The sequence below is a fragment of the Antechinus flavipes genome, chromosome 3, assembly GCF_016432865.1.
Source record: "Antechinus flavipes isolate AdamAnt ecotype Samford, QLD, Australia chromosome 3, AdamAnt_v2, whole genome shotgun sequence".
NCBI classification, from domain to species: Eukaryota; Metazoa; Chordata; class Mammalia; order Dasyuromorphia; family Dasyuridae; genus Antechinus; species Antechinus flavipes.
Genome location: NC_067400.1, coordinates 151319561 through 151463739, shown reverse-complemented (window position 1 = coordinate 151463739; position 144179 = coordinate 151319561). Strand labels below are relative to the sequence as shown.

The 144179-nt window shown below is 33.5% G+C and overlaps 1 protein-coding gene across 3 annotated transcripts; it reads right to left on the bottom strand.

Annotated features, from left to right (window-relative positions):
* Positions 1 to 48957: 48957 nt before the first annotated feature.
* IPO5 (importin 5) lies at positions 48958 to 113037 on the bottom strand. 3 transcript variants are annotated; one of them, XM_051984041.1, is made up of 29 exons: positions 113023 to 113037; positions 112474 to 112553; positions 108972 to 109083; positions 104537 to 104639; positions 95870 to 95950; positions 89265 to 89457; positions 86275 to 86377; positions 85086 to 85182; positions 84612 to 84716; positions 80638 to 80760; positions 80439 to 80559; positions 76258 to 76345; positions 74054 to 74160; positions 72481 to 72605; positions 72283 to 72372; positions 72028 to 72201; positions 68618 to 68836; positions 67647 to 67730; positions 65848 to 65980; positions 65634 to 65755; positions 62323 to 62419; positions 61104 to 61276; positions 57629 to 57740; positions 57450 to 57505; positions 55747 to 55869; positions 54916 to 55135; positions 54198 to 54426; positions 50263 to 50404; positions 48958 to 49710 (listed from the first exon to the last, which is right to left on the bottom strand). In XM_051984041.1, the coding sequence occupies exons 4-29, from the start codon at positions 104633 to 104635 to the stop codon at positions 49624 to 49626; spliced, it is 3303 nt and encodes a 1100-aa protein (XP_051840001.1). In that variant the 5' UTR covers positions 104636 to 104639; positions 108972 to 109083; positions 112474 to 112553; positions 113023 to 113037; the 3' UTR covers positions 48958 to 49623. The 3 variants fall into 3 exon arrangements, with proteins under 3 accessions (XP_051840001.1, XP_051840000.1, XP_051840002.1); XM_051984040.1 differs by lacking the exon at positions 113023 to 113037 and having other exon boundaries at positions 108972 to 109111; XM_051984042.1 differs by lacking the exons at positions 108972 to 109083; positions 112474 to 112553; positions 113023 to 113037 and having other exon boundaries at positions 104537 to 104828.
* Positions 113038 to 144179: the final 31142 nt, after the last annotated feature.

Sequence of the window (144179 nt, the reverse complement as noted above, 5' to 3'; positions counted from 1 at the left end):
TTTTTGCACTATCTTGCCTTGTCTCAATACTGTTCCCCTTTATGTATTATGTGTTAAAGGCAAAGTGAATTATTTTCAGTCTGGTGTTCTGGTTCTGCCTCCATCTCTCTTCATTCCTTTGCTTGTATTTTTCCTCATTCTTGAAAGGGACTATCTAATCTTTGTACATGGAACTCCTTTTTCTCAAATGCTTATTGATGAATTCTTTCAAGAACTAACTCAAAAGCTGTTTCTTCCAAAATTAATCTTTCTCTTTATTTCTACCTTCCTGATTTCTCATATCTCTCTCTCCTCAAGGAGAGAAATCCCTTCCTCTATGTTCTTGTCATAACTCTTTGCATTTGTCTCTCTGTTTCTCTAAATGGTCAGCGCTGAGATCTCTTCTCTCTTCTCCTCCCTCTCCTTTTTGAGTTATTAAATTTGGGGTCTGGGAAGGCCGTTGTAAGGAAGAGAGGTTAAAGGGGGCAATCTTCCTGTGAGGAAGATTCCCTCCAATGATTCAGATTGTAATCCATATAATCTGGCTATCCTGTCCCTGTTCTTCCACAAATTTTACACAGGGGGTTCATTTTATGTGTTTGGAAGCATTCTAGTTTTAAATTTTTTCCCATTTATTATGAACTTAATCATCAACACATGCAAACATTTTAATATATAAAAGATGAAAATGAAGGATCATATTTGAAATTATGAACTTCTGTTACATAGTTTCTTGTAGAAATATGGATGAAATTATTAAAGTAGAAACAAAATTATTCCTCTTCTTAATTTCTTTCTAATTTCTTTTGAGTATTTTAAACACTTTATTTCTTCCTCCTCTTTTTCCTCCTCCTCCTCCTCCTTCTCTTTCTCCTCTTCCTTCTTCTTCTCCTCTTCTTCTTCTTCTTCTTCTTCTTCTTCCTCCCCTCTTCTTACTCCTTTTTCTCCTTCTTGTCCTTTTTCTTTCCTTCTATCATTATTCCATTAACTATGTTTTCTTTTTCCTCTCCCCCAAACCTTGCACAAAATGGAAGCTTTCCTTTGTAACAAATAAAGATTAAAAAAATAAAGCAAAACAAATCAATATACTGGCCATATCTGAATATGTCTTGTTTGCATTTCTAGGCCATTATCTCTTTTCTAAGAGGTAGGATAAACATACTTTATGTTTAGTCTTCTGAAGTCATGGTTGGTTATTTGATCATACTTCTGAATAACATATACTTCTCTTGCTTTATACTTGATAGAGGCCAGTTGTTCTTTCCAACATTGAATTCCTTAGAACCATTTCTATTTCTTCAGTAGCACATATGGGACTGTGATACTAAAGACAAAATATGGTAGCTCTATTATCTTCAATTGTGAAAAGGATTTATTTTATTTTATTTATTTTATTTTATTTATTTTTTATTTTTTGAAAATTTAATTTTATTTAATAATAACTTTGTATTGACAGAATCATGACAGGATAATTTTTACACAGCATTATCCCTTGCAATCACTTATGTTTCGTTTTTTCCCCTCCCTCCCTCCCCCCCCCCCCCCCAAGATGGCAAGCAGTCCTATATATGTTAAATATGTTGCAGTATATCCTAGATACAATACATATTTGCAGAACCGAACAGTTCTCCCGCCGCACAGGGAGAATTGGATTCAGAAGGTAAAAATAACTCAAGGATTTATTATTTTAAAAAAAATCTTTGGACCTATTTTCCATATGTTTTAATGTGGGATTAACTCAGACTGGTACTCTGGTATTATAAGTCCAATATTTGAACCAGAAAATCATAGTTCATGCAACAGTTAACAAATGGATGTTTACTCATCCTTAATACAGAAAGAATACTCAACAAGGATACAGTATTTAACCTTGGGAAGACACCAATGTTCTAGTCTCTAGACTGAAACACATCTGTTGAGCAGGGAAGGGTGTGATACCTTGAGCAGCTTTGGGACATCTGTGTGATCTTAAGGATCTGATTCCATGTGAGCCAACTTTTCCCCTCTTGACTACGGAATCAGCCAATTTGGCCTGAGACCAGAAAGAAGCTACACAAATGATCAGGGCAATCAAGACTTTGTGATTGCTTCACTGCCTTTTAGAAAAAGAACCAGCTTAATTTACATGGAGTGAGGAAAGGGGATAATAAGAGAAAAGATTATATTTTATACCATGTTTTATCCTTTTTTTGTTGTCTTCTTTTTAGTTTCATATTTAAATGTGTGGGATGACTTTGCAAAAGTCTTTAAAATGATTTTCTATACCACTGCTTCTTGCTATTTTAGAGGTAATATTGTTCATATCTGGCATTATTCCTATTATTTTAATTTATATTCCAAATCATATCTATCTCTTTCAAAAATAAGTCACTTATTTACTAAGACAGTTTTCAGGATCTTTTATCCTCCTCATAATAGAAATCAATTTACATGGGTTAAATTTTTATATGAAATTACTACAATTGTTTTCAATGTTTTTTCCTCTTACCCACTTATCATTTTTTGGCATCACAATTTTTTTTATAGTAGGTTAAATTGGAATTGTTTTAATTGAATGTCATATCTTTCCCTAGTTTTTTAAAATTAATTTTTATCTTTGTTCTACCAAATCAGTAATCAACCTCTCTCTCTGTGTGTATGTCTCTCTCTCTTTATATATATATATATATATATATCTATATCTATCTATATAGAGTCAACTGAATCATGAATGACTCCCACATCATAATAAGCTATATTAAATATAATAGATTTACATTTTTTTAAATTTACCATGTCTTATAATTTGTTTTCTTAAAGTATTCATGATGTCTAGGTATACGATTTCTATGTAGTCTGCAAGTCTTTGACCATTTTAATTGCTTATAATACAATAATGGCCTATATTTTATTTATTAAAGCTTTTTAATTTTCAAAGCATATTCAGGGATAATTTTTCAACATTAACCCTTGCAAAATCTTGTGTTCCAATGTTTACCCCTCTTCCCCCCACCACTCTCCCAGATGGCAAGTAATCCAATATATGTTAATCATGGTAAAAATATGTTAAATCCAATATATGCATACATATTTATACAATTATCTTGCTGCACAAGAAAAAAGAAAAAAATATATATATTTTGTTACCATTACCCAGTCTCACTTTTGCATTGAAATCACTGAATATCAAACTATATTGATCTAATTTGATGGTCTTACCAAGTTCTGCACAGAATTTCTCTTCCTTCTCATCCTCTCTTTGTAGAAGAGTATAAAAAGTATAAAATGGCAAGATACCCTAAGAAGTGGTATTTGTTGTTGCTTCTATAACACAATAAATTCAACTGTCAGTATTTTAATTTACTTCTCTAAAGAGAACCTCTGAGCCCTCTTTCCATTGAGTGTGACTTACTTTTGACTTCTGCTTTCTTTTATAGTGAAAATGTCAATATCAATATAATTCAGTTCTCCCAGTAGTATAATATATCTGGTCATGAGAACAGGAACTCACATTTAAAGTAGTAAACTCTAAATTAATGTTTATAGGTGACATAAAATCTAAGTGGTTCTTACCAGTGCTATAAAATAATGACTATTCTTTGTTTGGTAGGCCAAGCATTTAAGAATGTATTAAAATACCTGGAAAATAATCCTAATTTTAAGAGAATGACCCTATGGTGGGTCAAAATGCTAAAATTTTTAATGAGCATAATTAAAAGAACAGGTAAATATCACAATAGGAAACAGTGTTCATTGGTAATATCTTCCTAAGCACAAAGAAAAATGGGATGTATGTTCATTATAGGAAAAATGTAGTTGCTGCAACAAGGGGAAAACAGGCTTATACTTCAAACCCATGGAGAATAATTTACCAAAATGGAGATATTTAAGCTAATCTGGATTCTAAAGCACTTTTTAAAGCTAAATCAGGGCCGTAAAAGATTGAGGATCATTTTGTATTTTTCTGTTTCATAGTTTACAACAGCCAAGTAATTTATCACCAAGTAATCAGCCTTGTCACCATGTAATCAGCCTTGTGTGATAATCTCTATATTTAACTAGGCTGGTCTTTGGACAGAAAATACAATTTATATATGCGTTTTCAGTATATTTAAAATTTGTGCTCTAGTAGCATAATATTCAAGAAACCAGAGTAACCTATACACATGATAAGAAATCAGAGCTGAACTTATATTCAGCTATTAAACTGTTAATAGTTATTAATTAATAATTATTTTTGTATTTTTTTGTCTATTAAACCAAATTCCTACATAAATGTGTTATTACTAACAATTAAATTAATTCTATCCCAAACTATTATTTATCTTTGCTTGACTTATTATATGTATTTTTATTAAAGCTTTTTATTTTTCAAAACATATGCATGGACAATTCTTTAACATTAGCTCTTGTAAAACCTTGTGTTCTAATTTTCCCTCCTTTCCCCCAGGCCCTCTCCTAGATGGCAAGTAGTCCAATATATGCTAAAATATATGGTAGAAATATATGTTAAATCCAATATATACATACATATTTATACAATTATTGTGCTGCACAAGAAAAACCAAATCAAAGGGCAGCTAGGTGGCGCAGTGGATAGAGCACCAGCCCTGAAGTCAGGAGGATGAGTTCAAATCTGCCCTCATACACTTAACACTTACTAGCTGTGTGACCCTGGGGAAGTTACTTAACCCCAATCACCTCAGCAAAAAAAAAAAAAAAAAAAAAAAAAAAAGAAAAGAAAAGAAAAGAAAAGAAAAGAAAAAGAAAAATCAAATCAAACCAGTAAAAAAGAAGAAAATGCAAGCAAGCAACAATGAAAAGAGTGAAAATTCTATGTTGTGAACCACATTCAGTTCCCATGGTCCTTTCTCTGGTTGTATATGGCTTTCTTCATCACTGAACAATTGGAACTGGTTTGAATCATCTCATTGTTGAAGAGAGCCACATCCATCAGACTTGATTACTGTACAATCTTGTTGTTGCCATGTATAACGATCTCCTGGTTCTGTTCTTTTCGCTCAGCATCAGTTCATATAAGTCTCTCTAAGCCTTTCTGAAATCATCCTGTTGGTCATTTTTTACAGAACAATAATATTCCATAACATTCATATCATAATTTATTCAGCCATTTTCCAACTGATGGGCATCCACTCAGTTTCCAGTTTCTGGCCAGACTTATTATATTTTCAAAGCAGAGTACTGAGAATTTCTATAGAAATTAATTTTTATATTTTTCTTCCTTCCAAACCGAAGTTTTCCTTTATACATTTAGCTAACATTAGTAGGTATTTATATATATTCCAGATTATTATGTTCTCATTTTTAATGGTACTTTAAACTAGGAGATAATTTTCTCATTCATTTCTTTAATTGCCTTCTGATTTGAACTTGAATTTGTCAAATACTATAAATGCAACTTCAAATCTTTTTTCTTTTTTACTAACTGTAGCAAATCAATTTTAGTCTGTCTTTTCACTGTAACTTTCCATGAAGCATTTTGCATTTTATGTGTGTTCTGTTTAAAATATATTATTGGCTTTAGTTTGTTAATCCATTCTACAACTATTTTTCTTCTCAATGGGACAGTTAATCCACTCATGTTCAATGTCACAATTATTGAATTTGATTGACATTCTACCAAATTTTAGTACATTATTGGATTTTGCAGAAAGGGAATGTAGAGTCTTACTTTACTATTTCTATTCTTAAACTCAACTAAACAGAAGAGCACTGAACAAAATTCCTATATTTTATACTCTGTATTTATTTATGTTTCCCTCTTTAGAAAAAGTAGAGGCTTCTTCTTGGGATAGCTATTACTTACTATTTTTCATTATTTCTACCTTTATTCCTCAATCCTTCCCTCTTCACTTACACCACTTTTTTTTTTTTTTTTTTTTTTACAATCCCAGTTATATTATTGAGAATCAGCACAATCTCATGAAGCATGCTGGATTTTGATTCAGGGGAAATCTGGGTTCAAATCATGTCATTATCATTTATTAACTGTGTAATCCTTCTTGTCTCTGTGTCTCAGTATTCTCTTCTTTAAATCTAGAATAAAAATACCTTTAATGCCAACTTCATAAAATAGTTTTAGAGCTCAAATGAGGTAATATGTATAAAAAACCTTTTAAGTCGAATGCACTAGCATAATTATCAATTAGTAATTTAAGCAAAATATTGCACTTAAAATTTTTTATCTGTTTTTATAATAAGGCAACAACTATTAAACAATTAATTTAACAATGAAAAAGTATCTATTATTCCAGTTCAAACAACTGTAAACATTGCTGCACCCAAGGAGACACTATCTCAAATTCTTTGTCAATAAGGAACCCCTCTAGTCAAGTATGTAGTCTAACTGTGTTTGAACTTAAGGGGGTTGTTATTGTTTAGTTATTAGCAAAAATATGGAGTGGCTGTACATTTCTTTCTCCAGTTTATTTTACAGATGAGGAAACTGAGGCAAAAAAGGTTCAAGGTCACAAAGCTAGTTAAATGTCTGAAGCCAGATTTGCACTTATGAACTTATACATCTTCCAGATTCCAAAACCAGCACTTTATCCACTGCATCACCCAGCTGCCTTTCCCTTGGGGAAATCTTTTCTCTAATTAGAGCAGCTAAACTCCATTTCCTCATCCTATTCAGCTCATTAACTCCTGACCCTAATGCCAATTTACTTACATCCAATGTTTGACTTCATATTTAGTCTCCCCAAAAAGAGAAGTAGAAAAACATTTAATCTACAATACAAATCAGGCATGGAGACAGGTTCTTATTTTTTACACATAAAAGAAATGCTAGAGTACACTTACAAGTGTATATTTGACAGAAACAAATTTTTAACAAAGGAGATAGCTAGATTGCCCAGTGGATAGTGCTCTAGGCTTGAAGTCAGGAAGAAAAGAATATAAATCTGATTTCAGACACTCTCTACCTGTGTGACTCTAAGCCTCAGTTTGCCTTCATCCATCAGAGAAGAAAATGGCAAACCACTCCAGTATCTTTTTCAAGAAAACCCAAGGAGAGTATGGTCCACAGGGTCACGAACAACATGACCGAAGAACAATAAAACTTAAAACAAGTAACAGTAATAATTCCTGTGATGTTCTCCAGAAGACTGACTCTTTAACTTCTTCTGAACAAAAGGCATTTTGTGTGATTGCTAAATAGGCATTTTATATTTCGCCATGGCTCTTTTTGTCTCCTTCATAGTCACCGACTTGTGGCTTGGCAGGCCAGAGCTTGGATTCATTCTTTTGTTTCTACTCCTGGGCCTCCTCTCCTTGCTACCAATCTGACTGATCAAAGGATCAAGGGCCACTCTCACAAAGTGGGCACACACATATCTATCTCATGATTGATAATTGCTGTAGTTATTGTTTGCCCTTTGTTCTCAAAGAGTACCATGACATCAGGGAGGTGACACCATGACATGAGAGTGAATTGGATTTAAGTGAGGGAGGCCTGGGCAAGGTCACTTACCTTATTTCCCCTCTAGAGCCATCTGGATCTAGTGGCCCTGATCTATTTGTAATAATAGGAAAGGAGTGAGTGATCTATAGTCTATTTCAATTATTTCAAAATGTTAAAAAAAAAAAAGTTGGCTCTATTGTTGGATATAGTCCACACTTACAATACGGAATAGTAATACTTACCTAGATGTGCTGGGAACACAATTTCTTTCCAAACAGATTAAAACTAAATTAAAAATTTATCATTAATAAAAAATAAAAATTAAAACTAAAAAATTAGTCCTCTAATATGTGAGATTAAATGCGTTACATGTGAGATGCAAGATCACACAAATAGATCTCAGTTCCCAGAGACAGATTACTGTCATGTGGTTATATTAAAATTCTCTCAGGATTATCCTTTTGAGGGCAACTACATTTTCTCTATTCACTGCTTTTGTACTTGAGCCCTCATCCAATGTTTTCTATCTATATAATCAACCACTGGGGCAGTTCGGTAGTGCAGTGAATAGAGCCCTGGGTCTGGAATCAGGGAAATTCCTTTTCATCTAGACTCAGACATTAAACGAACTGGGTGATCCTGGGGAAATAAATTGATTTTGTTTGCCTTAGTTTCCTCATCTGCGTAATGATCTGGAGAAGGAAACAGCAAACCATTCTAGCTTCTTTGCCAAGAAAATCTCAAATGGGATCACAGAGAGTTGGACTTGACTAAACAACGAACCATTCATAATAATGACACTTTTTAGCTCTTAAGCATAATCATTTACTTAATAAGGCAAAAGAAGTAATTTTAGGAATTTTGATCTATTAAATACATGACTACATCATTATACATTCATATATACACACATATGTGTATAATAAAAATGAAACACTATCCCACCATTGTAACTAGATTAAAGAATTGGTAAACACTTCTGGAAGCCTGTCATGGGAAAACATGAAGGAAGAAAACTAATGTGCTTAAAAGCATCCACAGCTCTAGATTTTAGGCTTTACTATTACTTTTTCATTCAGCAATCCAAAATTTCTTTTTTGCCCATTCCTACATTATTGATCTTTACATATCTTCAGCTAGAAAAATTACCTTCTCTACTTGGACATAAGTTCTTTCAATTAACCATAACCCTTAAACGTTTAGAAAGTTATAGCTCTTATGGTGAATGGCAGTTCTGTTTAATCTACTGAACTGCAAAACTCATCAAACTACTTTAGAGCAATATAGACCAGTCCAGGCTATTATTTACTCCCCTGGATCCTGTGCTATTCAATCAGAATAGAGGTGACCTAACATAGGTTCTACCCCCAGAATATTAAAGCAGCTGCGAAGTCCTTTGAGTTTCCTTCTCTATCCAGAGCTGTCAGCAGAGAGCATCAAACTCTAAGGCAAAGTTTCCCATTTCACTAACTCTAAGTGATAGAGTTAAACCAATAATATCGATTTCAATCCAGAACCAGAAGCAATCTTTATCTGCCCCGAGCAGCTTTTCAAACAGTACTCCTTAAATGTTTTCAATCACGAGAGGCCTTTCTCTCTTAGTCATTGCTGGCAAGATTCTTACCAAAGTCCTCTTTAATAGATTTTATCCTTCACCTGGAAGATGGTTCTTGTACTGGAGAGTTAGTATGACTTCAGAAAGCCCAAGGAATGGTCTTTATGGTGTTTGTGCCTGACAACTCTGGAAGAAATGCCAGGAGCAGAACAGATAATATTCATAATGTTGTTGATCTGCTTTAGGTTTTTGCTCCTAATCAGTTGTGAGAGCTTTGGGAAATTATGGTGAAATTTGCTTGCCAGAGAAGTTTATCAATACTTTATGTTGGATAGCATGCTCGCACAGGTTCTGATAATGATGCTCTCCCGCTTTCCCAATCATCAATGGAGGGAAACAAGATGGTGTGCTTGTTCCCAGACTTTTTAGCATGTTTTCAGATGCCTTTAAGGAAGATGAAAATGACATCTTGATGCTAAATTATTTAACTTAAAAAGGTTACAAGCCAAAATTAAAGTTGGAGGGAAAATTGGCACTTGAATTTTTGTTCACAGATGATTGTTCACTCAATACAGCCTCTAACACTGAGATGCAACTAAATATGGGCCAATTCTCTGTTGCTTGTTCTAATTTTGGCCTAATAATTAACATCAAGAAAACAGAGGTTCTCTACTAGCCAGCACCACAGCATCCATACATGGAACCATTGGAATTGATTGAGACTGGCACAGGAGCACTGAGCATAGTATGCCTGGTATGAAAAAAAGATGCTGTGTTCTACAAGCAAAGCACAATTGCAGGAGCTCAAAAGAAATATGAAATGCACAAATTTAGAGGCACTTCCATTCCAAATGTTCATATGAACTATTTGTGCACAACTTATGGTAGAGCCTTTTGAGCTTGTGATTGGTACAATCAGCTATAGTTAGACATAGAAATGTCATTTTGACACTCCAACAACAAAGGACAATCAAACCAATTTGCTCTCAAATATTTACTTCCATTCCCCTATTACTACTACTACTGTTTTCTCTTACTCCTTTTCTACTTAAATTCAATGGAGATATGGGGTCCAAATCCAATTCCTTTGTCTCTGAATCTATCATTCTTTCCATTGGACCATACTATAAGAATGTCAAGAAATTTTTACTCCTTTTTATAGTTTTTATTGGCATTTGTCCTACTTATTTTTAAAAGCGGGAGGAACCTAGTTACCAGAAATTTTCTTATGTTATCATTTAATCAGTATTTTCATGCAAATGGATAAGGGAATGGAAATGTTTTTACCTTGTAATATATACTCAGTTGGAAAATACACCCAAATCAGTACAAAGATTTTTTTGATGATTATTGTCAGAGTTTAATTGTGGATTCAGTAATTAACCACTCTGAGAGTCTCTATCTCCAAGAATTTCATCAACTTTAGTCTTGAAGATTTTTTTAAGTTTTTACAGAGGATTTTTAAAATACCAAATATGGGTTCTATTCTCTGGCATCTTTGAATGAAAATGCAATCTTATTTTAAATTTTTCTGATTTAAAGTCATGTTCTAAAATTACTATTTCATTCATCTTTATTCTTAGTTCCTTTTGATATGAAGAATGGTTGAAACAATAATTTCAAATATTCTTATGGAGTGTTTAGAGATACCAGCATTATGTTCTATGTTTTGTATGGAAGAATTAAAAAGTAATGAATAATACTTATTAATGGATTGACCGATAATTGACATGGTCAGCAATGATCAACAGCTAAGATTGTATACTTAAAAGTAGAAGAATCTTAATTGATTCTTTTGCCCTATCTCCTCCCAAAATAGCAGCATATCTGCTGAAACAAAGATTAAGCATCAAGTACCTCTTGTTGTCATCTCTTTGCCCACCAATCCCCCCACCCAAAATTTAGTAAATTAATAAAAGCCTCCTCCAAAATTCTACCAGTTGTCTAGACTGTTTTCAAACTACTTGACATAATTTCATAGGTTCACATAGATTTAGAATTGGAAGGAAATTTTAAAATCATCTACTCTAATCTCATTTTGTAGGCAGAGTAATTGAACCCCCCTCTCTCTGCTCCCAGATTACACGAATAGAAACAATGAACCATAGAAATGAGAAATTCCCAAAGTATCTTCCTGCTCTTTGTATTAGGAAGGAGCTTCTGACAATATAGTTATTATCCAAGTGCAAAAATACAATCAGTTCATACTTTCCTTACCACTTTCACTATGGCAAAAACCCCTGGTTTGCTTCTAGAATAAACCTCTCTTTTTTTCCTTTCTGTTTATAGTCATTTTCATCTGACTTCACATATGCAAAAATTGAGGGACCAGTATAGATATGAGTTTTGAGTTTTCTAAGTCTCAACCCCACTATGGGGTGGTTCTGAATCCTTATCTTCATCATCATCATCATAGCAATTAATAGCTCTATAAAGTTTGCAAAATGCTTTACAAACATTAACATTTTATTCTCACAAAAACCTTGGGAGTTGCTATAGCTAACAGTTTCTTAAACTGTGATTTGCAACTGCCTTATGAGGTCTTATAACTGAATGTGGAGGTTTTCAATAAATATTTGGCTTATATAACAATTTTATATATACTAGGGTTATGTAAAAATTTCTTGGGTGAAAAGGGGTCACGAGTAGAAAAGTGTTTAATTCTGGGTTTGAATTCAGATCCAGCATCCATTGAACCATCTAGTTGCCTCTATTTGTTATTCAGTTATTTCAGTTGTGTCCAACTCTTTGTGATCCCATTTGGAGTTTTCTTGGCAAAGATACTAGGAGGGTTTATCATTTCCTTTTCCAGCTCATTTTACAAATGAAGAAACTGAGGCAAATGGGATTAAGTGACTTGCCCAGGGTCACACAGCTAGTAAATGTCTGAGGCCAGATTTGAACACAGGAAGATGAGCTTTCTTGACTTCAGGTCAGACATTCCATGAATTGTGCCACCCAGCTACCTTAGCTGCCTCCATATGTTATCCAATGTTTGCCTCTTGATATCCTCTTTTCGGATCTTTGTCTTTTGGACATTAATATTTACATGTATACACACACGTATACACATATATACACACATACACACATACATATATATCATAGACAAAGAAATGGCGAGAAGTGACATATGGAACTGAAAACAATTAATTTGGCTGATTTTAATTGGCAGAGGAGAGTGAGTTGGATTTGTACTATTCATAGATTTTAATGAACTATTAAGATTTTATTATACAATAAACTCTTTATTGTACAACCATAAGTACAAGGTGTTATCTTAGTCTTTTAGGCTAAATCAGGGAAATATCATTCTTGCTATAGAGACTTTCATACTGTTGAGAATCATTATAGATATTCACTAAAAACCACAAGAATTACATTTTAATTAAAATTCCTAATTGTATTTGTAAAGACTGATAAAAGTTTTAAATCTGTATGAGGGTAGCTTATGCAGTGCATTAATTATATTTCTAGGGAAATTTCATTGAGAGGGAGTAGGAAGGGGAATATGCAGAAAATTCTGCTAAGTTAAAACAAAAGGTATCAATCAAACCTAATAAAAAGATCTCTCCTCCCTCACAAAGAAAACAGAAAAAAAGAGATTCTCATCATTCTATCCTTGTGTCTATCCATGATAAGGGAAATAGAGGATGAGAAACAGTTCACAATACTCAGCAATGTCCTCTTTACCCTTTGAAACTGAAGAAAGTCCAAGGGAAAAGGAATAAGACCTCCTGTAGCAACAATGATCCAAATTACATTTACAATCTGCTTTGAGCAAAGAGCTTCCAGCAAGAGAAATATCTACATATGCTGAAAGACGAACCACTGGTATTAGTGAGGAACCAAATTAGACTTCTGGCAAAACTCCACCAATCAGCCTTTGTTTCTATCAAGCTAACTGTTCCCGGATGTTTGCTTGGAATGTTGGATTTCTTTCTTTTTTTTAAACACATTATTCTGTCATTGTTGAAACATTTTAAAGATTTAATAATAGAAAACTGATGCAGCTCTTTTAAAATTCTGGCTTTTAACTGTAGTCTTTCCCATTGTGACCTTTCTGTGAAATAAGTGACCTGAACTTTTATTATATGCTGATGTTGAAATCCATTTGCATTATTCAACTTGGACTAATTTGTCTTCCAGATGCCTGAGCTTGAATCAAGGGACTTTGCTTCCAGAATCTTGACTTCATTCACTGGGAGGCCAGGCATTTTAGTTCGAGCTTCTTCATTTTTATTTTCAGGTCAATTACAAATTTTATTTTCTCAGAACACTGACCACTCACCATCATCCTTCAAGTGCCTTTTTTTTTTTTTTGCACAAGAGCTTTTTAAAAGTTGGTTAAGTTTCATTCCAATGTTCTTTAGAAAAGAATTATTTTTCCAAGCTCTAGAAGGTCATTTGTAAGAAAATAAGAATGTGGAGAGATTTTCTATCTTCCACTAATTGACATATTGTTAAATCTACAATACTGCCTCTTCATATTCCTTTTCCCTCCTGCAACTCTCCCATAGTCTGGCTCTGGAATTATTTATTCTTCATTTTAATAATATTTTATTTTTCCAATTACATGTTAAAATTTTAACATTAATTTTTTTTAAAAAATGAGATCCAAATTTTTTTCCTTACTTCCTCCTCTCTTCCCTCCCTGAGAAGGCAAGCAATTTTATCTAGGTTATGCATTTGTAGTTATGCAAAACATATTTCCATATTTGTCACATCGTAAAAGAAAACAAACACAAAAGGTGAAAAAAAATTGTATGCTTCAGTTTGTATTCAAATTCCATCAATTCTTTCTCCAGAGGTGGACAGCATTTTTTATCATAAATCCTTCAGAATTGTCTCAGATCTTTGTATTGCTGAGAATCGTGAAGTCATTCACAGATCACTGTTAGAATGTTTTCCTGGTCCTAATAATATCACTGCATTAGTTCATGAAGGTCTTTTCTGAAATAAGTTGTAACTTTTTCTAGATTCACAATGGAGTGTTCTGCATAATCAATTAAATAAATCATATTAACCATGCTTCCTGATCCCCCAACTCCCACCCCTTTGCAGTACTCTAATCAGACAAAGCATGTAACTAATCCAAAAGCAAAACATTTAATTAAAGCATATAATAATATAACAGAGGGAGAAAGAATTGATGGTTAAATAAATCTGAACTCCATCCCTCCCAATCCTCCTGAAAATCTCTACCACTTCCTAAAATAATAGATGAAGGCAAAAATCTCCTAGGGAAGGCTAATTCGGGGAAAAGGGAAGCTAAACTTCTTGTATATGGGTGGATGAAGTAAGCACTCAGTCTTTTCATCCTTTTAGCATGCTCTTTATGTCTAATGTAGGGATCATTGTAGCCCATTGGGGTTAGATTTGCCTCTACTTTTACTCGGGTGCTAGGAATTAACCTTGTAGGTTCTTATTCTTATAGTTTCTAAGACCCAAATGAACTAAGGAGACAATACTGTATTCTGTGACATCAGAGGACCCTAGCCTCCATTCTCAGCAGTTCCTTAGAAAGGCATTCAATATGTTCTCTACAATCTATTTCTCACTTTTATTTTTAATCTTATTTCTCATTATTCCCTTTTATGTACTCAGTAACAAAGCTTCTTAAACTGTGAGTTGTGACCTCATTTGGGATTATGTAACTGAATGTGGAGATCTTGAAAATTTTGGCACTACAAGGCATCAAATTATTTCACCAAGATTTAGATCTTCGTGTAAAAATAAATAAGTATATCTATCTCATTAGCATGCAAATTTGCTTTCATCTTTAACAAATGGAAAAATTATATATATATACCAAAGAACTGTTTTAAAATAAATTTGTTATTTATTAAATTGAGTAAATTTATTTGATAAATAGGGAGTAAATATTAGTAAATATTTATATGCCTATATTAGTCAATGTTTAATTTCTATACCTATTTTCTATAACTTTATGTCTGAGGTCATTTAAAAATTTCTGGGGTGAAAAAGGTTGTGAGTCGAAAAAATTTAAGCTGTTTTCTATAGTCAAGCTATGCTGGACAATTAACTGTTCCTCAACCTCAACACATTATCTCTCAACATTCATACATTTCACACAAATCATAAGCTGGAGCTTAGCTCAGTTTTTCTTCAAAGCTTGGCTCAAGTATAATAAGGTTTCCATGATCTATTCAGTTGTTAGTAATGTCTTTCTCCTTAGATTACACTGTATTATAATTAGCTATCTGTGTACATGCTGTATTTTCTCACACTGAATCAAAATTCTTTGAGAGTAGGGGTCACATTTTTCCCTCTTGTATCCATGGCACCTACGACTGGGTCTTGCAAATAATAGGCACAAAAATGATTGAATGAAATGAACAACAAACAAAACCCTTTTAGAGGATATTATTGTTCCACCTTCATGATGTTATCAGTCTTCTTCCAAACAACAATAACAACAGTTGTGTTAATGTATCCTAAGATTAAACTTGCTCTTTTTTTTTTTCCAGATCATACTGTTGAGCTTTTAGGGTGGTAAACTCCCCAAGGTTTTTTCAAATGAATTTCAGTCTTACCATCTCCTGTGTCCAACTTGTATTGTAATGCCAGAGAAACTGAGGCAAGATAGAGATTAGAGAGTATTTAATATTTTATATGAAAGGGAGAGATTTACTGGGACCAAATGGATCCATGGTTTGGTCCTAGGGCTGAATGAGACTATCGTCTCCAAGAATCCAGCAAACAATGTGAGTTCTCAATGATGTATATACACACGTGGCTCAGACTCAGGGGGTAGACTGAGGCAGGGGTGGAGTCAGGGTGCTGAGAGAGGAAACGGGACTCTGACAGAGTGGGGTGAGCCACCAGAGATGGGGGGGACACCTCGGAAATGGGGAGAGGCATCTTGATAACCATCTGATATTCTGGTAGCTTGGGATGGGGAGAGGCATCCTGATATTCTAAAACATAAATTCTTTTATCTTTATCAAATATTTTGATAAAGAGGGAGGGGAGGTTTTGCAGGACTGAGCAGACAATTATAACCAGAACAATTAAAGAAACAGAACTGGGTCAGGATAATTAGGAAAACTGAGACAAGACAATAAAAGAGAACTGTGGCATAACATTGCACACTCTTTCTCTCTCTTTTGAATATTCAAATCATTGAATTACCTTCCTCCAGAAGGTCTCAGCACCATAATTTTGACCAACCCTATGTAAAGCAAATAAACCAAAATAAAACTAGAAAAATGCAAGGACTTATGGCAAGGACCAGTCACTTCCTGATAATCCTATAATCAGCAATACAAAAGCTCCCTGCTGCTAGCATGTCAGGTCCTCTGCAGTTGGGGCATCTCAGCCAGAGAATCCAGCCAGAGATGGACAGTTCACTGTGAGTTAGGTCTGTGGTCATTTGTGCATTTAACTCAGCCTTTGCTTATACAGGGGGAGCAGCAGTGCTCAAGACAGTCCTGCTGCCTATCCTAAGAGGGCACCCCAAGTCTGTCAGGGACTCCAAAGGGGGGAAAAGTGGGGCCTGGAGTATCTCCACCTGTCCCCTCTCAATAAAACAGGAGCTGCTACTAGGAAACAGATTTCTGAGCAAATTATGCAGTTAGACCTAGGCAGGCAACCCTGAACTATTAGAGGCCTGATATCAAAATGGTGAAATGCTAATTAAGGAACCGGGGTAACAGGAGGTGAGAAACAGCTCAGAGAGACTGACAGTCCCAGAATAGGTATCTGATTTCAGGTTGTTTTTCTATAGAATAATCCCAAAAACTAAGTCTGCCAGGGCAATTCCAGTAGAATAAGAGATTCCAAAGTTAAAATATAACCAGCAAATAGTCCAGTAAATTTTAAGCAAGGAGTTAAATAATTTCCAATTCAATCTGAACTAATGAGATAGGGGGCAGGGCAGATGTGCCTAAGAAAAATACATTAGTTTTTCCCAATTTCCTGAGCAGTTTCAACCAGTTTCTTCCTCCCCTTTTTTCCTCACAGAAAGGAATTATCAAATGACCATTCCACATATAAATCCCAAGAGTGAATCAAAATTCCTATACATAACTGTCTAGTACAGTAAGTTTCCTAAAAATCCCTCAAACATACAGCAATAGTTAAAACATTTTTAACAAATCCCAGTTTTAACAAATTTTAAACAGAGTGATACAGTTAAAATTTTAAAAATAATTCAACCACTTTCCCACTCCCCAGTATAAGTCTAAATTACATCAGGAGCAGTGATCTTCTCAAAAACTGCTTTCTGCTGAGGAGAGAGGAGGGCATGGCCATGCTGCCCACTACCAAAGCTTCAGATGGGCTGATACATATCTCAGAAGCAAATCAATAACTGTAATTTTGACTAAAATCTAGTACAAAAAACACAAATCTAACAAACGAAGGTTAGAACAGACTGATACAAAATGTGAAGAGGCCAGTATGAATTGGCCAGCAGCTTCCCAAAAGATAAAGTAGCAGTTAGGCTTTTGTCCTTTTATTAGTTAGACACTTAAAAAAAAAAACTTGAATATCCAGTCACAATATCCAGTAACAGATAGATGATCAGACTAAATACTTATTTGCCCAAGTATTTAGGATGTAATGATTATATGTAACCAGGTTGGAAACAACAAGGTATGACCATAATTGAATTGCATTAACAGTTTCTTATTGACTGTTGCTTTGATTATAGAACTTAGTTACAGAAGGAAAAAATACAGGGACACAACCATAACATAAGCAGTTAAAACTTAACTTTCAGTAAAACAGGAAAAAATAGCTTTAATTCATTTTTACTCCAGTTAATTGTCCCACAGTCAGAGGATAGAGCTTTAAAACTCCCAAATAGCATTAACTATAAGCCCAAGAAATTTTACTTCCAATAACAAGTTCCGTTAGCTGAAGTTTCAAATACATTCTAAACAGATATTTACCATAATCTTATATTTATAACAGTAAAAATTTGTCTCACTAAGTTCACTTCTTTTATATCTAAGTAGATGTTTCCATAAGTGAACATTATACATACAAATCATTTTGCTTTTAAAAATACCCAATACAAAGGTAAATATCCCAAATTATACATTGCCCATAACAGAAACATTTTCAAAAGGATAAAAAAAATATTATTTTCAAAGGCTCTTTAAATGACCTCAGGATGACCAAATACCATCAATTAAAACTTAGAATATCCTGTACAGAATATCCTGTACAGAACATCCTAATACCACATAAAAGAATCCAAGAGGTTCTTACAAATATTAAACTTTTAGAAATACCATAACCCCATATTGATAACAGTAATAACTTTGTTTCAGTAAGTTCACAAGTTACCTTTCATATTTAACAGAAACATTTTCAAAAGGACAAGGAAAAACCATTATTTTCAGAAGCCCTTTAAATGATGGGCATAACCTCAGAATACAATTAATTAAACTTATACAGAATAGCCAATTCCACATACAAGAATCTGAAAGATTCTTAAAAATATCCTTTAAACTTTTAGAAATAGCCCTACCAAGTTATACATCAGTCAATTAACTTAAAAGCGGGCCTATCTCTTGAAATCATTTGCTAAAGCCAAGCCTCTGCAGAAAGAGGCTGAAACACACTTCATGGAGGGGGAGGGGAATTCCACCTCCAAAGAGGCAGGGGGGAAAGAAGGGAGCTAAACTGCCTCCCCAGGCTTAACTAGGCGGTAGTAGGTGAAGTATCAGAGAGCAGTGGAGGTGAGTTTAATTTTCACCTTTAAAGAGAAAATATCCCCACCCCACCCAACCTTTAAAGTAGCAGAAAGTAGTAAGGTTGGGATGGGGGTGAGGATTCCACCTGGCTACCCTTCCCAATGGACTTTTCCTAAGTTCCAATTTTGGCCAGAATTGAAGTTTTTAGAAAAGTCAGACCTTTCTTTATGTAATTAGAGGCACGTGACCCCTTTCAGGTAAGTTAACAGAACTTTACACCAACAAGTTCTTAAGATCTTACATTCAAAGGTAACTAAATCTAGCCAGAATAGGTAACAGTAAAATTATTTCCCACAATTTAAAAACTGCCCAAAAGAATACTCAGAACAAATCTGGCACACAAAGGCAACAGTAAAATTATTTCCTACAAATTTAGAATCATCCTAAAATTCCAAATCAGATGTTTCTCCAGCCAGAGTGCAAAGCAATTAACATAAACTCCTTTTGTTCTCCAGAGACCTTATCTAGGCTAGCTCAACCCAAGCCATGCCTGAATTTAAACTACCTGAGAGCCAGTTTTTAAAAGTTTAAAATCACAAGCAAATTTTATATTAAGTACAGTTGCAAAATTGAAATAACCAATTCCCAGATTACTTAATTTAGCAGAGCTCTGAACCAACAGGACAGACAAACAAATCACACAGACTTAGACTTCGAGGTCAAAAACATTTAACACACAGACCAGGGGCTATCTAGAAAGAATAGCCCTGAGGGAAGTTGTCAGCTCCAGAAGTCTTCCCTCCCAGTTTGGTGCATTTCTCTGCCTTCACAGAGAATGCTCAGATTAAAACCAGGTAGTGCCAAAAGTTACTCAGGTACCCAAAGGGTACTTGGAACCAGATAATGCCACATAGTGTCCTACGGCACTTCCCAGAGTTGTCTGGCTCGTCAGCCCAACTTTTTCTGGGGACCAGATTTGCTAGCAATCAGACCAGACAGAAAACTTACCCTACATTGGTTTCAGACCAGATTCTCCCATGGCCAAATGGAGGTGTTCACCGTCATACCCAGCTGTGGCTGGAAACTGCTCTTTCCTGGAGACTCTGGGAAAAAAATCCAGAGGGCCGGCCTCTCCAGGCCAAGAACCCAGATCCCCAGCTGCTCTGAGACCCAAGGCAGAGACCTGAAGGTCTTTATTCTCTAATCCTGCTCATTTTCTAACATCTCGGTGGGAAGCCTCCAAAATGTAATGCTGGAGAAACTGAGGCAAGATAGAGATTAGAGAGTATTTAATAATTTATTAAAAGGGAGAGATTTACTGGGACCAATAGATCCATGATTTATATACACTTGGCTCAGACTCAGGGGATAGATTGAGGCAGGGGCAGAACCAGGGTGCTGAAAGTAAAATGGGACTCTGACAGGGTGAGGTGAGCCTCCAGAGATGGGGATGACATGGGAGGAGACACCCCAGAGATGGGGAGAAGCATCTTGATAAGATGGTATCTGATATTCTGATAGCTTGGGATGGGGGCATTCTGATATTCTAAAACATAAGATCTTTTATCCTTATCAAATATTCTGATTAAGAGGGAGGGGTAGTTTCCACTGGACTGAGCAGACAAATATAAGCAGAACAATAGGGAAACTAAGTCAGAACAATAAAAGAGAACTTGGCATAACAGTATTTGTTTTTTAAATTCTTCTTATTGTTATGAATTTAACAAACATCAATAAATATGAAAATTTCCCCATTAAACAAAAAAGATAACTGTATATGACATCTAATTTCAAGCACATAGAGCTTTTTAAAAATCAAAATTAACATAGTAGTTCATATATTCCCTTGCTTATCTATGAATCTTTCTGAACTTTCTTATTCTTTCTTCTTTAATTTTTAGTGATTTAATGATGTTTTCTTTCTTTTTTTTCCCTTTTTTAAAGTATCACTATCATTATCCCCCAGTCAACAAAACAAAACATTAAAGCTCTACCTTGTTGCAAATAGTTACACAAAACAAATTCCCAGACTGACTGTGTCTGAAAATCTATCTTTCATTCTGTACTTCTAATCTGTTACTTGTCAGTCAATTGGTGGGAAATAAGATCCTTCTTCTGAAATTGTAATCAGTCATTACATCAATCAGAGTTCCTAAGTCTTTTAAAGGTGTTCTAGTCTATATTATCAACATTATATAAATTGCTCTCCTTGATTTGCTCATTTCATATTGTTCATCCATGTCCTTCCTCATTTCTCTGTGTCCATCCTTTTTGCTATGTCTTACAGTGTAATAATTACATTCATATATTATGTATATATTTTCGGTTCTTTGTGACAAAAAAGAGCTTGTTAGAAAAGTTTTTGTACATATGGGTTCATTTCCTCTTTCTTTGATGTTGTTGGGATACAGGCTTTATAGTGTTGTTTGTCATTCTTAAAAAGGACCAATGACATCATGAGAATGATGACTTATTATTAGTATATAGTCATATATTATTAGTATTTTAGGTCTTATTATTAGTGATTTGGGTAATTTTTGTATGATTTTTGCTGCAAAAGCATTCCCCCTCCCAAGTTAACTGTTTCTCTTCTGATTCTGTGTGGATTTTCTTTGAACAAACTTTTTCAATTTTAAAGAATTAAAATTTTCCATTTTAATTCCTGGAATCTTCACTTTCCTTTGTTTGGTTAGGAACTCTTATCTATAGTTGTGAAAGATATATTTTTCCTGTTCTTTCAGTTTATGATATTACATTTCACATTTTAGTTATATGATATATCCAAATGGAGTTTATTATGGTATATGGAATGGGGAAGAGACTTGAAGTAGGTTCTTGCAGTAATCCAAGTGTATAGTGACTAGGACTCTACTAGGATAGCAGACTGTCAGAAGGGGGCATATAGATGATACTAATAAGGTCACTGATGAAATATTAAATCACTATTAAAATTTTAAAACAGCTTAGAATTAAGTAAGCCCAGTGGGGTGTTCCAACAGACATCTCTATTATTTTAATATTTTATTATTAACATATTAATGACTGTTTGGGGTTTAACATTCAACCAATTCTCAACTCACTTCATTTTTTGGACTTTCCCCCATAATAGTGTGCTGATAAATATTTAACAGTCAAGCTCTCTCTCCTGAGGGGAAAATGTATATACGAAACACTTCTAAGTTTAATCTTCATTATTAACACTTTCTTAAGTCTATACAAGTAACAAAACAATAAATCAACCTCTGATTTATGGTCCTAATAATTTCTGAGGTGTAAATGCCCACACTGAAAATTCAGGCTCAAATCATTAAAACTGGCTCCAACCATAGTAACTTAGTATTTGATAAATCAAAAAACAGAAGCTTTTGGGAGAACTCATTATTTGACAAAAACTGCTGAGAAAACTGAAAATGATAGGACACAAAGTTAAGATCAAAATGGGTGCATTATTTAGACACACCATAAGTAAATTAGAAGATCAAGGAATAGTCTACCTGTCAGATTTATGAGGAGAGGAAGAATCCATGAACAAACAAAAGAGAGAGAAACATTGTGAAAGTAAAATAGATAATTTTGATAGTATTGATTTGGTAATATTAAATTAAAATTTGTGCAAACAAAACCAATGCAACCAAGATGAGAAGGCAAACAGAAAGGTGGAAATCAATCTTTACAGCAAATATTTCTGATAAAGATCTCATTTCTCAAATTTTCAGATGAAGAAATCAAAGCTATCCTTATTCATATAAAGAAGAGTTTTAAATCACTTTTGATTAGAAAAATGCAAATGAAAATAACTCTGAGATACTCCCTCATACTTAACTGATTGGCTAATATGACAAAAAAAAAAAAAAAAAACAGAGAATGATAAATATTGAAGAAGATGTGGGAAAATTGGAACACTAATGCACTATTGTGTGAACTAATCCAACCATTTTGGAGAGCAATTTGGGACTATGCCCAAAAGGTGACCAAACTGTGTATACCCTTTGATTTAGCAGTATCACTACTAGGTCTGTATCCCAAAGGGATCATAGGAAAGGAAAAAGGACTTATATGTACAAAAATATTTATAGCAGCTTTTTGTGGTGGTAAATTATTGGAAACTGAGTACGCCTATCATTTGGGGAATGACTGAACAAGTTGTAGTATATGAATGCAATTAAATACTATCGTACAATAAGAAATAATGAACAGATTTCAGAAAAACCTAGTCTTGTAAGAACTGAGGCAGAGTGAAATAACACAATGAAAAAAATTTTGTACACAGTATTAGCAACATTTTGTGATGATTGATTATGAATGACTTATGAAGTTCTCTCAGAAACACAATGATTGAAAACAAATACAAAGAACTCATGAAGGAAAGTGCTATCAATATGCAGAAAAAGAGCTGATGGACTCTGAATGAAGATGGAAGATATTTTATTTCTTTTATTTGCTTTATTCTTTTTCATGATTTTTTATTCTCTTGATCCGTTTCCTTTTTCATAACTGTGACTAATATGGAAATATGTTTAATATGATAGCACATGTATAACCTATATCAAATTAACTACCATTTTTGGAAGAGGGAGGGGACAGAGAGAGGGAACTTAGAATCTTATACACATGAATGCTCTAAATTGTCTTGACATGTACTTGGAAAAAAAATACTATTAATTTTTTTTTCCCGAAAGAACTGCTTCTAGCACACTCCTATTCTATACTCATACTTTCTCTTCTTCATAAAGAATTCAGGGTGAATGATCAAGTAGGATTTATACCAGGAATGCAGGGCTGGTTCAATATTAGGAAAACTATCAATATAATTGCCCATATTAATAACAAAATTAACAAAAACCATATGATCATCTCAATAGATGCAGAAAAAGCATTTGATAAAATCTAACATCCATTCATGTTAAAAACACTTGAGAGTATAGGAATAAGTGGACTTTTCCTTAAAATAATCAGTAGCATCTATTTAAAACCATCAGTAAGCATCATATATAATGGGGACAAACTGCAACAATTCACAATAAGATCAGGAGTGAAACAAGGTTGCCCACTATCATTGTTACTATTCAATATTGTATTAGAAATGCTAGCTTTGGCAATAAGAATTGAGAAAGAGATTAAAGGAATTAGAGTAAGTAATGAGGAAACCAAATTATTACTCTTTGCTGATGATATGATGGTATACTTAGAGAACCCCAGAGATTCTACTAAAAAGTTATTAGAAACAATCCACACCTTTAGCAAAGTTGCAGGATACAAAATAAACCCACATAAGTCATCAGCATTCTTATATATTACTAACAAAATCCAACAGTTACAAAGAGAAATTCCATTTTAAGTAACTACTGATAGTATAAAATATTTAGGAATCTATATACCAAGGGAAAATCAGAAACTTTATGAGCAAAACTACAAAACACTTTCCACACAAATTAAGTCTGATCCAACCAACTGGAAAAATATTAAATGCTCTTAGATAGGGTGAGCAAGTATGATAAAGATGACAATACTACCTAAACTAATCTATTCATTTAGTGCTATACCAATCAGACTCCCAAAAAACTATTTTAATGACTTAGAAAAAATAACAACAAAGTTCATATGAAAAAACAAAAGATCAAGAATTTCAAGGGAATTAATGAAAAAATATCAAATGAAGGTGGCCTAGCTGTACCAGATCTAAAATTACATTATAAAGCAGCAGTTACCAAACCCATTTGGTATTGGCTAAGAAATAGACTAGTTAACCAATGGAACAGGTTAGGTTCAAAGGACAAAACAGTCAATAACTTTAATAATCTAGTGTTTGACAAACCCAAAGACCCCAGTTTTTGGGATAAGAACTCACTATTTGACAAAAATTTCTGGGAAAATTGGAAATCAGTATGGTAGAAACTAGACATTGACCCACACCTAACACCGTTCACCAAGATAAGGTCAAAATGGGTTCATGATCTAAGCATAAAGAATGAGATTATAAATAAATTGGAAAAGCATAGGATAGTTTACCTCTCAGAGCTGTGGAAGAGGAAGGAATTTATGACCAAAGAAGAACTAGAGATCATTATTGATCACAAAATAGAAAATTTTGATTACATCAAATTGAAAAGTTTTTGTACAAACAAAACTAATGCTGACAAGATTAGAAGGGAAGCAATGAATTGGGAAAATATTTTTACAGTCAAAGGTTCTGATAAAGGCCTCATTTCCAAAATATATAGAGAATTGACTCTAATTTATAAGAAATCAAGCCATTCTCCAATTGATAAATGGTCAAAGGATATGAACAGACAATTCTCAGACGAAAAACTTGAAACAATTTCTAGCCATATAAAAAGATGATCCAAGTCATTATTAATCAGAGAAATGCAAATTAAGACAACGCTGAGATACCACTACACACCTGTCAGATTAGCTAGAATGACAGGGAAAAATAATGCGGAATGTTGGAGAGGATGTGGGAAAACAGAGACACTGATACATTGTTGATGGAATTGTGAATACATCCAGCCATTCTGGAGAGCAATTTGGAACTACGCTCAAAAAACTATCAAACTGTGCATACCCTTTGATCCAGCAGTGTTACTACGAGGCTTATATCCCAAAGAGATTTTAAAGATCTTTACCTCCTCCCCAAGACACAAGCAATCCAATATAGGTTAAATATATATAATCTAAAGATCTATTTATTAAAAACAAGTTTCCTTAGCATTTCTTCTGGGTAGATTTGTGTTAATTTATTTACAGTAGTAGACTCTTGAGAGTAATAAAATTACATTTGAAGGAATATTCTTTAATTTAGACTTTTTCATTATTATTAGTGGAGATTTAGTATAGCTTTTAGAAAAGGAAGTTATTACATATAGTAGTAGCTCATGTTTATCTGTTGTTTTACAATTTACAAAACACTTCTACAGCCATTATCTCTACAGAAAAGATCCAAAGATTAAATTCATTAATTCTGAGTTCTTAATTCTGTATCATATCTGTATCATTCTGTATCATAAAGGGGGAAAAAGGGGAGACAGGCAATGTGCTACCCATTAATCTTTTGTTTGGGACAAGTCTATGATCCTTAATTTTTTCAAGTACAAGAAAATGGAATTGGATTAGGTGAATTTTGCATCTTGAAATCCTGTAAACTATGCATATTTCATGTGCTGACTCAGTTGGATTAGCAAAAATATCATTTTACCTTGTAGTAATAGAGGTACTATGTATTTCTTGCATGTTATCAGCTTATATACTTTAAAAAAGCTAATTATCTATCTTTATGTTTGACTTCTTAGAAACTATAGTTTTTAATATAGATGTCATTCCTTATAGATTGAGTCACTCATCAATTTGCTACTTACTTTTTGGCTGTAATGAGAAAATAATTTTCCAATCCTAACTGGTGTTCTTTTCTCTACCTGATTTTTCTCAGTAGGCCACTGTACCCCTAAACCTCTGATAACTTGGTAAGAACACTGAAAAAGATGTCTACCATGCTTAATATTGTGTTCTGAACGTAAATGTAACCAACATTAAAACATTTGGAGAGACATTATGCTCCAGGTTTCAATAGTTGGCAGGACTCAAGTTTTCCTATATATAGGAATATATGTAATCTTCTCTTTTCATTATTTTATTGAAAAAATAGTTTGTAAAAAGGAAGGATATAACATAAATAAATACATGTTTCATATATACATAATGAGTATGATATGTACCATTCCCTAAATTAGATAATGCTATTTTATGTGGATAAAGAATGTGGGGAAAAAGTTCCTTCCACAATTTATTCCCATAAATATTGTATTTTGGTTTGTGGGAAAAGCTTTTCCTTTTGATATTTTCTTCAAGAATTGTACCAAATTACCTTTGTTCTAAAGGTATCACACTTTGCCATGAACTGCCTTCATTCAAGTTTTCTGTTTTTCTATTGTTTTTCATCATCTCACAGTTAATTTTCCACTGTGTATGTATGTGTATATATCTGTATGTATGTAAGCACATATACTTACTACATGATGATTATGTGATAGGTACACATATGCATATATATCACACATCAATCATGCAGTAATCTCCCCTTCCTCCCCCCCAGGTAACATACTAAGTAACTTTGCTATCAATTTGCTTGTTTTGTGTCTAAGAGAGCTGGGACAGATTGACTGTTTGGTTCATTTTAGAAGCTTGATGATGAGGATCTTATTTTGCCAGTTATTATTAACGTTATTGACTGACACTTTCAAATAAAAAAAAAAACAAAACTTGAAAATAACTTCCCTAATGCTAATGCATTGTTGGTGGAGTTGTGGATTAATCCAACCATTCTAGAGAAGATTTTGGAACCAAAAAATATATAAAATTATATATATATGTGTGTGTGTGTGTGTGTGTATACATAAAACATGTAAAATACAAAACTATGAATAACATTTCACTCTGTAACACCAATACTAGGTCTGTATTTCAAAGAGATTTTTAAAATAAGGAAAACGACCTTTATATATGTATAAAAATACTTATAACAATTCTTTTTTTGAGTTGGCAAATAATTGGAAATTGAGAGGTTCTCCAATTGGGGAATGACAGAACAAATTGAATATAATAAACTACTATTGTGCTATAAGAAATGATGAGCAGGATGATTTCAGAAAAAAGTGAAATGAGAGAACGTTGCACCAATAACAAGAATATTGTACAATGATCAATGTTGAATGACATAGCCATTCTAGCAATAAAATGAAAGACCTATAATGAAAAATGCTATCCACTTCCAGAGAAAGAATTAATGGAGTCTGAATGCAGATTGAAGTGTACTTTTAAAAACTTTCTTTACTATTTATTATACCTTTTTGGTATGCAGTTTCTTTTGCAACATGGCCAATATGGAAATGTGCACATGTATAATCTATATCAACTTGCTTTTTCAAGGAAAGGGAGAGAAAAAAGGAAGGCAGAGAATATGAAATTCAAAAAATGTTTTAAAAGAATGAAACAGAAAGGAGGGAAAGGGATTCATGTGTAAAAATATCTGTAGCAGTTCTTTTTGTGATGGCAAAGAATTGGAAAATGAGTAGATGCCCATCAATTGGGGAATGGCTGAGCAAGTTGTGGTATATAAAGATAATGGAATATTGTTGTTCTATTAAAAATGATAAACAAGCTGATTTTAGAAAGGCCTGGAAAGATTTATACAAATTAATGCTGAGTGAAACAAGTAGAACCAGGAATACAGTGTACACAATAATAGCAAGATTATGCAGCGATCAACTATGACAGACTTGGTTCTTCTCTGAAGTTTGGTGACCCAAAGCAATCCCAATAAACTTTGAATGGAAAACACCATTTGCATCCCAAGAGAGAACTATGGAGACTGAATATATCTCAACACCTACTATGTTCACTTCCCCACCCTCCAACCCCCTTCTTGTTTTTTTTTTTTTCTTTTATGGTTTTTCCCTTTTGTTCTGACTTTTCTCTCCCAACATGATTCATGACGAAATATGTAAAAAAAAAAAAAAAATGTACATGCATAACCCCCCCAAAATGTTGTTTTTTACTTGTAACTGGGGAAAATAAAAATTAACTTTTAAAAAGGAATGTGAAAAATTCTGTTCACATATAATTTAGAAAAAAATAAAATTTAAATTGTTTTAAAAATAATCTCCCTAAATTAAAGGTCTGATCATGGCATTCCTGTGCCTCAGAAAATACATTAGTCTGTCATTTAAAGCCCTCCATGATTTTATTCTAATCTGCTTCATACACCCTATGTTCCAAGCAAACCAGATTTCCAAACCCAGTATGTCTTCTGCCTCAGCATTTGCAAAGACCATCTTTTATGCTGGGAACACATGCTTTCTCGTCTTTACCCTGAAGTCATCTCCTGTGAAATTTTCTATGATACCTCAATTGAAAATGTACTCTGCTTCATCAAATTTTCCTAAAATTCAATTTCTGGATCTCTCATTTGTCCCCACTTTTTCCCTCTACTGAATTATATTTGTTTGTATGCCACTGAATCTATAACTATATGTTTATATTTAAGTATTTAATAGTGGTGACAAGATAAAGCTGAACATGTAGCAGACTCAAGTCTTGCAGTTGAAAAGATAGGACAGTAACGCTGGCAAGTTTGATCTGGTGTTTAGAGTCACTGGCTCTGTTATTCTTTGTAAAACTGCTTTACTTTGTCCTACATTATAAAAGAAAACATTTGGAAAATATGGCATATGCTGGAGCAGATGGATTCTTTCGACTCCCTTTTGTATTCACAACTAACAATAAAAAAATAAGCAACTCATTTCCTCATCTTTTCCATTTAGCCTTTAATTGGAACTCCACCCAATTACAGATGCAGGAATTTCTAAAAATTGTAATATTCAAAATCTCTTCTAAGTCTATTCAAGTTCATAAAAATCAGAATCAGAATTAGAAAGGACCTCAGCGATTCATTAGTCCAATCTTCCCAGGGATTTATGACTTTGTTTTAGATTTAGGTGACAATTGTATTTCCTTCCTTCTCCCTCACCCCCCACAAATAGCTTTCAAGGGAAGAAGAAAAAAGGAATGTTAGCTGTTACTTAGGTTTTTCATTCCCCGCCATAATTTAAAGGATCTATTAGTCTGTTTCAAATTATTTTCTGGAAGAGACTAAGAGAGAGCTGAACACATCTGGTTGGGGTACTATTTAGGTCACGTCCAGACTGGGAGGAAGCCCCATGGCCAATGACCTTTCCTTTTAACCTATCCATCTTTCTGCTCTTCCCTTTTCTATGAACTTGGAGAGGAGTCCAAGACTAAGTTGGGGCAGATGTGAAAAAAATAATTTATTGATGTCATACTTTACATCTTATTTGATATATTCATAAGATCTCAGTGAGATAGGATATTACAGGTATTATACTTAAGTTCCTTATGAAAACTGAGGTTCAGAGAAGTTAACGAACTTGGTAATAGTCACACAGCTAATATGATAAATGGGTTTCCAAAGTATATCTCTCATGAATTTATGTCTAGTACTCTTTTTATTATGATATGATATCAGCATATCTCCAGTCATTCAGATTCACAATCTCAGAGCTATTTTTGACTTACTCTTTTCCATAAGTGAATTCTGCTGTCACATCTCTCACATTCACTTTTTTCTCTCTAATAGTCAATAGTTTCCTAATTGACCTCCCTGCTTCCAATCTTTTTCTTCTTCTATTCTCCATACAGCTGTCAAATTGATATTTCTATAAGACATACCTGACCACATCACTCCCTTACTCAAAAATCATAAACAGCCCTATCTTGCCTCAAATGTGATTATAAAATTTTCATATTGTCATAGAAAACCCTATGTGATCTGGTTTTTGTACATCTTTTCAGGCTTAATTCATATAGCTCCTATTCACCATATCTCTTGTAGTCAAATCAATTTACTAATAGTTTCCCATAAATTCTATCTCCTGCCTCCTTTGCAAAAAACTCCATTTTCCATCAATAATTCTGATGAGGGCAGAATAGCAATTCCTAACTGAAATGCAAGATGCAAAGCACATGTGATGAATTCACAAGAGTGTTCTCTTTGCCAAAAGGTCCCTTTATTTAAGAGAAGAGGTAAAATAGGCACCAGGAGTAATAAAGAGAAATAGATTTGGGAGTGCATATAGCTAGCAAGGAAGGGGGTTTTAACAATTAACAAAGGAAAAGACAAATTTCCTAGTGGAACTAATAATTAGCTAGGAGGAAGGGATTGTATCATGAAGTGGGAATACACCATTGACTGGCAGACTAAATCTACAGAGGAGTTTAGCACCCAAAAAGAGTTAGCTAAAACAAGGAGGAAAACTCCACAAGATATTGGGAGGTACCTGAGAAGAAAAAAACTATGAGACAGAATGCTATAGTGGCTTAATCTAAAAGGGAATGAGTATTGATAGCTACCCACAGGCCAATTTATAGGGGAAATTTAACCTCGGGAGTTTGAGAAAATGACTTTCTATTTGGATTTAGTAAAGTGGAATTTCCCAAGACCTCCACATGGGAGGGCCTCAGGAAATATATATAATTCAGACTTTTTTTGCCAACTCTAATTACTCGGGACCTTCATTGGTTCTGCTTTTGACTGCACTAAACATGATGCCCTACCAAGAATGAACTAATGATCAGAAGTCTCTTCATGGAGTTCATAGACTATCAACACCTTAACTCTTCAATGGTCTCTCCCATCAGAACTGGAGGATAGAGTAAGTTCTTCCAAAAGCCTTTTGTTATTAGAGGGTTTTAACCTTTCATGTAACTTTCCAAATCAGCAGCTTTTACTTAGTTTGGACACCATTTTTTCCATTATGCTTCCAGAGAATCTCCCCTCTTCCTTCCCTTTTTAGCTTCCTTTTGTGTGCTGTCTTTCCCATTAGGTTATAAACACTTTGGAGTTAGGAACTTTTTTTTCTTATATTCTCAGTATTTAGTAGCATAGCAGGTGTTCAATAAATGCCTTTGTATGGGCTGTGCCCCAAGTTTATTTACGTAAGCATCTAGAGATATAAAATTTCCCATGGAACTGCTTTGGCTGCATTCCATAAGTTTTGGTATACTGTCTCATTATTGTTATTCTCTTGAATGAAATTATGAATTATTTCCATGATTTGTGTTTTGACCCACTCATTTTTTAGGATTAAATTATTTAGTTACCAATTACTTTTTGGTTTATTTTTTTCCTGGCCATTTATTACACATGTATGGAATAGAGAGATAAGGTGAAGAACTTTACGGGAATGTATGAATTCTTTTTCTATATTTTATTTTCATTATTTCTGTGTTTCCCCTATGACCTGTATAATATGTGCAGACTCATATTTACTTGAGCCTTGGCCAGTTAGAAACATATTTACTTAATCTGAGCTGATGACTTTATTGGTATTTGACATTTATCGATATTTAGTCTATTAGCTGGACCACTGTCTGCTTGATTAAGTCTGAAGGCCTGACTTTCTGTTTCCTAGAAACCAGATTTCAGGGAAACAGAAACGTTCCATTCTAATCTTTCCAAATAGCAACAGCCAATTAGATGCCTCCCCCTCCCCTTCTCAATACTTGTGATGTAATTTCTCATATCAAAGTTATGTATCTTTATTACTTCTTTAGCCCTCCTACCGCCCACAAGCTTTCCCTTTCTTATCTCTAGATGGGACAGCTCATCCTCTGGAGGTTTTCAATAAACAACTTTTCTGCCTTCTACTGAGTGATTTCAGTGAGTAGTCATTTTGAGTAAGGGTCTTCCATGTCCCTCACACACATAATTTTTATTGCATAATGATCTGAAAAAGATACACTTATTATTTTTGTCTTTGTGCATTTGTGAGATTCTTATGCCCTTATTCTTATTCTTATACATGGTCAATTTTTGTGTAGATGCCATGTACTGCTAAGAAAAAAAGTTATATTCTGTTCTATTCCCATTCAATTTCTCCAAAGGTCTATCATAAGTAATTTTTCTAAAATTTTAGTCATCTCCTTAACCTCTTGTTTATTTTGTGATTAGATTTATTTAGTTCTGATAGAGGGAGATTGAGATCCTCCACTAATATAGTTTTGCTGTTTATTTCTTCATGCAACTCACTTAACTTCTCCTCTAGAAATCTGGATGCTACACCACTTGGTGCATACATATTTAGATATTACTTCAGCATCTATGGTACCCTTTAGCAAGATGTAGTTTCCTTTCTTATCTCTTTTAATTAGATCTATTTTTGCTTTTGTTTGATCTGATACTACCCCTTTTTGCTCCAAGTTTAGAATGTACTTAGTCCATACCTACACTTCTCCTATTTCAAGGCACAACAGCTGCCATTTCCCAATGGACTTTCCTATTACCTCAGTTATAGAATGAAAGAGTTGGATCTAATGGTTTCAATGAATCAATGTTGTGAAACATGACAGTGGAATATGAGAGGAAAATGAACCAAAACATGCTATTATGATGCAGTAGTTTAAAAGAGAAACAATAATTATGAGAGCTAAATTTATGATCTACACATTATGAATAATGGCAAAAACAGAAAAACTTATATCTGTGATGGCAAGTCTTACCAATGAAACAAAAAAGTGAACAATGTTTTAGGAATATAAGAGAAAAAACAAGCAAATAAAAAAGGTGAAAATACTATGCTCTGATCCCTACTCATCCTCATAGTTCTATCTCTGGAAGCATAAGGCATTTTCTAGCCCAAGTCTATTGGAATTATTTTGAATCACTTCATTGTTGAGAATAGCTAAGTTCATTACAATCGATCATCACATAATCTTGTTGTTACTGGCAAGTAAAATTTTTTTTGGTTCTGCCCACTTCACTCAGAATCAGTTCATATAAGTAAACTTTATTTTTTTTTGAAACCATTCTGTTTATCTTATCTGTTCTTTTAGAACAGTAACACACCATTATATTTATTTACCATAACTTATGTACTTTATTGTGATCTCAGAAAGAGAAGAGCCTGTAGAATAGGTGAGAAAGGGAGAAGGAAGCTTTTGGTAGTTAGAGAAGGCTTCACTCATGAATTCTCCTATGGGTGGAGAGGTGTACTTTAAAGGGAGATGAGAAACTTATACTGGATGTAGTCTGAAGGATTTGGTACTTGAAAAGACATTCTACCTTGGAGATAAAGTTGGAAATCATGAGGCAACTAGCACCTGGAGGGTTGGGAGAGCATGAACCTAGGGAGATTTTGAGGGAAATTGGGGAAAAGAAGGTAACCAGGAAAAGGATATAGATCAGTGATGGACTATCACTGAATAATCAGGAATATGAGGGTGTGGAGGGAGTCTTATCATGAAGCAGTATCTTTTCTGTCACTTGCTTGAATTGGTATCATTTTGGGAATGATTTACAAGAATACTGAGGTAAATTCTCTTAAGATAGATTCAATAACTGCCTAGAGAGGAGAACCACGAATGGATACCTCAAAGTTTTGAGTCCATGAGGAACATAAAGAAGAGAGACTGGATAATTGTAGAGGTCATAAACCAAAGAATGAGGGTCTAGAATAGACAGAAAAGATGAATAACAAACAGAAACTCTAGAAAGGAGGGCAAAAAGTGGGGGGAAAATTACTGAATAGGGCTAATTGAAGGGGAGGTGATAAAGGGAGTCTAAGAGAATTAAATAACCAGAAAAAGCAGGAAAGAGAAAGGAACCAAAAAGCAAAATTCCAAAGGAAGAGGGGTAACAAACAAGGCTGAGGTTTGGGTGTGAGGGGAAGAGAGCCTGTCGAAATAGGTCCACACTTAAAAGAATAAAGCTAAAGCAACTAAAGCTTACAGCGCCAAGAGGGGGAAAAAAATCATAACAAGGGATAAAATGATGGAGAAATGTGGATAAGATGATGTTGTTAGGTGGATTTGTAAGTAGTTAAGACACACAAGAACAGGTAAGTAGCTCAATGGATCTGAGGTCAGGAGGACTCATCTTCTTGAATTCAAATCTGACCTCAGACAGCAGCTCTGTTGACCCAGGGCAATTCACTTCACCTTGTTGGCCTCTGTTTTCTCATCTGTAAAATGACCTGCAGAAAGAAATGGTAAATCCCTCTAGTATCTCTGCCAAGAAAATCCCAATAGGGTCATGAAGAGTGGGACATGACTGAACAAGACAAACATGGTTAAAGTTGATTAATGGATTAATGTAAAATTAAAAGTTTTTTAAATAGGATATCATCCTTGGTTTTGTTCTGTTCATGAATGATAAAGCTATCATTTGCAGTGTAACATGAAGCTGGAAAGGCAGATAAACTTATTAGCTGACAATCAAAGAGCAAGAAAATCTTGAAAAGCTAGTATGATTCAGCCCAAATAAACTGAAATTTAATAAAGATTAATCAATGCAGAATAGGGAAAGGAATAAGCATTTATATAATTCCTATGGTAATTAGCTAGGTACCATGCTAAGCACTTTTACAAATATTTCAATTTCAAAGTACCATATTTAGGTTAAAAAAAACAACTGCAGAAGTACAAATTGGGATAGATGTATCAAGATGTCAGCTCATGTGAAAGACTTGTATAGGATTATAGATTTAAAGGAGGGGACCCCAAGACATCTCTAACAGATTACAGATGAGAAAACTGGGGCTCTATTATATAGCCATTTTCATCCTTTCCACTATACCAGGCAACAGTGCAATAATATTGCCACCTACAGAAATTAGGCATTGACCGAAACCTAACACCCTATACCAAGATAAAGCTGAAATGGGTTCATGATTTAGACATAAAAGACATATAAAAGACTATAAGCAAATCAGAAGAATAAAGGATAGTCTACCTCTCAGATCTGTGGAGAAGGAAGGAATTTATGGCCAAAGAGTTAAAGTACATTATGAAATGCAAAATGGATAATTTTGATTATATTATATTAAAAAGGTTTTATACAAACAAAACCAATGCAGCCAAGATAGAAGGAAAGCAGGAAACTGGAAAAAAAAATATCCAAGGGTTCTGATAAAGACCTCATTTCTAAAATGTATAGTGAATTGATTCAAATTTAGAAGATTACAAGCCTCTTAGTCTCCATTTGATAAATGGTCAAAGGCTATGAACAGATGATTTTCAGATGAAGAAATTAAAACTATTTCTAGTCATATAAAAAAGGTGCTCTAAATCACTATTGATCAAAGAAATGCCAATTAAGGCAACTCTGAGGTATTACTATATTCCTCTCAGATTGACTAAGATGACAGGAAAAGATAATGATGAATGTTGGAGGGAATGTGGGAAAACCAGAACACTAATATACTGTTGGTGGAGTTATGAATTGATTTAACCATTCTGGACAACAATTTGGAACTATGCCTAAAGGGCTATCAAACTGAATATACCCTTTGATTCAGCAGTATCTCTTCTGAGTCTGTATTCAAGAGTATTAAAAAGGGCAAAGAATCCACATGTGCAAAAATACATGTAGGAGCTCTTTTTGTGGTGAAAATTGAATGGATGCCCATCAGTTGGAGAATGGCTGAATAAATTATGGTTTATTTATGTAATGAAATATTATTGCTCCATAAGAAACATCAGCAGGAATATTTTAGAAAGGCCCAGACTGACTTACATGAATTGATGCTAAGTGAAACAAACATAACCAGGAAATCACTGTACCCAACAAGAAGAATATGTGATGAATTCTGAAGGACATGGCTCTTTTAATAATGAGGTAATTCAGGACAGTTCCAATGGACTTGTGCTGGAATGAAACATCTGACTGTGGGACTGAAAATAAATCAAGTTTTTTCACCTTTTTTATTGTTTGCTTTTTGTTTTCTTTCATTTTTTTTCTTTTTGATCTGATTTTTCTTGTATAGTATAAATGTGGAAATATGTATAGAAGAACTGCCTAAGTTTTATATTGGTTTACCTTCTGTCTAGGGAAAAGGGTGAAGGGAAGGGAGGAGAAAAAATCTGGAATACAAGTTTTGAATGTTGAAAACTATCTTTGCATATATTTTGAAAATAATAATCCCTGCCACATAGGGTTGTGATCAAATGAGATTTGGTAAAGTGCTTTCCAGAATATCTAGTACATAGTAGGAGCTATATAAATGTTCATTCCTTTTTTGGGAAGGATGCCCATAAGCTGTAGTGTCCAAAGTATTGAAGATTATGCTGGTTGATGAATATGGGAATATGTTTAGAAGAATTGCACATGTTTAACTTAAGAGTGGGATAGCTTACTGTCTTGAGGGGGAGAAAAATTTGGAATACAAGATTTGCAAAGGTGAATGTTGAAAACCATATTCACATGTATTTGGAAAAATAGTACTATTTAGTACTATTTAAAATAAAAAAAACAGAAGAGCATAGGAATGGATTTTTCCTTAAAAAAAAAAAAAAAAAGTTATGCTGATTCAGTGATTCATTGTTCCAAGTCCTATTTGTGGCTACTCCTTTATTTTCAAAGAAAACCAATGACATCATGGATGATATCTTATGTACGAAATGGATTTAAGGCAAAGTTGCACAAAATTGTCAGCCTTATTCTTTCTGAATCATTAAAGTACAGTTGTAGGACAAAAGTGAATTAGATTAGAGATGGCATCTTTGATATCTGGCCAAGTTTTGAAAAAAAATGAAGTTGAGAAAAAAATATGATATTCAGTATTTCTGATAAAGGCCTCATTTCTAAAATATATAAAGAATTGTGTCAAATTTATAAGCTATTCTCTAGGTGATAAATGGTCTATCTATAGTCATATTAAAAAATGCTCTACAATTTGGAATGATGCCCAAAGAACTATGAAATTGTGCATACTTTTTAATCTTACTGGGCCTGTATTCCAAAGATATCATATAGGAGGGGAAAGGACTCACATATGCAAAAATGTTTGTAGCAGCCCTTTTTATAGTGGCAAAGAACTTGAAACTGAGTGGATGTCCTCCAGTTGGAGAATGGCTGAATAAGTTACAGTATATGAATGTTATAGAATATTATTGTTCTATAAGAAACAATCAGCTAATATAATAATTTTAGAAAGGCTTGGAGACTTAAATGAGCTGATGCTAAGTGAAATGAGCAGAAACAGGAGATCATGGTACACAACAAGATTATGTGATGATCAACTATGATGGACTTGGCTCTTTTCAACAATGAGATGATTCAGGCCAGTTCTAATGGCTTTGTGATGGACAGTCATCTGCATGCAGAGAGAGCACTGTGGGGACTGAGTGTGGATCACAACATAGTATTTCCACCTTTTTTGTTTACTTTCCCCCTTCTTTTTGATCTTTTTCTTGTACAGCTTGATAATTGTGGAATGTTTTAATAATATATAATGAATTACTTTCTATCTAGGGGAGGGGGTGAGAGGGAGGGGAAAAAATTGGAACATGAGGTTTTACAAGAGTGAATGCTAAACTATCTACATGCATTTTGAAAATAAAAACATTTCTGAGGTACCACCTCAAACCTCTCAGATTGGTTAAGATGACAGGAAAAGGTAATGATAAATGTTGGAGGGGATATGGGAAAACTGGGACACTAATACATTGTGGGTGGAGTTGTGAACTGATCCAGGCATTCTGGAGAGCAATTTGGAACCATGCCCAAAGGCCATGGTAGTAACTTTATGATTTCCCAAGGAAATTGTTCTATAAAAAATGATGAACAAGCTAATTTTAGAAAAGTCTGGAAAGATCTGCATGAATTGATGCTGAGCACAACAAGTAGAATCAGGAATACACTGTATACACTAAAATCAAGATTGTGCGATGGATTGACTATGTCAGACTTGGTTCTTCCTAGTGGTTCAGTGATCCAAGGCAGTCCTCAAATAAACTTTAGATTGAAAACACTATTTGCATCCCAAGAAAGAACTATGGAGACTGAATATAAATCAACACATGCTATGTTCACTCCCTTCCCGTCCTCCCTCCTCTCCCCCCCCACCGCTCCCCTCCTTTTGCTTTGTCCTGATTTTCCTTTTCCTACATGATAAATAAGGAAGTATTAAAAAAAATTAATGTACATGTATAATCAGAAAAAAAAATTAAAAAAGATGCATTAAGAAGGAACCTATCACCTCACCAGGTTGTGCATTCCACTTTTGAATGGCTAGTAAGATTTTCCTGTCATCAAACCAAAAAATTTGGAAATTCCTGCTATCACTCCTACTTTCCCTTAGAGACACCAAGTAAAAGGAAGGAACGAAGAAAGGAAGGAAAGAAAGGAGGGAGGGAGGAAGAATCAGTGCTTGGAGAGAGGCTCTGTTGAGGTAACACTCAAGCTACAGCCTTTGCATTATTACCTGCTATTATATACCATGGAAGAATTGTAGTCTTCATTTATTGTATTTGGGGAGGTGCTGAGGTACAATGGCCTATTCCCTTTTACTGATGTGGACCTATCTAAATTGTCTACTTATGAAAGTTATCCATAAAAGTTGTCTCCATCTTGAATCCCCAGTGATCAGCCTGTCAAGATGTTTCTACCTTGATGTAATATACACTCCCTTTTAATTCTTTGTCCCAATTTTTGCCTTCTTAAAAAGACTTTTCCTTTTAACAAAGGCAACCAAAATTATAGATGTCCACAAATTCATTCCTATTAAGAAATCTGGCCCCAATTGCAGAAATTGTCAATGTTTAGTTTGAAGAGAAGGCTTAAAGGGGTCTTGAGGTCTATTATTATCATTATCATTAAAGAAATCTTCAGTTGATTCTCTCATCCCCTACAGCTAACATCTAACATTTCTTTTTCCTTTTCTAAATATATTTACCCACTTTGACTTCCTGTAAATTACCATCTTCCTCTTAGATCCTTTTGTCAACTTTTCCTTTCTTAGTTAAGGTATCACCATGGTTCTATTTCCATTCATTCAAGTTTACAACCTCAGAGTAATATTATTTCCTCTCCCTTAAATCACTTCATATCTCTCCCTCTCTTCCCCCCAAATCCCTTGGTTGCCAAACTTTGTCAATTTTGTCATTATAATATCTGTCATTCACCCCTTTCTCCTCAGTTTAATCAACTGGTAGAGAACAGATATTTGATACTGTTGATGATGCTAGAAGAAAAATTAGAATAGTGCTTAAACCCAGCAGGAAGAATTAGAAACAATAGGTAGAAGATACAAAGAAGTCTGATGAGAGAGAAAACTTCCTAATAATTAGAACTATCCAAAAGTGGAATGGATCACCAAAGGAGATAGTACATTACCTCACGTTGGTATTCAAGAAAGGCTGGACAATTACTTGTAAGATATAATAGGGATTCTTTTTAAGCAAACATCAAATGACCTTTAAAAATGTACCTCCCCTTCAGATCCTTAAGCTCCATTTATAAGAATGTCCAAAGAAAACAAGGTTACATTTCCTCCATAATTACAGATTGTCATCATAATCAGATCCTACTCTGGGTATCACATTTTAAAGAAAGATGTTGATTTGTTGTATAAGAAGTTCGAAATTTAAGGGATACCAGTTTAAGTCTCAGGAGTTTAGCTTTGAGAAGAGACAACATAAATAGGGCGCAATCACTGTTTTAAAAAATTCCACAGGTAAGAGATTTATTTTGCTTCACCCCAAAGGGAAATGAGAATGAACTGGGCAGATTTTTGATTACTGTTTATATTCTGAGACCATGCTAGACATTAGGAAAGGCATTAAAATGGACCTGGCCTTTATATTAATGGAGCTTCTAATTTAGTATAACTATAGTATAATATAGAAAACATTCTGAAATATCTATATAGAGGTGGTGGTGCAAGCCAAGTTATTAAATAAGACTTGGGAGAGGAAGTATTATTATTGGCTTAGGAAAGGAGAGGTATAAAAAAGATCTCCGAGACTCTTATTTAACAGATAAGCCAAAGTAAGCCATACGAGGTCAAATGATGAGTTCAATGGTAATGTAAAAGTCATATAGCAAATTGGTAGACAGGACAGGACTAAAATGAAATCCAACTTTCATTAACTACACCATGCTCCTCTCTTCAATGCATTTACTTAAATTTAAAGCACTTTTTTCCACTTGAACTGGACCAAAGGAAATTAAGAAGTCTGCCTTTCAGATCATGGAATGCACTCCAATTTTATAATAGTATATTATATTTCCTTCCAAAGTCTTCCATAAGTTCTCTAGACTATCTCATTAATGTTACATACTTAACATACATAGAAAGTTTTATTTCCTATTATGCCACAGAAGTAGCCATCTCTTTTTTGTAATAACTGAAAGGGAGTCTTCAAATTCAGCAGGACTGTACAAATTCAGAATTATTAAGTGTTAGTATTTTGCTAACATTAAGTTTTTCAAAATAGCAATGTATAGACATAAGAAAGATACTTGACTCCTCGACTATAGAGAGGCCTGTACTTGGAGATGTTTCTATTATTTTTTGATCCATTACTCTTTAGAAACTAGAAGATTAATTTTGAAAATTGAAAAACCTTTTAAGAACCAACTTAATTCTAAATATTTGCAAATTAAAATCACACAAAAGTATTAAATTTTGCATTGTTCTGTGATGTTTCTCTACTGCCCTCTGAAGGTTGTAATTGAAAAAATATATAATGGGAAAAAAAATATCCCTTCCTATCCATAGTCTTACTCTAATGTGTTATGACAGCATAGAGATTTTGGACTCTCAATATCTATCCCAGTAGAGTGCAAGATTTGGTAGATCCTCCTCTAATCTACAAAAGACTCAGCTTCTAGTTGGGAGAAGAACTGAATGTCTGTCGTCTGAGAATTAACCTAGTTAGATGCTCATCACCAGACTGGACCACCTGACTATCTGAAGCCTATTAAGAAGTAAAGGGTTGCTGTTTCTGGATCATTTAAGTCATTGATTAAATTATAGATGCTTGGAATATTTTTTAATGTACATGATCTAAAGTAAAGATAAAATCCTTACACTTGCATATTTTTCATTATAAATTTAAAGTTTTTTAAAATACACTTCTAAACATCAATCTCGTTTCTTTTTTAAGCAAAATTCCCCAGGCCTTTTAGTTAAGAAATGAATTTGAAAAAAATTAATGAATTAAGAAATTAACATTTCAAAATAATCTTTGTATATAAAAATAGAAAGACAAAAAAAATCTTCAAATTTCTATACTTTGGCTCCAAGTACTAATAAAAATTACTAAACTTTAAATAAATTTTGTCATGGAAATTCTTTACTTATTCCTTTGATTTGATGACCTTGATTTGATTCTGATCTTCCTCAGCAGACTACCTTTTAGGACTCATTCCTCTCTTTGCTTGTTTGTCATTCATCTTTCTACCTATGGGTTTCTTTGCTACTGGTTTTTCAAATATAAACATTCTTTTAAAAGACAACTTTTACCATTAAAAGGTTATACCTCTCTCAAATTATCATAGATATCTCTTCCCTATCTCTGCCAAACTCTTTAAGAAATCTGTTTATAGCTATTGCCTCCCCTTCTTTCATTCGTTCAACTCTGCAACCATTTCAACAGTTAAGTTACCAATGATGTCTCGTATCTGAAATACAATTTTATTATGATCCAAGTGAAAAAAAAAAGAAAGGGAACAGTAAATAAACTAGATTCATCACCGAATACTATAATGAGACTATAGCCATATATTATATTTTGAAACTCAAGGGAAACATAATTAGAGCCTAAAGTAAACACAGAGGGATGCAATAGATGAATTATGTTTTTAAGCTGTCTACAAATTCAGATCATACTGTGCTGCATCCACGGCAACTTCTAGAAATGCATGAGCAAGCATGGCAACAAACTCCAAATTAGGGGGTTCAATAAATTTTTCTAGCAAGCCCAAGGTCAGTGGTCTTAAAAGTTGTAGTTACTTATGACCAAAATGTTATAATTCTATAGATTCTTCTTCCTATGGAAAAAACATTGGATTTTATTTTGGCTTCTATGTCCTTAATATCCATTTTGTTTTCATAAACTATAGTAATATTTTCTATATCTTCATACAAAATTCTCTGCCATTGGGACACATTCCTGAAACTGTTACTTCAAATGTTATATCTTCCAGATTATCAAATTCTTCTTGGTCAGATATATCTCATATACAAATTTGTTTCCTAATGTAGACTTAAGATGGCTACATAACTCTTCTCAAATTCACCAGTCTAATGATATTTGACAAATGTGTTTTTTTGAGTACTTTCATCAAATTTGACAAAATTGACACATCAAATTTGAATGAATGACAAATTCAGACATCAAGTCTGAATTGAACTTTAGGTTTTCCTTAGGGGCCATAATGATGGTGCTTCAGAAATAGAGTGAGATTGATAACAATGAAAATCTGGGAAAACAAATTATTTAGAATGGCACTGAAAAGAAAGGGACAAGAGAACAAGAGGATCAGTTGGATTGGGTAAGGAAATGAACATTTTTTTTCTTTATAAAAGATTACTGAAGAGAAGTTTAAAATGCTCACCCGACATGCATCCTTTGGATATTCCAAGATACTCTCTCTCAAGGTCTATTTCCCCCACCTGAGCAAAAGGACAGCTTCACCAATACAGAAGCAAATGGATTCTATCTTGAGGTGAAGGAAAGCCATTGTATTACCAATGCCTGGTGACACTAACAGAGAATGGGGAGTTAGTTAAGTGGGATGGACTATTCCTCCTGCTCATCTAATCTGCTCCAGAGTTTCAAGTGAAATGCCCTTGACAAAGATGGGTTTGTTTTGTTTCTAAATTTGGGACTAAAGAGTATGGAAGAAATGTGGGGATTAGATTAGGCATGCCACACTTATCTAATTCATGAGGTCTTCCAAGCTTGTAATATTGAGTAATTTTTAGTTTCTGGAACCAATGTTCTCTAATACTGGAGGAAACTTTTTCATGTATTCCATTAGGCCAAACGATTATCAAGGTTCTAAGCATCTCTCAATCTGTTCCAATCATGAGGTAGGGTGCAAAGTTAAGAATTTAACCAGGTTGGGGAATTTATTTTATCTTAGTCATATTTCCCAACGCTTCAAGCTTTCTATTCTAGCATCCTAGATTTTAAATGCAGGCTGCCAGGTTTGCAGACTTTAAGTAGTAAGTTTAACATGAGAAACAAAACACCTTCTTTTATATTTTAATAAAAGGATGTTTTCAGGAAACAATGATTTTTTTAATAGCCAACCTCTCCTGGACACTCTTGGCTCCCAGTTTTCCTCAGTGAGTCACTTTTCAGCCTCCTTTCTGAGTTAATCATTCAAATGAGGCCCCCTAGACTGTCTTGGAGCATCTTTTTGTCATGTTTTTCTTCTACTAGCTCTTGTAAGAGTTCACCATCTCTATAAAGATGACTCACAGACCCACATACTTAAGTGCCAGTCTCATCTGAACATTAGTGCCAAATCAATACACATTGAACATTTCCTACAAAATGTTTAAAGGTAGAACAAACTCATCAAAAACTCATTTTCCCTCCATTCCAAACCAGCATTCCTCAGATTCCCTGCTTCTGTAGAGGTAGTATCATTTTTGTAGTCTCCCATGTTATCCAATAATACCTTGTTGCCACTCACCTCACAAATAAATACATTGCCAAATTTCAGTGTGAACCTCTTCCTCCTCTCTTGGATCTGGTCCCTCTCTATACTCCTAGCCATCAGCTTATTAGTTCAAGACTCTAAATCACCTTTGTCTTAAAAAAAAAAAGTTGCAATGGCCTCTTGTGACCTCATACCTTAAGTATTTTCCTCATTTCATTCTATTCTCTCTACAGCTTCCAGTATGATTTTCTCTATCATTTCTCCTGCTAAATAAATTTGTGTCTATCAACAGGATGATTTCAGAGGCCTAGAGACACTTACGGGAACTGACAATTGGAATGAGTAGAACCAGAAGATCATTGTACACATCATCAAAATTATGCAATGATAAATCTGACAGACACGGCTCTTTTCAACAATGAAGTGATTCAGGCCAGTTCCAATGGTCTAGTGATGAATAGAGCCATCTGCATTCAGAGGACTATGTGGACCACAACAGAGCATTTTCACTTTTTTTGTTTGCTTGCGCTTTTGTTTTCTTATTTTTTCCTTTTAATCTGACTTTTCTTGTGTGGCATAATTGTGGAAACATGTATAGAAGAATTGCACATGCTTAACATATAATAACATATGGCAGAGAGGAAGGATAGGAGAAGGGGAAAAAAAATTTAGAACCCAAGATTTTGCAAGAGTAAAAGTTGAAAATTATGCTTCTTTTGAAAATATTTAATAAAAAATTTGTTTCTGCCTCTAGAATTAAACTCTAGTGCCATACACAATTTGGCCCCAACCTATTTATCCGACTATCTTTTTCTTCCTCCTTGTAGGAGTCAGGACAGTTTCAAGATCAAATAAATCACAACGTCAAAATCTCAATGAGATTGTTTTAAGACAAAAAGTCTCCTAAAATCCTTTTCTTCCTTCAAACCCCAGATCAAGTATTACTACTTCTTTCAAAGTTTTCCCTGGTCTTTTCCAGCTAAGAGTACTATAACCTGTCTCAAACTTCTTAAAACACTGTTTTCACAATCATATTTGCCTTGTAATACACTTGTATATATACCTTGTATTGCGCCTTGTAAGCCTGAAGCCCCTGGCACAGTGGAAGTAGAAGGCATTTAATAAATGGTCATTAAATTGTAAAGATAAAATGGCCACGGTGACAACATAAGCCTGTAAAATGATCACCACTAGTTCTAGGTGCTAATGTGCTTTCTGGACTCTAGGGCATTCTTACAGAATTACTTCAAATTATGGTATGAATTCTTCACTATATTTTTTGTTGTGCTTTAAAAGTTGTGGCTTTGCTTTGCTTTGTTAAGTTATAGGCTAAATGTGAAAGAATCTTACACTTTGGGGATCAATTTGGTTGAGAAACCATTTAAAATCCTAAGAACTAAATATAGGCTTTTAAATTGAGTTATTGGACTAAATATACTTCAGTGTCAAATAGATCTGTAAGGAAATCACTCACTTTCCAAGAAGAATCTGAGGGAAAGGAAAAAGATCTATTTCTTCTTAGGATTTTAAATGTTTTCCCCAAATTGAAGAAACTTCAAATACGCATCTGCGCAGTGTCATTTTCTTAGCTTCTATTTTAATACTCTTCAAAGACTTCTAAAACCAGAAAACTTTAACAGAGAAAAACCGTTGCTGTTTTACAATTTTAAGTTTCCCAATGTGATAATCTTACAAAAAGAACATTTGTTTCAGATGTAAGCATCAAAAATTTTGTTCAAAGGCCTTGCTGTCAAATTTTAGGGATACTCTTAAATGTTTCAGAAATAGTCAATGAAACATCTGAAAGCATTTAAGTAGCTTACATATTATTCAGCTTATAAACTTTATACTATTCACCATATTCTTGTGTAATGAACTGTTAAACTTTGAACAAGTTATTTTCTAAACCCAAATTTACTCAGAAGCAAAATGAAGAAATATGACTCAGATTTAAAATTGTTTTTTAGGATTACAGATAGAGATTTGGAAAAAACATCAGAAATCATCTAACCCCACACTCAAGACTCAGATAAATGATTTGCATAAATTATAATGAATAGTCAGTGGCAAGTAAGGAATATGAACCCCAGATCTATGATTCCAAATCTATCACTTTTAATAAGGAATGTGAACCCAGGACCTATGATTCCAAATCCATAATTTTTACCATTATACTAGGTTATCACTTGTTTGGTAATGAATAGCAAAGTAATTCTTATGTCTTTGAATAGCGATTAAAGATTTTCTAAAGAAAACTTGTCTTGTATCTTAATGAAGCAATTACTTCTCCAAGGTGTACACTTAGCTTCTATTTTGTCTAGAACTATTTATCTGCCATAAAATTTTATTTAGCTGAATCACTGAAAAAATTTCTTGATTTTTAGGGAATTCTGGAGTTGAATCATATTAGTCACCTTTAAGTATCACATATTCATGATTTCATGTACTTTATGATTCTCAACTACTGTTAACTTGAAGAGCTTTCTTTAAAGTCAATTGTCAAATGGATATTACCAATTCAATCTCAAGACATATTTAGTTTGATTCTGTCCTGGCAACTTTTTACTTATGGAAATTACAGTATAAATAGTTTGCTTCTTCTCTTCTCCCCAATTCTCCAACAGTCAATAGTTGCATCCCACTTACATATGAATTATGTTGCATTTAAACGGGGCACATCACATCCTGCTATTATAAGGACAAGATGTTTAGGGTATGATACTAGGTACTAATAGGTACTAAAATATTTGATGATTGGAAGCTTTCATTAATGTACGATTAGGAGATGCAAACCACAAGGCAATCATTATGTGAATAATGATCCATTTTACACAAATTTCTAGATGTTTGATTACATTAACCAATAAAAGTAAATACTTTACCTTTGTTCTAAGTAGACTTTCATTATTTTATCACTGGTATACTCAGCAGTTTGTTATCTTCTGCTTAAATGCTTCTGAAAAAAAAAAAAGAGCAACACATATACCAAGCCACAAAGTGGCTGAGACATTGTCAAAGTTTGTTTTAATCGTCCTATATATATACATCCAAGTTCTAGTGTCAATTATCCTTAAAATGAGGGGTTTGTGCTAGGACACAAAGCAAAAGTGTCACAGCACATCATTTATCATTCTTTAAAGGCCATTTCCTGTTTGACTCTGAAAGACACTAAGTCTGCTCATGAGCAAGTAGTATACATTTTTAACTATTGAAAATAGAACTGTAGTTAAATATAGGGCTCTTTGGGATGACCAAAATTTCTCTAAGATTTTCAGATATCATATTTTGCAACAAAGTTTCCTCCACCATTTAATTTGATAATGCTGTGAGCAACCTACTGCTCTAATCCATAGGAAATGACTGTTTTAGTTTGAGAAACTGCTTTTCCCATGTTTTCTTTATGCAATAATTTCTTGACAAATGGCCAGGAATGTAAAGAATGAATGTCTCCAGCTTTTAAAGAACTTTAATTAGTGGCTTTTAAAGTATACCAAGGATGACCTGTAAGGGTTATCAATGATTTTTTTCTTCTACAGTGATTATAAGTTTCTAGAAGCTGGAGGAAAAAAGAAGAATGGTTAAGAAACACACATATAGCCGCTCATAATTGCCATGAAGAAAAAATATTTGTCACAGACAATACATGTACACTCAAGTACTGAAGACTAAAAATTTTATTGATGAAACCCACTTCTTCATTCAAAGCTGTATAAAAACTTTTCAGAATACACCCAGATGAATTTATGAGATTATGAGATATAGAGACTTTCATTAAGCCAAAATGTCTTAAAGTCTTGGGGATTTTATTTTTGCAGTTGATGTGGTTATCTTAATATTAAGGACATGACAAATAAACAGTGTAAAATAATTCCAAGAAGCAGAATTACTTCAAAATTCTCAAATTCCTAAATTGGTGATAGAATTCTGCAACATGACCTTGTATTTTAAGTCACAAGAAGTTAAGAAAATTTACCTGAAAATTGGAGATGAATATGCTTCAATGGCCTGAGACACACTTCATTAGATTTGGGAAAATGGACTATTTAAAGAAATACTAATATCCAAAAATGAGACAACAAAGAGTAGTTCCATAATGTCAAAATTAGTATAAATAATGTCAAATGACTGCAGAGCCTGTAAAATGGTTTTCAACATATAAAAAGTTCTAAGGTTTATTGAGCAAGTCAATGTCTTACTTTGTTCTGATTTCACACTATTATACATACTAATTTCACCTGACATTCAGAATGAGAACCTGAGGACATACTTCAAAGTGTTGTTTTCAGTTGATCAAAACAAATATTAAAATATTCAGATTTAATCACTTGGGACAGATGTTAAATATCAAGTGTAAGGACTTCCACATTTGAACCAAACTCACTATTGCTTTTCCTTAGGATTTACTTTTACTTGAATTGCAGGTTATAGAAGCTTCAAATGACCACTCTTAAATAAAACCTCATTATTGAAATAAAAAAGTCAAATGACATAGCATCTTATACAATATGCCACAAATTAAATGAATACCCAATCAGTAAATTAATTTGAAATAATAAAATTAGCTATTGGCAGATCGATGTCCTGTTTGGTTATTGCTACTGAAAACCTTATTTTTGTGCTCAAATCTGCAAATGCTTCAAATAACAATGGGGAGAGCTTTAAAAAAAAAAAAAAACCCAAGCACTTCAGTACATTTAAAGTTCGTTTTAAGAAAGTGATGCAAATCATTTAATGAAAAATCTTTAATTCTGAAAAGTTAATTTTCTGGTCTACGCATAAAGTTCATTTTCATATCACGGTTAAGTTTAGTACAAACTATAAAATGTTAACACTGAAGCTTTCAACAGAAATCTTATTAAGATCCCTTAGAAAAATTGTATATTCAAAGAAACAACAGTAAGCTATTTACTGCTATGAGGTTAATAAATACATAAAGAAAAAAAACTGACACATGAAACTTTTTGCTGAATTTATCAATTAAATATTTTAGTCATAATATCCCATAATAATGTCAATAGATCGGCAATTTGTGTGGCATTCTAGTAGCTGCAATTTAAAACCAGAACATTAACCAAATCTTTTAAGTTTGGAACAGGCAATTAATGAGGATAAGCCTAATTAAAACAAATTATATTTGCTGAGATATGTAAATCTCAAGAACAGGTGATCATCAATAGTGAGAGTTAACATTATCACAGCAATGGTTAATTATTTTAAAACCAATGAGAAAAGGCAAAAACACAATATTTGAAATTTGAATTGCACAAGGCAAAGCTTACGAGGAAAAACATACAAGCCAAGCTGTGACTTAAAGAATATCAAAGTTATTGTTATCTTTAAAAAGAATTAAATGAATAAGCCACACAGCACTGAATTGTACACAAGCTTCTGTTGTATTTGAATGTTGTTTATTGAGGAGTGAATGAGAGACTCTGTCAGACATGCCAAAGACACTTCACATTCAAGGGGCTAGAAGCTGAATAGCTTCTCACATTGAGTCACTACACAAGTCTTTTAGGAAAAAAGAACTCAAAGTGACATCAATATGAGATTTTCATGCTTGATGTTTTTGTCTTCAGTTTTTTACTTTTTGATCTACACTGGTGTGCTGGGTAGAAGGCTTCTTTCTACCCTACAAAAAGACTCACACTCCAATTAATACAATTAACACTAGATGTATAAGAAATGTTTTCTGTTAAAATGCACATCTACTGCTGAATAACTGGTCTTAAAGCTGTTCTCCTTAAAATTCATTATGTCTAATGAGAAAATTCATTGTTTCCCTTTCACCTTCCCACAGGTGGCATATACCGATAGAAAAATACTCTTCAGTGCTACAGTAAGGTTTATAGGGAACTTCTTCGGTTTTATGATGGGCATCCAAGTCAAACACCCTTCTGACACCCAGCGCTTCTCTTCCTGGCCGCTTTGCAGAAGAATGGCCTACACGCACTACAGTTCTTTTGTGCTCAAAAACAAAACAAAGAAACCTAAACAAAAGGGTAAACGTTTATTTGGAGTTAGTTTTTCTGGTAGGTGATATTAAGGCCCTTCAAGCAGAATTCAGGAGCTCTTGTATAGCCGCCTGCTGCTCAGCATTGAGCTGTGATATGCATTCAGTCCATAATCCTCCAGAGGTCTATGGAAGAAAAATATTTCCATCAAAACTCAGAAATGATAAATATGTAAATTTCAACAAATATTCAAGTTTATCTGAAATTTTTTTTTTTTCCAAATTGAAACTTATGTAGAATAAGTACTCAACTTTTTACCATGTTGCACGGACTTTCAGCTAATACTTATGTTGATTTAGAAAGCAAAGATCACTTCATTGACTTTGTAGATCTTGAGAAAGGATTTGTTTACTATTTTTGATATTCATAGGCTCATAACATCAACGTCTAGAAGAACCCTTAGAAGTCAACTAGCTTATACCCTTTTCAATACATAGCTAAGTAAAACTGATGCCAAAATTATAAGGCAAATGATAAAAGAGCAAAGTCAGTGTTCAAAGCCAGGTCTTTCAGACCCCAAATCTGGTACTTATTACATAATACTATCCTGGCTTATGTGTAAAAATAATATATTCTATGAAAGGTGTTGCCAGTCTTGAGAACTGGTTTTGATTTTTTCTTTGCAATTCCTAAACAAATCATAAATTATAAATCTGAAGTAACAGAATTGAGCATACCTGTACTTGGCGAACAACATTAGCCAGACGTTTGGCACAAGGATCTTCATGTTTAATAGCCTCATGAATTTCACCATCTGCAATTATACTGAATATTTTGGGCAGATTGGAATTGTTCGGACCAAGAATGATTGGATGATTACTGATGAAAAGGAAAAAAAAAAAAGACATGATCACAGATACTTATGAGGAGAAAATATCATTTACATATAGTAAAAATGTAAAACAACTGATTGTCCTAAGATGAATGAAAATGTTACAGAACTATCAAAATGAAGTATGTGGATTGCTTAAACAAAATCCCAAAAAACCTTTCTTGAAAAAGACATTATTGCTTTTTAAGAGTAAGAGCAAACTTTTAGTGATAGCAAAGACTTAGAAATTGAGGTAATGTGCAACAATTGAGGAATGTCTGAACAAGTTGTATATAGTATGTGACTGTGATGGAATATTGTGCTATAAAAAAGGACAAATTGGATGTTCCCAGAAAACCCTGTTATTTACATAAACTAAGGTAAAATGAAATGAGCAGAACTAGAAAGACACTGTACACAGTTAACAGTAATACTGTACGATGATTGACTTGTCAATGACTTAGCTATTCTCAGCAATACAATGATCCAAGACAAACCTAAAGGACTCACCATGAAAAATACTATCTGCCTCCAGGAAAGAACTGATGGATTCTGAATTTAAATAAGAGCATACTTTTTTTTTTTTGTGTGTGTGTGTGTGTGTTTTCTCTTTCATATTATGACTAATATGAAAATATGTTTTGCACGATTGTACATGCATAATATATAAAATTGCTTGCCTGCTCAATAAAGGGGGATGGAGAGGGAAAGAAAGGGAGGGAATTTGGCACTTAAAAATCCCAACAAAAATGGAAATTTTTTATATGTAATTGAAGAAAAATAAATAAAACAAAAAAGATGCAATCCACAAAACAATACATGAGACGCAACTTTCTTTTTATACGCCATTATAAGACTTAAATACAATGCCAGTTGAGCAGTCTGAATAAACTACCTCCATTAAACATGGCCCTTTCTCCCCTAGTATATTCTCAAGTTTGTTTCCTTTTAGTAGTGTGGCTTATGTATCACTTATAAACAGATGGCTTCAAAAAAACTGCCTGTTTGATGGTGTCATCAGCAAAAACAAATTCAAAGAGGAGGATCTGACTCTTCAAAAAAAAAAAAAAAAAAAGATAGCATCATTAACTATAATCTTATAATGACCACAAAATGCATAGAACCTAATATTAGCTTAGAGACAATGTTTAGTTTAGATTTAAACATTGAAATTCAACACGTGTGTATATGTAAAGTATCTTAAACAAGTTAGCCTCATATTTCATTGATCATCTTTATTTCTATTAATCTTTAAAGAAAAGTTAGAATCTCCTTCAGTTATTTTAAAACACGATTGTTTGAAGAGGATTACAAGCTTCACCAAATTGTCAAAAAGGTCCATGACACAAAAAAGATTAAGAACCCCTCTATTAGGCTGTGTTGCCTAGCCAATCATTATTTCTTATACTAGCAATCAAAATTTCTACAGGTTGACAACTACAGTAAAATAATGTTTTAATATCTTTGATTTTCTCAATTGTGTTTTATTTTTCCAAATACATGTAAAGAGAGTTTTCAACATTCATTTCTGTAAAATTTTGTTCTTCCTTCTCTTTGCAAGACAGAAAGCAATACAATATAAGTTATATTGTATTGTATAATCATCCTAAACATCTCCATATTTGTTATATTGCGCCTCAAAAAAGTCAGAAAAAGGAAAAAATGAGAAAAAAAGTAAAACAAAAAATGGTGAAAATACTGTGCTTTGATCCACATTCAGTTCCCAGTTCTCTCTCTGGATGTGACTGACATTTTCCATCCCAAATCTATTGGAACTGTCCTGGATCACTACATAGCTGAGAAGAGTGAAATCTATCACAGCTGACCATTACATAATCTTGTTGCTTCTGTGTATAATATTCTCTTGGTTCCACTCTCTTCATTTAGTCTCAGTTCATGTAAATCTTTTTAAGTCTTTCTGAAATCAACTGGCTTTTATCATTTCTCATAGAACACTAATATTCTATAACATTCAAAAACAGTAACTTATTCATCCATTCTCAAATTGATGGGCACTCACTCAATTTCCAGTTCCTTGCCAATACAAAAAAAAACAAAAAACTGCTACAAACATTTTTGCACATGTGGATCCCTTTCCCCTTTTTTATGATCTCTTTGGGATACATAAGACCAAGTAGTGAATTGCTGAATCCAAGGGTAAGCAGATTTTTGAGAGCCTTTTGGGCATATTTCCATCTTGCTTCCCAGAAAGGCTAGCATCAGTTCACAACTCTACCAATAATGTATGAGTGTTCCAGTTTTCCAACATCTTATCCAATATTTATCATCTCTTCCTGTCATCTTAGCCAAATGGATAGGTATGAAGTGGTACCCTTAGAGTTGTCTTAATTACATTTTTCTAATCAAGAGTAACTTAAGAGCATTTTTATGACTAAAACTGGCTACAATTTCTTCCATCTGAAAAATGTCTGTTCATTTTTGGTCCTTTGACCATTTATCAAATGGAGAATGACCTGTATTCTTAATAAATTTGATGTGACAAATATGGAAATATGTTGGACTCCTTGCTGTCTTGGAGCGTAAGGAAAGCTAGAGAAAGAGATAATTGTGTAACACAAAATTTTGCAAAGGTAAATGCTGAAAACTATCTTTGCATGTATTTGGAATAAAAACACTATTAAAAAAAGGGAAATGAAATCTTTATCAAAAACACTGGCTGTAAAAATTGTTTCCCAGTTAATATTCACTGCATTGGTTTTGTCTATGCAAAACCTTTTTTTTTTTTTTTTTTTTTTTAAATCTAAACAATTCAAGACATATTTATTTAGAACAAGACTCTGTGCTCCAAAGCCGAGGGATACAAAGACAAAAAATGAAAGCCTCTGGCCCCCAAGGAGCTTACATTCGGATGGAGGGGAAAGGGGAATAATAACACTAGCTGTGTAACAAACTATGAGAATTGCCTTAATTTGTGCCTCCATTTCTTCATCTGTGAAATGATTGTAACAGAACTTACTTCCCAAAGTTGTTGACATGATCAAATGAGATGTTTGAGAAGTACTTTGAAAGCCTTAAAGTGTTTATATAAATGTTATTTTTGCTGCTGTTATTAACATGTACACAGATAAATACAAGGCAGTTTGCAGGCTATTTGTCTGTCTTTAATTCTAAAAGACAACCACAACACATCAGGAAGTGTGACACCATGACATGCAACAAATGTAAGTATTTAAGTGAGGGAGAACTGTGCAAAACCTTTTAAATTTTTTACAAGTTAATTGTACACTATTTCAAAGTCCGATTGTTTTGGTACAACAAAATAACTGTATGGACATATATACATATATTGTATTTTACATATAACTTTAACATATTTAACATGTATTGGTCAACCCGCAATCTGGGGGAGGGGGTGGGGGGAAAATTGGAACAAAAGGTTTTCCAAGAATTGAAGAATTACCCATGCATATATCTTTGTAAATAAAAAGCTACAATAATTACAAAAAAACCCAACACCTTCTTTTGTAAATACAAAGGAAACTGCAAGGGATTCTTTTCATAATCCTTTTTTTTTTTTTTTGGGCAAAATTTTTTTGGCAAATTTCAGGACAAAGTACATTTTTCTTATGCCAAAAGTATCTAATTACAAGGTGGTCTTTTAATATGAACAAAAAATATAACCCAGGAAGGTTATATTTTTTAAGCATTCTCAACCACACAAATAGAAATACTCAAGTTAATCCTTTTCAAAATATCCAAAAAATAAAAATAAAAAAAACTAATATAATGAAAAGTATAATTATTTTTTCTTTGTTAAGAAACAGTGAATTCAGATCATACCTTTCAATTAGGTCACATAGATAATTGAAAGTGTGAACTGCTTCTTCTTTATCTTCATGAAGTGGAAGCCATGATAACCAGTGTGGTAGGATTTCTTCAACATTAACACAGTCAGGTTTGAACTTCATAATTTTCCCTACTGCAGAGATACAATTCTCAGTTGCGTTAACATTTTCTTTGGTTTTAGAATCTGCAGACTGAATCACTCTTACCAGCAATGGAAGTGCTTCTAAAAAATAGAAACATTAAAAAAAAAAAAAAAAAAAAAAAAGGTTAAATCTTAATAGTTTTAAGGAGGGGAGGGGAAGGAGAAAAACTATGTATACATTCAACCACATATATACACATATACTAATAGTAATCAAACATACATTTATATATAGACTATGATAAAAAGCAGGATAACAGTTCAAGAAGAATAAAGTGGGGATGGGATACTTTAGCTCCAGCATTAGAGAACCCAAAATCACAACATTCAGTTTTCTTTCTAATGCTAGTGACAGACTAAGAGTATATGAGCTTTATAAAGTTACTACTATTGTGTACTCCTGTGGCTCGGCTCCAAGCTCTCTTTAGAAAGACAGCTTTTAAAAAAAAAAAAAAAAGCCATACCTAACTGCAGGAGTATGGTAAAAAAAAATCTGGAATATATAAGGTCTGTCCATTACGATCGTGAGTAACACTGTCAGAATGAAAAAGTTATTTAACTAGAAAGTACCTGTGCAAAAAGGACGATAATTTTCTCCACCAAATTGTGCCATAACTCCAAGGCCATAAGCAGCAGCTTGCCTGACTTCTGGGCTGTTGTCACATACATACTGTAGCATTGGCCTTAGGAAATATTCTGCGTATTTAAAAGAAGATGGACTGCAGTGCTCTATGACATCATCAAAGATGCACAATCCCCACTGTCTGTCTGGCCATGGTCTATGAGGACACTACAAAATAGAAAAGAAAAAAATAGAAACCTTTCTTAATAAAGGTCTTTATACAAAAGTCTTATTTTACAAACTTACACAATTTCTAGTGACAAAACTACAACTATAAATACTACATATAATTGCCTTTTCTCAAAAATACTTGAGAAAATAAGTAGAAAATGTTTATGGAGCATGAAAAAATTATTATACTGGCATAGCTAAAATTAAAATGGGAAATAATTGTTTGCCTTTGAAATGCAAATTTTTGTGGTACTTACCTTTTTAATTTGGCCAATAATAAAATTTGATACCAATTGGAGAAGCCACAGTGAATGTGATTAAGAAGGGAAAGCTATAAAGTGCCAATACCCAAGGTAAAAGGGAAAAAATTACTGGTGAGCTAAAAATATGCTGGGAACAATAAAAAAGATACATGGAAAGATTTGTAGTTTAGGAATTTCTTTTATGATCTCACAGTTTGCTCATCAAAAAAATAAAAAGGCTGGCCTAGAAGATCTCTAAATTCCTTTCTTTTACTAACATTTTATGATTTTAGTTGATCCTGTTATTTAAAATTCTCATTTCTTTGAATACATTAATAATAATATTAACCTAGAAAAAATACTTACAATTAAATTGACAATTAGTGGAAGCAGTTGTTCAAACCATGGCAGTATCTTTTCCTTGTAGCTACTAAATATTGAATGTAAAATATCTGACACTTTAGTCAGAATATAAACATCACTGTCATCCTAAAAATGAACAAACAAGATTTTAACAAACTTTCAGAAAGCAGTTATTCTTTGTTAAGTTACACACACTTTCAGTATTTTAAATTTTGTATGATTAGAAAAAAAATAGCAGTTCCATAATTATGTCAAGTAAATTTGTTTTATGATTTTATCACTAAAAGTAAATAAAAACTCTATTCTAGTTTGATCGTGTAGATGTCCTTTAGGAGCTCAAGGAAAAATACCTAAAAGGTTGGTTATATACACTGACAAAAATGGTGTAGTTACTAACTCAAGAAAAAGGTATTCTCTGAATGCTCTACCTAATTTCTGTTAAGAGCTTTTCTAATGGTAAGCCAGATGGTAAGAAGAAAACTAATTATGCAATGTCATCACAGGTAAATATGTCATTTTTCTATCTAGGTCTCAAATTCATCTGTAAAAGAAGGAGGGAATTGACAATTTTCACTTTTGACTTCCTTTTGTCCAAGAAATTTTTATGTGAGTCCAGATATATAAGTATACAAATTGGATATAAAAATCAAACATTTACTGATAATAAATTTTAATTGTCATCCCCCAAACATTTAATTATGAGATCCCATATAGAGTCACAACTGACAGTTTAAGAAGTTGGGGGCTCGATAATAATAATCTTTTCTAGGAACTAAATGTGATCCAATTATCTTAGAGGATATATTTTGTCATTCCTATTTAACATCAGTTCAACCCAATTTGTCCCAACTTCAAAACTTCCCAAAGAGAAACACAGTACCACAGTACCTCACCCTGACAACTCATGTTTGCAAATCTGCCAATTTTAAGGGTGGAGCAAAAAAGGAATAATTTTTTTTTTTTTTTTTTTTTTTTTTTTTTTTATTACAATTTTAAGAGTGAGGGGAAGAAGATAGAAAGTATAGGGGGCAAAGCAAAATCGGTAAATTTAAATAATTATCCTCCATATCACAAACCAAGCTCCTAAAATGTCAAATATTTCTTTATAATGGGAATACAATTACTGAATACATATCTTTTAAACATAAAAATTGGAAAATAAAATCCAACTAAGTGCACTCTTCCCTTTACTCAATGCAAATGGCTTAGTAAAAAAAAAAAAAAAAAAATTAAACATTATTTTTGCCAGAGAGTTTTATAGCTTGGTTTTATATTAAAATAACCACTTAAATTTGGATTATGTTTTTGTTCTAAAAGATCTAAATTAAATGAGCAGAATCAAAAAAACAAGGTGCACAGTAAAAACAACATTGTTTGATGAATGACTTCGCTATTTCTCAGCAACACAATGAAAAATGCTATCTAATGCCAAAGAAAGAATGTTTGGAGTGTAAGGAATACAGATTGAAATATAATATTTTTCACTTTATTTTCTCAGTTTTTGCCCCCGCCCCCAATATGGAAATGTTTTGAATAAATGCACATGTATATCCCTATCAAATTGCTTATCATTTCGGGGAGAATGAAAAGAGGGAGAAAGAGAATTTGAACTCAAATTTTAAAAAAAGACAAATGTTAAAAATTACTTATGTATAATTGGGAAAATATATATAGAAGATCTACAGTCTAACAAGAGAATAAGTTACCTCATCTTGTAAGGACTCTTCTACTTGTTCATCATAGTCTTCATCTTGTCTTTTAACTAAAACAATAAACCCAAATAAAATCTTAAATGGAAGCTAACATTGCTAATATATGCATTTTAGAAACTAGAATTATAGCACTCAATTATTAAAATAGGGAATAAAAACAGCAGATAATTTACCCTGTCTTAATTCCTGATTTTTAAAGTGTTCTTCAAGTTTGCCTTTCAGTATTCCTCCAAGCTCTTCAAAGTGTTCATTATTAAGGCATCCATCTCCCATTACTTCAATACACTAAAATATTTTAATGTAAAACAAAAGCTTAAGTTAATTGATATTTTAAAGAAAATAATCTTTTAGTATGAGAAAATTAGGACAAGGGATAGTCAGTCTATCTCAGATTTGGGGAGAAGGAAGGAATTTATAGCCAAAGAACTAGAGAATATTATTAAATGCATTAAAGTTGTTGCACAAACAAAATCAATACAGCCAAAGATTAGAAGTAGAAATTCCCTTCTAATTTTTACAGGTAGTATTTCTGATACCCAATTTCTAAAATATATAAAGAATTTACTCAAATTTGTAAAAACACAAGCCATTCCCCAACTGATAAATGTCAAAAGATATGAACAATTTTAAGATAAAGAAATTATATATTATATATTTAGTTATATAAAAAATGCTTTAAAATCACTATTGATTAAAGAAATGCAAATTAAGACTACTCTTGAAGTACTATCTTATCTCATTCATTTGGTTAAAATGACAGGAAAAGATAATGATGAATGTTGGAAGGAATGTGGGAAAAGCAGCTCACACAGTGGGAAATGACCCAACTATTCTGGAGAACAATTTGAAACTTTGCCCAAATTACTATAAAACTGTGCGTACCCTTTGATCCATCAGTGTTTCTATTGAGTCTGTATCCGAAAGAGCATAAGAGGGAAAAGGACCCACATGTGCAAAAATGGTTGTAACAGCTCTTTTTACAGTGGCAAGGAACTAGAAACTGAGTGGATGCCCCATAGATGTCCATCAGCTAAGGAATGGATAAGTTATGATATATGAATGTAACAGAATATTATTGTTCTAGACAATATCTGAGGAGTAGATTGATTTCAGAAAGGCCTGGGAAGATTTACATGAACTGAGGTTGAGTGAAATGAGCAGAACTAGGAAAATATCATAAACAGTGATAGCAAGATTATGTGATGATCAACTATGACAGTTGGTATTTTCACCACTTTTAGTTTACCTTTTTCTTTCCCTTTTGTTCTGATTTTTGTTGCACAACATGACAAACATTGAAATAATACTTTTAGAAGGATTGTACATGTTTAAACCTATTATTAGATTGCTTGCTGTTTTGGGGAGGGGGAATGAAAGGGAGAAAAATTTGGAACACAAGGTTTTGTGAAGGTGAATGTTCAAAACTACCTTTGCATGTATTGTAAAATTATGCAATACTATCAATAAAATACTATTAGGGAAAAAATATAATTCCCCTTAAAATGAGATAGAATTTCACTAATAAAAGACTTAGGGAGGCCAATATTAATCAGCTATAACATGTTCAATCCATATTTCAGTATTATACTATATATGACGGGAAGGACAAAACATGCTCTAATTTTCTGTTAGAACGTATGAAATGTATGAATGGGTTAACGCTTGATTTCATGCTTAATAGTCTGGCATAAAGCATTAAAATTAATTATAATTAAAATGTTACTAATTCAAGTCATCTAAGAGAGAAATTCAAATTATTTTTTGCTTCTGAGAATAAACTAGAGAGTACAGTGCCCATAAATAAATCTTTCAAGATTCAATTATACTGAATGCTTCAATAATCTCCTTCTGAGATATTCAAGTCCTAGAATAAGACTGCTAGTTGGGACAACTAGACAGCTAGACATAAACTAGAATAAACTATGACTATCCAAATGATAAAAGCTCAAAGACTTCATCTGAAGTTAAGAGTTGTTAGAACTAACTTGCTCTCAAGGAGAATGTTATAGGCAGGATCATGGATTTAGAAGGGGTTTTAGAAATTACCTAGATTCAGATGAGTTTCCTAAGGGTATTTGTTTGTACTCCCACATTGCAGTAATTACAGACTACCATATAATATTCAAAACAACATGTTTCAATCCTACCTATCTAAAACAGTTTTTTCCCCATCACCCCACTATTTGAAAGAGCCTAAATGTTGAAAAGTCAAAGGATATGAACAGGCATTTTTCAGAAGAAATCAAAGCTATTTATTGTCAATAATTAAAGAAATCCAAATCAGTACAACTCTGAGGTACTACTTTACAAACTATCAGATTGGCTAACATGATAAAAAGGAAAATGACAAATACTACAAGAGATGTTTAAAAAAATATATATATATCAATAACTGTTGGCAAAATTATGTACTGCTCCAACCATTCTGAAAAACAACTTGAACTTAATCATGTGTCTATAAAACTGCATACTCTTTGACCCAACAATACCACTATTAGGCCTGTATCCCAAAGAGATCAAAGAAAAGATTAAAGGACCTATATGTACAAAAATATAGTGGCTCTTTTTGGGTGGCAAAGAACTGGAATTTGAGGGGATGGAATGACTGAAAAAGTAATAATGAGATTGTGATGGAATATTCTGCTGCTGTTAAGAAATGACAGGCAGAATGTTTCTCAGAAAAACTTGACAAATCTTTCATGCAAGGTTAAGTAAGGAGAACCCAAAACCCCCCCCCAAAAACATTGTATGCAATATTATAAAGATTTAGCCACTTTGATTAGTATGATGATCCAAGACAATTCCAGAGAATCCATGATGAAAAATATTATTTACAGAGAGATCTGATGAATTGAGTGCAGACTGAAGTATGTTTCTTGTTTTTGTCTGTGAGTGTTTTTTTGCAACATGGCTAGAGACATTTAGTATAGCTTCATATTTATAACTGAAATCATATCACCTACCTTCTTCTCAACAAGAAGTGGGAAGGAGAATTTGGAATTCAAAATTTAAAAAGAAAATGTTATTTAAAAAAAGGGGGTGGGGGCACATAGCATTTATTTCTAAATGAGCTAAAGAAGTCTGTTATTTTTCTACTAGATATGAAGATGGAAGAACAAAAGCAGATGCAAAATGAGATCCCAGAATTAATGACCATTGATTATGCTTGAAACTGGTCTGCAATTAGAAAAAAGAAAAAAAAAGGCCTTTGTAGTGTTACAAAATGTTAATATAATAAGAAATCTGATCTGGAGTCCTTGAACTCACTAGAACCAAAAGTGCATATGACATGTATTTATACTGTTACGCATCCATTTACTCTGTTGTGGCATTCTTTTGTTTGACAATTATTAAGAAATGGCTCGAGACAAAAATATTTTGCAGGATAAACTACAAGTGTGAATCTCCCTTAACCAACAAGATCTACATTATTAGTAGACAGTCTCTCAAAGATTGGTCATTAAACAAACCAAAAAAACCTTAAGACTGCTTAAATTTGACAATGAAAAAGATGAACAAATAACAACCAAACTACAGCTCAACTCAAACCTTTGTTCTAGATTAGACATAAAATCCTTTTTTTTTTTAATTTCGAGAAAACATAATTAATTCAAACTTACTCCAACAAGAATTTAAAAAAAAATTCACCTTTGCAAAAGAATGCATGATCTCTGACAGGACATCAGAATCTGGCTCTGTTCCAATAGCCTTGATGAGGGCATCACACATGAAGTGCCACATCTGGGTGAGGTATTCAGGACCACGGACTCTTGCACATTCCAGGAGAAGGGGCATGGATTCTGCAGCCGCAACTCGGACACGTTTCATTGTTAAGGAAAGAGAATAAATGGAACAAAACAGACTTACAAATAGCTACATTATCCTTTCCCTTGCTTCTTGACCACTTTTATTTATGGTATGAACTACAGCACATAATATGGGAGAATAGCTTTAATGAAATCAAAAGCTTACAAATCTATAATGGAAGACAATTTTAGTTCTCATCAATCAGTGTGCAAAGTACTACTGCCAAAAGCAGACACAATGGCATTTCCAAATAATCATGTCCAAATGATATCAAGGTAAATAGGACAAGCTAGACTATAAAATAAAATATAGACTAAAGCTTATCTGACAAAGGCTTTTGTTTTACAGAATAAAATCTAATTAACCCCCAAAATGATTTTCAAAATTAATTTAACTAAATTAAATATAAATTTGCTGCAGTTAATGTAAGTATCTTGAGATAATTTTTTTTAGACCACAAGAACATGCCCCTAAATGTTTGTTATTCATTTGAAGTAAAATATTGGTAGGGGTTCAACTTGCCCAGTTCTATGATATACCAGAACTAACTCAATTTTCAAATAATTGGTCCAAATGTGAATAGAAGCCAGTAAACTTTCTTTGCCTTGGTTCCTGGGACTTTCTATTCAGAGTTATAACAAGTGTGGAAATCCTTATCTAAAAAGTTAAAAAAAAAAAAAAAGATATTGAAAATAAATAATTACTCCTTAAAGCTAAGTATATGATTCATTATCTTCAATGCTTGCTCAATTCTTTGTGAATCTGCAATTTGAGAAATAAGTCAAAGTAAAAACTGAATTATTCACAATCATATTCACAAAAATGAATTCTCAAAGTAAGGAAATATAATTCACAGAACTTACAGTTACCAGGGAATAGTAACTTCAAGCCCCATGAAGTTTGTTTTTTCAAATAAAAAACATGTCAATGAATTGTTGAGGTCTTATTCATAACTTCTACTTAAAGTACTTTGCCACCTTAAATACGCTATTACTTAATTATAAGAAAATTGAGTTCCCATAACCGGAAGTGAATTGTGTGTTTAAAAGGCACAGGATATCATCATGAAAATAGAATTTCAACAAGGGAACCATCAGCTTTACAACTTGCTCGGTATACTCCACAAATCCTTCCTTTAATTCCTTTGCATAGCAAACCTGAAACACAAACAATGAAATGTCAATATTAATGCTCTGCTTCAGTATTGATAACAATTCCAACAGAAGTTTTTAGACTGAGACCTACCCAGTGATAAACATACAAAAGGAATTTTAAAAACTATATTTATATGTAAATACTTTGGAAGTCAAAAGAATTTTATTCGCTACCAAAATGTCCCTTCCTAAGTTTTCTTAATTTTCCAAGATTTAACTCTTAAGAAGAAAAGAATAAGATTATGAATACTGTTTAATTTCCCATGATAGTCTTACCTCTAAATTAAGGTATAATTACAAACTGGTAAGAGCACTGGTTTTAGACAAAAGAGGACTAGAATTGCTGTAAGAGTGCTCCAAGATATCAGCTCTGTAAATGGGAAATACCACTGACTTCTCATCCTCCATCTCCTCCTTTATAAAATAATTCAATCACTGCTTTTATTTTTACCTTTTACAGGCTCTCATGCATGGCAAAAACGCTTTGTAAATACAATTTACATGTTTCACTAAAAACAAACTAAAAAAGAAACTCAAACATTTAATAATGGCTTATAATTCTGAAGAAAACTTAATTTTCTTTATTCTTTTAAAGCTGATTAAACTATGAAATAATAAACTATCAAATATGAAAATCCTAGTGGATTGTTACGTACTGTGTTAGGGCCTTATCCCTGTTCACAATAAGTTTATCTTCTTTGGAGGCATTAAGAATATATGAAATACATATATGGCAAATATAAATAAATACAAAGTAGCACTTTGGGAAAGATCAGAAAAGGCTTCATGAAGTTGTTTGAGTTGCATCCTAAATGAAGAGAGAAACTAAAGCAGAGTGAGGAGGAAGTACATTTAGGCATAGACATAATACATACAGTACACAAAGGCATGAACACCAGGGATGGTGTTTCATGTGAGGAGCAGAAAAGCCAGTTCATAATCACTGAATATGAAGGGTGATTGTTGTCCAATGGTGCTGAAAAGGACAAGCTGAGGCCAGGTTCTATAAAGGCTTAAAAGCTAAAAAGAAGTCAATGGATTTGGTTGAGATATGAGGTTAGGAAATAGGAGAGAACATTGTAGTTACAAATCTAGGAAACAATAAATATGGTGGCACCTTCAAGAAAATTAGCAAAAATTAGGAGGTAGAGAGGTTTTTTAGAAAAGATAATGAGTTCAGTTTAAAATATCTCTAGTCCAGTATGTCAGTGATGATTTAGAACTGAAGCTCAAGGGAACACTTTGAGCTAGAAACACAGAATTGAGATTCATTGGCATAGAGATGCTCGTTAAATCCATGGAAGCTGAAGAATTTAACAAAAAGATCCCAGAATAAAACCCACAGCTACGGGATGTGATGCTGACAATGAAGAGAGTGATATGAGGACAAACTAGAGAGCTAAGAATATCCAGGAAGAATGGATTCAATAGTCTCCAGTGTAGCGGACAGACAAGAGAAAAGACCATCATATATGGTGATCAAGCGACCACTGATAACTTTGGAAAAGAATTTTTTAGCTAAACTATGAGGTCAAAAGCTAAATGTGGCAAAAGCCCAAGTACAGAAGGGACAGAGAATGAGAAGGTAAATAAAACATGTTCAAGGAATTTGGCTGATAAAGAGAGATGAGAGATAAAGGATTATAGTTTGAAAGATGAATGTCACTTGGGAATGTTTGGGGGTAAGAGAAGAAACTAATAGGAAGGAGTTGATGATTCAAAGGGGAAGATGTCTGAAGATATAATGTGCTGAAGAAATTGGGTGCATGTTCATGCAGAAGTGTTAGTGTGGATAAGGAAAAAGCGTCACTCCTTTCTCAAAGGCTGGATAAAAAGGGAGAAATATATTGTCAATGGAAAATGAAAAATGGAATGAACTCTTTTTTTTTTTCCCCCAATATAGCTGACAGGGAAAGTGGGAGAGAAATGGGAAAGGCTTGAGGAAAGCATTTATATAGTACTACTATAATTATATAGCTACTATATCTTTCTATTATGTACTATAGTATATAATACCTAAAGCTAGCATTTATATACACTTCGGATTTGCAAAAATATTTTACAAATAGTTGTCTCATTTGACCCTCAAAACATTCCTGAGTGATAGAAGGTGCTATAACTATAATCATTTTATAATTTAGGCAAACGAGGCATAGGGGTATGTAGCGATTTGCCCAGGATCACCAAGTAAAGTGTCAGACTAAGTGTCTGAGATTGGATTTGAAATCAGATCTTCCCAATTTCAGGTCCAGGCCCAGCCTCCTAGAAAGTTTAAAATTGCTTCTGAATGGACAAAGGATTGAAAAGTCAGTGAAGGGCCTTGGCTGAAGTTGGATAGCATGAATTTGTAACATGCCAAATATTATGTAAGCAGACAAATAAGATGGTGGAAGTGATCCTAGGCCTAAGATTTAGCAAGAGAAGAGCAGCAAAGGACAAGAAAGGCAAGGAATCTATGAGAAGAAGAAAAAGTAGAGATGAAAGGTCCAAGAAAGTCCTGAGGAACACAGAAGATGGAGGTCTCAATGAAGACAAAAAACAGTATAGAAGGGTAAAGCACAGGTAAAGAGAGAATGCTGGGAAGTTAAGGTCAGATAGGGGATGTCAGAGCTTTTAAGGAAGGCAGTGAAATACTTGAAGACAAGGAAGATTTAGGGTATGATCACCTCTGTGATCTGAGACTGATGGAGGTTGAGCAACTGAAAAATTGGTAAGAAATCTGAGTCTCTTAGTATAAGGGTGGGAATGGTGATAGAGCAAAGAGATAAATGGCACAGCCCAATCACCATCATTTAAATGAGACATGGGGAATAGTCTAATTATCTATAAGAAGTTAAGTTTATAATGATAAAACTATCAAAAAATGCATGTGATATGTATGCAATGTTAATATTTCTTTATTCTAGATTGGTGGTGTCAAATTCAAAGATAAAAAGATTTCTGCAGGCTGCATATTGGCTTGGAAAATATAAAATTAATATTATCTATCTTTTACTGCATTTAAAAAAATGTAATTTCCCAATTACAATTTAATTTGCTTTGGGCCACACTTAAGAATGTAGCACATATGCCTATGGGCAAATGAGCTTGACACCACTGTTCCAGATGACACACTATCCTATAAACTCTTCTCAAAATAATATTAACAGCATCTATGAAGTAAATTATAAGGAGGTCTACACACACACACAAATTATAAGGTGTTCCTATCTCTTACCAACATCTGGCAAGCAGTTGATTTTTCTTCAAGGCCTGCTGTTTTAATTCCAAAACTCTGCTGGTCTCCAAGATTCACAAATTCCCAGCCATCATCATCACTCATATTCTCCATGTCTTGTGCTATTAAAGAGGAAAGAAGTGATTAGAACAAAAGCATATTAACAAAGAGAGACAATTTACCACACATATAATAAATACATAAGGATACTTACTGTCTAAAAGAGCCACTTCAGGTTTGATTGATGCCGTCTTCATTAAAGGACCCATAACCACAGGAAGGTACTGCTGGAATTCTTTCCCCAAGATCTTGCACATTCTAGCCCAGGCTGAGATCATGTAAGATATCTAAGGGGTTGAAAGAGAGTTGAATCTTCCAACAATTTGACTTAAGTATGTGTTTAGCTAAATATTAATGATCATTACAAATTGATATTCTAAAAAACCAATCAACATTTATTAAGTGTCAACTATATGCCAGGCAGAGAACTAAGTTCTTGGGAACACAAAGAAAAAAAAAATGAAACAGTTCCTCCTTCTTGAAAAGGAGTTCTATTTGCTCAAAGGAGACAGCACATAACAAATATAAGAAAATAAAGATGAACTGCTCAGTGAAGGGAGACAGCTTTGTATTGCAGGTAACACAAAAAATGAGTCAAAGAAAATGAGCAACTCTGTGAGGACATGAAGAGAAAGGAAAATATTTTAAGCACAAGGAAGAAATGGTATAAAGGCGTGACAATGGGAGATAGAAGGCTTATGAATATGCAGAGAAGCCACTAGACTGCAGTATTGAAAGGGCTATGAGATAGAAAAGTTGGAGATAACTTGTAAGGGCCTATAAAAATCTAATGAAAGAGCTTATCATTTAGTCCCAGAGGCAACAGGATGACGGAGTTTATTAAACAAGTGAAAACAGTCAAAATCTGTGCTTAAGGAATATAATGAGGGAGGAAGATCAATGCAATAGAAAGGAGGTAACAAGGGCCGCAAGATGGTGGAGGGCTGAGTAATGAGAATAGAACAGCTATAAGAGATTATAGTAGAAATAACAAGATTTAGTAACTAACTGGATATAAGGAGGGAGAATGAATGTTTAAAAAATAACCCAACATATTTTGACCATAACTAAGGCTATATAAAAAATAATCCTAAAATGAGCCTTCTGTGTTCTCCAACCATGGACTTGTCACTAAGTATGATGAAATAGTAATAGCCGAACATATGTTACATTTATAAAAAGTAGGCAGATATTTAGATGATAGACTTTAAATTGAATTATATTATACAAAAATGGATTACCCTGCAAGATAGGTAGGATAGGCTTCTATGCCCACTCATAGAAGAAAAAAACAACAGCTTAATGATTTTGTGCAAGGTTACCTATGAGTTGAAATGTGCAAACTTCACTATCCCACTAAAACCCTAGTAAAATCATACTTAGTGATGCCTCAATTTTTTACATTCAGACATGTAGGTTGAGTTCTATGTGGAACAGGACATTATGAATATGTATTTAGAGGATTTTATGAGATAGATATATATAAAATTTCTATATCCACTAATTACTCTGGAGGATTAATTAAAAGTAGCAACAATTGAGATACTAACAACCTGAATATTAATCAAGTGAATTAAAACTTTTTTGATGTTCAAAACAGACACTTTCAATTATTATGATGGCTGCTGATTGGCTAATGGATTATAGACATTATCTATAAACCCTTTTATTACCATTCCTTTTAGTGCAGTTTGATTGATTTATCTTCTATCTGCTTCAAAAACTCCTATATATAAAATAAATCTTACAAAAATCTTAACTTGAAGCCATTATTTTCATTAAGAGTTGTAATTCCTTTAAGACAGCAAAACTTTCAAAACTTTTTGTTTTCAGAGATATTAGAAAATGTTAAATCTAATAAAGATTTACCCAATTAGTCCTAACAATGGACAAATATTACATAAAAAGATTTACACAACTGGGCAAAAATATTGGACTAATGTTATGGTTTACCTGTGGGTCATCATCTTCCAATTCACTAAAGTCTGTCTGTGTTTTCAGCAATAGTTGCATCACATCTGATGCATCTTGCATGAACTAGAAACAAAATATTTTCAAAGATGAAATTGCAAAACATTACCGAAACAAATTACAAACAGAAAAGTACTTGCTCATGTAACGTTTCCTGGTTAACTCTGAAAAACTGTGCCTACAACTGGGGTTGCAGATGCTTCACAATTTGAAGTAACTTTTAAGATACAAAAAAATTCCAGAATGCAATAAAATTTAAGAATTGTATTCTGTATTTAATAGTAACCAAACCTTTTATATATAATTGCTTTCTTTCATGGATCTTATAGAATATCTACACTGTTTTAAAGTCAAGTGTTTGGAACTCAATTTTAAATGTTAATTAGATTCTTAGCTAATTTATACAGCTGGGTAAATCTACATAGCAGTTGAATCACTTGTAGCCTAGAGCCACCCAAGTTCTCTTGAACCTTTAATAAAGGTGTAAATAAGTCAGAAAAGTTGGCAAAGAGTTCAGGGAAGGACTTTTTGATATAGGGATAAAACACGAACATATTTATCATTTATGAGTCTTCTTAAATCAAGTGCTACATCTCTAAGAATACAAAGATTATTATAATATTAGAAAAAATTTCAAGCTAAAAGAAAACAGTACATTGTGATGACTGACAAATATTCTTCTGAAGAACTTTTATGTATAAACGAGACTCTCAGAAGACTTGCTTTTTGGATAAGAGGAGGTATAAATGTGTCATTCTTTTAAATTATTTCATAGTTCTAGATTATTTGTGTTTTTATAAAAAGGGTGACTGATGAGATAAATGAAAATGGAAAATTGATTTAAAAGGAACAAAATAATCTTATAAATAATGAACATATTTCTCTACTGTCAAAGTATAATTTTAAATTACCAAGTTATAAATAGTAAATGCAAAATATTTCACAGTTCTTACCTTTTCCTTCCCAACAGCAAGACCAATAAGACTAATGCATTCAATAGTTTTTCCTCTCAGAAGTCTAAGTTCTTTCTGAACAGCATTTTCAACTATGTGTTTTAGAGATGGCATAAACAAATCATAATATGGGACAAATTTTTCTTCTGCTGTATCTGCAACTGACGCAATAGAAGTCACAACTTGTTCCAAAACCAATTTGGTGCCTTTCTGAATCAGCTTGGAAAAGAAAAACACATAGAAAAAAATATTCAATCTCCAAAAAAGATAATTTGAGATATATAAATGTAATGGAAAATTACTGTGCTGAAGAAAGTAACAAAGATTATATAGACACAGAAAAGCTTAGATACATGATTATAACCATTTAAAGGAGATTAGCAAAACAATCAAAAAACTGGAAGTTGTTAAAAAAAAAAAAAAAAAGAATATGAGAAGGCACCTTCCCCCAACTTCTTTGTAGAAGTAAGGTATTATAAGTACAGAAACAATGCATAGAACCCTTTTCTCCATGTTGATTAGTTTTGCTGAGCTCTTCCCCCTCACCCTTTTATATTTTTTGTTATCAGGAGGTGGGGGATCTAAAAATAGAAAATAGTTAAAAAACCAAAAAACAAAACAAAACAAAAAGCCAGTACTGTCTAATAAAAGTGACTAAGAAAAAAAAAAAAAACTGGCAGAAAAAAACCAAAAAGGGAAGCATTCAATCTGGTACTATTCTCAATCATCTGGAACTTCCCTCCTTCTACCTTCAACCCTCCATCAGAAGATCAATTAGATATTTTCTTTATTTTTTTACTTAATATTTTTTTTTTCAATTAAACATAAAGAGTTTTCAACATTCATCTTTGTAAAATGTGGAGCTCCAAATTTTTCTCCCTCCCCTTCCTATGACAACAAGCAATCTATTAGATTATACATGTGAAATCATTTTAGCATTCAATGGAATGATTTTCTTGAAATAATTTGCAAAGCATTAATCTAGAGGTGGAGGGAAGAAAATGTATGTTTGAGTGTTTGTACCCATACTCACAATCATTTTACCACTTCTCTAATGGGGTACACTGAGATTAAGTCTTGTACTTTTGCCTACCTAGTCTCTTCTATTCACTTGCAAAATGTTGTTTAATACTTCCTACCAGGAATCTCTTCCAAAGCCCCATCATGATCTTCCTAAATCTCATTTATTTTCTAAAATACAAACTTTCCATTTAACTTTATTAAATTTAGCACAATGATCTCCAAATAACCTACAAAGAGAGTCTGCTGTGTTGTTAAATGATTCCTTCTCTCTTCTAGCCAAGAACACAATGTGTACATGAGTACATCAATAGTAACAAAGTACACTAGACAAAGTGTTATTACTTTTAAAGTAGAAATCCCTCCCTTCTTTACAAGGCTTCCTCATCTGTTCTTCCTGTAGTTTGAGACTACATGCTACTAACCCTCCTGGTTCAAGAGGATGGGAAAGCCAGGCTTGTTTTTGTGTCTGAGTATCATTCTTGGGTCACTGAGCTTCACTCTACAGGAACAGACTTTTGCCTGTAAATTATTCCTCAAATGTTCTCTACCTCTGTGCTATCCATTTCACTGCCTTTAATATCATTGAGCTTGACAAGCTGGATATGAATCTTTCAAGATATACTCTTATTACCTTAGACTTCGGATGCCCCCTACTGCTTTAAGTTATTTTCAAACAATTTAAATCTTAATCATATGAATGGACCACATACCTGGTATCACTCCAACCCAACACCTTGTATGTGGTACCATCTCCTCAATATATAACTCTCACTTAATATTACTTGCTCTAAACAAATTCTCCAATTAACCATATTACTTTTTACCCAGTATGGAGTACCACATCTCAATCATTAAACTGTTTTTCTGCCTATTTATGATAACCGAAACACAACACTGCTGCTGATGCTTTTGGAACCTCTCCGACTAAGTGTTACATTTCTATTTCTGCTTAGATGCAAAAATGGCTCTAGAATAAATATTAACCAAGCAAGCAATGTAGTATTGAGGAAAATAGGAGATTTGGAATCAGATGATCTATAGACATCTATGACTTTTGAGCAAGTCACTTTCATCTTCGTCAAAAAAATTTTCTCAAATGTAAAATGAGAGGCTAGATTAGATTACAGAATTTAAGACTGAGACCTTCAAGCTTATGTAACCTGATCTGTACCTGTCCAAGATTCTTTGGGAATTTTAGGATCTTTTAAAGTCACTTCTACTTCTAATTTATGAGGCAATAAAACCTAGTTCCAATGAAGACTAATTATATATTACCCTCCTTGGAGACTCAAGTTTCTCATCTTTAAAAATTTAATTTTAGTACTACTTCAGAGTATTATTTTGAGTACAGTACACACTGTAAAATGTAATATGAAAATGAGCTATTTTAAAAAGCAACACCTTGCAAATCCAGCTCACTATGGTTTATCCAGGTGAATTTGGCCCAATCTATTTTACTGCACAGTAATTCTTTAATAAATCTATACTACAACAATCATGTCCAATTATAAATCCAATTATAAATTTAATAAATCTATACTAGAATAATCATGTCCAATTATAAATCCATTCAGGATTAAATTCCACCTTGAGAGGAAGGAAGGGGAAAAAGGGAAATTTCAACAGGATCACTATGAAGGACATTAAGTACATAATCCTTCCTGGCTCTTGAGCATATGTGTTGCAGGATCATTTGGCAACTAGAGTTCAGAACTAAAGAACATAAGATGAAATGAAGCATGCTATGAAGAGGTGACTAGTTATATCCATTGTGGAACTGGTTAAAAAGTTCAGAAGAGGGACAAGATGTAGAAATTCATTTGGGCTCAGAAATCTCAGGGATAGCAATCTGATGCCACACCTTGCTCTCTGACCACTGGACATTACATGTCTTATTAATTCTTTTGTGTAACTACCGAGAGTGGGCATAAGGAATGGTGGAGGGGCTCACAACTGTAATGGGTGATGCTATGATCATACACAAAGAAGTAGAGAAATTATCAAGGGTAATTTTGTTTAATTTGCTATTTTACAAATGAGGAAACTGAAGTTCTGGGATACCTCAATGAGGGAAGGAAAAACTGTAGATCTTTATTTTCCACTGATCTAATACACCCACAAAAGATAACATTGGCTTTACAATCTACTGGAAAGAAATAAGTTTTACCATTTTTTAATTCTACATAATTTTTCAGCTATACAGTATGAAATATCATAATATTACCTAGTTGATGACAACACAACATGCATTAAATTATTGCTTCTGCCAGAAAACTATACTAAATGGATGCTAAACTAATCAGTTTTTTATACATGAATTTTCTAAAAGTAGTGTTAAACCACAATGCCCCTCTCCCCCATCCACCCCAAATTCTAGTTTAACCTACCTCCTGAAGTTTAATCACCATTATGGAATGAAGATGTTTCACCAAATTGTCTAAATATGGAATAAGAAGCGATTTGGGACAATCTTCAGTAAAATTAATAAGAGCCGCTGCAGCATGTGCTTGGACACGCTGATTGCCTTGGTCTTCCATGGTTTGTAAAAGAGCTGCAATCACCTGTACAGAATAAAGACTCTTTAGGAAGTGGCCATTTTGCAACTTTCTTTGTTTTTCTCTTGTGTTTGAGAGCTTACTTGCCTTCTCATGGAATTTCTTTTGGAAACCAGGTGCAAAGTCTGTTGCCATTTGCCCAACTGCATTACAGGCAGCATACCGTACTCTTGGATGCTGAAAACATATTTTTACAAATGCAAATATGTTAATGTATTGTAATCAAAGCCACAATCAATTTAATTATAAAATAAAAAAGAGAACCAAACTCCTAATGGCACTTACAGGATCTTGAAGAAAAAGCAAAACAAAATTAACTATTTCATTTAGAATTCCCTCCATTTGCTGGTGACAGCCCTCTCCAATGGCAGATAAAGCCATTAATCCAGCATGCCTATATTTCCAATCAGCTGCAGAAAAACATTACAAATAAAGAAAACAAATTAATTATCAAATATTATACAAACAAGGTGAAATAGATGAGGTTTAAGTATTAAAAAACCAAAAATGCAGATTTAACTTTCAAATTCTCATCAATAGTCTTAATTAAAAAGTAGATATGAAGTTCTATACAAGCAATTTCATTTTATTATGTACAATAAATGTTTCACACAGCCGCATACTAAATTTCTCAATTAGACAGAAGGAACACAGAATAAATCAACATTAATAAAATAAAAATCTTTTAAGAATCCACTTTCTAAATAAAAGTATTGACATTTCATTCATCATTACATAAATCCTAACAAGGTTGAAAATACACAAGTAATGTGATTTTTTTGTAGATGAGTATACAGAAGAAAAATAAAAGGACAAATAATGCCAAACTCAGAAAAATAGCCTCAAGCTCCAAAAAAATATAATAGTATGGTTATAGGACCATCATGTTGTTCTTGAAGGATAAAAGTGGTAACTGAATTTCCATAATAAGCTTGATTTTTAGAACTTAGAAATCCTACAAAATTTCCTTCCAAATTTCTTAAGAGTTCAAATGTCAATGTTACAAGTGATAAATTTCAAATTTAGTTTATCTTTAATAAAGCACGTTCATTTTTGCTTATTATAATTTATCTTCTGTGACTACGCAAATGCAATAAAATTTCTTCATAGGTATAAAATTGAGAGTATCTATTTCACAGTCATTAGTCTTGCATTCCAATACAATACATGACTAATGGGCAATTTTTTAATGTAATATCCCCGAATCAATATAAAATTGTCAATATAAAACTGACCACTATAAGAAGATTAACAAGGTATTAAAAGTTTTTGAGATTAATTAAACTAAAGGTTTGTTGAGGTTACATGCTGTTTTATAACACCCAGAGATCTACTAGTATCTAAATATTTGAAACACACAACAACTAGGACTTATTAAATGTTTGCTGAGTTTAATTTCTTTTTCAAATTTAGCTGCTTGACTCCTCATCCATTTGGTTGGTTGCATAGAATGTTAACACAACAATGGAGAATTCATTCAACAAATGGAGAATGTTTCATAAATTGACAAATTCTTATACTATGAAGCAAAAAGAAACTGAAACGACTAGGAATCCTAATGAAATCAATTATGGAGATGTTTCATGTCTTAAGAAATTAAGTTAGCAAATAAAAAGAATGAAGATGTTAAAGAAACCACAGTTATTATTGATTGAAATCAATAGCTAGTAAAAAGGGAAATGCAAAAGTTTATGGTTGTGCAGGATAGTCTGTCTGACAATAAGTCACAAATTATAAAAGTTTCCTAGTGTACAAGTATGATTAAACTTAGTGAAAAAGACACTGGTAGATTAAATGCCTACAGACAAGTTTATAAAAAAATTAAATCTAACAAATAAATATCATAAAAATGGCTTACGGTTCTGAAGCATCTGCATGATGTGTTCCTTGATCATTGGTAAAACTAATTTTCCACCAAGCCCACAAGCCATTCTGTCTAATGCACTCTCACCAGCAACTGCATTGCTAAACATAGAAATATGATGCATCAATAAAGTTATTTATTCAAACATTTCATTAAAATTTTAAGAGGCTGGTAAATTTAAAAGTTTTAAGCTTGATGTTTTTTGATATATGAAGTTGATAGGTGCCTTAAAAGTATTTGAAATAAAAAAATAGTTAATATGGCTAAAACAGTGAGAAAACAAGTATAGTGCTTTTTGGGTGATGTTTATTTGTAAAACCTTGTTAAACTTAAATTTTAAGAATAGAATTCTGGCAATGTCTTCTTTAAAAATTTTGTTCATGATAGCAGTAGTGTCAATTTAAGATTTTACTGCTGATAATGAAACAAGGCACCTATTTAATTTTAAATTAATTGTAGGATTTTTGTGACTGGCAAGCATTTGAAAAGTTTTTTCTCTTCCTCTCTTCCTACTTGATTCCTCTGAAAAACCATGCCTATATACTTTGCAACACAGATATTGTCTTTCAAGACCTTAGATAAATTTCCCAACTTCAAAAACCACTGATATTTAAAACCATGTTTTTTTAAAAAAAGATCTATTCCAGATTTAATGAGTTTCAAAAAGGATATTCTCTCTACTGCAATGAAATCAAAATGATAACCTACACTTCAACTCTTTCAACTAAACTTTTTACTCCAAGTAAGCTAATTTTAATTACTTTTAAAACAAACAAAATATGGGGCAGCGAGGTGACGATGCAGTGGATGGAGCACTAACCCTGAAGTTAGGAGAACCTGAATTCAAAATCTGGTCTCACACTTCCTAGTTGTGTGACTCTGGGCAAGTCATTTAGCCTCAATTGCCTGGGGGGATCGGAGGGGCAGAATCCTTTCCAACAGGTGAACCTCATTTCATATCAGAAGTTATCTTTTCTATAGTCTAAAAACACCTGCATTCTTTAATCTCTTATTTATCTGCTTTGTGTATATTAAGCAATAAATCTCAAATTTTAAAAAGCACTAATTCCTAAAAAATACATATTAAAAAATATATACACATACATATATATATATATATATATATTTACTACTGCATGAGAATGAATAATCATCTGTTTTGCTCTGAGCTCTGTACCTTACCTAGGTAACTATGTTTATCTCCACCTAATCAAAATGCTCAGTATCTACTGGGAATTTTACTACAAGAAATCTTCTCTCAAACTGTATAAAGTCAGCAAGAAAGAGTATTCATTTACACTGTTAAACTTGGCTACAAATGAAATTTGGACAAATGAAGAGGTTCCTTTGAGCAAATAAGGTGGAAAAAACTAGTAAAACTAAGCTCTAAAATGTTAACTTGTTTATTGTAGTCTCTTATTACATTCATTTATTATATTCTGGGGAACAAAAGCTGACTTTGCAATAAATTTCCTTACTCATTAAGACATAACTTTAAATGTCAGTCAGGCCTTTCCTGCTTATTCAAAAATGTTAAAAAATGATAGGCAGCCAGATCTTTACCCACATGGCTAAATAATGCTTATTCTCAATCAAAACACCACCTTCAAGTATGTACACTTTAATTAATTAAGAATACACTTCCGGCCAGCCATTTCTAGGAGTTGTAGTTTGCAAAGAATATCAAAAAAGGCTTTACATTATCTGAGATACATAAATTTATCAATGATTAGGAAGTACACTACTCTTTGATAATTTCAAAAGATTCTTAATATTGTGACTTGACTTCCTTCTATATTATTACAACAAAGATTTAGAACTGTATTTAATATCTAATAAAAAACACTTAAAGGTATTCAAATGTTATAGAAGGAAAAACAGACTGTGGCTTGACTCTAAAAATCAAGTAAAAGCAAGTGAAGATAAAGAGTAAAAGAATACTTGACACAGAAAAGAACTGAACTGGAGAAAATATATTGATTCAGAGAATAATCAAGGAATACACTAAATTTAAATCAGATGAATAAATTCTACTCCTCCTTTTGCCTATTATTTTAAAACATAGTTAATGAAATGTAATTACTCATTTATTCCCCCCTTCCCCCAATCACACTAGAAGCAATTAAGTTGAGCTGGAATTACAGCTAATTTACAACTTTCACTCCCAGTTTTTAGGAGATGTATCTCTAAGCAATTACCTGTCAAAATCATCATCTTCCAGCTCATCAGCATTTGCCCAGTCTTCATCCTCTTCTAGGTCTACCATCATTGCTAACATCTGAGGAACTAAATACAAAACAATTACTTTTACCTACGGGAACAGTTTTCTCAATTTGATTTTCCCCCTCCACCCAACACATACAAGAAAAGAAAAAATTGTGGGGAAAAAGTCTGTGATCAAATTCAAATATTCTCTTGGGAATGTGGCATAGTGGAAGGCCTTCTAGACTTGGATTCAGTGGAGATTTGTATTTGAATGATATTTACATGTCCAAATCACTTAATCTCTTTAGCAACCCCAGCTGTAATATAAAAAATATAGGTAGACTACTGCCAAAAGTTGCTGTGATAAAATTGAGATGCCTATGAAGTGATTTGTCAAATAGATAATTCCATTTTATTCTTATTCCCCCCCCCCAAAAAAAAGATTTTTTTTGGCTATGAAAATGAAAGAAATATTCATCATTTAGCGAAAAACATAGCAGTTTTAAGACTTCAATATGTCAGCAATGTTCTCTACCAGAACATAATATAGCACTTCAAACAGAACTATCACTGAAAGGATATGGAGTCAATTTTTAGCTACCAGGGCTTCAAATTTTGTCTTTTGACATGGAGAAAACAACGTGAGACTGTTAATCATTCCATAAATTCTATTAATACATGATAGTCAAACCACCTTAGAGAATGCAGTTAGTTCCTTAGTATCAAAGTATGAATGGGAGGCATGTTTGTTGACAGAGAAAATCCAGACTTCACTTGGAACATAGTGGAGAAAGGAGGTAAACCTTTGGTATCTGAGCTACTGCCTGGCAGGAAGAACCAAAGCTGTCCACTAGCCAAGGATGGAATGCTGGCTACATTTTGGAAGATATCAGTTGTGATTCCTTGAATTTACTATGACTTGGCAAGAAGGTGAATTGTGAATGAATTAAAATAAAACTAAGTGCCTAAGACCTGCAAGGAGCCAAATCTTCTGAGAATTAAATATTAGATGATCACTGATTTTATTACCAAGAGAATACAACAAAGGTTAGTAAGGGTATACTAATAAGATATTAACAATATCCAGGTTCATAGGGTAGAAAAATGTTTCTACCAAGTAATTTTCCAAGGATTTCAGTATATTGAAAAGTATTAATCTTGTTTTATAACTTTCTTTTGGAAAAATAAAGTTATGTAATAAGATATGAAATTATGATAGCGTTTGCCTAAAAAGTATCAATATTATTGTAAAACAATATTAACTAAATCCCTATTGAGCAGAAAAAGCCTATAAATATTATCATGGCATTTTTTAAATCTCAGGACAGGAACTGTCTAACTACTTTTATCTTTGAATCATCTAACATACACTACATATACTAAGTCATTAAAATATTGACAATGAATCTATATCAGCATTTTATGTTGCCACAAGATTACTTCAAAAGAAAGTAAGAAAAGGCTATAACAGCACCCACTTGTAAATACTGACAACAAATAATTCAAAAGGCAAGGTAAGGTGAGTAGCGGAGTAGAAAAACACACTGAACTTCACAAGTCAAAAGACTTGTATTATATGCAATTCCATGACTTTTTAGCTGTATAATCTTCAGAAAGGCAATAAACTTTCCTAGATCTCTCTTCAGGAGATAATTCCCCATTCTATACTAAAAATGTTCCTTTTCTTTTGATTTACATAAGAAATGCAATGTATTCCATTACGTTTTGCTTGTATTGAGTAAACCAAAAAAAATGTTTTGAATTAAAACCAAATACAAAACTAATTTATGTGATATATGCTTTGAACTCTATGTCACACCTTTACCTTTTAGCATAACTGATCTAGAAAGACTAAGGTAGTACAATCCATCCTATAGGTATTCCTACAATTAGAGCATTAAGGGGAGTCTTTTAAAAGCCACTTAGGTTTCTCTCATTCTTCAAATAAAAAAGATCCCCCAACAGCTGAAGTAAATTGTCTAAGATCACACAAGTAGCACAGCCAGGATATGAGCCTAAATCTTTCAAAACTCTATACTCAATAGATTTCTCACTATATTCTTTATGTCTTATTTCTTTTTCTCTTAAAAGCAGAACCAGCTGATAAACTCTGATTTGTTTCAGTTATCTTCATTCCTCAAAAATTGGGCCAAGAGATGAGGGAAAATTTTTTTCTAGACTTACCAAATACTGAAGATCTATTGTTTATTAAAGTTAAAAAGTCAAGAATCTTGGGAGGACACTACATCTTAGATCTCACAAAGATCTTCCATTTGTCTACAAATGACTAAGTTGCCTTCAAGTAATAAAGGACAGATTGGGCGCTATGGCCAAGAATTTTATAAAATAACTAAATGAAAGAGTTCATAGATTTGAACTTTGAGGTCAAGATTCCAATGTCCTGAAGATGAAGAAATTCAAAGAGATTAAGTGATCTACTTAAGACAAAAGAGTTAAAGTTTTTAGATCAGGTTTCAAACCTGTATTCTTTCAAATTCCAAGTCCAATACTCTATTCCTTTCCATGGCACCTCTGCCAAGAAAGAAAATTCTAACGACACAAATGATTCTAGTGATGAAGAAAAACAGAAGTTAGAGATATTTGTAGGGATACATGGGAAATAAAAGATTAAGTTAAAATTTCAAATTAATACATATGAAAGATGAATAGCAGGGTAAATGGAATTGAATATAAAAGAATGGCATAGTCCTTTTAAAGGTACTGACACAAAGTCTGAGATGCCAATGAGGGCAAAGATGAATAAAATTGAACTTTTCTTTTTGTTGTTTAAAGGAATCTGATTATTGCTAGGAATACAATAAATGCTAATTTATCATCACTAAAAAAGGGGGCAGAAATATCAAATTTTTCTCCTACTTTGTCTACTTAAAAGAACCTTTGACTATAAAAATTAGAATAAAAATAGTTAACAGGAATGTGATACCAATAATTATATAAGTGGAGAAGTGGAAGGATCTGGTTACTCTCAATATGTTCAAATCAGAGAAAGTCCTGAGGATTTATACCTCAGGGAATAGAAAGTGACTGAACAGCTGCTATCAGTGATTTTTTAAAAATTTAGAGGAAACAAAAAGAGGGCCTTTAGAAAGGAATAAATTTCTAAAAAAAAAAAAAAAATGGATTATTCAAACTAGGGTTAACAAGTTTTATAAATATCTGGTTAAATCCTAATAAATATGCATAAAATAGAACATACAGAATGGCCACATAAAAATAATTGTATTAAAATATAACCATCAAAACATGTACTACAAGCATAAAATGAGATGAAGCACTCCTAGTCTAGACAAACGTTCCAGTCAAAGTCCCAGGACTGCAAACTCAATGAAGTCAACTATGTGACATGGCAAGTAAAAATGAGAATAGACTCTTATCCTGCATTTAATAAAAGCAGTCCAATAGTACTCTCTCTAATGAGACCATCTAGAAAACTGAAACTATTTCTATATAGCACACATTTTTAGGAAGGCTATCGATAAATCGAAGGTCCTAAGGAGGATGAGGGGACTGAAGACAAGGTTGAAGCACCAGAGTAGTATATAACTTTGAGAAGGGAAAGGGAATATGATAAGTTTTCTTCAAGTAATTTTAAAAAAATTTCTTATGTGAAAAAGCATAAAACTATTTTCTGACTTTGGAAAGTGGCACTAGTAATGAGAGCAAGTGAATTTGCTAATTGTTCACAAATTTAGATTTGTTTTAATTAAGGTTTATAGTAGGTATATGCTGTCCAAAAGTAGAATGAACTGCCTTGGGAGATAGTGTGTTCAAAATATTACTTCAAGACTGGACAATCATTTGCCAGGGATGTTCTTGGGGGGAAAGAGGTAGTTCCTATTTAGATATGAGTCTTAAAAAAGGTAAAAGTAGTATCTATTTATTCTAGTTAGGGCAGGAAATGGTAATAGGGAAGGGAATGCCAACAAATCTGTCTACTTTCCCAAATAAAATTTAACATACTAATCTTTTCATTCAAGTGATTCTCTAAGATTGATAATAAAATGAGCTCTTATTTCTAATTCAGTGAGACACGTAATATAAAACTGACCAAACTTCTAAATGGTGTTAAAGTGGAGATATTATTCAACAAAATCAACTTTTTCTCAGTTAGTACAATTTAAATCAAAGTAGTTTACAAAGACTTTTTACTTACTAGCCTGTGCAACAATATTTGTATGTTTTCTCAGCATAGCAGCAGCAGTCTCAGACAGGGTCACTATTACTTCAAGGGCAAGTTGACGTTGCATATTATTGAGGTTAGTGTCTGCACATAACTATAAAACAAGAAGATCTAAGTACATTTACAAGTAAAAAAATATTTAGGAAAAAATGTTCTTACAGTGAAAGTTTACCTTTAGACTCAGCTGTAGAGTAGCTTCTAAGTGGGGACGTAAGTACTTTGGAACAGTATCTGCAATCTCAACAAGGGATTTTAGGACTGAGTCATCATTCTGGTAACAAGAGTCATTTACAGCCTATGAGAGATAGAATGGAGAAAAACTGTTATTTATACAATGCCTTTTTTCTCAAAACATCCATGTCAGATAAATAGATATAAACATTACTGTGACCAGTATTTATAGTTTAGTCACACAATTATTCATAAAAGAACTGGCGTTTTAGAATAATGTCCTACATATGATAAGCAGCAAAAAAATCTTAATTGCTTCCAGTGACCAAAATATACACTCTGGAATATCTTCTAACTTGCTTTTGACATCTGTGCTTTTTGTTTGTGCTTTCATAATGGGAAATGTATGTGCTGAGATACTGTAATGTAAAGAATGCTGGGTTTGCAGTCCTAAGACATAGGTTCAAATATAAATTTTACTGCATCTTGTGAGTTATTAGGCAGGCCAAGTAAATCTTTCTGTGTTTTGTCTTCCTTATCTGTAAAAGGATGGGAACTGGTCTAAAGTACCAGTAAGGTCTCTTCTTCCAAGTCTATGATCCTGTGTCCAAAGAAATAAACTAAAAAAATAAAAATCTACTGTACTATTTAATAACAGAAAAATTATATTTGTTAAACTCATAATAAGAAAGGAATTAAAAAGGAAAAAAATTTTTTTTAAAATTAAATAACCTGACATGGCTTAAATAGAATTTGAAAATGTCTATAAGTCTCTAATACCTATTAAAGTTCTGATTTGTTATAGATTAACACACTTTTATTAAATGAAAATATGAAGAATCCATAATGATATCTGAAGTTGTCAGAAGATACATAGAATATTATGTCATACATTCCCTTATTTTAAAAAAGCCCAAATTCGTCTAGTTTTAGGCTTGCTATGACACTTCTAATTAAAAATATCCAGTAACTTTTATGAGTTCTGTCCATTAAGTTCCCCTCTATACATTAAATCTTCAAAATGATTAATTTTTTTTCTGGGCAGAAACATTTTTTTGTACATTTCTAATCGAAGGCAGCAATTATTTATTTAAGCACCAATTTAGATATCAGCTCTAAAATCTGTAACCTTTTACTTTTAGTTAGATGCTATGCAATTAAAACAAAGTCATACTTTACTACATTTATGCTTATTCATAAAATCTTTTTAAGCTGCCTCCTTTAACAGCTAACATTTATATATAGTGGCTTTTGAGATATATGCAAGTGCTCTGCATAAGCAAAGGCTTCTCAAAAATCCTTACAGAGGATTTTCATAGATGAGTTAATAACTAAGGCTCAGAGGGGTTAACTGCCTTGTTCATAGTCTTATATTTGGTCCTTGAAACAAAATATAAAATAAAGTCTCTCCAGTCTCCAACTCTGGTACTCTTTGAAAAACATGGAACGAGGGTCAAATAAAAAAAAATTTTTAAATCATTAACAGGATTACCTCCTCCTGGTCATTTTAACTGTCATTTGTGTCATACTTTATTCTTGTACATATATTATACTTTCCATAGTTGGGACTTTTAAAGAATATCAGAATCACAAATTTAAATTTATTTTTATACATATACTTATTGGGAAATTGATACATTATTCATGGTGATCCACATTGTGAAATTTGATATATTATTCACGGTTATCAACATTGTAAAATAACCTTTTCGTCCTTCATAGAATTAGGCTAATTCTTAAATTTCATTATCAGTCCTATACCAAGACACTAATATGTAGATTCTTTCAAGTGTTATATTCTATCTTGTATCCATACCCACATGTATTCCTCTATATACTTTACCAATTTGACATCCCAAGAGTAGATTTCAATCAGGATTATCAGCATTGTATTTCAAACTCAAAAGCTGATAATGATTTTAGTCATTCCACTTTATTAACAGAACTTCAATGTCAATACAGTACACTGTACACTTTTATTTGCAGAGCAACTCAACTATTACCCACTTTGTGGGAAAAAAAAATTTAAAAGCACTTAAATCAGTTTACATTTAATACTTTGTAAAAAAAAAAATCATGTAAACTCAGTTTAATTTTAAATGTAAATATAAAGAAAGATAACATTAATCTATAGTAATTATCCTTTAGTACTTGTTTTTGGGCACTTTACCTTAAATTGGAAGGATGTTATATGGTAAATGAAAACATATTTTCTGCTAAACTCTGTTGCCAATAACATTAGCAGTAAATCTTTTTCCCCCATCAGTCAGGGGTTTTCAGTTTCAACTCTCCAAACCGATGTTACTTTTAGCTTCCAAGTCTTTCTCTTTGGCAAGGAAAGAAGGTGATAACTGGCTTTGAAGTTAAGTATTAGCTAGTGCCTGGGTTGTTCTGGACAAATCCTTAAGGTGAAACCAATTCAACTTTTATAGGAAATGGTAATAAACAAGGTCAGTATACATATGCCGTTCCTTATTTTTGAGCCTTAAGAGTTACCTCAAGAATTCATTTGAGTTTCAAGTTGAATTTCTGGCAATTTTTTGTTGTATATTCTCATATTGATACCTTTTAAAAAAGGCCACGATAATTTTGGGCACACTCTACAAATAGTGGGCACATCTGGTTCATACTTGACTTTATTTCTGAATCAATAACCAAGTGATTCTTGTTTGTTTCATTTCTTGTAGGTTTAACTGTGGAGGTGATGGTCGTATCACATTCTATTTAAAAGAGTTTGTGAACTAGCTGCACAAAATCCTACTATAATGTTTAGTTGTCATGTAGAGATGACATGAGATTCTTAAATGCTATGTCCTCAAAAATTCAGACAAATTCTATTACACTGGAAAGAGTCTGCATATTAGTGTCTTGGTATAGATCATGAAATTTAAGAATTAACTTAGTTAATTCTATGAAGGACACAAAGTTATTTCACAATGTTGATAACCATGAATAATGTGTCAATTTTCCAATAAGTATATTGTATAAAAATAAATTTGTGACCCTGATATTCTTAAAAAGTTCCAATTATGGAAAATACAAAGTTTGCTACTATATGATGTTTTCTGGCTAAGACAAAGAAATGTAAAATTTCTTATACTTCCACTTTGCCTCCCCCACACCCACACTTCATAAATAGTGATAGTGGAATGATAATAACGGAGGCAGTTAAGTATGAAGAAATCACTTTTTAGTCAATTTAAATATATATCGAACTACTTGGTATCTTTAATGTAAATTTTTTGTCCAATGAACTAGTTAAACTGAATTAAATCACTACTGTCCCAAGAAATGAAGTTAGAAAAAAAAGCCATGAGCAAAATGTTTAAGATTGTTCTGTACATTAGTAGTTTATTTTATCTATCTCTCCTAAGACCCCAGATCATTATTTCATGAACCTCTTAGTTATCCCAATTTATAGAACCCACTAGGTGAAGTGGGGATACCTCCGTAAGTTGTGAATGCTGTATAATTTTTGTGTATGTATGTATGTATGTATGTATGCATGCCCGCATCTACCAGACAGGACAGAGCTCATAGAACTTAACTAAATTCAATGTGGACTTTGCTATTTGGTCACTTCAGTGATAAGTTAGACACTGGGGAAAAAGTATAAAAAAGTATAGAGAGAATATGGCTCAGGTTTAAAAAACTGTATGCTTCTATGCAATGATTACCTTATCTCTTTGAATACTGATCCAAAAAAAAGCAACTCAGAACTAACAATTACATTCAATTAAGATCTGTCTACATAATATTTATATGCATAATAATATATATTTATATGTGTGTATAATATATACATATATATCCTTTCATTTTTGTAGAAATAAAAGTATCCTGACTATACCCTAAACTTGGAATATTTAAAACTCCACAAGACACATTTTATAAGAGACAGAGCTGTATAGTTAAAAACAAACAAACAAAAAAAAGTAGACAGTAGTATCCTTAAGGGCTACATTTTTTTCTTACCTGTAAGATTCCAGGTAACAAGTCTGCAAAGTGTTTGAGTAATGCAACATTATGCTCATTTGCAAGCACAAATGCAGCTGCAGCTCTTGCAGATAATGTCCTGATCTGCAAAGAGTCAAAACAATGTGGATCAGGAAAAATAACATTCTTTTGTGCTGTAAATTCAAATTCTTCAAAGCAGGATTCTGTTGTGTAAGCTTCTTTTTACTCTATTTTACTAATAAATCTTAGTTTTTAGTCTATTTGGAAATGAAAATACTATATTATATTTACATATATTTATATATACATTTGCTAAATTTTTATTACTGCTGGATGTGTATGTGTGTGTATGTATGTATGTGTATGTATATATATATATATATATATATATATATATATATATATATATATATATATATATATATATATATATATATATACACACACATAAGTGTGTTTGCTAAATTTTAAAGAAACATGAATTTTTATTACCGCTGGATGTTCCTGGTCTTGCATACACTGAACCAACATCCGTTTGATGACATCCAAATAATGTTGTTGTTGATTTCCAAAAATTCCAGGAAAGTTCCTAAAAATGTTATAAAAAACATAAAATAACTATGTCTTCATGTCAATGCTCAAATTATCTCTTGATAATTACCATTGACTTACTATATAATTTTGGTCTAGGGTGGAAAATGTAAGTAAAGGTAATACCACAGTGGAGCTTTAGGGCCAGCCCAGGGCCCTTTCTTGCCTGCTGTTTTTACCCTTTGTCATCACTTTGGTTCCTAGTTGGAAGCCACTTTTGGTTTATGAGATTAATAGAAATAGTGATCAAATTTGAAACAAGAATGATGACTGGGGAAGGGGCTTTTAAATATATGGTCCTACTCCCAGCAATTCAGGGTATTTGAAGTTCTTCTATATTCAATCAATGAAAAATTGAATGTATTCATTAATGTTTGATGTCAGGTGGTTGAAATAATACAACAGATTAACAACAACAACAGGCTAATCAGATACCTACATTTCTCTTCTTTTAAATGTTTAATTGAAAGTAAAAGTATACTTTAGTGAACATAGATTATGTTTCTTGGTGTGCTAATCAAATCATATCTTAACTATAACCAGGAATGAAAATAACCCTGGATGAAAATTATTATGTAATGGAGATAAGTACCCATAATGTATAATTTGTATATACATATAAATATATGTCAAACATATTTTTGGAAAGGGGAGGGAGAAGAAATTATTTTTTCTTAAATTGGGACACTATACTTTTAAAAAATCTGGATATATAGAAAGGCACATAATGGAAAGTACTTCTTGATACTACTGCCATAGCAGTAAAGAAGAAAGACTAATTTGATATATTTGAGTCCCTAATTATAGAGAAAAGCAAGATAATTCCATTTATGATTATTAGAAAAAACAGAGGTCTGGTCTATAGAAAGCATAACATATCTAAGACATTACTATCTACCTTTAATACAAAATGTAACAGCATTTAAATGTACGTGTATATGTAGATATACATGCACACACTCAACAGTATTTTAAATATCATAAAAAGTTGAACAATTAAGTTCAGAGCTCTTACAGAGAGCTGAAACAAATATTAAATGTTTTATTTTCTTCCAAAAAATTACATCAATAACTAAATCCATGAATATACCAGAAAATGTGAAGGGCAGCTTCCCGCAGTCCCACATTTTGAGAACTGACTGAATCAAAAAGGAACTTCAGACCTTCTGGCCACTGGTTATTGCCATCCTCATCTGGAAGCAGAGAAATTTAGGCAGTAAATGTATAAGTAGACTTAAAAACTGAAGTTTCTTAAAGGGTGACTCCTCATTTAGGAAAAAAAAAATGAAGTCTATTTGTTTAATAGTAGGATAATAATTTCAGAAAGATAAAGTTTAATTGCTCAAAAAGGGTCAACTCATGTGTCTCACTATTACTAAATATGTAGGTACCAAAATGTTGCTCTTAAATATAACTAAAATTTAATAGCACATTAAAAAAAAAGTTATAAAAATCTGAATTTTAATTTTTACTATCATTTTCACTTAAGACTCAAAACTATTTTAATTTCTCTTTTATAATTTAATGCAAATTTTATAGTTTAATAGCACAGAGAGAATTTTATTTCTAAGGTGACTTTTCATCAACTCATAGGGTTTTTTAAAAAGTCAACCTTTCTTACTTTGTAAGATGTTTTCAATTTAAGGATCCATTGAAGTATACACATTCATATCCATACATACTCTTTAGTTGAAATCCACAATAAAAATTTGAGTGTATAGGTAAGAAATACCATTTTGGGAATGTGAATAATGCAGTAGTTTCAAATAACTAAATTTCAATTAAATCAGCCTCAAGTAAAAAAACTCCATCATAAGTCTAATGTTAAAACAATCTGCTCCAAAGTACTTTTAAAACTCAATTTTGAAGGGAATGAATTACAAGTGATTCTAATTAATAATATATTGGATTATCAAATTGTACTTTATAGATCTGTTCTCTTTATATCAAGTCTTCCAATCTTCATCTCAAGGACCCTGAAGTTCATGTATCACCTTAAATGATACAAATTCTCCCAATTAAAAAAAATTGTTAATATTTAAGTAAACAAGAGAAAACTGCAAAGGTTCAAGAAAAAAGAATTATAAAGCATTCAAAATAAGAGTTGACTTATAAATAGGCTACATTCTAAAGGTTCTTTTACAAGTTGGTTATTTGGAATTTAGAATAATTTTTATATTATTAGTTATAATTAGTTATATTAGTTCTCTACTATCAAAAGTCTATTAAAAATAATATGCATCGAACAATAGTAGAAAATAAGTGTTATTACACTTAGAAATAAAGGGGTACCCTTTTCTAAATCCTAGAAAATGTCATGGATCCCCACTGTATTTGTATTGTTAGAATCCATTAACTAAGAAAAAAATGTAAATTTAGTGTATTATAAATTTTTTATTGCTCTTAAATGTAATAGGTCCTTTATAAATTATAAAGGCCAGTAAAAAGGCATTTGAGAAATTCAATGGGCAAAAGACTTCATTGTTTAATGTAGCTGCTTTTAAAAAAAATGTTTTTAAATACTGAGTTATTATATTGAGTCCTTAATTTTTTTTCATTGTTTTTTGGCTTGTTTTTTTTTTTTTAACTGAGGCAATTGAGTTTAAGTGATTTGCCCAGAAAGTGTTAAGTGTCTGAGGCCGGATGTGAACTCAGGTCCTCCTGACTTCAGGGCTGGTGCTCTATTCCACTACACTAACTAGCTGCCCCCATTATTTTTTTTCCTAGAACCAAATAAAGATCAGAAAATGTACTTAAGGAATGACAGCTCTTGAAATTTTAGTAGTTCCCACGGGATTCTCTAAAGATTGAGAACCACTAGTCTAGAAGTTGATGGCTAGAGTTATGCCTGTTTTTATGTCAAAATTCATGGTGTTCTTTCCAGATATAGGTATACCCTCTAATACTATTCCTTTGCATTTTGGCTAATAGGAGTTTTTTAGATTTATAAATTGAAGGAAGAAGATTGTCCTGAGACAATGAAAGAGACTTTACAAGAAAAATGTGAAAAAGATTGCTCTCTGAATCAGCCAAGTTGTGAAGAATGTAAACTGAGAGGAAAGAGCCCTTTTGAGACAGTTAATGGGTAAGTAATTTGCAGTAAGGCCATGGACCCTAAAAGGGCAAAGCAGAGTATGGAACTTGTACAGCACTCTTTCTACAACACGAATATAGCTGCTTCAAAGTAACACTGGCACTGAGGTTCAAAAAGGGCCAGTGATTTATCCATACCCATGGCTGAACAACTAGTATATCAAGAGATGGGACTTGAACTCTGTTCTTACCTTTATAGTTTAAAAGTAACTACTCAGTATCCAAATTAAAATCAATTTCAATGAGCTCACTAAAGCCCAGTTTATCAGCATTTAAATATGATGGATTAGAGGGAAATGAAACTGAAACACAATGTGCCATAGTAAGCTCTTTAAAGCTAAATAAGAGGATGTAGTTAGTGATTTCTGTCAGATTCAAAAGCATTTATTTTTATAATGGAATGAGGGAACTAGGGAAGATCAGACAAAAATAATTCAAAAAACTTGGCAACTTATAGCTTCAATTTTATCTACTGTGAATTTTCAGACATTAGCTATATCTGTAATTCAAATCTCAAAAGATTCCAATATCCCAAAATCAAGTAATTTAAAAAATGAACTGCCATTTTGTATTTTTCACAGCTTTACTGGCAGAATTAATACACTTTTACTACTGGTTTGCCAGTACTTCTAAATCTTTGCCAAAATATAAGGATAAAACATTGATATGACGTTTGAAGTGATTTTTTTCCCTTAATTACAAAGTGAGTTAAATGTTAAATATTCAGTGGCCTTATGAAAAGAGGTAAACTGATCTTATTAAGCACATCTGCATATACATTAGCTGATACATAATTTATTGTCAATCACACAGAAAATCTGAAATTATAATTATTGTATAAGGAGAAGCATAATATGTACACTTGAAGAGAGTATTCAAAAAATTTCTCAACAGTCCTCATAAGCAAACCAGGAACTTCACTCCAAAAGAAACTTAGGGATTAATATATGTAAGTTTTCTATTTCTGCATTTTCATTTCACACTTACCTATTAAATTCCTGGCCAGCTCAGCAGCAATATCACAGACTTTTTTCCTCATGCTAGACTGTGTTTCCATCTGAATAATTAAGAGTAGTTCAGTTTTGATGGCACTCTGAACATCAGAAGGAAGAGTTGGATAGACTTCCTCAAAAGCAGAGGACAAAAGACGTCGTAGGAGGACAGCAGCCATTTGTCTAGCCTAAAACAGAAAACAAATTTCGTTATCTTGTGTATTCTGGAGAAAAAAATTTCTAAGTTAATTACATTCCACACTCATTAATATATACATTTCAATTTTCATTAGTAGATTTTTACATTTCATCAGAAAATTCCTTTCCTTGATAACACTACAAATGAATTTAAGGTATATCAAAGTTTTCCATCTATTTGTTTTTGTTCACTCATAGTAGAATTTGAACCAATACTTGTCTTTCATCACTATGGAAAACCACTAAATAATGTTCCTTTTAAATTCATCTTTTCACATTAAACATAGTTCTTCAGCCCTTGCCCATCATTCTGCATGACTACCCTTTGACAAAGTAGTTTGGGAGAACGCTTTCAAGTCATTTTATTCCTTAACTAAGATCTACACAAATGAGCACACTATGGAAGCCCCTTTGGTTTTCCATTTCTAATGACTCTTCCATTTGGGAGTATTTTCTCTTTCAAGGATATGGCTCAGGTGTGGTTAAATCCTTTATTAAGCTTCTCTTATTCCACTTGTTATAAATAAGCTCTTAGCAACTAACTATTCAGACTTTTCTTATGAACTTAAACTTACATTCCAGTTATCAGTGTTACCCTTCCCCTCCAAAATAGATTTCTAAACCCAAGGTTTGGGACTATTTTTTATTTCATCTGTATTCTTAACATCTAGGCACAACATTATCCTCATGTAGTAGCTTAATATTTGTCACATTCAATGGGAATTTCCAGGCCAGCTTTACTATAAAACTTCAGGTATTTTATGCTATGTTTAAAAATCCCTTAAGTAAACTATCCGTGACTTTGGATTCCAGATAAGGACTTTATGTTAAAATACTAATACCTTAGATTTTTAATCATGCTTAAGATTCAAGTATCTTAAGATTTAAATTACTATAAATATATCATAAGTGTTTTACTACAGGTTTTTTAGAATTTTATAATCCATAGTTAAACCTCTAGCTTTTAGCTAAAAGGAGCCAAACTCAAAAATTACTTAGTCCAATATCTACAATATCTCCTTGTTTTAACTTTAAAACAATATCCTAATTTTCCAAATAAGCCAGACAGAACTTTCTACATTAACATTTTATGCATGCTCTTAAGAATAACAGAAGACCCAATACTACTAAAACTCCATTTTCCAATGTCTAGCACATAGTACATACTTAAAAAGGTTTTTTCTTCCTTTTTCTTTGTTTTCTTACCATAAGAAAAAAAAATCCTAGACCATATAACAATCTATCCTTCCAGATTTGGTGCTCTTCTTGGCCTTCCTTTCATACACTATGTACTTTCTAGTTCTCATCCATGTTGTTGATTGACTGTTAAGGAAATTAGTTCACACGGAGGATAGGTTCACACAGAGGATAGAACACTGAACCTGAAGTGAGGAAAACCTAAATTCAAATCCTATCCCAGACACTAGCTCAGTGACATCATAGAGGCAAGTTACTTAATCTCTCAGCCTCAGTATCCTGACTCATAAAATAGGAATAATAATAGCACTTACTTCCAGAGATGGTGTGATGATTAAATGAAATACTATTTGTAAAGTGTTTTTGCAAAATTTGAGAGCTATATAAACATTAGCTCATTACTAGAGTTAAGAATTTTATCATCAAATTTAGGTTCAATTCAATCTTACCAAAAATCTTGTTTTGAGATCAATTCATTAACTTAAGCTTAACTTATTTAAGAGTTTATTAAAAATATTCTAAATAATAACTCCTGTCCTCAGAGGCCCCAGAAACAGGTACTTCATTAGTTTTTTTATCTAGAAACCTAGTATCTTAGGCACAGTACCTGGCACACAGAAGGCACTTGTTGACTGATATAACTACTTGCAACTTCTTAGTGAAACCTAAGTGATAGTTCCATCTACTAAGTGGCTTCAGTGGAACACAAGATTCTCCAAGTAATGTTTTCTTGAGGATGTAAAATACCCCAATTCATCTTTGTCTCAAAGCTCAAGACATTTAACAGGCCATAACTTTATTAAGTTATGGTCAAATTAGACTAATATGAATATCAAAACACTTCAACTTCTCTGCTACCTTAAAAAATAAACACTAAGAAACTTTAAATGTTGTCTTTATTTTTGATAAAGAAAACATGTTTTCCATCTCATTCACAGCTATGGAAAACTACTAATTAACATTCCTTTTAAAGGATATATAAGAACAATAGTAAAAATAGGAGGGGAAAGTTTTCAGTAACATTTTGCCAAGACATCTGGTTATTTCCTATCAACCAAACAGGCTCTTAAAAGTTTCAAATCCAAATTAATACCAGAATTATTGATGCCGCACACATATATGTTGGCAAAAACAACATTTACATCCTAGTTCCCAAATTCTGATTTGTATTAATATTTTCATACTGATAGTTTAGTTGTTTTTAAACAGATTCTGGATGTTTTAAGATATGCCTAAAGAATCTGCCACAATTCCAATTTGTAGAGAAAATAGCTGTTTTCACATGGAAAACAAACATACTTCAAATTTAGGCAAAATGAAAAACATTCTCCATGTGTCCCCCCCCCCCCCATTGCAATGTTTTACAACAGAATACTACCCTCTGAGGACAGACATGTTTTTATCTTTGTATTTCCTAGGACCTAAAACTTTGCCAAACCTACTGAAGGTTCTTAAAGGTTACTGAAAAATCATTCATGAAACGGGATCAAGAACTTTAAGGAGCTAGTTCTAGAGGGCTTAAATCCAAAGTCTCACTGATATATGTTACGGAAGTGAGATTTAAACTAAAGCTCATATAATATCACACAATTTATTTTGTAAAAGTATATATTGATTTATGTAATTATTAGCAAATATTTAAAAATCAACTTGAATGCAGGGGGCGGCTCACTATACTCTAAAATGCCAACCTTTAATTTTTACAGGCTAAGACCTACTCTAGAAATATATGCAAAAAAAGATAATTGATGAACCAGACCCTATAGAAGATGAACTCTCATTATGTGCAGGGCAAAATTATACCATACAATCAAAATGTTTTAAAGCGACCCTAAAAGTGTTCACTAAATTGATGAACACTTTATTTAAGAAATATATGGCCCATATAATATTAACATAGAAGGAGAAACAAAGGAGACAAGAACATAGGAGAAAGGATATTGGACAAAGTTAGAAAACTAGACCACAGGTGCTAGTTTGATGCTTTCTAGCTTACAACTGAGTAAATCAAACTTTTCAAACCCCAGTTGCCTAAAATGAAAATATTTCTCTCTCACAAACACTATAATTGTTATTCATATTTCAGGAGAATACAAACAAATGACCCAAAGGCCAATTAAGAGAGAGCTGTATTGAGTGTAAGTATGCTGCAGGTCACAATGACTCAAGTATGAGAAATGCCATTAAAAAACATTGCTGTTAAGGCCAGGTAATGATCAGAAATAGGAGAGAGCCAGCTGTCACTTTGAAAGTGAAGGATAATGGACAATCATAGTTCAAGTATTATTCAGGTATTTATGAACACCCAGTTAACAACAGAAGGCCTCCAGAGACAAAGACAGGGTTTAAGGACACACGGGTGAGGCATGGATGATTGCTACCAGAAGAGGGCAGTATATCATACACAGATCCAATGATTCAGTTCTGCTTTAAATTGACAGGTACATGTATTCCTTCAAAGGAAATTATGCAATAAAACCCACAGAAAAGATGAAGGAAATGAGAGTTGGAGGATAGAGCTCAAAAACTTAGTAATACATGGCTGAAGGGGTGAAGGGTGAAGAGGCTGTCCTCCTTCCTAATTCTCAGTGCTTACAGCACCATTAGATAAGACAATAAATGACACTTTACCTAGGAAAAAAAAACTTTTAATTGTGGAAGCAGGCTGCAGCTTGGAAGTGGCATTATTGCTGTTTTTCAAGGAAGAAACTGAGCAGAAGCAAATACGCTCAGATTGTTATCTAAGTTATGGCAAAATTGATCAATGTGGATAGCCATCATCCAAGTAACAACCCTTCCATGCCTTCTTATTCTATAAGATTCTTTCCTTATCTTCTTTATAGCTATGAAACAAGGATCAAATCATTGGGGTATATGTGATCTTAATAATTTATTTGATATTTCTGGATTCGGCTTCATTTTGTTTGCAAAATGACCCAAATTCTATGGTCCTGTGAGCACACATTTGATATTTTATCTTGGCAATTTCTTAATGTCACCTAGAGTTTATATTAGATATTAAACAGCAAATCTAGACCACACACAGGACAGTTAAGCATGCAATCCTCTATGCAAAGAAAGAGCCATGTAGGTTTTATTAAATCTGAAAGCGGAGATAAGAATGCACAAAAGAAATTCTATTAAGGGTAGTTGTGAAATAAATGCTAACAACCCCAATCTAGTCTAGCAAATAAAAGAGAAGACTAAAGTTAACCTGTAACTTTTTGGGGGAGGAGGAGGGAGCAGGAGGTAGGAACTGGAAACAAAGCTTAAGGGGTAAGGCAAGATATACCTACCTCAACATCTTTTCTCATTTATCTCCACTCCTTACTACACCACATTCAACATATATTGGAAATGGAATGTATGAAAGTACAAAGTATATTTTGTAATACTTCCTAAAATGATGTAACTACATATAATTAAAGGACCGCCTTTAAATTGTGGCCTGGTAAAAGTGTGACTACATTGTATATACTGAGGCAGGACCCTAAGTCACATAAATACCATCAGTCCATTCTCCTTTTTTACTAGGAAGAGCAAAGGGAGGTAGAGAAAACCAAGTTGATCTCATCAATGCATGAAGTTCCCAATGAAAAAAACTAATGCTACATACAGATCAGCAGCTGCTTTGCAACATGTAGCTTGTTACATGTTAAGAAGTAATACTTCCTAAAATGATATAACTACATATTTAATTAAAGGACAGCCTTTAAATTGTGGCCTGATAAACGTGTGACTACATTGTATATACTGAGGCAGAACCTTTAAGTCACACAAATACCATCAGTCCATTCTCCATTTTTACTGGGAAGAGCAAAGGCAAGTAGAGAAAACCAAGCTGATTCTTCATCAGTGCATGAAGTTCCCAATGAAGAAAACTAATGCTACAGATCAGCAGCTGCTTCGCAACATGTAGCTTGCTAAGGGCTACAGAGTCGGAGGTCAACCTTAACCGAGGTCTTTCATACTCTCAGGCAACCTCTCTATCCATTACATTAACTTCCTCTCAAAGGTCACATAATAAAAATTCATTTTATCTGTCCCATACAAGAAAAATGTTAGCTTTTAATGTATTTACAAGTACATTTTGGAGCATTAAAAAACTGAGACAAGGGGCAGCTAGGTGGTACAGTGGATAGAGCACTAGCCCTAAAGTCAGGAAGACCTGAATTAAAATTTGACCTCAGACACCTAACAATTCCTGGCTGTGTGACCCTGGGCAAGTCATTTAACTCTGACTGGGGAGGGGGAACTGAGACAAATGTAAAATCATTTGTGATGTCACATCTTTATTTCCATTTGTCCTTTAACAAGAAATCGTAGCATTTTAAAATATTTCAATGTATTAAGTTTTAAGTAAAAAGATCACTATTTTTAGTATACTTTCAAAATCTAGTTTTAAAATTCTTTTAATCCACTAATTTTGATATTTTTTTCCTAGTAAACACTGAATTTCTTCTATTTTTTTCATAACTGAAGATTTTATTTTTAGATAACTTTCCTTAAAGTCTCAAATACAGTATTTCTAAAAAGTACATTCTTTCAAATTGGGTTGTAATCTTAAAACTCAACTAGTAATTAAAAAAAAAAAGACCTCCAACATCTTAGTATCAAGATCAAGGGAGATGAGATATAATCCCAGGTTCTTGCACTCTGTTTTCACATACAAAACAGTCTGAAAATAGTGGTTTTGTTTTATATTGTTAGGTTTTTCTGATTTGTGAATACCCCTCTCAAAATGCAAAGTTTGAAAAATTATCATTAATATTTGCTTTGTAACTAGAAACAAACACTTTTTGATGGTTTAACAACAGACACAGATTGCAATTCAAGATTTAATCAATTATTCAATCATATATTGAATAGCATAAGTAGAATGTGATCTCAGTGGATTTTCAAAGAGAAGATGGGTTTCAGTTCCTGACTACAACTTACCTGGGAGTAAATTAGTCATATCCTGGATCTTAGTTTCTTCATTTGTAAACTGAGGGGCTGGATCAGATTTCTAAGACTTGTCCCAAGTCTATAACCCTTCTACATTTCAGTTTTCTCAGATTATACAATGAGGGGGTTGAACTATATTCTTTTAGGGTAGATTCTTTATATAATCTGTATATAAGCTCTTACTATAAGCTTTCTACTACTCCTGTAGTACAATTTAATTATTTTAGAGAATGAAGGAATTTTCAGGTGCTTTAATACCTCCTCAGCAGCAGTTGTATTTCTGATGGCTTGCAAGAGGAATGTGATCTTAGATTGTCCAGGGATATTCTCATAGGTTTCCTAAGAAGGAAAAAAAAAATTAAGATTTAATATAAAAATTATCTCTCCTAAATCATCCCACTCTTCACCACGGTTTGCAACCTTACTTTTTCATTATCTCTTGCAATCTTCCCTATTCAATCACTTGCCATGTCTTGATTCTACATATCCTCCAAAATTTTCTATTCACATAGCCAACATAGTTTGTCTTCATCATCTATGTTGCCTTGACTATAATAGCCTCCTAATTAATCTTGTAATCCTTTTAAGTCCCCCACAGAATTGCTAATGATATTCTTATAGCACAAATTTGACCATGCACCTCCCTTTTTAAGAAAGCCCAAGTAAGTGGCTCTCTCTTGACCTCTAGGATAAAAACCAAGCTTCTGTTCTGCATTTAAAAACTTCCATAATCTCACTCCAGCCTAGCTTTCCAGTCTTACCACAATCATGTCATTTCCCCTCATACTTTGTTTCAGCTATAGTGGTCTACTTGTTCTCTTCACAGCATATTCTAATTCCTATATCTGTAACTTTGTACAAATTGTCCCATGAATTTGGGAGTTACAATAAGTTATTTATGTCTCTTCCCTCCAATTGTTAGCCCCACCCCTTATATTACTTTTAAGATTTTGTGCATATTTTGAATATGTTTATCTTTCTACATACTGTCATTCTTTTCCCCCATTAGAATGTACCTTTCTTGAGGGTAAGGGCTGTTTTCAATTTTTCCTTCACACACCAATAGCTAGCATTTATACAACATCTATTTTATATACCAGTTCTGTGTACCAAGTGCTTTATAAATATATCACTTGATCCTCAAAACCATCCTGGGAAGTAGCTACTATTATCACCCTTTTGCAGTTGAGAAAATTAAGACAAACACAGTCGACAGCTAGTTAAATATCTGACGCCAGATTCTTTAGGCCGAGTATATGGTTAGAAATTAGAAAATGCTGTTGATTAAAAGAATTAGTTACAAAGAGTACTATTCACAGAAACATATGCCTAGAAAATGAAGACTAGTTAACAGGCAGAGAGAGTTAGGATTTACTTAGGCATAACTCATTTTCTTCCTAGTATCAGAGGTCCCTAGTACCTCATCGAGGATTTAGTCAGTCAAGATACTCACAAGATGAGGTGGTGATATGGATGAGATCTCTACCAGAGGCTAATGACTCAAGAAAATACTTAGAAATAGATATGTTAATGCTTAAAGCATGGATATATAAGACTGCATTAAGGAAAGGATGATATAGAATCAAGGTAGGAAAGGATGAAAGGCACTTGTGTCAAGCGCTCCCGGCTCCCTTTCTCCCCACCTTTTCAATAAGTGACACATTTGTACTTGGGACACAATACCCAGAAATCTATGTCAGAGATTTTAGTGGTTTAATTTTTTCCCTGCCATTTAACTCAATCACCTCTTGTCATCCCCCACCCCCAAATCCTGTGTTGCCCAATCCCCCCCCCCTTCCTGCAAGCCTCTCCCCCCTATTTCTTATACATCTTATTCTTTTTCAAGCCTGACAGCCAAAATTTTTTAGTCCACTTCCTGTCTCTTACTTCCACTTCTTCTAATTCCTTTCCTCCTCTCTCTGGACTGGAGAGGGAGAATGAAAAACAGATTGTAACAATGTTTCAAGGATGAGTTCTGAGGAGCCTTATGAGAAAACACTGACCTAGTTAGTTGGGTTGTTACTAACCTTTCAAGAGTAATAGGCAACTTAAAATTTTTTTTTTTTGCTGAGGCAATTGGGGTTAAGTAACTTGCCCAGGGTCCTGCAGCTAAGGAGTGTCTGAGACAAGATTTGAACTCAGGTCCTCCAGACTTCAGGGCTGGTGCTCTATCCACTGCATCAACTAACTGCCCCTCACTTTTAATTTTTTTTAGGATATTTAATAGTTATATATGCAATACAAAATATTTTTAAAAATCAGTAACTCAAATGAAGTATTTTATTAGTCACAACAGCATCTATATAATTTAGCATACAAATGTCTGGCTTATAACTTTAGAATTAAATGGGATCTTAGAAATCACTTAAGCTAGCACTTTATAAATACGGAAACTGACTTCAAGATCACAAGAGAGTATTAGAGCCTGTAAGTTTTACAAGCATTAATACTTAGAACCTATGTCTTTTTCCCTGTGTATTTTGATAAATTTGATAATCACCCAAAGTGATATTTCAACAAATCTATTTCTGCGTACATATGGATATTAGGACCCTTTGCAATAACTCCATGATCCACAGGTGGGACCCATTAGTTCATCATCCTCCTTTTTAGGATAAGCCTCATCTTCATGCCAATCTCTTCCCCAGAACAAGGCCATCAATAGAACGATCATTTCTTCTGCATTCTCTAAACCAAAGATAACCCAAAATTGGTTTAAATTACTTAAGGTCACTACAGAGCTATATCTGATGTGGAATCAGAAATCAGGGTAGGAAACATCAAAACAATTTATCATTTTCTGAGCTACATATTCCTTATCTCCACCAGAATGAAACTACAAAAAAAATTTTCATGTAATTAACTACTATTCAAAAAATATGCCTCAAAATCAGAAGACTTAGAACTGATATGAAAAAGAGTTCATCAAAGATACATCAATATTTAAATTGTGACAACTTTACAGCTCACTTTTTTTCTCAAGATGTCAAATTCTTCCACCCTAACTTTATTATTCACTTACCATTATTTATTAATAGAAGGGAAGCATTACATTAATATGCCTTATGACTATCCTGGCTCTTTAAGCACTTTAAGCCAAGGTACAGTTTGCTGTTTGGCTGATAACTTTATAATAAAGTGATAATAATTATTATTTATAAGTTTAGAAAGCACATATTATCTGGTTTGATCCTATATTCCAGTGAAACAAAGCAGATTAAGTATATCTCCATTTTGAGGTTTAGGAAACTTAGGCGACTTTCCCAGGAAATTAATAAGCAAAGCTGTTGGTACCGGGAATGGAAATCTGTCTTCTACTCCAGTACCTCTTTTCTCACACTTTTAGTAGTCTGATTCTTTTCTTCCTTATGAGAAATATTCTCATATTTCTTGTTGGAGGGAAACTACTAAATGTGAGGAGTTACAGGAGTTTTGAAAAACTCCTCTTTGGATAATGACAGATTCACAAATTCAAAATAATACTAATGACTACAAAATTTTATAGAAGCTGGTAAATGATGTTTGTACATCTCAAAACCACACAAGTCAGGTATTGATAATTTTAAATTTAAAGGTAAAAATAAAATTTGAATATTCAGTGCATTTAAATCATATGGTTTATCTATCTGAACAGCTGTATCTTGCTCTGAATGATCCTGAACTTATTTAGCAAACTTGTAAGTATAATGATGTGAAGTCCTTAGAATCTTTAGACATTCGTGAATTTTTAAGATTCTTTAGGAATTTGTACTCAATATTAATGAATATAAAGATAACATAAAATATGCAAACTCTCATCAGAGATAGAATGGGATGAGATACAGCAGGATGAAATGAAAATGCATTAACTGAATTTAAGAGGCAGATCACTTGAGTTCAAATTCTAAATCAACAACTTAGCAATAATGAGGCTTCGGGACAGTCATTTCACATCTGAGTCTTAGTTTGCTCTTCTATAAATTTGACCATGATACAATATTCAGGGGTAAAAAATAGGATCTATGTGAATTTTAGTCAGTATTATTGGTATGCAACATTGGTATTTTAAAAAAATGGTATCTATAAATTCTCTTCCCAGAAAGTTTTGGAGAATTTTTTATCTTTAATAATAAAGCAATAATATCACCCATAAATCAAATTTAATTACAAAGATTAGGGCCAAAATGCTAGTCAGTAAAGCCTACCATATTTTGAAATTCCTAGAAACTCAAATCTTTTTTCACCAGTCTCTAGGCCCTATGGAGGACAATTGCATGGTATTTTTTTACCTATATTCATGCATAAGCCTTTTAAAAAATGCAAAATACCAAATTACATTGTCTTCTAGATTTGCAGTAAATGGAGTATAGTCTTCTTAGAATATGGTTTCCACTATGAAATAGGATTCTTTTAATTTTTTGGCTTATGATATGTTCTCTACTTTGATTACCATAGTGATTATCAAATCAAGTATAGGTAATATTCATTACTTCTGGTTGGAATTTTGTTTCTGAGAAAAGAATGGTTTGGAAATGAAAGTTTGTGACTACAGATAACTTCTTATAAGGGTAACTAGCTTAGATTAAAAAAAAAAAAAAAGGCAGACTACATTCTAGGGTCCCCAAAAGATAAATCTAATCTAAACTTAGATGCTGAGGAAGCAGGAGAATTAAATAAATTTACCATCTTGGGAAAAAGAAACACTTTGCCTTCAATAAAGAATTACCCATATTCATTTTTTTTCCCCTGACCTTTAAAAAAAGTTCCATGTGAACAAATTTTTTAGGTACAGTAAAAAATTAAAATTTTCAAGCCATGATTAATAAGAGCTATCACCTATATTGATGATTTTATTGGTATAGATAGTAAACTCCCTCTACTATATTTCAGGCAGACATTTTTTCTGCAAACCTGTCTTAGAGAATTTCTGGGACATTTAGAAGCTAAATGACTTATCCACAGTCACACAGCCAGTACATGTTGGAGAGACAGTACTGAAACCAAGTATTCTTGGCTTTTAATATGCTTCTCCTGATGCCACACAAAAAGGTAAATTTGCTTATTACCTTCAATTCATATTATGGTTATTAAAATAAAAGCACAGTAACTATTACAATAATATCAAGAGAGAGAATCTAAATGATCTCACTTTAGTTTACTTGCTTCAGTTTTCTGGATCTTGGTCACTTTGGGTGAATCATTTCATTTCTCTGATCCAAGTTTCATTTTAAAAATTAGGTTGATTGGATGGACTCTCCCACCTCCCCCCACTCCCAGGTCATCCTGCAGCTCTAGATTTGTGAACAGGTAATCCTGTGAACAGTGATATTACAACCAAACTTCTAGAGGGTTTAAGACTAGCTCTGTATTTCAATAATCCAAGGACCTGTGGCTTCTTCCTTAATGTGCCATTTATATCACTGATGAAAATTCAGACCTCTTGAACAATTCAGTAGATGGTCCTTTTTTTAGATTGCCCTGCAGCCAAATTGTGATGAATCTCCGAACTTAGCCATGCTGGTCTTTGGACAACATACATAGAATAAGCCTATTATTGGAATCCTTTCAGTGCCAGGAGGACCTTCTAGAGTTTGCATTCCTCTGGCACAGACTTCTGGAATTAGGGGTCATTTATTTTATACACTATAAAGTACATAGGTAGTTGTATATAAAACACATTATCATTATGCATGTTTGAAGTTACCATTCAGTATAACTTTTTCAATAATAGGAAAACTAGTGTAGATATTTACCAGGCATTTATCAGTACATAAATGTTGGCAAAGAAAATCCACCAATATTTTGGTCACATTTGACTCTGTCACTGTAGAAGAAAGTCTTTTTATCTTTCTCTTTTTTCTAAAAGATGTTATTAAATATTATTTAAAATAGTGAGTAGCAAAATGGGGGAGGGGGGGGGAGAGGGGAAACCAAACCTACTTCTATCTCTTCCTAAGACTATTAAGTAAATTGCTAGGGAGCTAGTCTCTCTGCCTTTCATCCAACTTCCATTGATATTAATGAAGTTTTTTTTTTCCTTCTCTCAGGATCAAAGAGAACAAAACTTTCTGGGGAAAATGAACAGGGACACTAAATCCACTCAGAATAAAAACGCTGACTTTAAGTTATACTAAGAATTCTAATCATGGGTTTACATAGATCATTTTCTTTAATGAATAACCCCGATTTTCAATTTGTTTTTTTCATAACTATTTCATTATAATTTTTCTGTTTCTAAAAATTGGGAATATTCTATTTCTTCCCCAAACATCTAAAGATTCATTTTGGGAAGAAAGTGGAAAAAAGTTCTTATAAATTTTTGTCATTCTGAAGCTAAATTTTGCTTAAAAGAAAATTCACCCATATTGAAGAATTTTGTGATACTGTCTCCTTTTTTTAAATACAAAGATAAAATATTAAAGCCTACTGATAAAAATGATTCACATAGTATATGCAGAGGACACAAGGAAACAACAATATCCACAATAAAAAGTAACATCTCACAACAAAATTTCCAAAATAGAATTTGTAATTTGATAAAAATGAAAGACATTTACTGTACTCGATCACATCTGAACACAAAACAAGCTTCCTTCTTTAATAGTTTGACATTTATGTGTCAACAAAGTTTATTTTATTTAGATAGTATATTACATGAACTTTTTCTAAATACCACTTCTTTAAGTTCAAAGAAAATTTGGGAAAATATTTTATTATTTATCACATTAATCAACAGCAGCCAGTTATCTTGTTTGATTTATTAAGATGAATAGATTAAATCCAAAAGTTCAATTTAATGCAATATTAGCAATTTAGTCTTCCTATTACTAAAATTCAGATGTTGGCAGCTATTTAATAGTAGTTTTACAGTTACCAATTAAGTCTTATGTATTATATGTGTAATATATAACTTATAATTGATTTCTCATTGTGATAAAATCACCTTCAACCATTTTTGCCAGTTAAAAAATTTAATAGACACAAATAATGAGATAATCAATAGTCACAAGTGGGGAAAAAAAAAACCTAACCACATCAGTGCCTAAGTCTTCATTATAAAACTAATGAGAAACACTGCTTTTCCCCCAATTGTTTCTTCTAAAAGAATGTGCTGAACTCACCAACAAAGTGATGCAAGTGATAAAAAAGACCAAAGACAGCCACCAATAGGAATTCAGGCTAAACAGACACTGGTATTTTAGTTCAATAGGAGAGAGATTCCCCACTAAGCTTGACAATAGAGATTTAAGCAACTGGAGAAATGAGAATTAACCTAGCTTACTAATTATAATACCATTCTTTGCTTTGCAAAAAACAAGAAAAGTTCTACTTCAGAGTTAGCTGAGAAAGTGTTTTATTTTGTTTTGAAAAAACAATCTGCTATCAAAAAGCCTCTCCTCATGGCAAAAGAAATAATTTTCTTTAAAATATTTTCCTCAAGAACCAAATTTCAAGCACCAAAATTATTTAAAAGAAAAAAAAATCCTGAAGCCATAATTATGATTCCTATTCAAGATCACTGTGATTTTAAAGAAGATCACTAAATCATTCAAAGGGAGGGGAAAGGAAGAGACAAGATGCCAAATACACTTTCCTGGTTATAGGTATATATAAAACAATTCTTTGGCCATGGTAACTCAGAAACAAAACAAATTCTTTGCTATGTGATAGTATCTGCCACACACTACAATAACACAATTCAGAAAAGCTTTTTTTCATTCCCCGCTTGCAAAAGTTTGGGCAAGAAGTCCATTTGTAGGTAACCAAGATAAAATATATATATAACTGAAGATCATTTCTTTCAATCCTTTTCAGGTAACCAACCTCATGAAGCTGTGGATCAAATAGGCAGCAAGTACTCTAAAGACTAAGATACACTTTCTCTGTTCTTAAACGTGCTATTGGCCCTAGAATACAGAAAAAAATCCCCTAACTTCCCTCATGTGTCACAAAAATGAGAGCACATGGCTCCCTGGAGTCGGAGAAAATTTGCCAAAAAAAAAAAAAAAAAAGACATATGAAGCTTGGCTGTGGGCAGTTTTTTTTAGAAAGGGAAGAGTCTTAAGGAAGAGAATACTAGAGAGAGCAAACATCCTATTCTCCCCCTCGGTTTAGGGAATGGAGGAATAATTAGGAAAATGGGGCTAAAGGAGTCAGAATGGAACAGTGACAGCAGCAGGGAAAGAAAGCCAAGGGGGATGGATAAGGTGCGGAATGATAAAAGGACAGTAAGTACCAGGTGGAAAAGAATGAGTGGAAGAGGAGAAATGGGACAGGCAGCAGCACGGGATTTGGTGGAATTGTGGGGGAGGGGGACAAAGGTGGAGACAAGCGTGGACGGGGGAGGGGAAATCCTATTAGGAGAAAGCGGGAAAGGGGTATGGGGGGCATGGGAAAGGTCAAACCGCGCAGGGGGGAGGGGAAGGGGATGATCCAAATCGGGTCGGGGTCCAACCTCCCCACCCCCATCTCCAATGGCAGGATCGGGGCTCTTCTTTCTGATCCCCCAATCTATGCATGCATAACAACACCCGCGTACAAGGGTGGGGGGCGGGGAAGGGGTAACTGCCAAGGCAGGACAGGACCGGACTGGACTGGACTGGGCGGGGGGAGGGGGAGCCTGAGCCGCCCCATCCCGGACTGAAGGGGCAGTGGGGGCCGGGATGGTAAGTCCTAGGTGTCGGCCACAGAGGCTGCCGCGTCGGTTCCAGCTCCCACGTGGGCTGGGCCGGCCCGGTGCCTCTGTTCCGCCACCCAGCCTGCCTGGGCCCTGGTCAGGCCGGACAGCAGGATGGCGGCAGTAAGGGAAACGTGAGGTGAAGGGAAGGACCCGATTTGAGGCCCCTGGGCCAGGGTGAGGGGGGCCGCCCACAGGGCCGACGATCGGGCCGGGGGGAGCCCGGAAGATAAGGGTCGGGTGGGGGGAGGGGAGAGAGACTCAGTTACCTCCGCCTGTTTCCGCACCGCATTGTCGGGGCTGAGCAGGTTCCCCAGGAGCAGGTAAAACTGTTGCTGCTCGGCCGCCGCCGCCGCTGCCGCCGCCATTGCGCTGAGCGTGAGAGAGAGGGAGAGAGAGAGAGGAGGGGGAGAGAGACACGGAGCCGTGAGGCGGGAGCGCTCGCGGGCGGGGAGGGGGAGGGGACACGAGCTGCCGGCACCACCAGCAGCACCAGTACCAGCAGCAGCAGCACCACCAGCAGCAGCAGCCGCGGCGGCGCTGGGGCACGGGAGAGGCGGGGCAAAGGGGAAAGCGAAGGAGGGGCGGGGCTCCGTGACCTCTCACCCCCGTCCCTCCCACCCCGCGGACACCGCCGCCAGCCTCTCATTGGTCCCAGCGGCTTGAGGCCGAGGCGGCCTTCTCCGCCGGCCCCGTTTCTATTGGCCGCGCACCCCACCGTCCTGTGATGGCGTCACTGGCCGCGCGGGCGGGGCCGAATTGGGGTTAGAACTGGGAGGGGGAGTGATGGAGGTGGAAGAAGAGCTTCGCGATCACGGTATTGCCTGGGTTGTGCATCTAGGCTGAACTGGGGCAGTGGGGAGGGGAGTGGGGTCAGTCACTGGCACTGGCAGGCTCTAGCGTGAGACTCGCAGGAATAAGAGCAAGCCTTAGCACCGTGCGACATCCGTTCATCCTTTCCTCCCTCCTCCCCTTCTTCCACTGGGCCCAGGACTCCCAGGCCTGAGGACCGTGGCGGGATGGGACGTAGACCTCGACGTGCCCCCTCCCCGAACCACGCCCCTGGTTCTCCTAGTCGGAGGTCCCCCTCAAATGCTAGCATGACTCAGGCTCTCCAGACCCGGGAGTGAGTCACGGAGTCCCGCCAGGCCTGGCCCTAGGTGGCTGTGCACAGCCCCTCCCTCCTGCGTTTTCTCTTCTCTCTCCCGCCAAATGTAACCACGTTGCACGCTAGTCCCTCCTCCTCATTCCCCCAGCCTGGATCCGCCCCAGAAGATGCGCGATCTCCCCGAAGCTTCTTAGAACTGTCTCTGATCTGTCTACTCCTGAGATGCTCGGGGACTCTCCCCCCTCCACCTTCCTCTAGGGAGAAATGAATCTACATGCACTGGTGCTAGTTGCGTCCCGGCTTGGCCAGTTATACGTTAATTTCTGCGAATTTACTCTGCTGGGGGCAGAAGGGGTAGTATCCTTTTGAAGAACACTAGAGAAACTGAGGCAGAAAGAAGTGGAATGAGAGTTATGGGGGACCTAGGGCCGGAGTTCCCATTTCTATTACCGTACTTGGATGCGAGGGAGAAAAAAAAAAAAATCACCTTTTCTGCCTCCATGGAAGGCAAGTTAATGAAAATGTAGGGGTTGCTTTAAAACAAATTCCCATCAAAAAGGAATGGGATCGAGTCTACGTTTATTGAGAGCCAGCTTTACTACTGTACTACGTGGGAGGGGTAGGGCCTGCTCTCGAGGAACTGGAACAATCCAATGGTCATTCAATGGGGGAGGGGAGATATAAATGTAGAGTAATCCCAAATGGAAGAGGATTCCTGTTAAGGGCTAATATGAGAATGTGAGGCAGCTAAAAGCTGCTGACTCATATTATTAGGAAGATAAAATGCCTTGAAATGGGAAATTAGGTGAAAGGATGAATCTTGGGAAAGATTTGTAGTTGGAGGGCTCACTTTGCTTAATTCATCATCCTTTAAGGATTTTTCTTCTGAGATAGACCTGTGATTCAATGCCACGGGAAATCGCGGTATGGAAATCCTCTTCACTAGTGAAATTAGATAACTCTTTAATTGGTTGGTTTTATAGCTGTCTGGCGGGGCAAAGAGTGGTTTAGTGATTTTCACGGTAATACAGTTTGTATTAGTAAAATCTAGTGTTCTTGACTCCAGGGATGGCCTTCCAGATCTAGTGGCTTGTTTCCTTTCTGTAATCACTTTTAAATGAGCGTATAGCTGATTTTATGGAAATATTAAATATTTCAACTTTTTCTTTCCACTACCCTTTAAGAATTCTGAAAGCTTTGTAATCTAATTATAGAGAGGGAAAAAAAAAAAAACCCTTAGTAAGATTTAAACTGTCCTTTTGGCACCTACTAGCCCGGATTTTGGGGGCACCTCAAATTTCAAGAAAAGCATATTTTAAATCAAATTTTGAAAATGGGATGTTATTTGAAAAAAATATATAACCATTCTAGAGTGGAACCTTATTCAAGACACTATTTGTGTCTAATTTTTTGTCCCGAAGTGGGTAATTTATAATTTCTCCTTTATTGATAGTTCATGGCATCCTTTTCATTAATTCTAAGTATGATTTCTTTTTTGTTTGTGAGAGTAGGTAGAGTTAGTGTTCTTAGGAGGATTCTGCACTCTAAAATTAACTTTTACATTTTCTAAAACTTGAGAATCATGCAGTGAAATTTGGCCAGTAAGAAACTAAGCTGACATTGAAATAAAGTGAGCTGCTTGGAAAGCTTGCCCAGTAATTTGTGACTGTGTGTTACATCCTAACATTAGTAGGGCATTAGTTTTTGAAATAGAAACTGATAGAAGTATCAACATTTAGGTTCACTTGCATATGGATTTCAAATATTTATGACCATGAATATTGACTAATAAACTTGATAAACAATATATTAAGAATAAAAATTCCTTTTTTCTAATCTGGTAAAACTATTTAGAGACTTCAAAAACAGAATAAAAAGGGTTTTTAATTTATATAAAGGGCTATTTTTATCAATATTTATTTAAAAATCAATTTTCATATTAGGTGGTGTCACCTACTGGTAAACTGTGAAATCACAAACTAACCCTATTTGGTAAATATTTGATCCAAATCAGTAGGAAATTTCTTAGATTGTAAATATGAAAGAATGAGATCCCTAAGCATGGTAGAAAATCATGTTTCTTTAACTAATGGCAGGTTTAATGAGACAGAGGGTGACTGACAGTGGAGAGATGTCAGAAAGTCCAGAATATCCTCTTTCAATGGTTATAACAGAAGTAGGATAATTACACAGTATTATGAGCATATATGTATATCAAGTGTGTATAAAAAAACAAATATGTTACTATATGTTTATATAGCCAGTTACACAGGTAGAAGTACTTTACAGTTTATTTAAAATGCCATGGAGTTAGCTAATATTCCACTTTTATCCCACCAAAACTCTGTTAGATATTTTCCCCATAGAAATGCAGCTCAGATTTCATATAGTCAATGGGAAAATAGGATTTACTTTTATGAACATTTTTATTTGCAACTGTGCAGATAATTTATAATAAGCTTTAACTGGATTCTTAAATCAACTAATAAAATTTGTTATATGTATCACATAGACATGAATATATATGTATGTTACATGTATATATGAATTCTTGAAACCCAATTGACTTACTTTCTAATATTAAACATCAGGCTAATATCTCTGTGTAAATTCAAATAAAAGAAAGTCTCCCTTCTATGATTTGGAATGTGAAAAGTTTGATTACAGATGATGTTTTGGATTACTTTGAACATTAGTCTCTGATACTTTTTAGCTATTAACTTCTTTGACATTAACCTCTCCCTGGGACATTAAGGTTTGACAATCCTATCTATGCCTTCCCATATTTTTCCTTCCTTGCATATTTCTTCTACTTCCCCCCTCCCCCCCCCTCAATTCTGTGTAGGAAAACTACCTGGAATACAGTCAGTGCTTACACACAACTGATATTAGGCACCAAAATCTTTGTTGACTATATAAATAAAAGATTCTTCTCCCTCTTGGACAATAATTCTGAAACTCTGAAGCCTGACTGTATAAGAGCAGTTTCAAAGATGTGAATTGTATTCAATTATTTGTTGAAAATAAAATAAATAATTTGCTACTTATACTTTTGCAACTTGGGGAAAAAAATGCAAACAGATAAAAGTTCTGAATGGGAGAATCAAAGAGTATTCTAACAAGAGGGGAAATCTATGCCCTAAAATTTAATATAAGGATTAAATTATTTTAATAAATTGATTTGCTCTCTAATGCAACATTAAGATATCATATGACTCATAGCTATACCATATTAACCCCAGATCTGTGGCTGGTCATTTTAGAACTCTGTTCTTTGGGCTTATTGATTAAATATTTTAATTCAGATCAAGTCTCCAAATTTGACAAAGTTAATTCTAGTTCTGTACATGCATTTTCTTGTGAGTGATATGATATGCCAAACTTTAACAAATGATGAAAGAAGATTTTAAAGCTATAGGACAGAAGATAAATGAATATTTTTTTTAAGCTGTAGGACCATTATGGGGCTGTTTTTGTTGACTGGTTCTGAGAAAAGAGCATGGAGCACTGTACATATAAAGACTGTCTCACTGTTAATCTAAATTTAGCATATACATTTTTTATAGTGATATCCTATGAAGTTTGGAATTCTTTACCTTATGGCAGTTTATCCTTATGTTTCCAGTTTTGACTTGAATTTCAGGGGATTGGAGACATGGTACTGTACTTCCTGAGCTGAGTTCCTTGCTTAGGAATTCCCTCCTCCTCCTGGTATGACATAGACAGATTTGTTGACCTTTAGAAGAAGATAGGTTTGACCATGTCAAATAAACTTATTGGTTAAATATAGCTGGTAAAGATGGAGCAGGTTGAAGAATGATGTATGAATATCTTTATTATTGAATTCTAATGTTGACTTTAATTGTGTTTTAATTTAAATGTAATAGATTTTTAAGCCTTTGTGGCTTCATCTGAAATAAAAATAACTATTAAACAGTTCAGATTTGGAAGATTTTTCCTAGAGAACCATAAGAAAGCAGATACAGTGCTGAATTATTGAATCTTTGTCCTCTTTTTTATATATTTAAGATTATTCAGAATATATAGATAATAGAATTATGAGCCTACTTGTTCTAGTCATTCCTGAGCCAAAATTATTTTTAAAGATTTAGAGATGACTCACTCATCATGTTTTTCCTCTTCATTTAGTCAGAGATTATAGCAGCAACCAGGTTACTGTGTAGATATAATGACACACAAAATTTCCCTCTCTTATGGAGGCATAAAGTATTATTGTGACATCAAGCCTTCCTACACTATTTCCTGTAGTTGGTGTTACAAATATATTATGGGTCCATAGAAAGTGAAGACTCCAAAAAAGTCATCCTCTTTAATTCCACCCACCCAATGTCTCTTTCAGAGTTTATACATTAGTATTAATGAAGCCAGAGAATAGTGATACAGTAGTATTAAGTCTGTAGTGTAGTTTTAAGTAAAAGTTTAGATCTACTATCTTTGCATTTGTTTGTTTTTTACAAGTCAGAGAATGCACCAGTGATGAAGTTGAACTTTTCTCATCCAGTTGGAAGAACATTGATATGAAAGAAGACAAATTAGAAAAAAAAAAATTTGCATTAAGATAGCTTTTGGTACTTTTAAATTTTAGTTTATTTTTTAACCAAAGCAGTAAGATCTATTGACTAAGAAAATATTAAATTACCTGTTCAGCAATCTACATTTAACTTTCAGTTATAAATTATCATGCTACCATTGAATTAAAATTATCACTTAGAGGCCTTATCAACATTGAATATGCAAAAAATTTTTCATCTTAGCTTATGAATATATATATATGTGTGTTTGTGATTACTTTTGTTTATATTTTTGTTCTTGTTCCCTCCCCCACTAAGGATCATAGAATTAGAGATGGAGAGGACCTTATATGTCATCCATTCCAACCTCTTCTTTATTTTATATTTGGAAAAAACTACCTTCCAGACAACATAAATGATGTATGCAAAGTCACATAGGAGCAATTTTATCAAATTTTTTAATCAAAAAATTTATCAAATCTTAATCCCACACTTTGGCAACTGTATTGTATTTATTGTATATTATAGTTATAATATATATATATATATATATATACATATATATATGTATATATATGTCTTTAGAGAGTATAAACTATCAGTACATGGGCTGTTTTATTTAAATATTGAATATCCCACCTAAAAGAGTTCTATACACAACAAGGGCTTAAGAAATTCTGAATACTACACTTAAGGGAAAAATAATAATATACATTGTGAAAGTATATAGAAATATATGGGATAATGTAATAATTGCATTAAGACTGCTTTGTAACATATTACATGATTTTAGATATAACATCAAATAGAAAGCTGTGTGATAGAGTTAAAAGAGCAGTTATCTCTAGAGTGAAGAGACCACAAGTCCAAATTTTGTAATGAATATCACTTTGAAACACGTCAATTTAACTTCTCGGCAAAATCATCAAATCAAACCTTCTGGAGTTTCCATCCAGCTCTAGGTCTTGTAGGGGCTCAATAAATGTCCAATTAATTAATTGGATATATGAGGGGTAGGAAGATATTGGGAATTATAACTTTGTCTGATCTGAGGAAAGAAGGGCCTAAATTCTGCTTAAAATAAATTGAGGAATCATAGAATCATTGGATAGATATAGCAAGCTGGTCTTGGAGTCTAAAAAACCTAGATTCAGATCCTGCTTCTGACACATATACTGTGTTGATCTTGGTCAACTCCCTTAACTTTCAGTGTCCCAGACAACTCTCTAACACTTTAAGTTTTGGAAAAAGTGCTGATTTGATTGGTAGAAATTTCTCATCAGGAGATTCATATGATGATGAATCTACAGATCTACTTCCCCCACCTTCCTCCATCGAATGAAATTTTATTTTTATTTTTCTTTAGCTTCCTAAGGTGACAAGAATATCAATCAACATACTATCTCTAATACCACATGTAATATCTCTTTAATTTATTGGTTAAGAAATTAGATCTTTATGTCAACAATTTAAAACATAATACTTTATAAAAGAAACATACAGGAATATTGTTTTAAAGTTATTTAAAAGCTCATGCTCTGGAACTTAATTTCTCTATTTCTCAATCATATAGTTGTACAGTGAAGATGATTCTTATATTGGCTTTTATAAGCTATAAAATATGTGATAATAAATAGGTAATATTTACATATATTATCTATTAGTTCTTCACATGATCACTTTGGGGAAATAGGTGTTAGCTTCCTGTTTTAGAGATGAAGAAACTAATTTCCAGACATTAGCCCAGGATTACACATCTATTCTAGGACAGAATACATATAACATGTATATATGTATATTCCTAACATAGACTGACCATCTGAGTCAACATACATTTATTAAGTACCAATTACTATGTAGAGGCTGCTATACAAGCTATTGGAAATGACAAGTGATATAATTTAGTACTGGGAGTGATAAGACTTTGATCACTTTGTAGTTCTGATTTTTCATCTATCAAGTAAAAAGTGTTTTCCCTCTTATCTGACTGCTATAAAAATGCTTTTTATGTACTTTGCAATGCTGAAAATTAAGAACTAGAATTAAGAGTAATTTCTAATAAGAACACTGATGAATTCAAAGAGATTATTTTGAAAGCATTTGAGGAAATTGAGGCATTTGACCAACAAGCTGCTTTTAAAATACTTTTTCTTAGGCTTATGAAGAAGTCTGATCAGAAACTTCAGATGATTTTGAGGATTTTCTGAATGGTAAAATTACAAACTTTCAGACTTTGAAGGTATGTCCCAGCATCCATCTTATTCAACTCATTCCTGAAAAAGAATTTTCTCTACAGAATACCTGACAAATGGTTAACGCAACCTTTGTTTGATGATGCAACAAGAAAGGCATTGGCTTCTAAGGCATTCCATTCCACTTATAGGTAGCTTTAAGTGTTAGTCTTCCTTGACAAGAAGCTTAACTTTGCTTTAACAACTTCCAACTATTTATATTTTGAGAGGAAGGCATAGGAATTTTTTGCAATATACGTGAGAAAAAAAACTTATCAGTTTCAATGAAGGTGTTGGAATTAGAATTAAACCAAAATCTGCCATTATTGTCTTACCTGGGTGATTCAAGGATCCAGTTCACGGAAAACAGCTGTGTGCATACATTGGTCCTGGAAAGGTTTTTCACCTGAACCACCTATATTCAAAAACAAACAAACTAAAACAATCCATGAACATTTTTACCTCATTAAATATTTCTGTACAGACCATACTGTCTGAGAATCTATATCTTTTGTTTAGTATCCCGATTTTTATCAAAATTTCAAATTTTATCCAATGTATTGTTAGATTTCTAAACTCATTTATACAAGTTAATATTAAAGAGAAGAGAAGAATGATGAGTCTGCATTCTTTAAAGCTTGTTTTACATTTAGCAAGTTCTCTGAATCAATTCCTTTTCTTCTTGTAAGGTGCCTACAGCATGACTCTTGGGAGGCAAAGTCTAAAAATAAAGGACTCTAGGAGGCTGAAAGAAATCTCTGATTACTCATAGAAAGAAAAGGTGTTGGGATTTACCACCTATTACCTCCTAACTTTTTCTTGGACATGGAATAAAAATTTACATTCTGTTTTGTCTGTAAGTTTTGAAGTTTGAACATACTTACAGTAGTCAAAGCTGTTCTCTTCACTGTGGTTGCTCCTGTAATGGTATGTCATTAATCTCACCGTTCCGACCCTCACTAGGTCAGGCAGGTCACCATGGATACGTTTATCTGTACTTGTGACCCGTGATATATAAAGCAGCAGATGTTGGACCATACTTTGGGTACATTTCATCCTGTCTACCAAAATCATAAACTACCTTGCATAAACATTGTGTTCTCCCAGTTGTTCCAAAGGCAAATGGTAGTGGAAGGGAATCTTTATACTCATAATTTGCAACTATAGTTTATGAGGGGCATTATAACAGAGCATAAATTAAGTTTATGTAGTTTCTAAGCACACTCTAGTCCACTATTATCTTCAATTCTAGGCCTAGCTCACTGCCCACTTGCAGTATATGTATGTGTGTATCTACATATATATATTTTATAATTTACTCACTGGGTTGCTTGTCTAAATACATTTCATAATTTGGGACATATGCATTCTTCATATGTTTGGTTTTTTCTAGTATGAATCCAGTAAGCCAAACTCATTTTAGCCAACCCCCCCCCTTTTTTTTAATTAAAGATGAACCACATGTTTACTGTACTAGTTAGATGTAGTAAATATAGTGTTATCAAAAAACATCATCTGGTGAATCTTACAATCCATAAGAAATACTTATTCCACTTATAATACATTCTTCATGATATTGGATATGCTTTGGTGGACATATATTTTACTGATAAATTAATGATTTGATCCTCAATCAATCTATAAACATTTGTTAAATTCCTAGGGGCTAGGTGCTAGGGACCCAAAGATGCAAAACAGTCTTTGTCTTCAAGGAGCTTGCAGTCAATGAAGAAAAATATACATGTGAGCAACATATAAAATAAATGCAAGCTAATTTAGAGTGGGGGAAGACACTAACAACTGGGGGCATCAGGCATAATATAAAAAATAGTACTTGAAAAGATTTTAAGAAGCAGAATAGAGTTCATGCTAGGGAAGGGGGACATCCAGGATAGGAGATGGATTATAGTATGTGAAGACTTGAAAGAACAGTTTGTCTAACCAGAAGAATAGATAAAAGAGAGTAATACATAATAATAAAGATCAGAGCCAAGTTGTGAAGATTTTTAAATGCCAAACAAGGGAGTTCAAATTTGATCCTAGGATTTTAGAGAATCAGGGAAATTTACTGGGTAAGACTTGAGATTCAGGAAAATCACTTTAGCAGTATGGAAGTTGGATTGGAGAAAGTAGTCAGGGAGACCAGTTAGAAATCTATGTTGCAATAGTTTGGGTGAGAGGTGGATGACAAGTTGAATGAAGATGGTGGCTAAATGAGTGAAGAGAAGGGAATGGGTGGAAGAGATGCTAGGGAAGTAGAATTGATGAGACTTAGCTATGTGGGGATAGGTTTACTCTGAGATTGAGAACCTTTATGTATCTGAGAAAAGTAGTACCCTTAAGAGAAATAGAAAAGTTCAGAAAAAATAGATTTGAGATTGGAGGGAAAGTAATGGATTCTATTTTAGACACACTGAGTTTAAAAATGTCAATGGAACATCTGATTTGAAATGTTCACTAAGATGTTAATGAGGAGGAACTGGAATTCAGGATAGATCTTAGGACTGAATATATAGATATGGGGGTCATCTTCATAGAAATGATATTTATGTCCATGGAATATGATATGGTCAACTCCTTCTATGCAGTTCTCTCTGATACTCAAAAACAAAACAAAGCTTCACTTGATCTTACTATTCCTGTAACTATTCTGCAATATTTCTCATCCTTTTTGCCATAAAACATCAAGATCTACTCTAGTTGTTTTTACTTTATCTTCTCTTATTCACTCCTCAACTTTGGTTTATGCCCTTATGACAAATGAAAGTCTTTTTTCCAATGACCTGCTATCTTTAATTCCCTCTCCTTCACCCCTTTCCATATCAGTTGCCATGTCTTATTCATTTTATCTATACAGTACTGTTCACATATATCATTTTCTCTCATTACCTCTATTTTTGTTCAGGCTCTCATCTACCTCTCACCTGGGCTATTGCAATAATCTTTAAATTGGTATCCCTTTCTTTAACCTTTCCTCTCTACAGTCTATCTTCTACATGACTAGCAAACTGATAATACAAAATCACAGGTGTGAGCATTCTAATTGTCCAAGAAGTTCCAGTGGCCTGCTCTTGACTGTTGGATAAAAGAGACACTCTTCTGCTCATCATTTAAAGTCTTTGCAGTTAGGCTCCCATCTACATTCCATATTTAATGGACCTATTTACTGTTTTCTGTACATGACAGTCTATCTTCCATACCAGTATCTATTGGACAAGTCCTCCATATTTAGAATACATTCCCTTCTCACCTGCCTCCTTTAGAATTCTGTTTTCTTCGAGGCTTTTAATACAAATGTTATCTTCTATAAGAGTTCTGTCTTGATTCCTACAACAGGAATCTTCTCACCCTTAGATAATTACTATGTGTTTAATTTCAATTACCCCTCAATCTAATTTTAGTTTATTGAGGGCAAGGATTGTTTTTTGTTTTTGTTTTTGTAGCTATCAAATAAAAACAATTAATACTGGACTATGTAATTTTTAAAACCAAGACTGTCAGAGACTATTTTGTTTAGTTGATCATTAATTTATCAAACCATTTTTGTATTAGGAAAGGCCCAAAGTAGATAGAACTTCTAACAGAACTCTTTTCCTCAATAAGAATTCAGGTAATATTTATAGGAAACTTGAACAGCAGCAAAAAAAAAAAAAAAAAAAAAAAAATACAATCTGGGTTAACATTTCAGAATTCCATTCTTTTGGTATCACTTCCCTTACTTCTGGAATTAAATATAGCCCCTTCTTTTCTTCAAAAATTTAAATAAGTTAATCCTTTCTCAAGTCCTATAACTAGTTATTTCTGTCAATGATTAGACTAGAATATAGTTTTAAGGCATTACTTTCTCTTTTTGTCTTTAAAATATTTTTATTTGTGTTTTTTCTTTTTTTTAAATTATAGCTTTTTATATACAAAACATATGCATGGATAATTTTTCAACATTGACCCTTGCAAAAACTTCTATTTCAACTTTTCCCCTCCTTGCCTCCACCCCCTCCCCTAGATGGCAGGTAGTCCCATACATGTTAAATATGTTAAAGTATATATTAAATACAATATATATATATATATGTATATATATACATATTTATACAATTATCCTGTTGCAAAAGGAAGATCAGATTTAGAAAGTAAAAGTAACCCGAAAAGAAAAAACAAAAATGCAAGCAAACAATAACAGAAAGAGTGGAAATGTTATGTTGTGGTCCATTCTCATTTCCCAGTGTTCTTTCTTTGAGTGTAGCTGGTTCTGTTCATTACAGATCAATTGGAACTGATTTTGGATCCTCTCATTGTTGAGGAGAGCCATGTCCATCAGAATTGATCATCATGTAATGTTGTTGTTGCTGTGTATAATGGTCTCCTGGTTTTGCTCATTTCATTTAGCATCAGTTCATATATGTCTCTCCAAGTTTTTCTGTATTCATCCTGCTGGTCATTTCTTATAGAACAATAATATTCCATAACATTCATATGCCACAATTTATTCAGCCATTCTCCCATTGATGGACATCCCTTCAATTTCCAGTTTCTAGCTACTATGAAAAGAGCTGTCACAAACATTTTTGCACATATGGGTTCCTTTCCCTTTTTTAACATCTCTTTAGGGTATAAGCCCAGTAGTAACACTGCTGGATCAAAGGGTATGTACAGTTTGATAATTTTTTGAGTATAGTTCCAAATTGCTCTCCAGAATGGTTGGATCCATTCATAACTCCACCAATAATGTATCAGTGTCCCAGTTTTCCCACATCCCCTCCAACATTCATCATTATCTTTTCCTGTCATCTTAGCCAATCTGACAGGTGTGTAGTGGTATCTCAAGAGTTGTCTTAATTTGCATTTCTTTGATCAACAATGATTTGGAACACCTTTTCATATGACTAGAAATAGTTTCAATTTCTTCACCTGAAAATTGTCTGTTCATATCCTTTGACCATTTATCAATTGGAGAATGGCTTGATTCCTTATAAATTAGAGTCACTTCTCTATATATTTGAAGATGAGGCCTTTATCAGAACCTTTAGCTGTAAAAATGTTTTCCCAATTTATTGCTTCCCTTCTAATTAAGGCATTACTTTCAATCCATGATTCTTAAGAAAGGATTCTACCTATCAAAGGTACTTAATAGTTGTTTATTAAATAAATAAATGATCCATTACTATTAATGATTTCAATTGCCTCTAAAGCACATCTTTTTGATATCAATATTCTCCCATTCATACTATGTGACTATAAATCTTGGAATACCACAATTTTAGAAGAGTCATTGTTAAGAGTGACCCACAGGGCAATAGAAAGTCATTTAGTGGGTAAAAGTGGGCTTTAAGATACCACAGATAACCTCTGTGAAAGATGTGATATAAAGGACTTAATCAAGGATACATATACATCAGAAAAGAAGATAATAATATCTATGAAATATAATAACAATGACTAGCATTTACATATATGTACATATACATGAATATATATTAATTCATTTGATCCTCACAAGAATCTTAGGAAGTAGGTGTTATTATTATCCTCATTTTACAGGTGAAGAAAATGAAGTTGAAAGGTTAAGTGATGACAAGAGACAATAGCTAATGTCTGAGACAGAATTTGAACAAAAGCCTTCCTGACTCCAAGTCTTGCTCTGTGTCAGTATGAAAAGATCCAAAAAAGGTCTCCAGCATTTTAATTAGATGGATTATGAAGAATATATGAAAGCAGATGAATGAGAATTGAAATTAAGAAAGCATTAGTAAAGAGTATATACATCAATGACATCAAAGATTTGTGGAAATATCAAAAACAATAGATTGGCAGATTTTTTAGTAATGCACAAGGAGAATTATGCAAAATTGAGATTTTCTTTTTAGTTCCTCCAATATCAGTGCAAAACTTTTTGAAAGATAGTATTTTTATTCAGGGTAGAATATTCTGAATAAATACACTTGGAGATTATAAAACTCAAGAGTAACACTTATTACAAATTTGTTTTCATTTTTCTCATTTATTGAGATCCTTTCTTCAAATTACTAAACAGTCTTTCTAAAACATTACACTTTTTTTAAATAAAGGAGAGAAAAGACAACTCCAATCATATGTCTATAGAATACACCCAAATGACATCATTATTTAAGTTGTTTATCCTTGTCTGCACCCATCAGCCTCCTGAGAACTATTTTTCATTCTTACTCTTGATTCTGCTGTCCCCAAACTACTTATAATTTATTCTTGTCTTGACATAAATGATACATTTATAAACATCTAGCTTTGAAATTGAACACAAGGCATTGATTTAAAAAGATTCATCCAGATCAAGAACAACTCAATGTAAAGTATCTGGGCAAAGTGGACACTACTTAGATGTGCTATCATTGCATTAAAGTATGAACATTCCCATTAGTGACCTAGCTCTTTAGGAATTCATTATACTGAAGCTTTCATATAACTATGTCTTTCATATAGCATTTACTCATACATGAAGTGGAATTGCCTATAATTGAGATTTTTTTTAGTTCTTTATTAAGCTGTCATAGAAGGGGTGCTAAATAGAATTGTTGTCTACTGAATTCTGAATAGTGTTACAATGCATTTGTTTCTAAGGAGTCTCTGGAAGACAGAATACTTGCAACTTTGTCTCACTTAAATCCAATTCACCTATAAGTTAGGAAATCAATTGTGATGTCATTGGTTTGCTTTGAAAATGAAGGACAAACAACAACAATCTCAAATATAATAGTAGATGCTTTCCCAGCTATGACGTGTTTGGGAGATTTGAAAGCACTAGACAAAATAATAGGATTCAAAATTTTATGGGAACTAAAGTGCATGATCTTTGACCAACAGCTCTCACAGTCCAATGCCTTACAATTTACAGGGAACTTCATATACATTATTTCATGCTAGGAGTAATTTAAGTTGTGTGCTTTTTCCCCACTTATAAATTATTTCAAGAACAGTAAGAAAGGAGGCATGTTGTCAATGGATTCTTTTTCACGGAATGAACTTCTGCTGGTAACTTTCAAGTTCAAGAGTTACTTCCTAATATATAATCATTACTTCTCTCTAGTCCCTCATAGTTTGCTTATATATTATATATTAAAAGATTTTAAAATATATATTATATTGCTTCAGGAAGCAGTTACTTTCTTCTGAATTCTTACTAGTTTACATTTTGGTTCTAGGAAAGGCAATCTTGAGAAATATTTATTTGAAAATCTTTTTCATATATTTCATTCTAAATCATAAATTTACAGGACTACAAAGTTAATCCACTCAGATTTTTTAGATAAAATTATATCTTAATATCTCTATGAGATATTTATTTCCTACCCCTTTCCAGTCTCCCAAATTCATTCCTTTCAATTGCCTTTTTCAGAATTTTCCAGTCCTTGCTATCAGGATATGCTTTCTTATATAAAGTGTCCTAAAAACTTATTTAAACCTGAATAGCTTAAAACTACACCAAAAGTTTTAGGACATACTGCATCTACTTAGCCACCCATCTATCCATCCACTCATCCATTTATTTGTCTATCTATCCATTCATTTATTAATTAATTTATTTGTTTAGTGAGACAATCCTAATTAAGCAACTTTGCTAGGATCATGTAGTAAGTATTTGAAGCCAGATTTGAATTCAGATAGATGATTCCTCCTGACTTCAGACCTGACACTCTATGTACTGTACCATTTAAAGAATTACCAAGTCAGAGTATTCTATTTTTTGTACATCTCTAATGATCAGAAAATGTTTCTTAATTTTGAGTTAATTTTGTAATTTGGCCCTTTGGAGCCAAGAAAAGCAAATTTAATATCTCTTCTAATGTTTGAAAACATAAATTATATCCTTGCTGAATCTTATTTTCTATTGTTTTCATTTAACAATATTTAGTTTTTCCCAATTACATAAAAAGATAGTTTTCAACATTCACTTTTGTTTGAATTCCCCCCTCCCCAAGACAGCAAACAATCTGGTATAGGTTATAGATGTACAATTATTTTAAACATATTTCCATATTAGTCATGTAAAGGAAAAATCAAAACAGAAGGGAAAAACCACAAGAAAGAAAAAACAAATAAAAAAGGTGAAAATAGTATGCTTTGGTCCACATTCAATCTCTATAGTTCTTTCTCTGGATGAGGATGGCATTTTCCATCCCAAGTTTATTGGAATTGTTTTGAATCACTGTATTGCTAAGTAAAGCAAAGTCTATCAAAGTTGACCATCTGTACAATGGTGCTGTTACTATGTACAATGATCTCCTGATTCTGCTCACTTCACTCAGCATCAATTCATGTTAGTTTTTCCAGGTTTTTCTGAAATCCACCTGCTCATCATTTCTTTTAGAACCATAGTGTTCTATTACATTTATATACTATAATTTATTCAGCCATTCCCAATTGATGGGGATACACTCGATTTGCAATTTCTTGCCACACTGAAAAAGCTGTTAAAACATTTTTGCACATTGTGATCCTTTATCCTCTAAATTATGTCCTTCCTAAGATTTCTCTTCTCCAAATTTAAACTTTTCCAGTACCTTGAACTGATCTCATAGAACATTTATTATGTAAAGACATCATGATTCTTCTCTTTAGATATTTGGGATTCCATTTTCTCCCAGTTTTCCTTCCAGATATCTGACTACTCCTTCTCTGTATCCTATGCTAGATCCTCTTTCAGATCATGCCCTTTAATTCTAGATGGCTGTTTTCTCTTCTTCCTCTATATTACTTCACTTAGTGATCTCATCAGCTCCCATGGATTTAATTACCATTTCTAGATTGATGATTCTCAAATGTATCTATCCTGCCCTAGTCTCTCTGATGACCTTTAGTTTTGCTTTTCCAATCTGTATTTATGAAAATTGCTTTGATGGCTGAATAGAGAATGGAATGGAATAGGGAAAGACTTGACATGGGTAGACCATCAATAAATTGTTGCAGCAGCTTAGACATGAAGTGATGAAGGCTTTCACTAGAATGGTGACAGTTATAAAAGAGAAGGGGACTTCTTCAAGGAATATTTCAAAAGTAAATTTGGAAAACAACAACTTGCATATGGGGGGTGAGATAGGAGGAATCCAGGTCTCTAGCCTGAGGGATTGGGAGGATGATATTGCCCTCTACCGTAACTGGAGAAGGAAAGAAGCAAGCAGCATTTAGGGGGATGAATTCTTTTTTTTTTTTTTTTTGATACATTGTGTTTAAGATAAATATTAACATCCTGTTTGAGAAATTGTAAAAGTAATTGGAAATATCAGATTGGAAATCAGTAAAGAGATTGGAGCAGAATAGGTAGATTTGAGAATCATTATCCTAGAGAAGGTAATTAAATCCATGGAAGCTGATGATATTAACAAATGAAATGCTATAGAGAAGAAGAGAAGAGGGCTCAGGACAGAACTCTGAGGGACATTTAGGATTAGAGGGCATGATCTGAAAGAGGACCCAGGAAAAGAGACCTATCCAGGATAGGTAGGGGAAAAATCAGGTATTGTATCTCCAAAATTTATAAAGATGAGAGTGTTGAGGTGGTCAGTACTGGAAAGGAATGGGCAGAGAATCACTACTCTCAAAGAAAAACCAGGTTCCACTAAGAGCAAGTAGATGGAAAGAGGAAGAGAAATAGATTTAAGATGAAGGGGAATTTGTTGCCAATGGAAAAAGCATTCCAAAGGGCACAGTGGAAGAGCTAGGTGGAATTAGGGTGACACTTTGAAAGAAAATGGGGAATATGTTTTAGGAGGTGTGGAATAGGGTTTGTATGATTATATACAAGAATTCAAAGTCAGTGAAGGGTATGACCTGGTGGGAACTCAATGTTCATCATTGAGTGGAGAGCACCACTCCTCTACCCTTAAAACATAGGTATACAAGGAGATGGGAAACCTGAAGTGCAAAGGAAGGTTGCTTTCTTTGATCTAGAGGTTCTCCACATCCCATTTGAGAAATTGGGGTGTCAGCAGAAATTGGAAGATGACTTGTGTTATATTAGTTTCCACTAACTCACTTTTCTCTTATACATCTCTACCCAACTTCCAAATTAATATTTCTAAGACACAGATCCTAAGACACTTCATTATACAGAAATCTTCAGAGGTTCCATAGATGAAAGATGGAAGTGGTTGCTTTGGGGCAGATTCTAAGATGGTGCAAAACATTTCACTGAAAGTCTATGACACACTTTCCTATAAGTACATACAGAATCCAGACGGAAGGGGATACAAACTTTAGAAAACAAGGGGCGAAAGGGTAATTCACAGTTCACTGCTGCATGGCAATCTTTTTTATTCTTTCCTCATTAGCTCTCAATCATACTCCCTACATTATTTCAAACCTTCCTTTCCTTCCTCAAGCCACCGACAAGACCCTTACTTTATCCCTAACTTTCCTAAGGAGTAAAACTCATCTTCCATGAATATTTTCTCCCCTGCTCTGTCTTCCTTTGTTGTAGTCTCTGAACAAGAGGTAGCCCTTTTCGTCATAAAGGCCAATTCTTTTGCTTGTATGTTTGATGCCATCTTGTCTTGTTTCCTATGGAAACTGACCTTTTAGTGATTTTTCTCTCACCTCCCAACTCTTTATCTACTGGCTCCCTCCTTGCTTCTTTTTTTTTCCTCTATTTTTTATTATTAAAGCTTTTTACTTTCAAAACATAGGCATAGATAATTTTTAACATTCACCCCTGCAAATCCTTGTGTTCCAAATTTTTTCCCTCCTTTCCCCCCTGTAGAGGGCTGAAACTATTGGGTTGATGCACTCAGGTCGGGACTGCTAAGCGCTTGAGGCTAACTACTGCTTGGAGGATATTCTTTGGGTATATGCTTGGAAAATGGTCCTTTCCACTATCTGTACTAGCTCAATGATTGGTGAATAGAGGATTGTAGGAGGGACTAGGGGTGGAGTAAGACTAGCCAGGGATACACTCAAGGCAATAGACGAGAGCGAAGGTGGTTGCAGAGATCCTGCTTCCATCCTGTTCAATCCTGTATAAGGGGACCAAGAATAAAGATTGAGGACTTTTGCTTATCCTGACTCCGGCTGATTCTGGGGTGTCCTGGATGCCAGTGTGGTCGTTATACGCCTCCCTCCGTGCCCTAGACACCTTGCCCTAGATGGCAAGTAATCCAATATATGTTAAACCTGTACAGTTTTTCTATACATATTTCCACAATTATCATGCTGCACAGGAAAAATTAGATGAATCAAACCAGTTCCAATTGTTCAGTGATGAAGAGAGCCATCTACACCCAGAGAGGACTGTGGGAATTGAATGTGGACTACAACATAGCATTCTCATTTTGTTGTTGTTTGCTTGTATTTTGTTTTCTTTCTCAGTTTTTTTTTCCTTCTTGATCTGATTTTTTCTTGTGCAGCAAGATAACTGTACAAATATATATACATATATTAGATTTAACATACATTTTAACATATTTAACATGTATTGGACTACCTGCCATCTGGGGGAGGGGGTGAGGGGAAGAAGGAGATAATTTGGAACAGAAGGTTTTGCAAGGGTCAATGTTGAAAAATTACCCATGCATATGTTTTGTAAATAAAAAAGCTTTAATTTTGAAAAAATGAAAAATCAAAAGAGAAAAAATTAGAATAAAAACAAAATGCAAACAATTTCTTCTGTCCTTCTTATAAGCTAGTCTTAGAAAATCTTCACTTGACCAACCAACCCTGCAGCTTTCATCCTATATTACTTCTCCCTTTCATAAAATCCTTGAAAAAAAATGGCTAATGCTCAATTATATCCATTTTTTCACCTCTCCTTTCTTTCTTTTGCCAAATTCATCTTTTTATTTTTATAAGAATTTATTTTCTTTCCTCATTCCCATCCTTCTGCCCCAACAGCTGAATTTAAAAAAAAAAAAAGAAAAAGAAAACCCTATAATAAATACTGGCCATGTTCAAAAATGTATCTCATTCTGCATTTTAAGTACTCATTCTTAAATCTCATAATCTAGCATATTATAAGATAATTAATATGATAATGATACTGTCTTTCTACTGAATAGCTACTAAGAATTTTTTAAATTGTAAAATCATTTGACCTTTTCTAAGTTCTCTTGTCTACAATTATCTACCTTTTCTTTCTGTCTCTCTTCCTTTAAACTTCCACAACACTGCTCTATTTTGTTTATTTTCCTACAATTCAGTGTTCTTGGCTGGAGTATCACTTATCACTTACTTATTGATCTTGGATGTCTGCCAAAACTCTATCTTGAGCTTTCTTTTCCTGACTCTGTATATATTCTTGGTAATGTCAATGCTCCTGTGGATTTAATTATCACCTTACACAAATGAATCTTGGTTATATATCCAGCCCTAATCTCTCTCCTGAACTCATCTCATTTTAAATTCTAGTCCCATGTCAGTAAAAAATCTTGCATGAGCCAACCTCCCACATTTCTACTACATATCTCTTCTCATTGTTTCCCAACTTCTATTGAGACTATCATCTTTCTTCCAGTCATGCAGGTTCAAAAATCCTGAAATTGTCCTTTCTTCTTTTCCCATAGACAACTAGTTACTAAATCTTGTTGATTCTATTTCTTTCTTTTGCATCTATTTTCTTCCTTTTATGCACAAGGTTACCGCCTTAGTTCATACCCTTATCATCTCTCTTGGACTGTTGGATTATCTCAATTATTGCATATTTTATTTCCTTGTTTCTACTAACTCCTTTTTCTCTAGGAATGTGTATCCATTCCTACACAACTTCCAAATTAATATTCCCTAGACACTTCATTATACAGAAATCTTTAGAGGCTTCCTAATACCTCTAAGATAAAATACAAAATCTTCTACTTGATACTTTAAGCTTTCTACAATATAGTTCTCATCTGCCTTTCTAGTCTTCTTTCATGTTTCTCCTTTTTACACACTTTCTGTTCCATCCAAATAGGCTTACTTGTTTTTATCCATAATAAGACATTCCATTTTCCATCTTCTTGTCTTTGTAAAGGCTGTTTTCCAAGGGTGGGAGGCATTCACTCCTCACTTCTGCCTGTTAGAATCCTTAATTTCTTTCAAAGGTCAGCTCAGGTATCATCCCTACTCAAATTCTTTCCTGATTTCTTCAGTTATTGATGCTTCTCTGATCAAATTCTTGTATTTTTTATATTGTATTGTTTTTTCTATATAGATAATAGCTAATATTTTATAGCACTTCAAGATTTCTAAAGTATTTTAAATATATTTTCCATTTGATCCTCACAATAACTTTCTGTAACAGTTATTGTATTCCTAGTACAGTGTTTTACAAATAGAAGGCATCTAATAAATATTTGATGAATAAAGTCAAATTATTGCTTCCAAGATGTGAAACCACAGGATTTCACAGGAATAGCATTTGTATTGAAAAGGTAGATGTTTATAGTTTAGGATCATTAAATGTAATCCACAGTTTCCCAAATCAAATCTACTCTCTCCCTCCTATTCAATTCTAAGTTCAACCTTTTGTTCAGCTTAAGTGCCCACCACACACAAATGTGTATCACTTTCAATGAACTGGCTATCCAATTGCATATCATCCTCATTTTTCATTCATGTAGTTTTCCTTATATGATTTGTTAGGTCTATCTCTTTTGATTAACTAGAAATTATTGAGAAGGACATCTATTGTTCTTTTTAATTTGTTGGGGAATTGTAATTTCTTCTTTGTTGGAGGAAACTATTTGTCAGAGATGTAGATCTTTATAACTTAAAGACTGAGGAAATGAAAAGTTTAATAGCTGGTACTGGGTCAAATCACAAGCATTTTTTAGAGCTAGGATTTGAACCCGTGTCTTGCTAACTTGTCCTTTTATTAACTATGTCACACTGACTAATACTATTATATGACTAATGCAGTATCCTTCTGCTTTGTAGTAAGTCACAACCTTTCAGTCTGTGCTTAAACTGGATCTGAGAACACAGTTAAATTTCTGTGTGAGCAATAACAACAAAGCAGGGTTTGTTTTAATGAATATCTAAACTTATGAAAGTGAGAGAGAAAATATTAATGGCAAAAATTAAACCTAAAAATTTGATAGTTTTTTGGAGAGTAGATTATTAAACATTTCTAGTCACACCCTGAATGTTCAGACTATATAAGATGTAGAGAAGGTAAGATCTGTATTGGTACAGGAAGGTTATTACTAGAAACCTCTGTACGAGCGTACGAATTAATGAGTCAACTTTAAAAACAAAACAAAACAAAAAACGATTTGGATAAAAAAGACAATGAAGACGTTTTGGCATGTTGTTCTTTGTTTTAGAAGAGTACCAAAAGAATATCACTATTGGGGTCAAGATACAGAGCAGCTGACTATGGCTGATCAGATCAATCTGAATTCCAAAGGCTTTAACCACAGCTGGGACACAAATAATCCATATGAACATTTGAAGTGGAGATGTCTCTAATTTTGCGCATCTCATGTTTCTTTTGATCCAAGGCAATTCTGCTTCACTTATGGAACCCAGCACCTTCTTTGATGTGATCATGACCGGGCTGTCCTGTGTCAGCATCTCCTATGTCTCTCAGTGTTTGGCATGATTGTGTTATTTGTTTGCTTTGAGACCAGGTCTCTCTATATCACCCAGGTTGGAAATCAGCCGCCACCTGCTCCCTCCCTTAAGCCTCCTTTAAGCTCCTTGCTTATCAGCCCAGAAGCTTGAACATGTTCTCTTTCTGATCAGAACTAGCTCATCAGTCCCTTCACAGAAAACTTAGTGGCCATGACTTCTGGCACCTCTCTGTTTTGGTGCCCGACAGTGCCAATATCCAATTGGCTTTAGCTCTCTTTATTGCTGCTCTCAATCCTGAAATTGTTATCCACCAGTCGTATCCTCTCCTAAATAGCAGGGGATTATAGATGTATGCTACTATATCCAGTGCCATGATTTGTTTTAATTAACCCATATTGACTTGTATTGATAATGGTTTTTAAAATTTACTCCCAAACTATAATTTAAACCATCAATTTCAGGTTCTTTTCAAGAATCAAAGTAAAGCTCACTTATTGTCCTTGTTTTGAAAATTGATATATTTGTCCATCTTAGATCCTAGGAAACCTCTATTATTTTTTCTGCAATTTCTTAAGAAATGCCAACTGTGTTTCAATTATAACATCCTTTTCCTTCTCTGTATTGTAATATAATTTGTGCCAGATAATTTAAACTCATTGAGAGAAGTCAGATTCTCATTTAACTACCCCTTCACTATTTTGAATTTAAAATCTGTGGTATTTTAATTTTATACTTCCTTTACAGAAAATCATTTTTCAAGATATGTAGATTAATGGACAAGGGACAAAGAATTAGGTAGGATATAGAAGAGTGTGGAAAGTTATGGGAGTGGGACAAGGTATATAGATTAATGGGAAAAAGATAAAAGGGGGAAAGAGTGGCATAGGATAAGGTGAGGTACAGAAGGCTGTTTAGATTAATTCCAGTGGAATAAAGTGTGTAAATTAATGGGAATAAGATAAAGAGGGAAGGAAAGAATGGGGAGAAAAGATAAGGGAAGGATCCATGGAGAAGGGTAGCTTAAATAGTAGCAAGACAAGTTAAGGAGTTGAATTAAAGCAGAAGAAATAGCAGGGATAGGAAATGAGAGATATACACAAACACAATAACAAAGATCAGGAGTAGAATTTATTACAAAAAAAAGTAGGGCTAGGAATCATTGATCTCAAAGTCAAACTTAAAAAATTCATCAAGAGAGAAATCTACATTATATGCCAGTTATATTAATATTGTTTTAGATACATGCTTACATATGTATAAATGTGTGTATCTATGTATGTCTGTATGCATGTGTATATAGATATATATGTGGGAGATTGTGAATGTTTATATATATGTATATGTGTGTGTGTGTGTGTGTATGTGTGTGTATATATATATATATATATATATATATATATATATACATATATACATAACTGTGCGTAACTATAGCCTGCTTATAAATGGGGGGAGGTAAGTGGGAGATGAATGGGGAAAAAAAGGATAAACTAAAAATATACAGCAGAGGACAAAAGAATAACCTACAGGGAAGCAAAGAAAAGATGGAGAGTCATGAATTTAATCTCTTCTATCATTATATATACTTTCTTGAAATAGAAATTTATTGTTATATATTTTGAATTCTTCCTATGTTTTTCTGGGTACATGACAATGTTTTGTTTTGCTTTTCTATCTTTTTTTTTCTATTTTGTTTTTTTCTTATTTCTTATTTAGTTTAATAAAAACTTTTTTCTAGCTTGTCAAAATGGAAATAAAACATGAAATAAATCAATATGCCTTTTTTCTATCATCCCGTTTTGTCCTATGCAACCCCACTAGTGTTCTTGTCTCTTTCTTATTCTTTTTTTTTTTTTTGCCACAGAATAATTTCAAAAAGCCATTTTGGTCTATTTTTAACCCTTATATTAAGCTTTGTTCATTCAGGCTTTTGCAGATACTTTTCTTCTAGGACCATATCTTTTTTTTTTTTTTTTTTTGGGTATTGAATTATATGCCCTTGTCTCCATCCTTTCTATATTTCCTTTTAAAATCTGAGCTCTTTGATAAGCCTCCTGGGCAGTCACATTGGTATCTTTATATACTTTTCTCTTTTCTTTCTCAATAAAAAGAGCAAATCTAGGGAAAAGTCAGACTTGGAATGGATCAGAAATGCTAATCAAATTTCATTAGTTTATATAGCCAAACTAGCCTTCTGGCTATTCCTCATACATGGCACTCAGTCTCCCATATGTGTGTCTATGCCCTGATCAACACTTGTGCCTAGAAAGTACTCTATTCTCACTTCCCATTCATAGAATCGCATATATTTTTCAAGCCTCAAATCAAACACCACCTCTATCACCTTCTATAAGAAACAAAATTTTCAGAAGACTTTGTAAAGAAAGAGAGGTTGAATAAAAGGCCTTTTTACATTTCCAGCTATTGTAGTGACTGCATGATCAGTAGAAATATGTGAAGGCTGTCCAGTTGGATAGTGTTATGAATATGGCCAGGTGAACTCTCTTATTTATATATATCTACCTAGAAGCCCAAATGACTGTCTAAGTTGCCTATCCAAGGGTGATATACATAATAAGATCAATAAGACTAGTTAAAACTTCTATGTGGATCTAGTAAATGATGGCTGAAGATTCTGCTAGATGACATTTTGCAGGATCCCTACTGGGGCTTTCACCTGCTGCTAGAAATGTGAACTCATCCCCATTCAATTTTTGCTCTCACATTGTGATTTTTATTTTTGGTGTTCTCATGATTTAAACCCAGGGTCATCTTTGGGAGACACTAACATAATAATATGGGGGCTCTAGGTGCAGGCTATGACATTATTTGGAGCAAAAATATGAGAGGAGAAAAATGTGACTTACTGTAAAAAGAGAGGGAAGTGATACACATGGAGAGAAGGAGTGATTCCATGGTTACTTGTCTTCCTTTTCTCCCATTTATGGATTGCTCAAGAAATTCCTCTTAAATATAATAGTTTTGCATCTAATTTTTCCTCAACATTCTATACTGCACCATATCAAAATTCTTAAAAAACAATACCAAACTTAGTTTGTTAGCAACTTGTTGTTAGCAACAAGTCAAGTGCATGGTCTCTGGTAAAGAATTCTGGAATTAAAAGAAGCTATTATCACTATCACCTTCTCAGGCAAAAGAAGGGTGTGTTTTTAGAAATCAGGATGGAAAATCGAAATTAGGCATAGCTGGGAAGAAGAGAGAAGATCATCTGGAATCCTATTTGCCTTGTTTTGTCACTTACGTAACTATTTGCCTCAGGCAAAAGCTAGAAGTTGACAGTTGCAGGTAAGGATGGCAGAGATCTGCTAAATGGCCCACAGAGTAGCAATTGGAGAGTTGGAAAATGGAGCTGAAGCAGAGCTGAAAACAGAAGGAACTCTTGGATGGGTTTTGCTTGCTGCAAATTAATCATTTGAATGAGCATTCACTCCAAGTAGACTCTAAAAACAGATTTGGAGGAATCAACAGATCATAAAGAAAGAAGCAATAAAAAATGGCACTGGGAGAGATGAAAAGTGAGAGGATAAATAACATGAAGAAGTGACTGTTTAAGCAAAGAAAACCCTTTTGAAAGTCATTCTCAGACCATCAGGACTGTCTGAAATCATACCTCGGCTGAAACTGAGATGGGATGGAGGTAGAAACTAAGTATTCCTAGAGGCCCCAGAAATATTTTGAGAGAGAATTGAAGAAATCTATGAAGTAACCCTTTTAGAATACCCTGGCTACTAAATACTCTCCTGGATTTCTTCTGGGCTTATCCTGGATCAGAATGCTGATGTATTTTCCTAGGAAAAAGGTTTCCTATGTATTTCTCTCATCTCAGGTTATCCTTTTAAGGCTCAGGAAGGTACTGAGATGATGGAAAGATGCTGACCATACTGAAAGAGAACTTTGCAGTGCTACAATAGGAGGTCATTCTGCAAAACCACCAGCTGGGCCCCAAACCTTAATTATCTGTATACCTTTACATATGTAGATATCTTTCCTTCTCTCCATCACCTCCACTTCTTCCCTTTCCCCAAAGGAATTAAAAACCTTTAAGCACCATTTTTTTTTTCCTAATGGTAGGTTACAGAAGATAAGAAATTTGGAGAATATTTTATAAGGAAAGAAAGGGTAAAAAAGGATCTATCTCAGTTCCAAGTATAGAGACCTATGTGAGTCTCTCTAGGTTACATATCCACATCCTATCTGATTAAAAGATACAATCCTAGGTAGACTTGTTGAAGTTAGCATCCAGATCAATCTAGAGATGCTGGAAGTTTTCTCTACAGGCTACTGTTTTCAAGGTCTTTTAAAAATAGTATTTTTTTCTCCCTAATTACATGTCAAAAAGATTTTTAGTACTCATTTTTATAACATCTTAAGTGCCAAATTTTTCTCCCTATCTGCCCTCCCCTTTTCTAAAGACAGTAGCCAGATTGATATAGTTTTTAAATTTGCTTTATTTTTCATTTTAGCCATAGTTCTGAAATAAGAAACAAATCAAAAGAAAAAAAAAACATGAGAAAGCAAAAAGTAAGTGGAAAAAATGCTTCAATCTGCATTCCTAGTTCATTAATTCTTTATCTGATTGTCAAAAGCATTTTCCTTCCTGAGTTCTTTGTACTTGTCTTGGATCATTATGTTGCTGAGAAGAGCTGATTCAATCATAGTTGATCATCACACAATGTCACTGAAACTATGTACAATGTTTTCCTGGTTCTGCTCATTTTACTTTGCATCAGTTCTTATAAATCTTTCCAGGTTTTTCTGAAACCTGCCTGTTCATCATTTTTTATTGCACAATAGAGTTACATTACATTTGTATACCACAATTTGTTCAGCTATTTCTCCAATTGGTGGGTATTCCCTCAGTTTCTAATATTTTGCCACCAGGAAAAGGTGCTATAAAATTATTTTGCACATGTGGGTCCTTTTCCCTTTTTATTTTATCTCTTTGGGATACAGACTTAGTAGTGCTATTGATGGATCAAAGGGTATGTAAAATTTGGTTGCTCTTTGGACATGATTCCAAATTGCTCTCTGGAATGGTTGGATTAGTTCATAACTCCATCCACAATTTGTAGGGTCTTTTTCCGGGCTCTCTGCTACTCCTAAAAACTTAGCAACTCCTACATTTTCTCTATTCTATGACTGTCACTTGACTGAAATTAGATTTATTTGTTGTTCTAAAACTATCTTTCTTTGTATGTTTAATATTGTTGGTCTTTAAAAATATCCAAACCTCTTCTAAGTTTCAAAACTACTAGAAAAGGGTGGAATAGTTGCATGAACATTTTGCCTATCATCTGCTCTTATAAGTAAATCTTCTCTGTTCTTTTTAATGTGAATGTAAGACGAATGATGGAGTGACTTTAATATTGGATAAAGGGAAAATGTGTTTATAAATGCCATTTCTGGCTCTTGTCATTTGTAAAAAATAAATAAACATATTGATTTGCTGTCATATCAACTACATTTTCTGGTATATCCATTCCTCCGAGAGTCAATCCTTATAACAAAAAATAAAAAATATTAAACTTAACTAACACATTGAAAAACTCTGATATCAGTTTTAGTTTTCCCATACTTATGGTCCTCTTCTGTAAAAAAGAATAGGAGGGCACACATTTTCATTCATATGTGTTCTTGGGGCTGAAATTTGTCATAATTTCACAGCCTTCCATTGTAATTGTTTTGCTGTTCTTTCCATTTACCTTGTTATAATTATTGTATATATTTTATTCCTGGTTTTGCTTTCTTCACTTTGTATCAATTTATATAAGGCTTCATATATTTCTTTGAATTCATCATATTCACTGTTTCTCACTGCATGTAGGATTTCATTATATTTATTTCCCAATTGGGGAACATCTATTTTAATTCCATTCCTTTGCTACTATAAAATATTTTGCTAGCAATATTTTGTTGTCTTATATCCCATTTCATTTTCATTTTTCATTTCATTTCTCTTTGAAATAAATTCTAGCAATGAAATTTCTGGGCCAAAAGGACTGGATTTTTTAGCCACTTTTTGCAAGTTGCTTTTAAGAATGGTTGAACCAATTTATAAATCCAACAATTATGTATTAATATGCTTGTCTTTCCAAAATCCTTCCAACATAGAATATTTCTCCCTTTTGTCATCTTTACCAATTTGCTGGGCATGAGATGAAACCTGAGAGTCATTTTGGTTTGTATATCTTATTGGTAATTTGAGGCATTCTTTTGTATAATTGTTATTAGTTTATAATTCTACTTTTGAGAACTGGGTAACTAGCCTATGATCACTTATCTACTGAAGAATAGCTTTTGGTCAAATATGTTTCTATTAGTTGCCTATGTATCTTGAATATCAAATTTTTATCAGAGATATGTATACAAAAATTTCCCCCAACTGACAATTCTTCATATTTTAGTAGTGTTAATTTTATTTATGGAAAAAACTTTTTCAATTTCATATAGTATAATTACTTGATCTAATTCACAAATTCAAGATACTCCAATATATGAAGCTTTGTACAAAAGCCAAATTTCTTTGATTGGCTAAAGTAGTTTTTCAGAAATTGCTAAAATAAGTAAAGGGATTCTCCTGAAGTTATTGTGTAAACAAACTCTTGTATGTCCTGTATATGAGATGATTTCAAGTAGAAATAACTAACTAGTATTAGAATAGCATATTTGTAATTGTGGCAACCTTGATACTAAATACTTAGATACTGCTTTCTATCTTTGTTGTACTTGCTTATTTGAGCCTTGAAACTTGCTACTTTCAATCTTCCAGTTTCACAGAATTATAGTTGTGTAGGCTGGCCATTTTTGTGGATCATGGGACACAGCCTTGAGAATGTAAAGAGGTCTCATGGACTCCAGGCCAAGAAAAAAATAAAGTCAAATAATCTAGTGTTCAGATTCCCTGACATAGTTGTTTATTTTCACACAATTCTCAAACTATAGATTTTTAAAAATTCGATGGTACTTTATTTTTCCAATTACACATAAAAATAATTTTCAATATTCATTTTTGCAACATTTTGAGTTCCAAATTTTCCTTCCCTTCTTTTATTTCCCTTCTCCTCACACTAAAAATCAAACTGACATAGGTTATAGATGCACAATCATTTTAAACATTTCTATATTTTATGAAAGAAAAATCATAACAAAATGGAAAAACCACAAGAAAGAAAAAACAAATACAAATGAAAAAAGGTGAAGATAGTGTACTTCAATCTGCATTCAGTCTTCATAGTTCTCTCTCTGAATGCAGATAGCATTTTTTATCCTGTCGACTAGAACTGTCCTGGATCAATGTATTGCTGAGAAGAGCCAAGATTTTTATAGTTGATTATCACATAATCTTGCTATTACTATGTACAATGTTCTTTTGGTTTTGCTTACTTCACTTAGCATCAGTTCATGAAAGTCTTTCCAAGCTTTTCTGAAATCAGCTGCTCATCATTTCTTATAGAACAATAATATTGCATTATATTCATATACCATTGCTTATTCAGTAATTCCCCAATTGATGGGCCTCCACTCATTTTTCAATTCCTTGCCAAAGCAAAAAGAGCTGCTATAAACATTTTTGTGTAAGTAGATCCTTTCTCCCTCTTTTATGATCTCTTTGGGATGCAGATGCAGCAGTGACAATGCTGGATCAAAGAGTATGCATAATTGGGCATATGAATTATTTTGAAGCAAGAAAATTGATAAGGTGCTACCAATATACACTAGAGGTAGGCCATTTTCCTTTATGTAATTTATTGACTCAAAGGCTTCTTAATTTGAAAGCATTGTTATAGAAAAATTAGACCCCAGAAGTGGCTAAAATAACTTATCCAGAAGCTGCTAGTTGGTTGATTTTTTTTAAACTTGGATTTTGAGATTTGTATGAAGAAGAGGCAGATAGAGATTCCATCTCAAGGACTATATGGGATGAAGGGAAGTAGACAGAGTCAAATGAGTGTGCCTTATCTCTGGATGCCAGCTCCCCTCCACCATTTTTCTCCCTTCTTCAGGACATTGTTAAGTCTATAGCTGCAAAATTGTAACACTTAACATCTATTAGATAACTTGTTCTCCATCCTCTCCTGTTATCTCTTCAGTGGGAGAGAAAGAGGAAGAAGGAGAATTAAAGCTCTGAAAGGAAGCTATTGTTTTTTTCATTTTTACCCTCTGATGGGTCTTTATTGAATTATCAGGTGTGGCTATTTTATGATAAATGAAAACCACAATGGCTATCTATATCTGAAAATGATTCATACTGATAGATTTGGGAAGGTTTTTTTTAAAATATCTTTAAAAAGATGGAAAACTTTACTTTTTCAGTATGAACTGAAGTAAAAATAAGGGGTGGATATGCATACATGCAAGAGATATGCTATAATCATATTCCATATAGACAGACTTATAGTTTATCAGAAAAACACAAGTTTCTCATAGAGTATATAAACATTTGCCATAATTTATGTATCTCTAGATCTGATGAAGAGGCAGCTAGATGGCTTAGTGGATAGAATGTTAGACCTGGAGTGAGAAAGACCTGATTTTAATCAACCATGTAGGGAACATTTGTTATTAAATGAGGTATTAAGTATTGGAAAGAGTGATAGCTTCTTCATCTTCTGAAAATTATCACTTTAGACCAAGGAAATGGTCTCTCCTCCCTGCCCACAGTGCAAGAGGCAAGTCTTTTAGGCCGTAGGTAAGATATATATACATATATATGTATATATATATATATATATATTTATGTATGTATATAGATCTACTTACATGTATGTGTACACACACAAATATATATATCTATGTATGTATACATATTACATATATATGTGTATATATATATATATATATATATATATGTCGCTTATGTATAAATAACATACTGGTCTAGGAGTAGACTGATGAGTATAGCAGTATATCAATAGGCATACAGAGTATCTTGGATATATCAGTATCTTATACTACCGTAAGTGGCTGTCACATATATCTCTCCCTCCCCATCCAAAGAAAAAGCATCAATAGAACAACAACAAAACAACCCTGGGGGAAATAAACTATGGAAGAATATAATAATAGAATAGAACATCATGTGAAGGAGATTAGATGAAAGACATGAGAGAGAGTAACAAATGATTCAAGAATAGACATACTGTGCCAAAATGTTTGTAGCAGCCCTATTTGTAGTGGCTAGAAACTGGAAAATGAATGGATGCCCATCAATTGGAGAATGGCTGGGTAAATTGTGGTATATGAATGTTATGGAATATTATTGTTCTGTAAGAAATGACCAGCAAGATGAATACAGAGAGGCTTGGAGAGACTTACATGAACCGATGCTAAGTGAAATGAGCAGAACCAGGAGATCATTATACACTTCGACAACGATATTGTATGAGGACATATTTTGATGGAAGTGGATTTCTTTGACAAAGAGACCTAACTGAGTTTCAATTGATAAATGATGGACAAAAACAGCTACACCCAAAGAAAGAACACTGGGAAACGAATGTGAACTATCTGCATTTTTGTTTTTCTTCCCGGGTTATTTATATCTTCTGAATCCAATTCTCCCTATGCAACAAGAGAACTGTTCGGTTCTGCAAACATATATTGTATCTAGGATATACTGCAACATATCCAACATATAAAGGACTGCTTGCCATCTAGGGGAGGGGGTGGAGGGAGGGAGGGGAAAAAAATTGGAACAGAAACGAGTGCAAAGGATAATGTTGTAAAAAAAAAATTACCCTGGCATGGATTCTGTCAATATAAAGTAATTATTAAATAAAAATTAAAAAAAAAAAGAATAGACATACTGTTTTTCCATTAGAACCTACTTTTATAAAATCCTTCTGCTCCAGAAAATCATGGCTAATTCATTTCACTATTATTCTGATCAATACCTTTTGGTCATCTTGGATGCTGATACTTAATTCAACATCAGAATTCTGAGTTTCTGGATCAATATGAGGCTAATGAACTAACACACTCAACACAGCAAAGTACAAACTTAAAGACTTTCCTTCAACGAGGAGTCTTAAGCACATGTTACGATTATACTAGTTTACTCAGTAGATGGAATCATAGAGATAAAATTCCACTCCATGATGCTCTAATTATTAAGATTAAATGAAAAATAAATAAAATGGAAAGACATATGCTTGACAAAAATGTCCACCATTGTCATAGAGGAGAATTTATTCAAGGTTCCAATGGAAGTGGATTTCCTCCATGGTGAAATACTCCAGATGTTTTTATTTGTGAATGATATTGTACTTGTACTGATTTCATTAGACCCTAGGATAATATAGAGTCTTCTCATGGCCATCTATGATTAATCAAAAGAATAGTGTGATTAGGAAAAGCTAAATAGTTATAAAAATTCTATTGTCAAGGTTATAATATGTAGAGAGATGACTAGTCCATTGCTTTAGTGACCAAGTATTAAGTACATAGAGCTAAAGGATAGCTATATTGCAGAATGCGTAGTCTTGAAACTGAAATTAGGAAGACTCCTGAGTTCATATCTAATTTCAGACACTTACTAGCTATATGACCCTGAGTAACATGTTTGCCTCAGTTTCCTCATCTTAAAAGGATCTAGAGAAGGAAATGGCAAAGTACCCAATATCTTTACCAAGAAAACCCTACATGGGTTCATGAGGAGAAACACAACTGAAATGACTGAACAACAACAATAACTGAAGATGGATTATGAGTTAAACTCAGAATAACATAGGCAAAGAGTAAAATAATTGGGAGGAAGATGGTTGGTTTGGGATATCACATAGTATTTTCAATGATTCCTAGCTGCTCTCCAACAACAACAAAAATCCAATTTTTGAATGCAGATGTTCTCTTGGTGATGAAATATAATTGTGTATCTTGGAATATTATCAGTTTATGAAGAAACAAAGTTGGGGATAAGCCAAAGGGCAATGGAAAGAGGTATGGTTATTGAAAAAAGGATGTAGTACAGCTTCTACAATAGCTTATGTGTTTTATATGACATGTTATATTATCAAGGAAATATATGATTAGAAAAGAACGTAGATCAGTCAGATACTGATGTAGAGGGGATTATATATGGATGAGTGTCTCTTTGATATCCACCAAATCTAAAAAGACTTGAACAAGGTTCCCTATATTTTGGGTAAATATTATATAAGAAATGCATGGGAGAACATGGATAAAATTGCCCAGGCTAAGATGATGTGATTGACTTATGATATACATGGATATATAGAAAATATCTACAAGAGACAGTATAGGACAGCAGATTAGAAAGCTCTCCTTAAAACCAGGTAGATCTGAGTTCAAGTTTTGCCTCTGACACATACTGGCTGTGTAACCCTGAGCAAGTCATTTACCTGTCAATGCTTCAAGCAGCACTCCAGTACAATAAAGTGCAGGGAAGATCTTAGCCTGCATTGGTGGAGGAAGTTTTCCTCACCTGAGTGTTCTTTACACCAATAAAATCACAGGTCTATCCCTGGCTGAAGTACATGCCTGCTCTTCCATGCTTCATTCATAAATCTCTTGGATTTCCACATAAAAGTGTATCTTGACACTTAATGCCATTCTGAGGTTCCTTTAAGAATCTTCTCCTCCTTCTCCTCTTCTTCTTCCTCCTCCTTCATCTTCTCTTTCTTTTCTTTCTCCTCCTCTACTCTTCCTCTTCCTCCTCCTCCTCCTTTTCTTCCTTCTCATCTTCTTCCTCCTCCTGCAAAATACTATATCTTTCTATTGCAATTCTTTCTGTGTCATATGTTTTGCTCTCTTGGTATCTAGTTAGACAGATACCAAGGCAGTATTTTCCCCCTTATTTTCTTTTCCTTTTAAAATCTCACTGGACCAGGTCAGCAATAATCTCAAGGAATATAGTGTTTCTCTGTCCTTATTAGATTCACTTGGTGCTTGGCCAAAAGCCTATTATTCCTGCCTCTTAAACCATGATCTAGGAAGCCAAATCCTGTTCTTTGACCCCCAGATTTATAGAACTATTTATTTTTCCCTGTGCTCCTTTATATTCTAACTTCACTACACTCAAAAAACAAGTGATGAAAATTTATTTTATTTTAAACAGATATCTACCTTCTCTCCCTCTCCTCTTCCTCTTCTCTCCTATAGAAAATCCTGTTACAAACATATATAGGCAAGCAAAATTCATGCATTGGTCTAAAAATCTTCTCATTCTTCACTCTGATTCCAACACCTTTCTGTCAAGGAATGTTTCATGTTCAGTCCTCTGGAAATATGTCTGGTCACTATGTTGATCAGAATTTCCAAATCAAATAACCATTGTAAGGGGATCATAAATTCGCAGCTCTAGAATTGGGAGGGATGTTAAAGATTATCTAGTCTAACCCCTTCATTTTGCTGAGGAAACTGACATACAGAAGTAATGTGATTCACCCCAAATCACAAAGCAGGACCTGAACCCAACGTCTCCAAATTGACATCTCACAGAATGTATGTAGAATGTTTTGCAAAACTCTAAAATGCTATATAAATGTCAGATGATGTTGATGTTGAATCCATCTCAGTTTCTTCCCCCCCTTCACTCTCTATGTCAATTTCTTACATTATAGTTATCATTTGGGAGGAATGAATTGTAGTTGGAATGAATCCCATTTTCTATATAACTTATTTTGAAAACATTTTTTCTTGGAGAGAACAATTCAAACAATTTCTTTTCATCATAAACCCTTGTATACTTGTATACTTGTCTATTATTGGTTTATCTTTCAGATTTCTATGTAAGAAACAATTTCAATTTATTTAACTTTTTCTTAAAAAATCTGCTTCCTAATCTTTGAATCACCTTTGTAGCTTTCTTGAAGACTCCATTTGTATCTTTTCTTTTCTGAGGTATATCTGGCATCTGGAAATGGAAATATCAACCTGGCCACTAAAGAATAGGCATCATTAGTTATTGATTAGAATTAGTAATACTAGTGTGTGCATAGTAGCAGGCTGTGTGGAAACATGGCAAGTCTTAAGACGTGGAAGATTTGGTATTAACTTATTGTGAAATTTTAAGGGAGACAGCCGATCTCTGTGGGTGTATTTGTTTATTTTGAAAATGTAGATAATATTCTTTCCATTTCCATCTCAATAGAGTATTGTTAGGAGAAAAACAGTCAAATGAAATGATGCATAGGAAGCTGTTATTTATGGATACTGTTATTAACAAAATAATCCATTTAAAAAAATGGAATGTGAACCTTTTAATTTGTAGTCTTGCCTCAGTTTATTGTCTACTACTGTTTTATCTTGGAAAGAACATGTACAAATTGTTCACTAGACTACTATGATTTACAATTTTTTTGGATTTAGGCTTTTTTAAATTCATAAGTTAAAGATAAGTTAGGGATTTACAAATAAATAATTATTGTAGTATAGATACAATTATGGTAGATTGTATACTGAACCAGTTTGAATAGTCTTACAAGAGCTGATAGTTAAATTTTCAATGTGTATATTTATACTTTGGAAATCAGCAAATGTTACAATAGGGGCTTGTTTTTTTTTTTGTGGATTATTCAGATTTAAGAGAGTGATATAGAAAATGTAAATAATATATATTAAATTTAAAATGTCATGCGCACATTTTTCTTTCCTCCAAAGAAATGATTATTAAACATTTACCAGCATATCTTTGGTTATCATGTAGTTTTAAACTTAGTTTCAAACCTCCTGACAAAAAGGTCTGTTTCTTTAGGGAATGAATACTGGATTTAGAGTTAGAAGACTGGAATGTGAATCCAGGCATTGCTATGTTCATACTTTAGGGACTGGCACAGATGATTTCTTTTTTCGATTCTCAATATATAATGTGAGAGAGCTGAGTAAGTTCCCTTCTAGCTTTAAATCTATGATGCTATGATCCTTAAAGTAGTAAATATAATACACAGTAGTAAATACAAACACATTTGTAATACATTGGATGAAAGAGTCAGGATCCAAAATCCTCTTGAGAGGCTAGAACATTGTCAAATCTAAAAAGACTGAATTCCATAGGGATAAAAACAGTCTTCCGGTTGTCTTAAATAATCAACTTCACAAGTAAAATATAAAGAAGGTATAGTTAAGCAACAGCTTTTTAAAAAATCTAGAGGTTTTAATATTCTGAAAGTTTGGTAGGAGTCAACTTTCTGATATACTAGCTATATATTGTGTTATAGTCTTGTGCTGCATTGCCCAACAAACTTCCAGTCTGGTGAAATAGAGACCCAATCTCTAAATGAATGAATAGATAAATAAATGAATTATTAAATATTAAATAGATGTTGGATTCTATTTGGTTCATTCTAGTTTTCAGAGACTGTGTTGCTTGGGCAAGGTTTTGCACTTCTCCTGCCAAACTGTTCATTATCTTTCCAATTCTTTCTAACATGGTTCTCATTTCTTTTCCACTTTTTTCTTCAAGTATTCTCATTTTGCTTGTAAAAAGATTTTAAAACTCTTGCTTCAACTCTTCTAAGAACTCTAGGCATTTTTGTCAAAGTTTTTTTTTTTTTTTCTGAGACTCTGTTGTAGATATTTTTTGAGTCATTCTTTTCATCTATGTTTGTTTTATTCTATACTACCAAAATGGCTCATTATGAGGTATTCTTTTTGTTTGTTTGTTTGCCCATTCCCTAACCTACTTCTTGACTTGGGACTTGATGTTTGGGGTGAGTTCTGTGGCACTTCTGACAGAAATATTTGAACTGCTTTCTTGGGAGTGTTGAGTATTGTATTATTCCAGGATCTCAGGGATATGCTGGAGAATGGCAATGCTTTTTCAGAGTAGTCTGATCCAGAGCATTGCTGGACTGCAATCCCCAGGTCTGAACTCTTATCAATTCCTGATCTGGATTTAACTCTGAGTAAGAGCTGTGTGCTGATGGATTACATTCCCATCAACTAGCTTGGAAGATTTGTTGGTTCAGCACAGCAAAGCCATCAAAAGTTGGTACAGTAGTATGTCTTTCAGACTGAGATTCCAGCCCTGGTTATTACTCTGCAGGGTGGGATAGGATGTTGGAAATGAGACTGCTCTGTTTCTGGAGTTCCTGGGATTTGTGCCACAACAAAGTTGCTGCTATAGCTATACCTGGCTTTTGAACTTTCTCTTTTCTCAATATACTACCCAGAGCCTACTAGAATGCCTCCTTCAATGCACTCCTGTGCAAAGGCCCCCCTCCATATGTAACTCAGAATTGAGTAGTAGGATACAAAGCAGACAATCCATTCTATCCCCAGTGCAGTGACTGATATAGGTCTGGACTTCCTCTTGACTGTCTTTTAGTTTTTCCATGGGCACTGGAATGGGGTATGCTGGCCCTACCCAGACTCCAGTATTTATAGACCTCCCTGTTTATCTCCCTATGCTCATCTGGTCTAGACAAATCACTCACTATGATTTTCTATGCATTTCCACATTAGAATTTGGTTTGTTGAATTTCCTAGATCTACTTAGAGGAATATGTTGAGAAAAGTTTGTTGCACTGTGTCCTATTATTCTGCCATCTTGCCTCTGACCAAAAAATTCTTGGATTTCTTAACAAGAAATCCATAGATCCTCAAGGATTTTTTGGATAGATTAAGGACTCTTTGAAGTTGGACCAGAAAAAATATTGCATCTTTATTTTTACTAACCTTTAATTGAAAATTAACATGGAAGCTGTAACGAAACACAATAAAGTTCTGAACAGTCCATTATAAATAGATATAGTGAACCTCAAAAGAGGAGAGATTGATGAGTGATAGTAACTAAGGAAGGGTCTAAATTGTTAGTGAGGAGAAATGACTATTTTTATTCTTCTTCTTGGTCACAATGATCAATCAACATAAAGAAAATACTTTTGGAAGTGGTTGTGCTCCCACAAATGCAAGATGGTGATGAAGAAGATTAGAGAAAGAGGTTTAGGACTAAGGATAATTTGTTCATAATAGATTTTGTTTAGGCTTCTAGAAAGCTGGAGGAGACTTTGAAATGATGAAAGGGGAGAGGAGACTGAAGTGGATGAGACAATGAGGGAGGGAGAATTTCACTTTAGCAGAAAATGATTCTGAATCACAAGAATTAGGGTTAGATTATGTGGGAATTTTCTAGGTATAAGATTAAGCGTTGATGGGGCTTCTAACCATGATTCTAGAGGATAACAACTGTTCTTTCTAAAAATACCAGGATAGCAAGGATTGAACTAGCAGGGAAAATTACATGAGTTAATAAGGACCTGAAGAATGAGTCCCGCAAACCTAACTGCACTCAGTTCCAGTTCTTTTGCCTAACCCCAACATGGCAGAGAATGATGCACATTTCAGGTGCATGCACTGCCTATGCAACATGAGCATAGGCAATATGAGCTTCTGGTCCTGTCTGATATTTGAGTTTCAGTCCATAGGGTATTCTAGCCCTAAGATACCTGGTCTCTGGACACTCTGTTTATAGAGGCCTGAGGATTGTTTTTCTCAGGTCAAAAACACTGGGCAGACTAGGTGATACTTTCCCATGTGGCAACAAGAATGAGTATGGGACAAGGAGGTCCCTAAATCCTGACTCTGAAGGAAACCAGGATTGCAATCCAACTTTTCTGGGGGAGGTGATGGATCAGGGAATAGTAGAAGCCTGGAGCAGGAGCTTGAACATGCTAAGCAGGGCAGTAGGTTTCTAGGATGAGCAGAGTTTCAAATCTCGTCCCAGAACTAGGACAACTATCCTTACTGTTGTCTTCCTTCCTGGCTGAGCCAGTGATCATGTTTCATGACCATGACATAACACTTCAACATCTAATTTGGCTTATTTCTTTATTTATCATATAAATTTAATATAAATTTTTAGATGAGATGGCACTCTAGGAAGAAAAGGGAGGAAGACTAAGGTAAACTATTGTGATATAATATTGTGATAAATTGTCAATTAAAAACTTATTTTGGAAAAACTACATAGTAATGGGCATAAAAAGAGAAATAAATGAAAGAAAATAAAGCTTCCAAAAATAAGACCAAATAAATGTAAAAACGTATTGTTTGATAACCCCAGAGAAACTTTAAAATGAAGAAAGAATTATTTAATAAATGTGGTTTAGAAAATTACTTTGCAATTATTTATTTATTTGTTTGTTTTTATCCTTATTTCAATATCATTTCTGGGTAGCTTTTTTTTTGGTTTGCATTATTTCAAAAAGATCTTTATTTCTGTATATTTCATTTATATTTCTTTATATTACATATGATTTTAAACTTGTTATTTTATTCCTTTATATTATTATACCACAATTTATTCATTCAGTTATTCACCTATTATTTGACATTTAGATCTATTCACTTTTTTTTTTTTTTTGCAATTGCAAATATTGCCCTATATATTTTTGGATAGTTGTTTTTTTTTTCTTTTTTCATGATAATATTTTCAGGCCATATTTCTAATATAAGAGTGGGAATCAGTTTAGTCTATTAGTCAATCCTACTTAGGCTCTAATATCATCATTGGGTGAAAACATCCACATTAATTCAATTAATCAAA

Coding starts and splice junctions, on each gene's coding strand:
- IPO5 (XM_051984041.1), bottom strand. CDS start 104,635: ATGGCGGCGGCAGCGGCGGCGGCGGCCGAGCAGCAACAGTTTTACCTG. Junction 65,981..67,646: donor TGGAAGATGATGACCCACAG/GTAAACCATAAC, acceptor TCAACCCCTTAG/ATATCTTACATGATCTCAGC. Junction 50,405..54,197: donor CTATGTGACCTAATTGAAAG/GTATGATCTGAA, acceptor CCTTTTCATCAG/TAATCATCCAATCATTCTTG.